Genomic DNA, 142,468 nt, shown 5'->3' with positions numbered 1-142,468 from the left:
TGAGTACCGAAACAAAATTCTGTATGATAGAACTGCTCCCTGTTATAGAATAGAATAAGATATACATTTATGGTATTCGGCATCGATAATACATAATCTTGACTCGTGATTTCTTTGCAGACAACGTATTTTCATTTATCAGAATAAGCATCTTTTGTTGTCTTGCTCGAGCCAAGGGCATTTAAGTTATTCTTCATCCAAAACAACTTTTACTTAGTGTTTTCGTGCTTTCGGAAATATTTGATGTATGTGGTAATAATGGATAGGTTACCCTCGTTGAGTTATCAAGACCATCGCCAACACTACCAGAGGTGTTAAGTGGGATAGGGAGCTCCATAGTCGGAGTAGACCGAACGGTAAAAGAACTTTTGCAAGACTTGACGTTTTCCGACGGGGTTCAAGCTCGGATGGACGGAATTATGTTCCAGAGATTGGAGGGATTTCCCAATGCTACCCCACTCATCAGTTTGATAAAAGATTACCTCAGTTCACTTTGAGCTTAAACAACTATTTTTGGGGGGGATATTTTTGCTCTTTTGTCAAACTATATTTAGATTCAAAAAATCATGAAGTTACCTTTTTTATGTTGAAACTATATTTTTTTATCCCTGTTAATAACATTGTTTGCGGTGGTGTGATTAAGGATATTATATACATACACATGTTTACTTGTCACGTTTTTATGGAAACCGGATTGACTCAAATTTATGCAGTTGAATTAGTTATATAATGGCTAAAAAATAAAATAGTTTACTTGGTCTCATTTCAAGGTAAAATTACCATGGACATCTTGTTCTTTTTATTTAAAGGAATTTGTCTTGATTTTATTTTATTTATTAAAAAATTAACAAATTAATCTCTTTTCATTAGAGTAAAGAGCAGAATTTTTTTTTATTTTTTTATTAAAAGCTAACATAATTAATAAAATAATTAAATAGTTATATGCAACGTGTTATAAAAAATAAAATTTTTAATAGAGATTAATTTATTTTTATATAATTTAACTTTTAATATAAAAATTTTCATGGTACTTTTATTCGAAAAAAAATGTGATTAAAAACACACCACTGAAATACCCTACCACAAGGCTGAAAACAGAACACTTCGTTTCAACCCATCTCTAGCAACTAGCAAGTACGTCAGCCAAGCGATTCAATAACCGGAAATTTTCAGAAAATGAACCTCCCCCATCGTAGCGACTCTCGAACCAATTTCCTTTAACAAACTCAAGAATCTCCATAGACGTAATGTAAGTTTAAGTATCCACCTAATCGCAATAGCCGAATCCGATTCTCTCTTACTGACTCACCTCAAATCCATGAACACCTCAATAGCTGTTCAGATGGCAAGGAACTTGGCTTGGTAAACTTCGGTGGCAACAATTAGAACTGAAAGGAAGTGCAATTATGTTGGCATTTTCATTCCCAAGGACACCCTCACATCCTGACAAGAATGGTGGATTGAAGTAGAAAATTAAGTTATATTTTTTAAACATATTGTAGTATTAGTATTTATTTTTAAATTAGATTTTATTTTAAATTTTTAGAAAGTTAGATTTTTAATTTATCTTTAAATTATTACAATTTTAATAATTATTTCACTTATGAAAATAAATGATTCAGAAAGTTTAACTTTATTATATTTGATCTAATTTAAATTTAATTTTCAATTAATAACATTTTTATTTGGTTTTAAATTAGAAAAAAATAAAATGTAAAATGCTAAAATAATTTTTAAAAAATAATATTAAAATATTAAATTCAAACATTAATAGTTAATTCAACAATTTTAATGCATTAAAATTATAATTAATTTTATCTATTATTAGTGTGCTTATATAAATTAAATCAAACTCTAATCTCAAATCTCAAATCTCAAAATATTTTTTAATTTTTGATAAAATTAGGTACAAAATTTTTTAAAATAGAATCCTTTTTACATTTATTCAAACTCATAATAAGTATCCAATTTTAATTACAGTTTATGAATATTTATCGAAATTAATATATAAAAGCATATACATTGAATCTGTCGCAAATAGAAATATTATAAAATTCAAATCTAAATATTACCTCAATCGTAAAAATATATATTAAATAACTACAAAAATAAATTCTTATTCTCCAATGCACCTTTGCATATTTTCCCTAAAGTTTACCAATAGAGACTACCGTGAAATCGTTAAAACAGTATTAACGGCGACTGACGGCGTTAAAAGAACAAAATAAAATAGAGGTGGGACCCCGCCAGTCCGCCACCCCACCGCACGCAAGGCGGCAGGTAGTGTGTTTGATGAACGGCAAGGGATGGGCGCACGTGAGTAGTTGCTCCCTTATCAGTTATCACCCCCACCTCACGTGCTATATATGCTTATAATTTGTTTTCTTTTCTTTTCTTTTTATATACAAAACAACAAACCATAAATTTTTAGATTAAATTTTGTTATTAATTTTTGTATTATACGTAAATTATTAATTTAGCCCCTATAATTTAATTTTATCATTTTTAATCTACATACGTGTTAAATTTAAAAAATTTTAATCTTTATTAAAGGCGTAAGTTTTGCTATTTTCAAAATCGTAAACGAAAAACATATTATCACATATAATGTTATGTTAACTTGCTATTTTCATATATTGCTAAAAAAAATCAGTTAATGGATTTAGCGTTTGTTGTCTGTATCAAAATAGAAATTTTAAAAATTGAAAAGTATAAGGACTAAGAATGATCAAATTGAAAAATATAGATTAAATTTTTAATTTTAGGCATAATACAAAATTAGTAGTAGAATTTAACCAGATGGATTTAATTGCTACCGTCTGAATCGAGATTGAAATTTTAAAATTTAAAAAGTATAAGAATTGAGAATGATCAAATCGAAAAATATAGACTATATCTATAACTTTAAGCAAATACGTGGTTAATATCAGAATTTAATCAAATAAATTTATTTGCTATAGTTTCATCAAAATTGAAATTTAAGAAATTTAAAAAATGCAAAAATTAAAATCGACCAATTCAAGAGATATAGAGATTAAGAATTGTCTAATTTAAAAGATAGAGACTAAATTTAAAACTTTTGCGGAGTTAAGGAACTAATATCCAAATTTAACCATATTTTTCAATTAAATTGATTTATTAGATAATATATTCGCATTTTAGTTTTCCATTTTTGTCGGTAGCGCCCAAATTATCTGTTTTAAATATGGGAAAATGGAACGCGTAATATCGTGGGCTGGGCCCCCACAATTATGGCAGCGTGAGTTGTACACGTGATTAGGGAAGTGAAGATATGGTGGGCAGACATTTTTAATCACGTGGTGTGTGCGGATTTAACGGAGTAACTTACACCTGTCTTTTCACTAACATTAAATAATTAAAATCAAAACTCCAATTAAATTAAAGTAAATTAAAAGTCCATTAGAATGAATAAAAAAAAAGTACCAAGTTTTCAGTAAATAATTATAATAAATAAATAATATTGTTAACTGATCCCTAAATCGATTCCTTACCAAAGGAATGTCCATATTTTCAGAGGAAGCTTCTGTTATTGAAAACAAAAGATTTCTTCGTTAAAATATATTTGTTCTTAGTGTCAACTAATTATTGTCGATAGACATGATAATGCACGAGAAAATAAAAAAAAAATTGATACACGAATTTTAATTTGATTCAATTATATATAAATATTGTATTGTAGTTTATATGTACACATAAAATTTTAATTTTAATTTAATTGTATATATTTAAGAAAATTAATATATACATTTATTTTTATATTTAATAAATATAATTATTTGTGTATGTAATATATTAACGCAAAATAGTAATAATTGATAATGTTGTTAATAATTTATGAAAATTAAATTAAATTAAAATATTATATATAAAATAACACAAAAAATTAGACTTCATATTTAATTTCGAAATTTGTTTTAAAAAATAAACATTCTATTATTTTTTGGATTCAAATATTAAATGTTTTTAATTACTGTTTAAGTTTTAAATTCACTTTTATATTTGAAAATCTTATAATTGAATTTTATTTTAAAGTATTAATATCGTATAAGTTGTGGTATTACTGTATTTGTGTGTTAAATGTAATTTGCACTTAAAACGCATGAATTAAAGTATGAGCATGTGTACTTATGGCATTGGGCTCACTTAGTCGATGGTACAATTACAAAATTAGTATCTTCTAAATATTAATAATCCAATTTAATCCTTTCTTAATTCTTTGTCAAATGCAAATTTTTGTCTTTAAATTTTATCTCCGCCCCATCACATCATTATTGACTTTGCCCTTGGTCGAGTTATTCGCTCGATACGCTTGGATCAAACTTTGGATAAAATAGTTAGAGTCAAGTTTAAATTATCATTTAACATTAAAAGTATTTTGTTTAAATTTTATTAAATATCTAAATATTAATTTAAAATTTTTTATATTATATTAACAACACTCCAACAAAAATAAAAGTTAATATTACCATTTGGTGCCTAATTTTAATTCTTAAAGTTCAAATTGGTACTTGAGTGTTTTTTTTTTCTAATTTAGTATCTAAGTTTAATTTTAATATTCAATTTAATTTTCAAATTAAATGATATCATGTGACCTAATAAATATTTGATAACTGTACTCTAATAAAAAAATATAATCACTTGACCAAGAGAAAAATAAAAAAAATTCAAATACCAAATTTAATATTAATACTAAATTGAAGTGCTTAATTAAAAATTTTAAATACTAAATTAATATTAAAATCAAATTTAAATAACAAATAGTATATTAAACGAAATAAAATTACTCTACTGAGATGTTGGTCTGCGAAACAAATGATGTCCTTATCCTGTTGTCATTGAGTAAGAATGCACGTGAGTAAGGGGGTCGACTCACGCGGCCCACAGCCCCACACACTAATGCATGAAAATGACCTCTCAACACCATCTCAGGTTACTAAAAACATGTCTCTTCCGTTTTTATGATTAGAGAATATTTTCTACCTTCTAATTACATTGCTTGAGTTGGATAAGATTTATAAACGAGGAGTAAAGCTTTATCGGTTTTGTTTTCATCATTCATAACACTTAAACTCAAATATTTTATTTAAGAAAAATCTAGTTTCTTATTTAATGGTTAGGAGTAAAGCCACAAAAAAAAACCGAAATTAAATTAATGAAATTTTGATAAATTAAAATGTAATTTTATCATATATAATTTTACTATTTTTTAATGAATTAAATGGATTTTTTCATATTTGAGAGACAAATTGCAATTTATTATTTCTAAAGGTAATGAACTAAAATTTTATTATTTTTAGAAGGACCAAGGTAGAGGTGATCATGGGCCGGGCAGCTCGGCCCAGCCCAATGGCCCGTCCAAAATATGGGAGGGTTTGGGTAAAAATATAGACTCAAAATATGGGTTTGAGCAAAAAAATGAGGCCCGTTTAGAAAACAGGCTGGGTCTCGGGCAAAATTTTTTTGGCCCGGCCCAAATATAATAAATATATTTTAAAAAATAAATTTCTCATCCCCCCATTTCCCATTTCTCTAAGCCCGTATATTTTGAAATTTATTTTTTATTTTTATTTTAAAATTTTTAATTTTTAATTTTTATATTTCAAATTTCAAATTTTAATTTTAATTTTAATTATTAGTATTGTTAAATTTGTTGATATGATATTTCATGGGCAAGAGTTCTACTCTAAAATAAAAATAAATTTTTTTTAACTCTTTATAATTTATAAAATTTTAAAATAGTAATGGTAAAATTACACTTTGCCCCTCAAATGATAAAAAGTTAATTTAATCTTTTAAAAATGGGCCAGACTCAGGCTTAGTATTTTTTTTCCGGGTCGAGCCTGGACAAAATTTCAGACCCATATTTCGGGCTGGGCCGAAGCCTAGAAAGTGGACTGAAATTTTTTTTGAACCTTGCCCGGCCAGACCCATAATCACCTCTAGACCAAGGTCCCTGCAACCCCCTTAACATCGTATTACCATCTGTTCTTATTCTTACAATTCGACCCAATAATCGTTGGAGCATATTCCCTCTTATCACGGACTACATAAATTTTATGACTATTTTGTATGATGCTTAAATAAATTTATATAAATTTTGATATATTAATATGTATATTTTTTTATTTCATGTAAGTAAATGAATTTTTACTCGACTTATTATCGAAAATGCATCGAAGAATTAATTTGATGGGTGTACACATGTTTATAGGAATTAGGAAGTTTCTGAGAATTGAATTGAAAATAAATATATTTTTCTAAAAAGCAGAGAATATAATATAAAGAAGAAAATGTAATGGAACAAAAGTATGAAAGCTGATCAGCCATGTTCCTTTAATTTTTAAAATATAATAATATCACACAAAATTTAAAAAGATTAATTTTATATAAAATTGATACAGACAAAGCCAAGCTGTTTAATTGTACCTAATGCTATGCTCGCCATGATTGTCGCTGTATAACATATATGCTTTCTAATGCTAAAATATATATAAATATGAATTATTGATATGAAAATGTACATAAATATAATATATTATGGAGTCGAATTATATTGTATTGTCTTTACTTAAAAAAATAAGTAAATTGATCATTGTACATTAGATTAAAGAGTAAATCAGTTATTCTAATAAAAATTTCATTTATTTGGATTGGGTAGGAATTATGGGTAATTCTAGGTATTGTGTTAAAAAGAGCAAATATGATCTGAACTTATAATGAGATTGTTTAAAAAAAAAGTTTCATTCATTTTTACTTTAAAAAACTGATCTCATCTGTCTGATTAATTTGTTATCTACACCAGTTTTTAAAAGTAAAAATGGAAAAATATTTTAAATAAAAAAGAATAATTTACTCTTTGATCTAATATATAAAAGATTAATTTACATATCTTTTGAGTAAAGATACAAAATATAATACGACTCTTGGTATAAAGGCCTCGTGGTAATTTTACCTATACTTTACATCCTTATAATAGCATAAATGTAAATATAGTTTGTACTAACCTAGCATGGTGTATCAAATTATGAATTAAGAGAGTAAATAAGATCAAATTATCTAATGATTTTCGTAATACTTTATTTAATTTAAACCTGTTTGAATTTGAGCATAAATACTCGAGCCTCAAGTTGAGTATAAAAATTAAATTATTTTTACTAAAAAAGCGATTAGAAAAAACATAAATTGACTTAAAATAATCATTTTTAGGAGAATTTTATTTGAATATCCTCTTCGACTCGAAACTCAAGAAAAACTATTTTTACGGACTAAATGAACATAACTGAACGAGATCAAGCAACTTAATCTTTATGATTCGAAGTTAAAATTTTTAAAATACAACTTAATCAAATTCAAGTAATGGAGTTTTAATATTTTATTTTATTTAAATAAATTTGAAAATTTTACTACTATACTCGATTTGGCTCAAATTACCGCTAAAAGAATGCACATGGTGGCCATAGCTGAAAAGTGAGAACAAAGTCCCGCGTTTCCCGGCAACAGAGAAAAAGAGCAGAGACATGAGGCGCACCACGTGACTTTTCTCCTTTATCACCAACATTACACCCCCTCTCAATTTGTCTATAGCCATATGCACGATTTTTCTTCCACCACATTTATTAACTTATAGTTATTACAATAAATGATTTCTGCCATAAAAAAAATAGTTTTTAGTATATATAAATTACATTTAATATCACTAAATTATTAATAAATTTATATTTTAGTTATTTGACTTCAAAAAGTTATAAAATGATTATTAAATTATTCAAAAGTTTTTATTTAAATCACAGAACTATTTAGAAGTTTTTATTTAAGTCACAGGGTCATTAAGTCTTTTTTTTTAAGCTCAACTTGTGAGCTCCAAGCAACAGTTCGATGATCGATATAGTAGACGACGAATAAAAGAACATACATTAGATCCAACTCGATCTAGCGGTCAGTGTCAAAGATTAAAGAATAAAATTGTTTAAATTTTGGTTCATAAATTCGTGACGTTGTTTCATGAAAAAATTTAAATTGTGGAAGAGAATAGGGAGGAGAGCTTTCGATTGATGCAAGTGGTGCGAATAAAAAAGGGCGTACAACGTCGATTTTAACATGCTATTGACTTAAATGAAAATTTTAGAATAGTTCAATATTTATTTTATAACTATTTAAAGTCATTACTTGTGGTCTTATTCTTGTGTTTAGGTAATATGTCCTAACTTTATAAAGTAGGACTAGACATGATTAAAATGTGTTAATGTAACACTCCTAACCCACATCTGTCGCCAGAATAGGGTTTCACAACATTACTAAAAATTTACCGATCAAATAGACATAAATTTCCAAGCATTTCATATCATATAATTTTCAAATCAGAACCAATTAAATTCATACATATTGTCCCTTATTCAAGTCACCGATGCCCAAAATACGCATTAGAAACAAATTTAGACTAATTCGGAAATTCAAAGAATTTTTCGAAAAAATATTAAAATTTTCAAAGCTGTAGGGTTCACATGGCCGTGTGACTCACACGGCTAAGAGACACGCTCGTGTCTTAGACCGTGTGAGCATTCGAAGTAGGGACACACGGCCGTGTCCCAGCCCGTGTGACTCTCTGACTTAGGTCACACGGCCAAGTCACACGCCCGTGTGCCAGACCGTGTGCCATTTCTAAATGGCCTCGTACCCCCGTGTGGACTCAAAATGTACCTTAAATAACAAGTTTACCATTCCTTACAAGCTTGAACACAAAGCAACTCAAAAACTATTCATTTAACCAATTCAAAACACGATCAAACACATTCAAAATATGTCAAAACAATCATCTTAGTACCTAACCAATGTACCCTCATTGGTACCACAATTGCGTTATCAATACAAATCATCAAAGCATCATTCAAATCCAAATTTCAAACATACCAAATTCAATCCACTTTTGCCTAATTCATAAGCACCTAATCATCAACTTAATTTCACATGATTATATATATAACTAACATTATATTTATAACCTCATTTACAATCAATTCACAAAATAATTAATAGTCCCAGGTACATGTCGACACAAAAGAGTAAATATCACCATGTTTGAGTTTGGGGTCGTTGTTGGATGTTGGATCGGTGATCAAAATTGAAGTACCTAATCTGCACACGAAAAACAAAACCGTATGCTGAATAAAACTCAATGGTATTTCTATAATTCGAATATTTAAACATAAAAAGATTTCAAATGTATAATTAAAATATAAACACATTAATATTTAAATATTACAGCAACCATATTCCAGCTCTTTGAATTCATACATAATAGCATGTCATATTTAATTTGTTTCACAAATATCTCAATTCTCACACCTGCTATATAAATAACTTTTCATAATTTAATTCACATTTCATTTATTAACTCAAAATTATAAATACAACAATTATAATTTTCCCTTTTTAGTTTTAACTCAAAATACAACAATTAATAATTAGATTCTGATTATAGAAATACAAATTAGAAATTCCGAGCTATTCCTTGTCGACTTTATCTTTTCCCTTTTTAGTCGAGGATTCCAATACGATGTTAGCTACAGAATTAAATCAATTAAAATTCATCAATACAACACAATTTAATCTCATATTTAATATTTTAATTTTTACACAATATTTACCTAAATTCTAATTTAGTCCCTAAATCGATACTAACTTTATTTCTTTACATTTAATTCCATATTTTCATTTAATTTCCACTTTAAACTAGATTTAACTCCCTATTTTTGCTTAAATCCCTAAATTTCAAAATTTCATAATTTAGTCCCTACTACTCAAAATTTACAACTTATTCTACAATTTAATCCTTTTTCATTTCTAACTTTGAAAATCTATCAATTTAATCTCTAATACTAAAATTATTCAATATTAACAACATTTAAAAACTAAAAAGCTTCTAAAATTTCAACATGGGTCGGGTAGTATTGTCATAGCCTATTTTCAGTGAAATCAGAATAGTGGTTTCAGGACCACAAATCCGAGTTAGAAAGAAAATTTATTTTTGCTAGGAAAGACATATGAAAATTTTGATAAATTTTCTTACCAATTTTATGTTTAATTAGGAGGAAATGACCAGATTGCATAAAGTGAAAAAGTTGAATTCTAGTAGCTAAAAGGATTAAATAGCTATGGAATTCAAAATTTGATGTCCTTATATGACAATTAGACCATTAAATGGAGTTAGTAGATATTTATGATGATTCATCCATGGAAATTTAAGATAAGAAAAGGACTAAATTAGAAAGATAAATAAATAAAAGATGATATTTGAATTAAATAGAAAATATCATCATTTTATATCATCTTCCCCAAAATGTTCTTCTTATCATTATAATATAATATATATACTTAAATATTAAGTAAATCTATTATAATATATATTTTAACTTTAAATTTTATATTAATTTTCACTTTATGTAGCCTCATTTTAAGACAATGGCATAATTCCTTCTTTAGTCCATTTAATTTTTCTTTAATCTATAATTTAACTTTCACCCTTTATGCAATTTAGTCATCATACCTAATTACTCTTAATTCATGCAAATTCACTTAACCAAAACCTAATTAACTACACAATTAGCTTCGTAAATATTTTTAATAAATATTTGCGAATTCGATTTATGAAAACGAAATCCTAAAAATATACTTTACAATACTCATGACTATTGGATCGTTACAATTAAAAGGTTTGATATAGGATTACGAGCGGAAGCTGAGATGGGGGTAAATGAACGCATTTAATGTGATATGATGGGTGGTTAGACAAGTATTGTTGTTGTAATGGATCGACCTACTGAATCGAAATATAATGATTCAGGGTGAGTTTGGATGGGCGATTGGGTGCGGTGCGGTGCGTTTAGTTTACTTTTTGTCTCACGCTACAGTATCGCTACAGTATCTAATCTCACCGCCACCGCTATTTTTATACTAACCGCAGGTAAACGCACCGCCCATCCAAACTCACCCTCAATCAATTCGGCTAATAATATATAATATAATCATATCTAAAGTAGAACACTATAAATCAATAAAAAAAGGTAAAATAGGGAAAAAAATTGAATCTATTGAATCGATTATAAGAATTATTATTAACTTTTATTTAATTATTTTTAAAATAATTATTTCATTGATTAAATTAGTTGTATGAAAAATTGATGTAGGTCTATCACTAAAAATTAACGATTATACAAGGGTGAAGTCAAAAAATTTATTTAGGGGTCGAAATTAAATTGTAATTTTTATAATAGTAAAAATGCAATTTCACTATTTTAATAGCCTATATCTTTATAATTTTTAAATGATTAAATTAAATTTTTATGATTTTTATAGGGCTAAAGTACAATTTTACTTTTACTAAATAAAAATTTTAAAAGACATAAATAAAAAAAATCATTTTAAGTGGCCAGACTCTTACCAACCCCTAGTTATGCCTTGCGATTATATTTATGAATACAAGGTTAAAGGTGTTGGAGAATAAATATATTTTATTAATGAATAGTACATAAATAAATAAACATTAGAGTATTTTAAACTTTTTCCAATGATAATGATAAACTAAAGATTTTATAATTCGGAATTTGGTAAATGAATTATAAAAAATGGGTAAATTAATTCTTTTACGTTAGATCAAATAGTAAAATAATCATTTTATTAAAAATTTCACCTATTTTTACGATTAAAAACTTATCCCTGTACCTCAGCATAAATTACACGTGGCACGTCATGTTAGAGGTGCTCATGGGTTGAGCTAGGTTCGGGTGGGCCTATGCATAATATTAACACACTTTATACTTGTTCAAGTCTAGTTCGGCTCGACTTAAAATATGTGTCTAAACTTTTGCTCAAGCCTATCCATATTTATAAATGGCTAACACAAGCCCATTTTAGGCTCGCCCATATTTAAAAAAAATAAAAAAATATTATTTTCAATTTAATATTTAATAATATTTATATTTTTTATTTATTAAATTTTGTTATTTAGTCACCTTAATAATTTTTAGTGTTTATATCATAGTAGTATATAATACTACTATAAAAATAACATAACATAAAATATTATTAACTTAAAAACGGATTGGGTTTGTGCTCTAAATGTTCAAACCTAAGCTTGACTCATATTTTAAATGGACCTAATTTTTTTACCTAGACTCTTTTCCAAGCCTAATATTTTTGCTCAAATCCTCCCAAATTTCAAGCAGGCCTTCGAGCTCGGGCAGGTAGTCCGACCCATGGACAAGTCCACATCATATGTAATTATCCGATTATTTCATCAGCTACGCTGGTTTTTAACAATGGAAATCGATGAATTTTTAACAAAAAAGTCTAGTTTTCTATTAATTTACCCATTTTTTGAGTAAATGGGGGTAAATTAATGCAATTTGACTCTTGGTACAAAGCCTCCATAATACTTTTACCTTCAAAATTTTGAATATAAAACTAGAGTAATTTAAATTCAAAATGTTTAAATATATTGATTAATTTTTTTAAAAAATAGGCTTAATTTACGATTTAGCTCCTAAAGTATACCCATTTTCTCACTTTGCTCCTTAAATTGTTTTTGTCGCAATTTGGTAACTAAAGTATGCCTCTATTATACTTTATAGTCTATTTTTCACAGATGTTAAAAAAATTCTTATAGCTAATCACAAAGTATCATATTGCGCCTTAATGTAAAAACAAATATTTTATTTTATTAAATGTATATATATTAAAAATTAAAAATTAAAAAAAATAAAATTAGAATAGAACATATAGATTGTAGAAAATTATAAAAATAAAATTTACAAAAAAATACCATAATTGAAAATAAATTAGTTGGAATTAAAAATATTATTACAAAAATTGTAAAAATGGTTTAAAAATAAAATTTTTATAAAATTCTAAAAAGGTATTTAAATTTCAAGTTCTTTTTTTGCAATTACTTGAAATTTATATATATACATACATATATATATATATTAATTTTTATAACATTTTTTAATTTTTATATATTATTTTGAATTTTTAAAATTTATAATTACATATTTTAGAACTTTATAAAAAATATTTTTTTTAAAAAATTACCTATTATATGTGATTTTTTATATTTTTAATCGATAGGATATATATAATACTAAAAAATAAATAAAGGGACACAAAACATGTTCTAATAGCGCTACGTGGACGGTCAACGGTCAATCAACTGATCAGCCAAAGTTAATTTTTTTAATATTTAAATATTTAATATTATAATTTCTTATTTTTATTTAAATATAATATTTTTAATTTAAATAAACCTAATTGCCATGTGGCATTCTTCATTGATCAAAACATGTCATGTGGCATTTTTCATTGGTAAAAGTTACTTAACAATTTCTTTCAATGTCAAGTGAACAAAAATATAAGAAATTGATACTTTAGATATCAAATTAAAATAAAAAAAATTAAATACTTAAGTGAGAAAATGAATATATTTTAAAGATTATACCGTGAATTAAGTTTAAAAATTATTATAAATATTTTTGAAACCTAAAATTCCGATCCAGATTCAGGCCCAACATAGAGTAACCGAGAATGGGTTAGTCACGTGAGTCAATTTGGAGTATGATGTTGGGGGAAATCTAGGGTGGGGCTGATGGGGCAGCTGGCTACGACCTACCTTCACATGTTATGTGAAGTGGTACAAAGTAGAACAATCTCTGTGCCTAGTCTTAGCCTATCCCTTAATAGATCCAGGCTTTACAATAATGGGCACCATATGATCACATAGTTTTAAACTTATTTTATTTTTATTTTATCTTATGTATTATAAAAGGTTAATTACATTGCATATTTGAATCGTAACGAGGAAGCTAGACAAAGATGTCTCTACGATTACGAGCCTATTGGTGGTACTTTAGCGGTTTTGGTATGCTTGTAATTTGGAGATTACCCAAAGCAAGGTGATAGTCGCACAGGATGCACTGATTAGGGTGCGGACGTTGCAAAAGGACTCTAAGGTGCATAACTTGTTACATGTGCCAATGCTACCTATCCACTCCTTTGTTGTGAAATGGGAAGCACTCATTGGAGACATGCTTAAGCTTAATGCAGATGCTGCTTGGAGATTGATTGGGAGGCAAGGTGTTTGTGGTGTGAATGTGCATGGCTCAGAAGGCATGGTGTGAGTTGGTTGTGCTAGTCTTATGGCTCATGCCTTTATCCTATTTCTATAAAGGTTAATATAATTGTCGAGGCACTTCTTTTACTAGAAATCACGACTTTCGTCAATTTATTATTGAGAGTAATAGTTATACTCTTATTTCTAAATTTAATATCTAATCTTTGGATTTAACTTTGTATGACAATCTTTGAGGTTGTCGATGGCCATTGTGTTGATTTTAATTTTGTTTATTTTCATTGCATTCCCAATCTTCAGACCAATCGATAGAATTATTTATAAGTTCGTCGTGCATTAATCTCTAGATGAAATTTGTTCTCTTGATTTTGGTTTCAACTATCCAAATGCCATTCAACAATTGATATTAGATAACACTATTGTAGTTTAAGTTATGAGCTTTTTCTTAAGAAAAATTCACATCCCAAAAGCCGACTTCATCATACATAGAATTTTATTTATTTTAATTAAATAAATAATTTGTTGTTATATCTATTTTCCTAAAAAAATTCATATTTATAAAAAAAACCATACTTTTACTCCACCAAATAAATCATAAACAAATACTAAAAATGTAATCGGGACTGCCAAAAACATTAAAAAAAATTATAAATAAAAATGCATAAATATTATTAAAATCATTGTGTTCCATGATCCATAGAATGCCACACCAAATCACCCAAAAAAATAAATATTTAAAAAATTCAAATGAGGCCGTCAACTTTTAGCCTTACCGTCGTTAACCCAGCCGCAACGCCGTTAACAAAACCAGTCTATATTAGTATATAAAAAGAATTAAAAACGCGAAAAAAAGTATATGAAGGGAGAAAAGAGCAAGCGAGAGGTTTTCATTTTACTACGAACACAAAAAAACCTCGTAATTAGCTCAAATTGATTCGAATTAAAAGACTCGGTTGCTGCATTGTCACACGATTATTGAAATCGTTGGTTCAAATCTTTCATTTCGCTGAAAATTCCAGATTGAAGTAGTTTTAGTTCAGATCAAAGCAGGTACGTAGTTCATTTTTGTTTTTGTTTTTGTTTTTTGCTGCTATTGTTTGAATTAGTTAGCTAAATTTTATGTATAATTGAATTTCATTTTAGCTTTTTTAGTTGAGTTTTTTTTGTTCTTAATTTGTGAAATTTTTGTGGTGGTATTCGGTCAGTTAAACGAGTGGAGAAGATCTCTCGGAGCAGTATTTTGTCAAATTTTCTCGAGGAAAATTTCTGGAATCTGAAGTCGATTGTTTGAAAAGCTTTCGGAATTTGAATGCTATGTTAATGTGGCTCCGATCTCAGCTGTAGGCCTGAAATTTTCCCGTCGGAAATCACTTTCTCGAAGTGTAGTGGATCTGATAAAGCAATACGGATTGAAGAATTTTCCCTTTTTCGTTTTCCTCCTTCAAATTCTACAGCTCAAGCACTTCAAAAATTCATTGAATTGCTGTATACTTTTGAATTTCGCTATATTTTCTAATCCAAAGTTTCACAGTCAAAAGAAAACAAAAAAACACTGAAGTCATAGATGGAGCTTCCTCAATCCTGGCCACTGGGAGCAGAAGGTAATTTACTTTACTACGCCGTTTATATATATGATTTACTTTCACTTTACGAGATATAAAATTCAAAAGAAATTTATTAAAAACAAGTGTGAATTAAATACTTTGATTAATAATTGTGAAAATAATAGATTTGGTTTTGAAGAACAGGAAGGAAACCGACGCATGATTTTCTGTCACTATACAGTCATTCAAGCGTCCTACAAGATCCAAGGCCACCTGCTCAAGGTGATTCTCTTGTTCTTACTTTCAAGATCCCAAGAAAAATAATAGTTAAATAGTGTCCTCTCTCAACTTTTTTTTTTCTTTTCAATTCTTCCCTAATTTTCATTTATATTAATATTAATATTATTTTTATTTTAAAGTAATTAAAAAATAGACATCAAAATAAAATGAAAATTATTTTAGCCATAGACAGTATAATATTTAGATTTTATAATTAATATTAATAATATAAAAAATATATTTTAGAAATATTAACTAAAAAAGAATATAAGATAATTTGATTGCTTTCTTAATTTTTTTTGTTCAGGATTTATTTCTTAATCAATGAAAAAAAAAGGTTACCGTTAATAAAAGAACTAGTTCAATATTATAAAACCTCTTTCGCTTTACAGTTTGTTTTTATGTTATTATTAGAGTGTTTCCGCCATCTTTAGAGTTTTATTACGGATCTGGATGTGGAGTGGCGTGACAGCCTTTTTTCGCGAACGAATGGGCCAATTGATAGTTTATTTTTGACCCATAAATTAAATTAAATATTTGGTAACTGTTCCTATGTTATATATGATTTCGGTTTTTTATTCTTTATCATTATATTTTATATCAATTTGATTCTATGTTATAGTAGTTGGAATATGTATTTTTATAGTTATAATAGTAGGGTAAATTTAGAGTTTTTTTAAACTCAAATTGAATTATGAAAAAAGTCAAAAGATATTTTCATTATGTATTACATTATTTTTCAGGGTAAAAATATTAATATTAATATTAATTTTAAACAATTTTTTATATAGTAATTTTTGTATTTTTGGAGCTAAAGTACTTACCCTTAAATTCATTGGCTGTATTATGCTAGTGAAAATACTTTATTTGTATTATAATAGTCGTAACACTTTAAAAATTATAATATTCATGCACCTAAATTTTTTAAAAATTAATACTTTAATAATTTGATTATTCATTTTAGCAATAAAATTATACTAGTTATGCAGGTGAAATTTCGAAAATATTTGATATATTTATAGATATTAATTAAAACAATATTTTTACTATATGAAGTATAACGTTTAATTTATTAAAATATAAATACTATAAAACATTATGCAATATACATAATAGTATAGACTTTGAATTGTGTTTCCTTATCCTAAATTTGCTTGCTTTGGTTTCTAAATGAGCAGATGGGTATCGTAAAACTCATGACTTCCTACAACTGGAAGCGTTAGGGAAGGCAATTGCCAAGGAAGAAACAACAGCTGAGGAAGCAATGGCTGAAAAGCCACTGCCACCACCACCGCCGGCACCGCCACCTCGTTCTGCGGAACATGTTCTTCCGGGTGGAATTGGAACTTACAGTATAAGCCATATTTCCAGTAGAGCAGAGGGAGCATTATTCACCGTAGCTCGAAGGAGTATTAGTGAGAGGAATGATGAAACCTCAACTGCAATTCTTATACTGGAAGTGGTTTCACTTTGTGGGAAGAATCTGCAGCAAAGAAGGGAAAGACAGGGAAGGAGAATACCGGCGAAACACCGGCGAAACACCGGCTGTGAGAGGTAACAATTTTCTTACGGTATTGCAACACTTAATAGTTCATTTACCGTTGATGACTATCAATCGAGTCTGAAATCAATCGTGAATTTATTAAGAAAACTCTTTTATACAGAATAATAAATATTATTTTGGGTGTATTTTTATTTTTTAATATAAAATTATATATATATGATGAGTAAAAGTAATGTCACTATAATAAAAATTAAATTGTATTTTATATTATTTACTTATAAAATGAGTAAATTAATTCCTACACGTTAGACCAAAGATTAAATTAAGTTTCTTTGTAAAAAAAATTATATTTGTACTGTTAAAAACTAGTGTGATTAAGAAAATAATCAAACAATGACAAATAGTGTGCCATATGTACATCATGTTTATGTACATAATCAATTTTTAATAGTAAAAATAAATAAAATTTTTAATAGAATGATTAGTTTATTCTTTGATTTAACATACAAATACAAATTTATCTTTTTTCAAGTGGAAAAGATAAAATACAATCCATTTCTTCATACAAAAAATTTTATGATTTTTTTTATTATATATAATGATATTTGAAGTTAAAATATCATAATTTTTAATTATTAATTTTACTATTTTGGGCTTATATCAAAATTTTAAATACATTTATTACATAATTTTTACCATAGATATACTCTAATCTAAGAAGTAGTAATGGACATACTCGTTATGTTAGAGTTGCTTTTGATCGTAATAGCATTTATCGCAAAGAAATGCCCGATAAATGCGATGTGGTTGAATTAATCCTTTCTGCATGCGATATGGCTAACATGCGCTTGCATTACAGTTTTTGGACTTTAGGTTAGGTAATGACCTTACGCTTGTAGTAATCATAAAGGCGGCTAAGTTTAAGTCGTACTTCAGTCATTCGAAAAAGTTGTTTATTAATTAGTTTTCTTTGTTTTAAAAAAACCATAATAATAGTTAATATTTGCAAAAAAGAACTTAAATTATAAGTTAACATTGAGGTTTGAACTTTAGTAATCAAGACAGCCATGAAGGTTTTATCCGGCCCTGCCCATTCGGCATAAAAGCCGTTGTGTTCGGTCAACTGAATGTAATTTTGGCGGCTACTTTTGACAGAAGCAGCGGGGAAGGAGAGGCAATGGGCCACATCATCGTTGGAGAGACCATCGCAATCATCATCAACAAACAACCACCGCAACAGTTTCAGCTCTCTCTCTTCATCTCGGTTAGTCAGTTTCCATTTCGTTTATTTTATTACTCTTATTTCTAGGTTAAAAATTAAGAGTATATTTGTGATCTCATCAACAGGCCATCATCAAAGCAGAAAAGCTTCATGGAAATGATGAAATCTGCTCAATATAATGATTTTGAAGAAGATGAAGATTTCATTCTCAAGAAAGAGAGTTCTACTACTACCCGTAGTAAAGGTATAATCTTTCTTTTTGGATTACACTACTACATATGTTGTATCTATGTATCCCATCATTATTTCTTTTTTGGAAGCATTTTTGAATATTATGTCCGAATAACATTGTGCTGCATATTATTGTAAATATATACTGACCTTAAATAAAAGTGTTCTTGGTTTTGTAAAGGGTATTAGGAATCGGGGCAGTAATAAATTTTGATGGTTTTACGAGAGTTATTGTAAAATTTCGATGGCCTTATTATTGTTGTTGATTCTTTTTGCAGGAGAATTGAGAGTAAAAGTGGATGGAAAGAGTGCGGCCAATCAGAAGGCTAACACCTCAAGATCAAAACATTCTGCCACTGAGCAGCGGCGGCGGAGTAAAATTAATGACAGGCAAGTATAAATAACTATAACCTTTTTTTTTCAATCAGCAAATAAAATATAATCAAGTAAAAGCTACAATAAGACGTCCATACAGCAACTGAAGTGCACATAAGGAATAACACGGTAAACACCAGTGCACATCGGGGAAAAAACATAGTGAAACAGATACACGCCAACACAGCCAAATGTGCACGTAGAACAATATATCAGACACAACTGCACATCAGTGAACATCAGAACTATAACCTGCTTCACATTTAATATTCTTGAAATACTTTGACAACCATGTTTGAATCATGATTGGATGGAAGTATAGACATATTTATGAGCATCATAAATACTAAATCGTCATTGGATACTAAAATCCAGCAATTCTTTTGCAGATTTCAAAGGTTAAGAGGTATCATTCCTAATAGTGATCAAAAGAGAGATAAGGCCTCGTTCTTGTTAGAGGTACCTAAATTTCTTATAATAGTTATGATTTATTCTTTTCCCATCTACAAAATTTTCAAAGCTTTTAACAAATAGTGTGTTCAATCTACTCACAGGTTATCGAGTACATTCAGTTTTTACAAGAAAAAGTACACAAACATGAGAGAGCATATCAAGGATGGAATCATGAACCATCAAAATTGATGCCATGGGTAAATTTTGATACTTAACTCTATTAATTAAGAATTGCTCTCAATGACTGACCATCGACCTAATCTGAAACAGAGAAACAACGAAACACCCGCAGAAAATCATGCCGATCAATCTCGAGCTATAAATAGCATGTCGACTCCTTCTGCCTTGGTTTTTTCCGTCGCCCCAAACATTCCTGGTACTGCAATGAACCCTGTAGACTCTGATATGAGCACAGCTACTACGTTGAGACCAGTAGATCTTGGTCCTGCAATGATGAATAAGACAGTGCCCTTTGCGGTGTCACCACAGCCAAACTCCATTACCTCTGCCCAGAGTACACCCTTGTTGCCATCTGATGCAGAAACCAATGGTGCTCTTCCTATTAAAAAGCTGAAAGAACAAGAGTTGACAGTTGAAGGTGGAACAATTAGCATCTCAAGTGTATATTCCCAAGGGTAAGCTTTTACTTATTTTTTATTTGATGAATGATCTAATAATTCTTTTTAAATGTTTTGTTCTGCATGTTTTTGGTTTTCAACTTCTATAGGTACAATTGAGGAGTTAGATTACATTTCGTCCTTTTATTCAAAAAAACAAGTAAATTAGTTTTTATACATCAGATCAAAAAGTTACCTGGTCTTTTGATTTAATGCATTATGCCACGTGTACTTCATTTTAACGCACAAAAATCAGTTTTTAATAGTAGAAACGAATAAATGTAATCTGACTACTGATACAAAAGTAGCCATTGTACTTTTACCCTGCTGCTTTTCATATTCAAGTGAAATGACCATATTTATCACCTATTCATATCAAGCTATTTCTCCCTGATTTTTACTCACCATTTCTTGATCTTTCCTTTTGTGAATGAGGGGTTAACCTATGTTATTTGGATCTTAATGTGAGTCGCCGACATGGGTAAATTTAATAATTGATCATGATGTTCGACAGCTTGCTGAATACACTAACGCAAGCACTGCAGGCATCTGGAGTGGACTTGTCACATGCTAGCCTCTCGGTGCAAATTGAGCTTGGGAAGCAATCTAGTATTGGTTATACTGCTCCAACTTCCACACTTAAAGGTTGTTTTCATTGCCTTTGCCGTCTTTTTCCTCTTATGTTATCCGGTCTCACGTGTTGGATATGGGTACGAATATGACATAAATATACTTCATTCTTGTTTAATTTTTTCATATATTTGACAAATCATACTTTTAAGATATGTGTTTGAAGCAAAAATCGTACACATAATCAACTTAGTTTATATAGAGAGAGAAAAGTACACACTCTAACTTTCATCTTTGTATGATGAAAAAGTTCGGATTAATAGAGCTTTCGCTTTTCATACTGCATTTTGTCCTCTTTACTAAAAGATAAGAAATTAATCTTTGTATCTTAGATTAAAGAGTAAATTGGTCTTTTTGTTAAAAAAACTTATCCATTTCTATTGTAAAAAACTTGCCCATGTATATTAGCATGAGGTACATGTGACACCTCATCCATCACTTTTTGATTATTCTATTAGCTATGTTAGTTTTTTTACAGTAGAATTGGATGGAATTTTTAATATAAAGAACCAATTTGCTCATTTGATCTATTGCACAATGACTGATATGTTTATTTTTTTGAGTAGAGGGGGCAAAATGCAATCTAACAACCAATACAATGGTCTCTATGGTATTTTTATCTATTTAATTTTAATATTTTAATAGTAACCAATGAAACTTTGGAAAACAAAGGTTTTGGATATTTAAGTTCGAGTTCATGTAAAGATTTTATTAGAATTCTTTTTTGTTATTATCTGGTTTTTTTTTTTCATACTTGAAACTAATTTAATTTTATATTGTAGTTACTTTGTATTAATATTATATTTGTGAATATACTCTATTTGTAATAGTAAAAAAAAAGCCCGAAGAAATTTAACCTAAATCTTCACTATTTTACTCTGCTCCAGGGCAAGGAGATTCCATCCACAATTCAAGGGGCGACACATTTAAGCGTTGGATTTGTTGATGATTCTGATCGACCTATAAAGAAACTTAAGACCTGAAGAAAAATTAAGGTATAACTTACACATTTTAACAATATTATTTTTCATTTTATTAATTAATTATTTTTTTGGAGTAGTCTGCCTTTGTTAACTTTAGATTTAGATGTTGAAATAAATATGTTGAATACAAATATACATTCTATATGAACAGATAAAAGATCATACACTTGTGTCTAAAACAACAGATTATGTATTGTTTAGCAGCAAAATTTTCAATATCACAGATTTCACCATTATTTCTGATCATGCTGTACATCAAATAGTTATCATATCTTATATCTTGTATTATAACTATTTCTGATCATGCTGTACATCAAATAATTATCATTGAAAACAAACTATTTAAGTGAATCCTTGTTTGCTAACTGAACTGGCAGAAACAAAATTAGTTTATTAATGAATATGTAAAATGCCTTTCAATATAAATATATACTAATCATTGTAATTATAATCCATATTAAAAATGTGTTTTTTTCTTTACAAAAAATAAAAGATAATCAAAATTCCATAATCATATAATTTAACAACTTCATGAAAAAGTTGAAATTGTTTTTTCAATCTAATTTGGTCACACATTTCACCACTACGTGAAATTGATTCATTGATCTAAATTGCCAATCTACTATCTTTGTACTACATATATTGTTTACTTTTTCAATTATTTGAAATTGAGTTATTTTAAGTTAGAAATATTTTTTAATTTAATTTAAAAAAATTATTTATACCCAACTCAATTTAAAAACCATTACTTAGGTCTACAAAATTATGTTTAAATTTATACATACAGAACTTAATTAATCACGATGTTCTATAAATTTACATTCATTTCATTTTATTATTTTCACAATCAAAATAATAAAAATATTAAATTGATTTAAAATTTTACAAGAATAATTAGTTTAATTAGTTTAATAAAATTAAAATTTGAGAAAGCCTTGTTATCCAATGATATGGGACAGAATGCTGCTTTACAACAATGGTCCACCTTTTAATTTACTGTTTTGACAACTGTTTTTGGTTGTTACCTTATAGTACAAGGCTTGTACCCATCTTTTGTCTCTATTTGAGTTAGATTACGTTTCATCTTTTTATTCAAAAAATAAGTAAATTAGTTTTTATACGTCAGATTAAAGAGTTATCTGGTCCATTGATTTAATGCATTATGTCACGTGTACTTCATTTTGACGTACAAGAACCCGTTTTTAATAGAAGAAGCGAATGAAAATTTTAATAAAAAAATAGTTTGCCCTTTGATCTAATGTATAAAGACTAATTTGTCTAATTTTGAGAGAATGGATCAAAATGTAATCTGACCATTGATACAAAAGTAGCTGTAACACCCCTTGCCCGAGACCATTGCCGGAGTCGAGCATGAGGCATTACCTAACTTAACTTGCTGATTCAGAGCATAAAAATTTGCTTTTAAAATTAATTCACTCACGTTCATTCAATATGTCCCTAAAAAGGAATCTCAAGACCCCAAATTATGCAATAGAATTGGTTAGGGTCCAAACCGGGAACATTAATAATTTTCTAAATACTAAAACAAATCAAAACAATTCATTTCACTATTCACAATAAATCTGTCCACCTGCGCAACAATCACTAATTTAATTGTAAATCAAGTTAAAAAACTCGAAATTTAGATCCGTAAATTTTTCCTAAAACTACACTCATGTATATTATTACCATAAAATTTTCAGAATTTTTGGTTAAGTCAATTAGTACAGTTTATTCTTTAAATTCTTCCCTGTTTCACTATTCGACAGCTCTGACCCCTCTTCACTAAAAATTAATTATCTCAATGTAAAGAATTTGGATAACATTATCATTTGTTTCTATTGAAAATATACTCACTAAGGAATCTAAAAATATAAATTATAACTCCCAATTATTTTTGTACAATTTTTAATGATTTTCAAAAGTCAGAACAGGGGATTTCAAAAGCTATTCTGATTCTGTCTCACTAAAATTCAAATATCTAAAAATATACAACTCTTTTGCTTACTCTATTTATTTCATGTGAAAATAGACTCATTCAACTTTAATTCTTTGTCTTATTCACTCTCTAATTCAATTTCCACCATTTTTGGTGATTTTTAAAAATCATGTCAATGCTGCTGTCCAAAAATGTTCCATTGCAAATTTTTACTCTTTTATAATTTCTTTGTATTAACTATCATTTAAGCATACACAACACCAAATCACGTTCTTATATAACCAATTCAATAGTTAATCATTATAAAAAATTTACTTGCTACTCCTTAGCCATACCATAAGAATACACACAAAACGACCAAGTCCCAATACATGCCATATAAATCAAAAAGTTGTTTAACAAAATCTACCGGAGTAAATCTGGATAGTGTGATCGTTGATGTAGATCCGATCCTCCGAACATATATATATCAATCTACAAGAAACAATAAACACACACAAGTAAGCTTACAGAAAGCTTAGTAAGTTCATAGGCTCATAATAAAATCTTACCAAAATTTCATTAACAATATTAATAAACAAATAAAAATTCAACATTTCCTGCCAACCACAATCTCAAACAATGAATTTATTCAATTGAGCTCAATATCAAATGTCAACTTATATTCCAACATTTAGCTTCAATTGCATTTTTAAATACTTGTCCAAAATAAGGATCGTCTTACGGATTTGAGTACATCGTTTGCTCGATGCCACGATTTGCTTGAATATTTTACAATGCTATAACTCAGTATAGTTTCCTTCACTGAAATATCATACCTACTTTTCATAACTCAATATGGTTTTCTTTACCGAAACACCATACCTACTTTTCACAACTCAGTATGGTTTTCTTCACTGAAACGCCATACCTATTTTTCACAACTCAATATGGTTTTCTTCAATGAGACACCATACCTACTTTTCACGATTTGCCATGGATTCACCATGGACTTATTCGCCAATTCATCGTTGATTACCGAACGTATGTACTCAATCTTGCGTATCCCTTAATTTGAACTAACAATCTCATTTTTTTTCTCATTTTTACCATATTCATAATCCAACAACAATATACGAATTGATAAAATATATCATTCCCACATTAACAATTAATCATAAAAATTCAGCCGTATGAACTTACCTGGGCCAATTTGTAGGAGTTGTAAAAGTTCAGAAACTAGTTTGATGCTTTCTCTTTTCCGCGTTTTTCTTCAGATTCCCGATCTATAATATAAATTTTTCCATTCATTAGCATCTAATTCAATCCTAACTCATTTCACAATTTATGGCCTTCAATTTTTGAAATTACACTTTTACCCTAAAAATTTATAATTTTTACAAATTAGACCCTACTTAATTAACACTTTAATTGAACAAATTTTTCCTCAAATAACACTTTATCTAATCATTTTAGACTACTATAAAGCCTTTTATATTCAGAATTTCAGTACAAAACCCCAATTCCTAACTTTTCACAATTAGGTCCTAAAAATCATTTTATGCTAAAATCACTTAATAAAATCATAATATAATGAAATTAAAACTTAATATATATATTAATTCATCATAAAATTCCAGAAATTATTCATAGCAACTTACAAAATCACCCATGGAATCAAAAACTAATTAATTCAATAGTTGGACCTAGTTGTAAAAGTCAGAAAACATAAAAATTTCAAAGAAAAAGAAAGAATTGAACTCACATGGTATAAAAATATGAAAAAACAGCTTGTTTCAGACATCCTATGGTGTAAATCTCAAGATTTTTCACTTTTATATTTGTTTTATATATATAATTTGTAAAATTTCTAATTTTGCCCTTGTTTCTCCTTACTTTCTTGCTGATTTTTCTTGCGCAAACCGTCCAGCCCATATATCTTAGGCCTAATTTTCTTTTAAATCCCTCCTTATTAGTCACTTAAGCTATTTAATCACAATTTAACAAATTTTGCACTATTTTTAATTAATTGACTATCCAAACGTTAAAGTTGTAACACCCCCTACCCGTTTCCGTCGCCGAAATAGGATACGAGGCATTACCAGATTTTACTAAATTTTTTTTAATTTTTTTATATAACCCCTTTATAAATATCAAATCTTCCCTGCAAATTTTAAACCGAGACTAATTCAACATAACCAATTCATTTCAATATATTTTCAAGATAGATTTATAATATTCATAAGATAATCTCATCACATACCAAAGCCAAAGTTTGTTAGCCATACCAATGGCTAACCATACATTCATTTCATATTAACATCTACTTTACTAGCTTATACATGCCATTTATTTCCAAAAATAAAGTTTCTTTATGTACCGAGATCTTGAGGTTGATAGTGTGATGCGTTTCCGACCAAATCTGACCTCTGAGCTCTTAACACTAAAAATAGGAAAAAAAAAGGAACAGGGTAAGCACTTTGTGCTTAGTAAGCTCATGTAACAAGAATTATACTTACCTAATATTTTCAATACAATGCAATAAACATTCATACATCCATTCAATACATTATTCCCCTATCATGCACAAACTTAACATTCAAATTAGTCCAATAATTTCCATGTATCAATAATTTATACCACGATTGATGAGCTCATCAATTCCATGATTTCCATTCCCTTGTTATTTTCCATATTTATCCCGTTGAACTACTTGGAATTTCGATGGATTTTCAGAGGTACACTTTAGTGTACAAATCCGGGTCCGTCAATTCATATTCATGTGCGCACATTTCCATTTCAGAGAGCACACTCCCGCGAACCTCATCCTTACAGCGGGATTACCAGTCCAGGCTAAATCCCCTGTAATATAAACTCATAGAGTATTATCGGGATTACCAGTCCAAGCTAAATCCCCTGCAATGACAATTACTCTAATGAGCTTGGATCTGAATTACCAGTCCAGGCTAAATTCAGACCCTAATTCGGATTACCCGTCCGGGCTAAATCCATTTTTCACATATTCTTCGGGAGGGCTATATCAGGATAGGATCACCCGTCCGGGCTAGATCCTTTTTACCGTCAATTCCTTTTCAGAGATCCATCGAATGTTCCTTTCATTCAACCGGGATTTCTCCCATTTTTATCAAATATATCAATGTTTCATCAATTTTCATACAATTAACATCCAAATCATTTTCACATCAATAACAAACATTTCAAGCATTTAAGAATATAATTCAAGTTACACGAACTTACCTCGACATTTGTTCGTAACCAAAAATCTACTAATCCCAAACTTTTTCTTTTCCTCGATCTTGCTTTGTATTTGAACTTTCCGGATCTAAATAAATAAATTTAATCATTAATCTAATACTTTTCATGCTCATATGTAACATTCTCTATAATTCCATTATTATTTATAGTGCATTCAAAGCTGTCTCGCTGAGTCGTAGTCGATAAATTATTTATATCTTGAGCTACGGAACTCCAAATTAAGATCCGTTAATTTTCCCTGAAACTAGACTCACATGTCTTCTTATCACAAAAATTTCAGAATTTTTGGTTTAGCCAACAAGTACAGTTTATTCTTTAAAGTTTCCCCTATTTCAGTGTTTGACAGTTCCGACCCCTCTTCACTAAAAATTAATTATCTCATTGTACAGAATTCGGATGATGTTTCCATTTGTTTCTTCTGAAAATTGACTCATTAAGGATTCTAACCATATAAATTATAACTCATAATCATTTTTTTATAATTTTTAATGATTTTCCAAAGTCAGAACAGGGGAACCCGAATTCATTCTGACATTGTCTCACAAAATCTATTATATCTCGTGATTTACAATTCTATTGATTAAACCGTTTCTTCTATGAGAAACTAGACTCAATAAGCTTTAATTTAATATTTTTTTCATTCTCTAATTTGATTCCTACAACGTTTGGTGAATTTTCAAAGTTAACCTACTACTGCTGTCCAAATCTGTTTTAGTGCATACTGTTAATTACCATTTTTCCCTTAAGCTTTCAATAAATAATAATTTCATCCCTGCTCAATTAACCTCTCAATTGAGCTGATTTTTCTCAATTAACACTTTATCCCATCACTTTAGACTACTTTATAACCTCTGTAAATCAGAATTTTAACACTAGACTTTGATTCCAAACTTTTTCTCAATTAGGTCCTACAAAACAAATTTCTATTGAAATTACCTAATAAAATCATCTCATAAATAATTTAAAGCTTCAATTTCATGCTATTTCATCATAAACTTCTAGCACAAAATCATAACAACTTTCAACTTCATCCATAAAATCAAAAACTAATGAATTTAGTAATAGGACCTAGTTGTAAAAGTCTTAAAAACACAAAAATTACAAGAAAAAGGCAAGAATTAACTCACTTTGTGCAAAAATTATGGAAAACCAGCTAGAAGAAACCCTTAGGACGTTTTTGGCTGATGGGAATGCAGAAAACTAAAGAGAATTCTGGATATTCCCAATTTAGTCCTATTTTTATGTTATTAAATTTTGTTATTTTCCCATTTTACCCTTATTTCATTAATTCTCCTGATTTTTCTCAGCATTGCGAGACGAAAGGTCCAGCCCCGTGACAAGTGGTACCAGAGCTAGAGTTCGAACCAAGAAGTATCCGAGCTGTTGGTTCGAAGGCACCGTTGGGATGTCAAGAGAAGAGTCTGAACAAAGGTGGGCGAGGAAGTCTTTGAGGGAGATGTTGTCGGCTGTTGAGGAACGCGTGGGGAAACTTGAGGAGTCCATGGAGGACGCCAAAGAGTCGAGCAATGCGCTTGGGGAAAGCATTGATGACTTGAGGGAGCAGTCAAGGGACTTTGTTACCGAGTGTCTCACCTTCCACAGGGATAGTGTGCAAGAGTTGCTAGATTCCCAAAGGAAGAAGCTGACGGAGAGGAACAATGCTCTCGAAGCCATGATGATGGCTTTAAAGGAGGAAACAATAGCCACGACGAGGGCTTTGAGCACAAGGATAGAGGAGCTCGAGGGAGAGTTAGCCTTGTGTCAAGCAGCCGTGGGGAAAGGAGTGTCGAGTGCAGCACTCAGTAGCGAGTGTGTCCCGGAACCGAAAGAGTTTGTGGGGACAAGGTCTGCATGTGAGGTGGACAATTTCTTGTGGAGGATGGAACACTACTTCCGTGCCAAAGGAATCGTGGATGATGCGGTTAAGGTAAATACTGCTTCAATGTTTCTTACTAACAGTGCGCTTTTATGGTGGCGACGTAGGACCACAGATAAAAGGCAAGGTGAGATTGGGACGTGGCAGGAGTTCCAATGCGAATTGAAGGGACAGTTTTACCCAGAGTTTGCCGAGGAAGAAGCTCGGGCAAAGTTGCAAGGAATAACGCAATGGGGCACAGTGGGGGAGTATGTTCGTGAGTTCAAGGAACTCATACTCCAAGTTGCAAATGTGACCGATGAAGAAGCATTGCTTGCTTTTCAAAAGGGATTGAAGCCGTGGGTCAGACAAGAGGTGGAACAAAGAGGTGTCCAAAACTTGTCGGAAGCCATGACGGTAGTTGAATCCATAGTGAAGCTTGGTCAAGGGAACGACAAGCTTGGGTCTTCCAAGTCCGATGGAAGGGGCGTATGTGAAATGGATCACAAGGAAGATAGTGTGGATGGCAATGGCAGCCCAAAATATCTCCTTTTGGGATTATTTGTAATTTATGCCCCTCCTTATTTAACAATTGAGTTATTTAATCCTTCTAGTAACTTTTACTCCTTTTTCAATTTAGTCCTTTTCACTTAATTGACTACCCAAACATTAAAATTTTCTAACGAAATTTTAATACCATATTACTAACATTTCATAAATATTTATAAATATTTATAAAAATATTTTTGACTCGGTTTTACGAGATTGAGGTCTCGATACTTTTTTTACCCAATTTCTTCACTAATTTCTTTTTTTAACTAATCACTAAATCGGTAAAATTTTTCTATCGATATTTTCATACTATTTTCCTATCATACCAATATTCATGCAAAAATATTAAAATAATTTCTCTTTAAATTGGATTTGTGGTTACGAAACCACTATTCCGATAATCTTGAATTTGGGCCATTACAAAAGTTTTCTAACGAAGCTTTTATACTAACTCAATGACACTCCATAAATATTTATAAAAATATTCATGGCTCGGCTTATGAACTCAAGGTCTCGATACCTCGTTTTAGACCCAATTTACCTATTAAATTCTTTTCAAATCACAAAATTCACTAATTCAAAAATTCTTCTAAATTCACACTTGACCCATAATTATTAATTTATTAAATTTTAAGATTCACTGGTCGGATTTAGTGGTCTCGAATCACTGTTTCCGACACCACTGGAAATTAGGTTGTTACAGTAGCTATTGTACTTTTACCCTGCTTCTTTTCATATTCAAGTGACCATATTTATCACCTATTCATATCAAGCTATTTCTTCCTTATTTTTACTCACCATTTCTTGATCTTTCCTTTTGTGAATGAGGGGTTAACCTATGTTATTTGGATCTTATAATCCATATTAAAAATGTTTTTTTTTTCTTTAAAAAAAGGATAAACTACAAAAAGAGTCACTTTTGTTTGCCTCAAATTACATTTTAGTCACTTATATTTGAAATGTTATGTTTTAGTCACTTACGTTATCATTTTGTTACGAAGTAGTCACTCTGCCATTAAACTCCACTACTTCCCTAACAACAATCCTATGTGGCAGTCCAAATGGGTTATAAATGCCAACTTGGATGTCCAACTAGGATGAAAATAGTTTTTTAGTCAAAATGGAAAAGAAAACTAAAAAAAAGAGAGGCGAACAGTTTTCTTTTCCATTCCAAGGTGTAATTAATTTAAAATTTTTAATTAATTAAATTTATTTAATTAAAAACCTATTCTCGTCCCAGTTGATCATCCAAGTTAGCATTTAAAACCTATTTAGATTGCGACGTAGGATTGCTATTAGAGAGGTAATGGAGCTTAACGGCGGAGTGACAACTTCGTAACAAAATGATAACGTAAATGACTAAAACATAACATTTCAAACATAAGTGACTAAAATGTAATCTGAGACAAACAAAAGTGACTATTTTTATAGTTTGCCCTTAAAAAAATAAAAGATAATCGAAATTCTATAGTCATATAATTTGACAACTTGATGAAAAACGTGAAATTGATTCATTGATCTAAATTGTCAATCTACTATCTTTGTACTTTTCCAATTATTTGAAATTGAGCTATTATAAGTTAGAAGTATTTTTTTAATTGAATCCCCAAAAAAAATATTTATACCCAACTCAATTTAAAAAAACCATTACTTAGGTCTACAAAATTATGTTTAAAATTTAGACATACAGAGCTTAATTATGATATTTTTATATATTTACATTCATTTTGTTTTATTATTTTCATAATCAAAATAATAAAAATATTAAATTGATTTAAAATTTTACAAGAATAATTAGTATAATTATATCAATAAAATTAAATACGGTAAACAAATGTTTTTCCATCCACGCACAAAAGTTGAAATTTAAATGTCTTTAGCTTTTAACTTTTGTTTGAAATTGAAAATTATCAAAATATCCACCGTTATATTAAATTGAAAATTACCAATTTGTTTCCTTTCCAAATATTCCAAGCTCAACAATTCTAGGTCATTAGAAGAAGAATGGCTTTAACACTTATTTCCTTTTCAAATATATAAAAGTCACATGAGATCGCTGAATTTACATTTCACAATAATCTGATAATTCAATACTACAAAATCACAATTAGACATTTCTTTGAACTCTTTAATAACTGCAATAATTGGTTGCGGACTTTCCTTTTCTCTGTTGTAGTAGTCAGACGATCCGTACTTATTATTATGAGTCTTTCCAGAACCATCGCATTATCCAACAAATAACTAACCATTTCAATCATATGTGTGTCAATGCGTGGAATTTCAATCTCAATCTCCTTGAGGTGAAATGACAAACAAGAAGGAATTTCTATACACAAACCCTTCCATTGAGTTCCCGCGTAATTCTAAACTCATGAAAAAAGAATAAAAGTTATTCAATTTGTACTAAGAAACACTAAAACGATCAGTTGTAATGAATACATGTACTTAGACAAAGACTTCATACCAGATATTTGAGGATAAGTTTCTTTAGATTAGGCACACAATGTAAAAACTTCACAGAACAAATGTCTCCGCAGAATTCGAGTTCATTAAGGTTATAAAATATAGGAAGTCGACTTGTTGGGAAAATCTGCGCACACAAAAACCTGGAGCTATTATATAATGTTAAAAGGAAAAAAAACACATCAATACTAAGTTTACTTACCTCTTTTGAAATTTGTAATGTTAGAGACCGTATGTTGCAAATTCCTTGGTATAGATGAGCTGCATTTGTTTCGGAACCAAACCAGATGTAAATCTGGGCTTTTTCTAGGGACTTCATGTTACCCAAAGGATAAACTCTAACTATGTCACCTCCATATCGAAAATAAACAAGATTTGGAGCATTAATCACCACCGAGTACTGGTCTATGTCTGGCGGATCAAAATAAAGTGTCAATTCCTTAAGCGAAGGACTTTGGATATTAAGCTCACTTGCATTCGCAACAGAACAATACATAAAAGCCAAATCCTCTAAGACATGACAATTCGAAATTAACCTATTAATGGAATCACAGACAAATACCGATTCAAGGTAGAAAGTCTTCAGATTCCCTAAACAAACGTCAGATGGGACCTCAATCTTAAAACCTAATGCAACCAATGTCAGATTCACCAGTGAGTGGCAAGTGAATAAAACAGGTGGAACATCAGGTGGAACATCCCCAAGATTATATAATTTCAAATCAATTTCCTTAACACCACGGCACAGTGCAGCACATATCCAACCAGAAACATCAAAATCATGATCTCCATCATTCCATGAAGAAATCCCATCATTCCATGAAGAAATCCCATCATGTAGCCTAAAGCAATCTAAACTTACTTGATCGGGGAATTTCAACAACCTATCAACAAAGTTCTTGAAGCTGTCAATGTTTCTGTCAGTCAAACGACGCAGTAAATCACCATCAAATTCAATGATAGAAATTGAAGCAAAGAGGTTTCTCCACTTGGTTGAAATAATAGAGGTTCGAACTGCTTCTTTAATGGGAAGGAAAGACAAAATATGACAAAGAATATGATCCGAAAAATTACTGATCCTGTCTTCGACACACATCGCCAGAAGATAAGAAAACTACAGACCGGTGCGACGATTGGCGATAGGAATTGGAAGTTTTTTGCTTCTGTTTTGTGGTTCGACTTCACTAGCTTATGTCTGGCTTCGGAGCAAACCTTGGAGACTTGAGAATAGAAGAGGTCCAAGAAGCTGAGCTGAGAACACTGACGGCGGGCATGGGTGGAGGTGACAGCCACCGGATCGGATTTGTGGAAGGAAGGAAGAGAAAGTTATTTGGTCGCTTAACTTTTACTCAAAAGAACAGAATAATCATGAAATAGAAATAGAATGGGCGAGGAGAGTCTCTATTTATAGTTCGACAGTCAAAGCATACAAAATCAAATTATAAAATCAAATCGTACCAAATTACAAAATCAATCTTATCAAATTATATATCTTCTAAAATTAATAAATATAAAAAAATTAAATTAAGATTTTATACTAATAAATACTAAATCTACTAGAAAAAAATATAATTTATTTAATTTAACTTGCAAACAATCTATTTAAATCCAATTCCATAGAAAATATATTCATTCATCAAATTTAGAAAAACCAGCTGAAAAATAATTAAAAGCAACATTAACCCACTCAATTGGCCATTTTGATCATCTTCCGTCTACTTTCTTTAGATTTTTAAATTTTTTTTAAAAAAATACCAATATAAAAATGCATGGGCTTTTTCTGAAACTAATATTAAAGTCCCATATTTACCATAGAAAATACTATATTTCTAACATAGGGAAAAATATCTTAACTTTCAAAATTCAAATAGAATTAAAATTGCATTATCTTTTTAACTGCTTATCTTAATTCGAAATTCAAATTAATCCTTTTGAAATCCTAACTTCAAATTACTCCTATTTAAATCCTAATATAATATATCTTTCTTATTTCTATTTATTATTTATTATTTATTATTTCTCATTTGTTATGTTATGATTTTTAATATTCCATAACCTAATAATCGTTAGAACATGCCTAGAAACAAAATTTACAAGTGTGAAACATGTAAATTTACAAAATTTACCCCTGCATCTTAAATTTGAGAAACAAAATGCTTAGAAATTGACACGGGTAAAGACACGGGCTTGTGACTTAGCTGTGTGACCCTTGCACCTAAATAATTTTCAAGTCAGAGAGTTACAAGGTTTAGGGACATGGGCATATATGCCCTACTCAAGTATCACACGGCCTAAGATATTGGCGTGTCATTTGGTCGTGTGAGCTACACGGCTTGACCACACAGGCGTGTGTGTAACACCCCATATCAAGTTCGACTAAAGGAACCTGATATAGAAATATTACATTTGGTGCCAAAGTAATTCTTGGCTAATCACTAATATATTAGAACATAAAACGGACAAATAATAAATTTAAATAAAATATAATTTAGCCCTTACTACTATTTGAAATATACTTGATTTTTTCCTAAGTATATGTCATTCTATTTAAAATTTTAAAACGTATCCTCTTATTGCTTGAAGATGTGATGAGATGGAAGCTCGTAATCTCAAATACAGCTCTTCAAAATTTCTGTACCTAATCTGCGTACAGAAACAACTCGTACCACTATTTACCTTATCACTCTTTAAAATTTTTGTACCTAATCTCAAATATACTCAGTGGTATTACTATAATTCAAATACTTAAAGTAAAAACAGTAAATATGCACAATTTACCTTACCACTATTTTACTTTCAATAAATCATTCATACATTTAAAACTTTAAATTTTCTTAATAATATGTATCTTAAATAGCTTTTCTTCATTTTAATTTATATGTAATATTCATGTAATGCATTTCATCAATAACCCACAAATATAATTGCACATGATTGGCTTTGAACTTGGGTATCAAAACATCCCTCAGATTAAGCTTTGATTTTTTTATACAGTACCTAGAATTACCTATAATTTCTCTCAACCTTTAAACAATATTGATATCAATCGAATTAATATTCAATCTACATGCTTTAATTATTAAATAGATTAATTTAATTTTATATTATTATAAAGAATAAAATAATTTTTATTTAAAATATTTATAAAAATAGTTTATTTAGAAACATAAATCAACTAAATATGATTTGATGGTGTATTTTGTACATGATTTATTTAGCTCGAATCAAGTTAAAAATTAAGTCACGACCCTAAGCACGTACATGTAATTTTGTTTACGAAATAGGGTTAATTCGGTAATTGCATGCCATTTTATTTCTAGAAGATATATGCAAAACAATATTTGTAAAGACAATAGCTCAAATTCTTCTGTGCTTTATTCAACAAATTGGGTTTTCATTTTTTTGGAGCGAAAGTTGCTGTGAGCAATGCAAGACACCCACTCGATCGGAGGTGGCCGTATACTCAGCGGCGGCGGAGGAGTCGGTTACGGCAGGTTACGGCCGCAGCACCACCAAGCACTCCAGTGTCCCCGCTGCGACTCTCTCAATACAAAATTCTGTTACTACAACAACTACAACCTCTCTCAGCTACGTTATTTCTGTAAGAGCTGCCGTCGTTACTGGACGAAAGGTGGCGTACTTCGAAACGTCCCCGTCGGCGGCGGTTGTCGTAAAGCAAGGCACTCGAAAATCAAACCATCCGCAACCATCACAGTCGCCGCCGCCGCTGTACAGCCACAGCTCCTCCAGAAGCAGCACTGTAATCAACTTAAAGAGAATACTCATTCCAGCAGCGAGAGTTCCAGTCTCACCGCAACCAATTTTAACGTACCAGCAACGAATAACAATAGTAACTCCGGCGGCAGCACCGCCGAAGCGGCGCCGGCGGTAACGTCTCATTCGAGCTTGATAAACTTAAGCGATTCGAAACTTTACGAAAATCCTAATGATTTAGGGTTTACGGAGATGGAGAGTTTTACGAGCTTGATCACTTGGTCGAACAATGAAACGGTGCCGTTTGGTTTCGGCAATGTATTCAGTGAGCAAGGACAATGGCAGCAACTGCAACAGCAGCCAAAAATGGTGAGCACGGGAGTGGAGGAACTCACAATGGGATTGCTTGATCCAACGGTAGAGATTGAGTTAGCAAATTTGGATAACAGATCTAAGGGTGGAGATTGTGGAGGATTTCGACCGTTGGATTGGGAAGGGGGTGGAGATCAAGGGACGACGTTGCTTGATCTTTCTAATGGTGATCAGACGTATTGGAATCAAAATCAGTGGACTGATCAGGATCCTCCTACACTCTATCTCCCGTAAATTATATCTTTTACCTTCTTAATTTCCGTAAAAGTTATTTATTAACTACACAAATTAAAAAAATTTAAAATTACTTCTTCTTTTTTCTTTTTTTTTTTTGTATATTTAGAATTTAGTCCAACTTTTATTCAAAATAATATTTAATTTTTGAATTTAAAAATATAAATTTAATTTTTAATATTATTAAAAATTATTTTGTTAAATTTAGATTCATTATAAGTCAATTTATTTGTTACATGAATAACAAATGATTTATTTTTTATGATAGATTTACCATTTGATTGCTTAAAATTTTATGAAATTACATGTTGGTATAATAGTAAATTGCATAATAGTTTCTAATAATTTATGATTTATCTGTACTCTGTAGCTCTTCTAAGCAATTTTTTTACTTTTTCCTTACAAAAAAATTACAATATTAACCATTAGACATAAATTTTAAAATCTAAAAAATAAAATAAGAATATAAAAAATAGAGAAATTTGGAAAATACTTGAAAAAAAAAACTCACACACAGGATATATGAATGTGGTTGTTTCTTGTTTTATAAACATTTTTTCAATATTATTATTTATTTACTTATGATTTTACAAGATATTTCTAGTTTGTTCATATGCGACCAACTTTCATGTTGGCTATTTTTCAGATTTTGTTCACATAAAATGGTTTTTTTAGGACTTTTATAGCGTGCAATTCCCCGGTTGAATCGAAAAGTAAAAAGAATTGAACAAATATTAATTCATAATTGAAATAATTATATAAATTGGTTTAGTTGGATCAATTCTATCGGTTATCTTGATTAATTGCCCTAAATGTATTTATATTTAGAGATTATAAAATAAATACAGAAGAAACTACAATTATATATACATAACTTTTTTAGAAGTTGATTAAGTCTTAAATAATTTTATTTTCTTTTTTTAAACTAAATTGCAATCCACAAGTCTAACTATTAGGCAGAAGAGTCTAACTAAATTGCTCCTATTCTATCTATGCTATAATTACTTCACATCGATTTCAAATTAAAGTTAAATTTCATTTTTAAATTCTAAATTAAAATCAAAATCAAATTACTCCAGTTTGCTTATTTAAGTTGATTTACCTAATAATTCTTTCACATAATAAGGGTAGACTATTAAAATATATCTAAATAATAACAAAAGATAACACCGAAAGTAAAGACATAAGACGAATATACAAAACATGTATCAAATAAGATAAAAGTACTATTAAGGTCCTTGTTCTAGAAGTTAAATTGCATTTTGCTCATTCTACTCAAAAAATGGGAAAACTGATCCTTTTGTTAAAATTTTTATGAGCATTTCTACAGTTAAAAACCAATTCTTAAACATCAACATGAGGTACACATGGCACGTCATGTGGTTATTCTATCAATCAAGTCAGTTTTTAACAATACAAATAGATAAAATTTTTAACCGAAAAGACCAACTTATTCTTGATCTAATGTACATGGACTAATTTATCCATTTTTTGAGTAGATGGAACAAAATGAGTAACATTATGATATTTTGCAAATTACTTAATTCTTTTCTTTAAATAGGTACTATAAGATTTTTTTATTTTTTATTTTAACTTTGAAAAGCATAAAACTCATTTTGAATAAAATATAAATTATATATTTTCTTAAACAAAGTATTAGTTGTTGCCCCTGAAATGTTCTGAATGTATCTCTTATTCGTTTCGATCATCGAGATGGATGAGGTGTATTACAAAATATAATCTGATTCTTATTGTGAAGCTTTCCATAGTATTTTTACATTAAATTTATATAAAATATATAATAAAAAGAAGTAGAAAGACACAAAAACAAATTTTGGTGTGTCCTATTGACTTGATAGACAATAGGGAAGATCAACTAAAGATCTAGATGCAATGTGGACCATGATGTGTTGAAAGATTTGGCAATGGGCATGGACGAAGGCGACAATAAGGAATGGACCGCGACTGAAAATTGGCACCTCAAAGTTGGGCACATGGTCGTGGTCCTTGACTCTTTGTTGAGTAGTCTTAGCCTTAGCCATCCCACCCTTAACTTTTTCCTAGCACTGATTTTGATGTGTGCAGTTGGCTTGGCTACCCAATAATGCTTGTCCAACGAGTCTTCCATTTTGGGTTTCCACCAAAATGTTTTAAAATGGGTTCGGTAGGGTTGCCAACGATAGGTTTTTTTTTTTAAATTGAGTTTGAATTATAAAATTTTAATATAGTTCAAAATATAATTTTATTATATTAATATAAAATTTTATAAATTTTAAGGGATTAAATTATAATATTTTTTATTTTTAGAAAGGGTATATTTGAGTTTTAAATTTTAAGCGGTTTCTGAAATACAATTTTACAATTAAATTAACTTAAAACTTTACAATACTCAGGAGATTAAAAGAGTAGGGTCATTGCCGCCCAATTAGCTTCACCCGAGAACAAAAGCTAAAAAAATTCATAAACTAATTACTTTATTGTTGGAATTGAACTAGACTAGTTGATCATATTGGTTGGGTTAAAAATAGATTGATATATTGGTTGATCATACTAACATTTGAATGAATTACTTGGAATCAATAAAAAATTAAAAACTGAGACAAAAAATCAATAGTTGAATCGGTTAAACTTATTTATATTTTTTATTTTTATGAATTTTTAATTGTTTGTTTAATTATTATTGGACCGGTGGTTGAACTGACAATAGTTTGACCAATTCAACCATATGGTCGATTTTTAAAACATTACTCTATACTATTTTTTTTTAATTTCGAACTGAGTTAGTATCACCTATCAACCAAATTCCAACCTGGTTAGAAAATGATTTATAAAAAAAATTATTTTTATATAGTTATCTTACTATGAAGATGTTTTTGTCTTTTTTTATTTATATAAAATTAATTAAAAAAAACACATAATGAGATCTAACCCAGACACCATAGTATGTAACTTTACGACTTAAATTCGATATCATTTTTCGAGGTATTTGATTCATAGAGTATAAAATTATTAACATATTATTGAATATGTTACATTAACCTTTTGGTTCACAAAAAAAGAAAAGAAAATGTAACTGACAAAGAGGTGTGACAATATATATGAGTAGAGAGGCGAAGTCAAAAGATATTTTTAAAAAGGTTGAATTAAATTGTATAATTTTACTCCAATAAAAATATAATTTCACCAATTTAATAATTTATATTTTTATAATTTTTAAAAGGAATTTCACCCAAAAATAGAATCTCTCTATTATATGACCAAGTGAACTCACTATAAAAATACTTTAAGATATATGTAAATCCCAAGGCTAAACAGCCTATGAGTGAAAGGTAAGTGGATTAATATTCTGATTTACTTATTTATTTTACTTCATTTCGATTATCTTTCAGTCATCTTCAATAATATCCAATTTAAATCATCAACTAATTTTCATTTGAAATTGCTGCATCAAGATGGTCATGTTGATATATAATTATTTGATTTCACTTATCCACACATCATCACATCATCATATGAGATTTCATCTTCTATTTTAAAGTATTTTTATGGTAAAATTATCATAAAATCTCGGCTAAATTATATTTTGTCCCGTTACTCATAAAATAAGTGAATTAATATCTATATATTAAATTAAAAGTAAATTGGTCTTTTGTGTTAAAATTTTTTTATCTATTTCTACTATTAAAAATTGACGTTAGACTTGATCATGGACCGGGTCATCCATTTAGGCCCGAAGGCCCACCCGAAAAAGTAAGAGAGTTGGACAAAAATATATGCTTGAAAAATGGGCTTGGACAAAAAATAAGGTATGTTTTCTAAACGGGCCGAGCCTCAGGTAAGTTTTTTTTTGTCTGAGCCCAACTCGGTCCCAATCTGGCTAATTTTTTTAACTGTCATTTTGCTATTATATTACTACTATTTTGTTATTATTGTTTGAATATTATATAATTCTTATTTTATTGTTAATTTTACTACTATTTTGGAGGCATTGGCTTGCTAAGTTACAACTATCTTAGTGTTGTTTAAGTATAATATTTTAATGTATTTTCAATTCTTGGGGAATATTTATTTTAATGTTTTTAGTCTGTTTGATGTATTATATTTTTTAAAATTTTTTATATAAAAAAATTAATGTGGGCTGGGTTCGGGTTTAGCATTTTTATCTAGGATGAGCTTGGGCAAAATTTTAGGCCCATTTTTCAAACCCGAGCTTACAAAATGGCCTAAAATTTTGCATCAACCCAAGATCAGGTCTAACTGGTGTAAGTCATGTATACGTTATGCTGACATAGATGAACTAGTCTTTAATAGTAAAATGGATAGAATTGTTAACACAATGACCAATTAGCTCTTTAATCTAATATATAATGACTAATTTGCTTATTTTTATAAGTAGAGGGGACAAAATCTAATCTAACTCTAGATACAATTCCCTCCATGATACTTTCACCTAAACTAGTGTAAAATATAATTTTTACTTAACGATAATTTATTTCATATGTGAAAATGTTATAAAATAAAAAAATAGTTGAAAATAAAACAATTGTATAAATATCATGAAATAAAAATTATATTGAATCTTACATTAGCTGAAGAATAACTAGAATTGAGATAACCTTTTTTATAATTTGAAATCTTGACATGTAAAATTACTTGTTCAGTAACTTTTGCGAACCAAATATCGTAACCACATATCATAACATAAAATCACTCATGAAAATGTAAAATGACTAACTAATTTAAATAATTATTTTATTATTACCCATATAGTTGATGAACAAAATATAATGCCTATAATTTATGGATAATCATTTGATACACCTCATGAAAATAAATGGGACATATGTCTTTGATAAAAAAATCATCACATATCTTTAATTGATATTTTAAAATACAAAAATAAATAAATAAATGGTAAATTACATCCAAAGTTATTAAACTATTAGTAAGTTTACATTTTGGTCACTTAATTTCAAAAAGTTACAAAATAGTCATTGAACTATTCTAAAGTTTTTATTTAAATCACTGGATTGTTAAAATTGTTGTTGTATGGCCTTTTTCGTTCACACTACTTGTATCAATCGAAACCGTTCCTTTCCTCTTCTCATCAACACTTTCGTTTTTCTTTTCATTAAACAACTTTAAACGACATGAATCTGCAAGTTAAACTCCCTTATTTGGTTTCCGACATTTACAAGTCAACTTGGTTCTAAGGTATGTTCTTTTACTCATCAATGGGTACTGATCACCGTATTGATTGTCGAATTGTCGTGGCTTTGAAAAAAAAACTTAACAATCTCATTATAGGTACTGATCATACTTGCTCTATTTGACTCAATACTTAGAACTATCCATAGCTTCTTCTCAACCCATAAATAGGAGGATAATATATTTTAATGCACTCGAAGCCACGTATTACTACATTAATAACAATGCCTATACCAATCAAGTTAAGACTCAATCAACAAACATATATTTAAATTAATAAACTACACCATTAATATACTTAATAAATAATCCACAATTTAAATACTATTGCTTAATCCTTACCCAAATCAAATGGATAGTCACTTCTAATGTAATAAATAACTCAAAATTTTTTTTATGTTTTCCTATAATCTAAACAGATAGTTGATGCCCACTAAGTTTTGGTGTATTTTTTTATTTAAAAAAAACAAAATAAAGATTAATTACAAAAAATGCAAGTAAATCACAAAAATGTACAACAAAACTAATTTTTCCCTAAAGTAACTTAGGGGTACCTTAGTAATATCATAATGTACCTTTAACTTAAAGTTAGCAGAAAATTCGTTGTAACCTAAAAAGGAAACAAAATAAACGATTTTTTTCAAAAAGAAAAAAAAAACGCCATTGTTAACTGCTGCAACTTCTTCATTTCTTCACTATCACTTTCAAGCTCTTCAGTTCTTTATTTTCAAATTCTTTGAATTTTAGAAGGAAAAAAAACAGTGAAAGAAAATGTTTGAGCCGCAACATTTGTTAGATTTACAAGAAAATTCAGGTTTTGGAACTTGGCTTTCAGGGGATAACAGTAACTCGTCCCCGACTCACCGTCGAGTTGAGTCCTCACTCGTTCATTCAGCTCCTGGCGATGTGGATCGTGTCCTCTACAAGGATCTCGTTGAGATGATCCCTCTTGTTCAGTCCCTCATTGTAATCTTTCCCTCTTTTTTTACTGTAATTTTCTTTTTTTTTTCAGTTTTTGTTTGAAATTAATGAAAAATGGAAGGAAATGAAGAAAATAGTTTATTTGCACTTCCGATAACTTGAAATAAATTTTAATTTATTATCATTTCGTAAACTTGGAATTTGATTTAGGAGCGTAAAGCAAACAGTTCATTTACAAGGCGTGGATCGATGATATATACCAAGACACCTTCAAGGGAATCCCTATCTCGTAAAGTATGTTCATAAATCCTTGCTTGTTTTAGTTTAATTTGTTGATTTCACTTGCGGTTTGTTTGGTTAAATGACTAAAAAACTGGATTTCGTTGTCTATATAAATTGTGTGAATGAAATGCATATACTATATAACAATTAGTTAAGATTCAAAATTATTATATATTTGAAAAGTATATATAAGAATATGAATTTTAAATTCACAAATATTTATTTTTGAAATCCAAATTTCCGATAACATGGTTGAAATTTTGTGGAATTATGTATTTCTTGCCTTATCATTTCCTTGTAAGCTTATACTGACAGTGATAGTGAACTAGAGCTTGCTGTTTCATCATTAGTAACATTTAAAAAATTACTGATGGGGAGCAACGTTGTATTTGCTAGTGGGATATGTAACTATATATATATGCTCTTATTCAATTAAATCTTTATATTTATAGTATATAAATGGTTATATTTTGCCAATTTCGGTTATCTAGTTTATTACTACCTTATTCTTGACTTTTTGTATTTGTGTTCAACGTATTTTCAGACGTGGGTACAGAGCTTTTGACCCTTGAATGACCCTTCAAGTACATGAAAAACTTAGTAAATAAATAAATATTCCCATCTTGTATACCTAGCGTTATTTGATACTCATATCCGAGTCCAATAAACATAGGTTTATTAGTCATTTTGATGACTATAAACAATTGTTTCCTTTCTTTATTGGTTAGCAATTGTTCGTAATTTGTTGATTGAAGTGGTAATCTTATTATAGTATGCATAATTGACTCTTTATTAGACATTTGTCTGGAGCAAATATATAAAATATAAAACAGCCAGTGTTTAATAGGTTTTAATTACAAATCCCATGATTTTTAACATGCAACTCTTTTTCCTATCATTTTTTTTCTCGCTTTCCTGGATTTAATCTAATAGCTTTTCTTTTTTGAGATTTTTTTTTTGTTTTTTAATAATTTCTTCATATAAATTTATGATGTTGCTCTTTTTGTTTATAAAGACTACGGATGTAAAAGGAAGGAATACAGGTTTGGCTATTCCAGTGAAAAAGAAAAAGGATCAAGTAGACAAGAATGGTGATAGTTTACCAATCTTTTCCTCGAGGGATTTGATAGCAGAAAAGGAAAGTGAGGAGTTAATTGCACTGAAAGGACAAGTGGAGGATCTGCAAAAAAAGTTGTTGGAGAAAGAGGACCTTCTAAAATCTGCAGAGATTTCAAAGAACCATATTAATGATGTTCAAGCAGAACTTGAGCAACTGAATCGACATGCTGCAGAAAAGGACTCTTTAATCAAGTCCATTCAGCTGCAACTCTCTGATGCTAAGGTATACATTTCTCATGTTTTCCTGCTAGAATATTCTTATGTTTCTCTAACTCTTCGTTTTTCTTGAAGTATCATTTTTTGAAACTTATGTATGATTCGTTTCCATACATGGATATCGGGTTATGACCCTCTAAGGACCCTCCAAATACTTGGAAAAAATTGAACATATCTGTGTTAGAGACATACTTATTCTAACATTCATACCCAAACCTGATTACCATAGATTTTGAATAATATTTAGTGCATTATAATTAACCATAGATTTAGCATTATAATTAACTGTATTGCCTGAAATTTTGATTGTTTTTGCAAGTATTGTTTGTTTAATTGACATAAAAAGGATGCCTCAATAGTGATAGAAGAAGAGGTTACAAATGCTAGGATTCAAATCCCATATTTGCTTAATGCTGCCTCATAAGATGGCTGTATGAACCGAGTTAATCTCCGTGGTCTTTATTCCTTTATTGTTATTTTTGCGGTAGAAAGGAGAGGTAGCAGAGGTTGGGATTGAAATCCCAGATGTACTCAATACCACTTTTTAACATAACTGCATCAGGGGCGAAGCCAGAAAATTACTTTAGGAGGGGCCAAAGATGAATTATAAATTTTTGGAAGTCAAAGTGCAATTTTACCATTATACGAACATGTAATTTCATAAAATCTTAAAGGGCTAAAGGGCAAATCTACCATTTTGGGGGGCCAAGGCCACTGCCTGCCCTCCTTTGCCTTCGCCACTGTCTGAATACACGAACCTAGTTAAATACTGAGCTTCTTGTTTCCTTATTGTTATTGATACACATGCTTTTTTCTCTTTAGATTAAGCTAGCAGACAAGCAGGCGGCCTTAGAAAAGACACAATGGGAAGCAATGACATCTAAACAAAAGTTGGAGAAGCTGCAAAATGATATAGACTCCATGCAAGGAGAATTTTCATCATTTATGCTGTTATTAAATGGCTTGACAAAGAAAAATCGCACTGCATATGCTGAAGATTATGATGTAGCACCATACCATTCGGAGCATTTCCCTCACCTAGTAACCTCACTATCCTTTGCCTAATCAACTTATTTAAATTCGAGTTTTCCTGGCTTTTGCTTGCTTTTTGCTGCTCCCTCTTTTCATTTTTCTTGAAGTATCCTTACCCAACTAAATCCAGACATAGGTATGGAAAAATCTTTGAAAACATTGACCATACCCATCTTGAATGCATATCTGTATCTTACATTCACACAAAATCCGGGTAACATAGTTAATTGCAAATTGCACCATTTGAAAATATCGAATGATTGAACATGATAGAAGAGAATATTAGTCCAAATATTTGTTGTGCATTGCTTGGAAATAGCATTTATAAGGGTTTGTTTTTGCAATATATGGCTCTTTATTCTTTTGGAAGAATCTGTATTTTAAGCACTTTCCAACCTTAGTGGTAAACTGAGCTTAAGTGTGGTTTTCCTATTTTGTTTCGGTTTTGGTATAAACAGGATGATGTAGATGACAAGGAGATACCGGAAATGGAAGAAGCAAGGCAAGCTTACGTCGCCGCTCTCGATGCTGCCAAAGAGAAGCAAGATGAAGAATCCCTTGCCGCTGCAGCCAGTGCAAGGCTACATCTTCAATCTTTTCTTTTCAAATCCGAAGGTGTGTAAGAAAAGTAATATAAATATTTCATAAGTTCGAAGCATTTTTTCAAACGAACTTATTGATGCATTGGCATTACCAAAGTTCTCTTATTATATATGTCACTATTGTATGCTTGTATGGTTTCTTTTTGTGTTCTTAATTGTCTAGTAAAAGTCCATGGATGTTTCATATGCACAAGTAAAATCTCTATAGAACAGCCTGAGTTCGGTATCAGATTTTCCGAAAACCTGTGTTGAATCATCTTATGTTGCTTCAACTCTTCTTTTTTTTTCTTCTTTTTTTGAAAGAATGAACATACAAATATTTAACACATACCCGTGTTGGACATTCTTGTCAAAACCATAAATTTTTAGTCTCTTAGATTTTTCTTACTAGGGAACGTATTGAGCAAACTAATTATTAAGTGTAGTTGTAACGCACATTGCACTTCTAAGGGAGAAGGTAAGTTCGAACTTTAGATATGATATTATTGGGAGAGAGAGTCATATATTCTCAAATTTTCATGGACCATAAAATGGATATGAAAGAAACCTTGATTATACAAAAAAATATAACTTAACAAATAATTTGTACCCAAATTTATCAATAAAAAGCTCATTCTTTTTACGAAGTAATACGGAATATTAGTATAAAAGTTGTCTTTTTCATAAAAATAAGCAGATGTGATACTAGGACAATATAATTTTTTCAATTTTCTTTTATAAATATATTTGTTATATAATTTTTTTCATTATTTGTAAAAGAATAGTCATTAATTACTAGTGGAAACCAACAATCAAAATCTAAAACATTGAAAATACACAAAATGGGTCTTGTTCTTCCTTGTGCCAATGCCTTTCTTCCTTGGCATTGGCACACAATGGGCCTTGTTCTTGCTTGGGGTAATGCCTTCGGATGTTGGCGTTGGCATTCTCACCGGACTTCCAATCCAATCCAACTTTAATCTGTAACAATATCCATAAAAAAATAAAGTTAGATTAGATAGTTTTATATTCAATACATTCAAAAACGGGTTTGTTCAAATATTATTGGATACATAAATATCTGACACCCCTTGAAAATCTAAGCAACATAGAAACAAAAATTCCCTTTTGCACACTTACACAGGAAAGGTAAAGGATCCAGTGCTACCATCAGATTCATATGAGTCTCTTGATTCTTCTAATCTCCTTAAGCTACCAGAAGCTAGTCCCGTGCTACCATCAAATTGATATGAGTCTCTTGATTCTTCTAATCTCTTCAAGCTACTTGAAGCGAACTCTACTTCACTGCAAGTCATGGCCCTTTCTTCATTACCCTATATGGTAAACCAAAACCATTACCCGAATTTTTCCTTTTAAGAAAAATGCCCTTTCTCCATCACCCTATATGTTAAACCAATACTGTTACCCGAATTTTTCCTTTTTGAAAAAAATATATATTTGTATTCTATGCACATTCAAAAATATGTTTAGATATGATTCTTCGAAAATGTGAAAAAAAAAATTACTAGACACTCTTCGAATATCTTCAAAGATAAATTTCACTTCCTATCTAATAGTTAAGCAACCTCGGAGATTTTCAAAAAATATAATAATAAAAAATGGTAAACCCATATTTCTTGAAAGACGAGCCTTGTGGCTATCTAAAACGAAAATGAGTTCTTTGAGTTTTATGAATATTAAACTAAGCAAATTTCCACTACCTAAGCATTTCCGACATATTCAAACTTAAAGTTTGAGCATAGATGAGAAAATCAGGTAAACCCGTTTCAAACACACATCACATTCAATACCCATTCGAAGGTTTCTTCAAAGACAAGCCTCATAGGTATCTAACATGGAAATGATCTTTGGATCTCTATAGGTACAAAACTATGCTAAATTTCATTAAACGTAACAACTTCCGATAAATAATTCTCCAAATTTACGAAAAATATTGCTAACTCGTATAAGACATCCATATTCGACAAAATTGACAATAATCATAAACAAATGTTTCAAAAGAAATCATAGGCTCACCTGTTCTTTAGTAGCATTGGCCTCTCCTTCACTCGCGTCTTCATTTGATCTTCCTTCATCACTGCTCAGTTCATCTCTTTCGGCGTCCTCGGTAGAATCCATCTGTTTCGGTACAAATCGTTCAGTTCGGATACGGGTACTTGTCCAAAACAGATATATTTAGTTTTTTGTTGTATTCAGAAAGGTGTGGTGTTTGTCTTTCGGTCCGTTCATTTAAATATTAACCGAAAATTGAACCCGACTTACATTAGCCGGTTTGGTCAGTGAATCAGTTAACCGATGTCAACCGGAACTGAGCTATTTTTAATCAAGTTTTTGTCACCCTTTTTTGTAGGGTTCTTAGAACGTCATATGTTGGTGCTCGTGTTAGAAGCAAGTTTCAGACACGAATACTTCAAGTTAAAATAAAGAGTCAAAGGAATATTATTAACCTTTCTATTAACCAACCATGAACTTCTTTCGGATTGATTTGATTCTTCTGATTTGTTTGATTCTATCGTAACATCATAAGCTCCGTCTTCTTTAATACAAAAAACTACGTATTCTTCATCAGGGAGACATACCCAGCTCGAGTTTTCGCTTTCCTTGTCCACTGAAACAATGCTTTTCGACATTGTCCGACTGTGGTCCCGCTGTCGTCTATTTTTGTCACTAATCTTCTCATCTCCCGTATTGTTTTTCGTTTCGGAAACAACGTGTCCTGTCGAATGTTTCGCCGACGGAGACGGATTCATCTCTGCCTGTTTCTCTTCTGTAATTCAACAAATACATTGAAAACACAATAAAATATACCATCACAATCAATTACAATAAGTATAGTAGTAACATCAAAATAGTTCATAACAAAACAAAATTACCATAATGACTCCAACACAAACAAAAATCATAGCATAACAAATACATGAAAAAAATCACTTTTTTACGTAAGAAAATTACTGGCGAATGTGCAAGCCAAGAAACATGAAGCAAATGCCCGAACACTCCATCTAACAAGCCTAGTTAATATCGATGGAGTAAACATTTTCTTTTTCGAATTTTCTTTGGTTTTCTTTTTGAGGGATTTTGAATTTGAAAGCTATGAAGAGAAGATGCAACGAAATAATAGTAACTGAGAGAGAGAGAGGGTTGATAGTGGAGAAGACATTGCATGAATGATCATATGTATATATATATATAAGGGCGGGTTATGATTTTGCACGCAATGGTTAAAAAGAATAAAAGGAAAACATAAAGAGATAATTTATTACTAACAAAATATTTGATTTTTTTCCTTTTTTATAATAATCTATACATCTACATATAAAAAAAAATACTTTTTTAAAGGAAAGTTGAGTGAAGTTTTAACACTCTTGTGTGATTATTGAAAAAAAAATATGTTACTAAAATTTCATAAAAAAATCAAACATTTAATTACATAAAATTCGCTTTTATCTTACAACTTTACTTTTCTTGAAAGAAACTAATAATTTTAATTTATTAATGTTGACTAACTTCCTTTTATAGATTGATAGTATATTTTCATTGATTTTTTAAAATAAATCTAATAAGTTTGTTTAGTAAAAAATATGCGATTTCAAGTTAAAAAGGGGAGATTCGAAATTATATTCCTAACCTCTATAATAGAATATTAGTAGGGTCACTGGTCTACTCAAAGTGTCTGAATGGTACGGAAACTCTTGAGCACTTGTTTCGGGATTGTATCACTACAGTAGAAGTATGGAACAAATTAAATATTTACTGGCATATGGAGTTCTCTTTTATTATTTTTCAGGATTGGCTTGATAATTTATTTTCTACCTTAACTAACCAGATTTGGAGGATGGTGGGGTGCAACCTTTGGGTGTTATGGACTGAACGAAATAAATCTGTGCATGATGGGATTAAAATTAGGCTCAAGCAATAATAGAAAGGATTAAAGCTTAATTAGAAGAATTAGATGCCTTAAACAAACTATTACCAGAGTTGAGCTTGTAAGATGGGGGCCTTTAGAGAATGCTTTCATAAAGATAAATTTTGATGGGGCTTTTCAAACTCATTACCTGAAATTATGTTTGGGGATTGTTATTAGGAATCATAGGGGGTGTTTTGGGGTCAACAACAATTATTAATAATCACATACCAACGGGGTTTTTTGCGGAAGCTATTGCATGTCTCTAAGTAGTCCGATTGGGCATTGATTTGGGGTTTCAAGAGGTGGTGATTGAAGGCGATTCGCTTACGGTGATAAAAAACTGCAGGCAAACAGGGAAGACGATTCGTGCATCAATGCTTAAGTTTTAGATCTAAATTATTTGAGGAAGAGGTTTAAAAGCTGTGTATTCTCGCATATTCAGAGGCAGGGGAACCAAGTGGCTCATCTTTTGGCCAATGAAGGATTAAGGGGGGAAATGAGTGCTTATCTTCTTGACGGATTTTTCTCACTAGGGAACGCATTGAGCAAACTAATTATTAAGTGTAGTGGTAAGGCACATTGCACTCCTAATAGAGAAGACAAGTTCGAACTTTGGAGACAATAATATTGGGAGAGAGAGTCATACATTCTCAAATCTTCATGGACCATAAAACGGACGTTAAGGAAACCTTAATTATACAAAAAAGAAATAATTTGTACCCAAATTTATCAATAAAAACCATGGAGGAGTACTCGGAGTTCCACTAAAAAAAGATAAAAACAAGACAAGAGGATGAATGTTGTACAATACAAAAGAAACATCTCAGTTACAATCTTCTTTGTGGCCCTGCAGGGACCTTTTCAAAGGAAGCATGCCAACTGCATATCAATTTTGAATCTTCTATCCAAATTCAATCCTCAATGATACCCATCTTGTCGCATTTGGTACTTCAATTCTGGTAACACAAACCACAAGGTTATCACCAGTGACAGCAAAAAACTATGCTGCTCGGACTCTTCCCATGCATATCCCAACACAAATATGAAGAAAATCTTGAAAAAAATATTTAAAAAGTAACCACATCGGATACAAACATGAGTCTGAGTAAACTATTAGCTCCATATATAGAAATTCTGGTGAAGAGCAAATTCTCCAATGAATAGAAAACAAAGTGAATAATGTTAAACAACAAAGTGAAAAGGGATTTAAAAGATATGTATATTTCTACACAAAGCCTAAACGTTTTGCGTAATTTGATCATAAAAAAACCACCAGCTATGAACAAACTTTAACCCTTAAAACGTAAGTCTCCTTTTAAGTTTAAACACACCTAAGTTCATCTTCAGTATCAACAATTACCAGCAATCAAAGTACTTAGTACTGGAAAACAATAGTGAAGGGAAGAAAGAGTGAGGAGGAGATAATAGGTAGTGGTGATTTCCAGGCCACCGTTGAATGTTTCCGAATATTCTAAGAGCCAGAAATATTTGGTTTATTAATATAGTTATTGTTTTTTATTTATTACTATACTCCAAGGGTGACATTTAAGCTATGTAATAATTAAGATCTAAAATAAATTCTTTTTTATTTTCAAGTCACGATTATTATTAATTATCCAATCATTTAGACTCTTAAATGTAATATAATAACATACATTTTCTTTGCTGAATCAACATCATAAATGAAGGGTTACTCACCTTATCAGTCCTAAGGTTGGCTACAGGTTCCTACTCCTTTCCGAAGCCATTCTTCTATAGTTCGTATTAATTCATATATGCCATGGAGAAACATGGTATTATGTTTATTTAGAGTAAATTTATTGAAATGTTTTAATAAATTAATTTAAAAATTAAGTATTCAAAATTTCAATAACAAAAAGCAAACGTAATTAATATATTTCTAAATAATGAATAAATATATTAATTTAAAACTTTTTAAAAACTTAACCATATTTAAAATTGATTGTGTAAAATATGTTTGAATTTATTCTTTGTTTAATTCAACCCTTTTTCTTTAATAGTGTTAAAAAAATTCGACTTCCATGTGACGCCAATAAAAAATTGTCATGTACGTAACATAGTTTAATTGCAAATTGCAACATTCTAAATTATCGAATGATTGGACATGATAGAAGAGAATATTAGTCCAAATATTTGTTGTGCATTACTTGGCAATAGCAATATTTATAAGGGTTTGTTTTTGCGATATATGGCTCTTTATTCTTTTCGAATTGCCGTATAGGGGAAGTTGCTTGAAAGAATCCGTATTTTAAGCACTTTCCAATCTTAATGGCAAACGGAACTTTAAGTGTGGTTTTTCTATTTTGTTTCGGTTTTGGTATAAACAGAATGATGTAGATGACAAGGAGATGCGGAAAATGGAAGAAGCAAGGCAAGCTTACGACGCCGCTCTCAATGCTGCCAAAGAGAAGCAAGATGAAGAATCCCTTGCCGCTGCAGTCAGCGCAAGGCTACATCGTCAATCCTTTCTTTTCAAATCCGAAGGTGCGTGAGAAAAGTGATATAAAGATTCATAAGTTCGAAGCATTTTTTCACACGAACTTGGTGATGCATTGGCATTACCCAGTTTTACTAATTACATACGTCACTATTGTATTCTTTTACGGCTTCTTTTTGTGTTCTTAATTGTCTAGTAAAAGTCCATGGATGTTTTCATATGCATAAGTAAAATCTCTATGAAACGGCCCGAGTTCGGTAGCTGATTTTCCGAAGGCCTGTCTCGAGTCTTATGTTGCTTCAACTCTTTTTTTTTTCCTTCTTTTTTTGAAAGAATATACAAATATCAAATACATACCCGTATTGGACATTCTTGTCAAAACCATCCATTTCTAATCTCTTGAGCAAACTAGTTAACTAATTATTAAATATAATGGTAAGGCACATTAAATTTCTAAAGGAGAAGGCAAGAATTTTAGAAACGACATTGTTGAGAGAGATAATTATATATTCCCAAACATTTCATGGATCATAAAACAGGCATAAAAGAAACATTGATTGTACAAAAAAGTATAACTTAACAAATAATTCGTACTTGAATTTATCAATAAAAAGTTCATTCTTTATACAAAGTAGTAAGAAATATTATCATCAAAGTAGTATTTTCAAAAAAAAAAAAACACACAAATTTGATACTAAGACAACATAGTTTTTAAATTTTTTTTATAAATATATTTGTTACATAATCTTTTTCATCATTATAAAAGAATAGACATAAATTACTAGTATTTTCCTAAAATCTTCTACCAGACAAAAATTTAAACGACTATCAGAATCAAAAACATTGAAAGAACACACAATGAACCTTGTTCTTCCTTGTGCTAACGCCTTTTGATGTTGGCATTGGCACACAATAAATCTTGTACTTCCTTGTGCTAATGTCTTCTCATGTTGGTATTGGCATAATGCCTTATGATGTTGGCATTGACATCAAAAAGTATTAGGCCAATGCCAACCTCAGAAGGTATTAACACAAGGAAGACCAAGGTCCATTGTGTACCAATGCCAACATCAGAAGGCATTAGCACAAGGAAGAACAAAGCCCATTGTGTGTTTTTTCAATGTGTTAGATTCTGATTGTCAGTTTCCTTGCGCTAATGCCTTCTAATGTTGGCATTGGCACACAATGAGTCTGTTCTTTCTTTTGTTAATACCTTCTAATGTTGGCATTGGCATTCTCATTGGACTTCCCATCGATTCCCATCCTAATCTGTAACAATATTCATCAAAAAATAAAGTTAGATTTGTTTCCATTCTTCATTTTCTTTAAAATATTTCTAGTCGATTCTTATATACTTTTGAGTTTAAAAATATTCGATCGAGTTTAAAATAGAATAGATAGTTTTATATTCAATACATTCAAAATCGGGTTTGTTCAAATATTATCGGATACATAAATATCCGACACTCACCCCTCGAAAATCCGAGCAACATAGAAACAAAAATTTCTTTTTGCACACTTACACAGGAAAAGTAAAGGATCCGGTGCTACCATCAGATTGACAAGAGTCTCTTGATTCTTCTGATCTCTTTAAGCTAGCTGAAACTAACTCTACTTCCCAACAAATGCTGCCCCTTTTTTCATCACCCTATATGTAAAACCAAAACCGTTACCCGAAATTTTTCTTTTAAAAATATATATATTTGTATTCAGTGCACGTTCAAAAACAGGTTCAGATATGATTCTCCAAAGATGTGAAAAAAGTTTTAGTAAACACTCTTTGGGGATTTCTTCAAAGATACGTTTCACTTCTTATCTAATAGTTAAACAACCTCATAGCATGATTTTCAAAATATGCTTATATCCAACACTTCTCAAAGATTTCTTGAAAGACAAACCTTGTGGCTATCTAACAGGAAAATGACTTCTTTGAGGTTTAGGAATACTAAACTAAGCAAATTTCCACTACCTAAGCATTTCCGACATATTCAAACATAAGTTTGAGCATAGCTGAGAAAATCGGATCAACTCGTTTCAAACACACATCACATACGATACCCATTCGAGGGTTTCTTCAAAGTCAAGTCTCATAGGTATCTAACTTGGAAATGATCTTTGGACCTCTATAGGTACAAAACTATGCTAAATTTCGTTAAACGTAACAACTTCCAATAAATAATTCTCTAAATATTCGAAAAAATTGTCAATAATCGTAAACCAATGTTTCAAAGAAATCATAGGCTCACGGCTCACCTGTTCTTTAGTAGCATTGGCCTCTCCTTCACTCGCGTCTTCATTTGATCTTCCTTCATCACTGCTCAGCTCATCTCTTTCGGCGTCCTCCGTAGAATCAATCTGTTCCAGTACAAATCGTTCAGTTTGGATATATTTAGTTTTTTGTTCTATTCAGAAAGGTGTGGTGTTTGTCTTTTCGGTCCGTTCATCTAAAAGAAATAATGAAAACGCGCATAACTAACCGCCTATAAATATTAACCGAAAATTGAACCGACTTAGGTTAGTCGGTTTGGTCAGTGAATCAGTTAACCCATGTCAACCGGAACTAAGCTATTTTTAACCGAGTTTTTTTCACCCCTATTTGTAGGGTTCTTAGAATGTCACATGTCCATGCCTATGTTAGAAACGGGTTTCAGACATGAATACTTCAAGTAATCAATGGAACATAATTAACCTTTCTATTAACCGGCCATGAACTTCTTTCGGATTTGTTCGATTCTATCATAACATCAAAAGCTCCATCTTCTTTAAAGCAAAAAATTAAGTATTCTTCATCAGGAAGATATATCCAGCTCGAGTTTTCGCTTTCATTGTCCACTGAAACTATGCTTTTCGATATTGTCCGACTGTGGTTCCGCCGTTTTCTATTTTTGTCACTAATCTTCCTATCTTCCGTGTTGTCTTTCGTTTCGGCGACAATGTGTCCCATTGGATGTTTCAACGACGGAGACGGATTCATCTCTGCCGGTTTCTCTTCTACAATCCACCAAATACATTGAAAACACAATAAAATATACTATCACAATCGATTACAATAACTATGGAAGTAAACTCGAAAAATCAATTTCTGCAAATACATTAAAAACATAAAACATGCTTTCGCAATCAAGTATAATGAATCTTGTAACGATTCCGAAGCTTTAATAACAAAACAAAATTACCATAATGATTCCAACACAAACAAAAATCATAGGACAACAAATATGAAAAACAAATCATAACAAATACAATAAATATGGAAGGCAAACCTGAAGCATAAAGAGATTAAGAAGTTCACTTTTTACGTAAGAAAATTACCAGGGAATCTGCGAGCCAAGAAACATGAAGCAAACTCCCTAACACTCCATCTAACAAGCACCGTGAATATTGATGGAGTACACATCTTCTTTTTCAAATTTTCTTTGGTTGAGGAGTTTTGAATTTGAAAGATATGAAGAGAAGATGCAATGAAATAATAATAACTGAGAGAGAGAGAGAAGCCATTGAATGAATGATAATAAATATAAGGGCCGGTTATGATTTTGTACGCAATGGTTAAAAAGAATAAAAGGGAAACATAAAGAGATATTTATTACTAACAAAATATTTTTTTTCTTTTTTATAGTAATCTATATATCTATATATAAAAAAATATTTTTTTAAGGGAAGTTGAGTGAAGTTTTAACAATCTTGTGTGATTATTGAAAAAATATATATATATGTTACTAAAATTTTATAGAAAATCAAACATTTAATTACATAATGTTCACTTTTATCTTACAACTTTACTTTTCTTGCAAGAAACTAATAATTTTAATTTATTAATGTTGACTAACTTCCTTTTATAGATTGATAGTATATTTTCATTGATTTTCTTTAAATAAATCTAATAAGCAGGAGATTTCAAGTTAAAAAGGTAAGAGTCGATTGAGTCCTAACTCGATTGGAATGGACATTGTTGTCAATGTTGGAGAACGTAAATTTGAGTGTACTGAAGTGCATTATACTCCTATTTATGGGTTGGAAGGGGCTATGAATAATTTTAGGCATCGTGTAACAAAAAGAGTGGATATAATCAATTTATTAAAAAAAAGTTAAAAAGGGTGAGATTTAAGCTATAAACGTGGAACTTTTATATATACATAAACAAATTATATGTAATAATTAAGATACGTTTGAATATAAAGAATTGCCCATTATAGAAAAGAAAAGTAATAAATATAATTTATATATGTACACAATTAATATTAAAGCTAAAGAAATTTAAACTATTTAAATACGTTTTAATGTAAAATAAATCTCTTTTTCTATAATGAACCCATAATTATAGCCAATAATTTAAACTATTAAATATAATATAATAAAATTTTCTTTTTTTGTGAATAAACACAAATTAACTATATTAAGCTATCATAAATGAAGGGTTTTATCAATCCCCAAGGTTGGCTAGCTACGAGCTCCTTAGGTAGGCTTACAAGCACTTGTACGTTCGTGCTCCTTTCCGAAGTCATCTTAGTAAGACAATCAACAAATTAATTTTTCTCCTTTAGAATATACTTGATTTGCCATTGTTTCATGGTCCGTGTTAATTAAATTAACAATACATTGTTAAAATTTACATCCATATGTATCACGGAGAAATAAATATTGTAATATGTTTATTTAAAGTAAAATTATTGAAATGCTTTAATAATTTGTTTTAAATAAATTTAAAATTTTAAGTATTCAATATTTCCATAATACACAATGGTAAATGTAATTAATATATTTGTAAATAACGAGTAAATATATTAATTTAAAACTTTTTAAAATTGATTAAGTAAAATATAATGCCATATATTTTAAAATTCAATTTTAATTAAATGGTTAAACTAATACCTTTTTACGATATTAGGTGCGTTTGCACATGATTTTATATATATATATTTTTTTTAATTTATTAAATAATATATTTTTACTAATTAAATGAGAAAAGTCAATAAATATTGGAAAATAATTAAAAATAAAATAATATTTAGCACAATATTTAAAAAAGGGTAATTTGAAAATCGTAGTTTAAATGATAGACATGTTCAAGGGAAGGCCTTTCATGGCAGATGACCTTTCCTTTTTCTGTTCTTTTTTTCTTACATGAAAAGATTATGATGGAATTTTTATCATTAATGCTTTACTTTTTTGAGATTATAAAAATAGCTAAATTTCAATTTTGATTTTTATATTTTCATTCAAATTTGAAACTGAATTTTTATAATTTAATTTTAACATAATTTGACACCTCGATTCTTATAATGCCATTAGTTAATTTAAATACTTATTTTTTTTATTAAAATACCGATATTTTTAAGGATTGTTAGCATCATTAAATTTCTTTATTAAATTTAGGTTCATTACGGTGTCATCTTTTTGTTACATGGATATCAAGTGAGTTTCTTTTTAATTTCAAAATGTCGTTCTAGTAAATTTAATAAAAGAATTATAACAATGTTAATAAATAGACCTAAATTTTAAAATTCAAAAAGTAGAGGGGCTGGATTCCTAAAAATAAAAGTATGAAGATTAAATTTGAGCATATTATAACCTTCGAAATTTTACTCTATGATTTAATTAGAAAATAAATAATTAACCCAAAACGAAGCATGGGTGATTCTATAGTAGTTTACCTTTTTTTTTCATAGGACTTGTCGTGGTCCATCATTATTTTAAACGGTAAACTATACCTAAGATTACTAAATTATCAGTAAATTTATCTTTAATTACTTAACTTCAAAAAATTACAAAATTATCACTGAATTATTTGAAAGTTTTCATTTAAGTTGTTGAACTATTCAAAAGATTTTATTTAAGTCATTGAGTTGTGAAGTTTTTTTTTTAAAAGCTCAACTAGTAAACTCCAAGCAACGATTTGACGATCATTACTCATCGACGAGTAGAAAAACATACTTTAGATCCAAATCGATCTGATGGTCAGTGTTGGAGATTAGAGAGAAAAGTTGTTTTAATTTTTGTTTGTAGATTCGTAACTTTTAAAACTGTTCCATAAAAAAAACTGAACTATAAAATAAAAGGAGGAGAGCTTTCGAACGATGTAAGCAGTGCAAAAAAAGAATGTCATACAATAATAATTTTAACAACCCAAAAACTTAAATGAAAATTTTCAAATAGTTTAATGCAGGGGTGTATTTAGTGGAGGCTGGTAGGGGCCCCAACCCCCCGCCCCTAAAATAAAAAATTTTCCATTTAGACCTTTAAAATTTTTTAAAATTTAAAATTAGTAAAGGTAAAATTTCACTTTGGTCCCCCTTAAAATGATAAAAATGTGATTTAATCCTTTAAAAATTATAAAAATATAAGCTACTCAAATGGTGAAATTGCATTTTTATTATCGTAAAAATTACAACTTAATTTCATTCCCTAAAATTTTTTTGGCTTCATCCCTGGTTCAATGACCAATTTATAACTTTTTGAAGTTGAATGACCAAAATGTAAACTTACTAATAGTGTAGTGACTTTAAATTTAGTTTATCCTATTTTACAAATTGGACGTTGACAAACTCATTGTTGTAACTTAACCGTCTAATATTCTTTACTTTGGAGATTGTAGGGACTATAGTTAGTTTAAGAGAGTTATGAGTACTTTAGAACTTGTATAAAAAAATGGATAAATTATATTAGTACACCCAATTATTAATATTTTCTTGATCACCCAACTTCGAAAAGTTATTCATAGCTTTACTTTTACATTGAATGAATATAATTATTTAGATATGCGACATATAAACGTAAAATTACAGAAAATTAAAATTTATACATAACACTACACTTTATATCGAAGTTCATGTATTGTGTTGATATTTATCTCAAATTAAAAAATCAACAAAAAATTTACTATTTTTAGTTTACGAGTAGAAATTCAATCACACGTAATACATAGAGAGAGAATCAAATCCAATTATTGCAGGATTTCAACCAAACTTGAAACATTTTACCAATAATGCTGAGTACATTATTGAAATTTTTAGGTTAAAATGTGTCTATAGTTTATATATTTTTCAAAAATTAGTAATTTAATCTCTATATTTGTACTTATAAAAAATTAATTCTTTTATTTTTTTTAAAATTTTAAAATCCAGATTCAACTGATAAATACTATTAATGTTTGCTGTTAAATTTGTTGTGATATTTTGAAATAATAATAAAAAACCTTTTTACTAACTTGAATTTTGAAATCTGAAAAGTAGAAAGATTAATTTCCTGAAAATAGAAGATGTAATTTTCGAAAAGTAGAAAGGGTATAAGCATATTTTAACCAAATATTTAATACCATATACAGAGAAGGAAAAGTGAAATTAAGTCCTTACAATATATTATATGTTCATGTTTATGTTTATGTTTATTGTCATTCATACAAATATAATTACAAGTTGCGTTAATTTTTGTTTAAATAAATAATGAAAAGTAGGTAGCTAGATATTTCCTTCTTTTATATAATTAAAGCATCCATCCTGGGAAATACCCATTCACATTTTGGCTATGCACTGCAGCATTCATCTCATCCGAAACCACATCATTGCTATATCTGCAAAATTAGAAATAAAAATTCCAATTCATTAAATAAATAAATGTGGCTCAATGGCAGAGGGAATCTCCTTTAAATGAAAAAAATTGTAAAAGTAAAGAAAATTATGGTTCATTCCTCTTTAAATTTTATAACTTCATACATTATAAAATTATTTTGATTTCTCAAAAAAATTCTTGCTCCTCCACCAAGGGACACCTTATTGCTAATAAAATAATGAAATATACATTTTAACCCTCTAAAAAATTTATAACTCAATTTTCATCCTAGAGTTAAAACCAAAGGAAAAACGTACCCGATTTGTGAAGAGCAATTGGCCCCAAGAGGGTGAAAAAATGCCTCAGATTGAGCTGCTGTGAGGCGATTGTAAGGTGGAATGCTTGGCCCTCCAATGTTGTCCCATGCTAGCCCTTGAGGAACTTGTGTGCTCAACTCCTCCAACTAATCAAACATTATATATGTTATAATCCCTGCATTAGTATGGTGTTTGTGTATTTTCTCAAGTAATAATATTTGTTTCTTAATTAAAAAACGATTAAATTCTAGTTTTAATCCGTTTATAATATTTAAGGGGGAAGAGAGAAGGAGTCACCCTAGTTTGAACTCGGGACTGATGTTAACAACGACTTTTTTGTCTTAAAATGTCGATGTAGATTTGTCTTAAAAACATCCCTTCTAACTAATTATAATATTGATGTTTTATGTGCGTTGGAAAAGATGTTTTTTATGAAATCTACATCAAGCCAATCACATTATAAAAGCAAAGAATCATAGTGTAAATATCAAAACCAAATTATCATAATCTAGGGACCAAAACCAAAAGTTGGAACATCTTAAATACCTTCCTTCTCAAGGATTTGTTGGCATCCACTAGCAGTTTCTCCTGTACCAAAAAAATAAGGGCAAAATTGATTTTTTAAAATGCATGTCATAAGCGTTTATTAATATTTGAATATAAATATTACAATATAATCTTTCGGAAAAATGGAAAAACGATCCAAATTATAATGTTGGGTTTAGTTTTTATTGATTTGAATAATAATTAGATATATTTGCTTCATGTAAAAAAGTAATCAAACCAAATTATACTTTATAATTATTTCAATTTTCAGGTAATGACGTAACTCAATTTCATAATGTACATCACCATACCTCGACGGAATTCAAGTTTAAGGACTAAAATAGATGTAATTCCCAAGTTCAAATAGCAGAGTAGACTAAAAAATATAGATACCAAGTTGAAGGACCAAAATCACATTAAACCAAAAAAATATTTATTTTCATAAATAAATGAATACCCTGTTATGAAGGTCGTGGAGCTGATCAAGCATGGCTTGAACCTACGAAGTAGATAAAAGAGAACAATAAGATTATGACAATACAACAAATTTAAAGCATAATCAGGGCATACTTTAGATTTATTGGTTGCCTAATTTTCTTTTAATCCTTTTAATTATTTTGAATCCGATAATTAAAACAATTCTTAAAAAATAATTAATGAACTACTTGATGGAGCAGGTTTATAGACATCTAGTTACAGGTGAGTTAAATTAATTATTTAAAATAATATTTTTTAATTTAAAGAAAATAATATATTGCAAACACCCAACTCATATCAAAACAAATAAAAACACGATAACTCATTATTAGTGATTATAAATAACTTAATATCAATAATAACTTTATATAAACATAACTCGAAATAAAAAAATCCGAGATTTGATATAAATCCTAAATTATAATCCTGAAACCTCAAATTCGAAGAAAGAATATAATAGTTATAATTAATATTTAATTATATTCAAATAAAATGACTAGTCTTCCACTATTTTTTTCCTAATAATAACACGTTTGGTAGTACATAAAAATTAAAAACCGAGGGTGCATCTAATCAATTAATTAACTCTAAATTACAGCCTGCTTCATCTTTCTTATTTGTAAAATGCATCCTAAAACCACGTTTTTCATATTTTGATTTTATAACTTTACCATCTTTTTTTGGTCTTATAAGATGCTTACTAATTTGGTTTTTTTTTTTCTTTTTACCTTGGTTGATCTTATTTGCTTCAAAGATGCCTCCAATTGATGTTCAAGTTGATCAAGTTCCTTTGAGTCCAATGGCCCTAAATCTTCACCAAGTAGGTTTCTATAACATCATTTCCAACCAAAAAAAAAAAGTTCAGAATTCAATTATAATAATTTACGCGAATATTATTTATAATTTTTTTAAATAATCTCATTATAGATTCCGATTTTTTTTTTGACAAAATGTCTAAAACTACTTTGAAGAGAATAATGTGTTTCAATGCACTCGAACCTATATCCTCCTGCACTGATAATAATGTCCATGCTAATTGAACTGAAACTCAATATATTGAATCATGATGGTATCATAATCTATAATATATTTAATAAAATAATAGTTTTGAGCCAATTGAGTCATAGCTTGATTAACATTGATATTGTTATCAGTGTAGGAGGACATGGGTTTGATTGCGCTGAAATGCAACATCCTCCTTAAAGTTAAGGAGGGATTGTGGATAGTTATATGCATTGTATCAAAAATAGCTAAGAATTTGAGGAAAAAATATAATATAAAATTAAACATTGATCAATATTACCTTTGAGATCTTTGTAGCACCTCAACTCTTGCTTTCAGCTTCAAATATTCTTGATAACTGTTCTGCTTGTCACACAATATATATAATATAAAATCAAATTTATAGTTGGGAGTGTGACTTGATTTAAAATGCTATTTGGTTCGGTCCGATTTCAACATGGAAACAGAATTTAACTGTACCTGAGTTTCACTGATTGATCGGCTGTTGTCAAGTGTACTGTAACTGCACTTCTGGTATTTTTCAAGTGTTTTCGTCATGCTAAGAAACGAAGATAAAAAATAAATAAATATTTTTTTAAAAAAGTAAAAATAAATATAAATATTCAACATGAAATTATATGAAATAATCAAACAAGCTTATTTATTTTAAAAAAATTTAAAATGTATTAAAGAAGCTGGTGTCTATACATATTAAAACAGTTTATATATATATATGGAGTTTTTTACCCTGAAAGCAGTGCTTTAGAAATGGTAATTATAATTTAATTAAATATATTTACTAAACAAAAGAACTATGATGAAAATTGAAGAATACTCAGCCAAATTGTCTTATTTGCTAAGTTGTTTTTGCAGCTTTTGGAAAACAACAGTCTTTGCACTGCAGAAACATCAAATCTCTCATAGGGACCAAATCATAACAGTAATAAAACCCTGTTTAATTTTAAGCCCCCAAAGACTTTTTATTTATTTTTTCCTTTTGAGTAAAAGAAACAAAGATCATGCACCAACATAACCAGAACTTGCTTTGAATCTTCTTTCTCAAAGGCCAAAACCCTAATTTTTTTTCCCTTCAATAAACACCAACTTCACTTATGAAAACTGTTTTTTTCTTTCCTTTTTTAAAGACAAAAATTTATATATATATATATTTTAAAGAAAACAACAACAGATCCTCTCAAGAACAGCTTTAAGAAACTGTACTTCAAACAAATAAAGATCAAAATAACCCAAAAACCATTCATCAATGGGGAAAAAAATGAAGAACAAACCCCCCAAAAAACCATGTCTTTGTTCATCAAAAAGATACAGATCTTTGAACTACAAACAAAAAACAAAACCCCAACGATAGTATAATAACATTTCACATACATACATACATGAACGGGGAAAAAACAATATACCTAGGGCTGCTACAAAACTCATAGAGCTTGCCACGATTAGAGAAGACGATAAGGGCAACCTCAGCATCACAAAGAACTGAGAGCTCATAAGCTTTTTTAAGTAACCCATTTCTTCTCTTTGCAAACGTGACTTGCCTGTTGATTTTGTTTTCAATTCTCTTCAACACAACTCTCCCCATTTTTTTTTCTCTTTTCTTTTTTTACCTAAATTTCTCGCACTTCCTTTACCACTCTTTATTTTCTTTTCCGGTCTTAGCTAAGAAAGTGTGAGAGAATTGAGCTTGTTTAGGGGGGGTACTAAAACGGATAAAAGTGAGAATTAATGATAAAGAGAGAAAGAGGAAAAAAAAAAAAAAGGTTTGTGGAAAATAAACCTGAGGTTCTCAGTGAATTGTTATGTCATGGACTCTATACGTATTATGTTATGCTTAGCTTTTTTTGTGTTTTTTTTCCTTTCACTTTCTACTTCCCATAAGAAAAAGGTCTATTTTTTATTTGCGTACCCCTATTTTTATGATGTTTGGGATTTCAGCTTATATGAAAGATAGGCTCCCAAACTATGCAACTTTTATCATTTAGGTACTTTTTTTCTTTTTTTTTCAAAGTAGGTACCTAAAGTTTTATTTCGATACCACTTTAGATATTAACTGGTAACTCCGATTAAAAAGATGCATAATTTGATTGTTCAAAGGTTTTTTTAACCGGAGTAAACATTTACAATATTTTTATTTAATTAAAAATTTCATGTGGCATAATTTGATTGGTTTAAAGGGTTTTGTAGTCATAATTAATGGTTGACACCTAAAATGGTAACGAAATAAAACTTTAAATACCTGCATAAAAAAATTATATTGTTTGGATACCCATTTCACATAAGCTTTTATTTTTTGCATAATTTCGTCCCTTCATTATATATATACATACATACATATTTATTAGGGATAGGAGAAAGGATTGCCCATACTTTAACTCGGGACATAATGTCCACAAGGATTTGAACAACATAAGACATTTGTTACTAAGGTCTAACTTTTTTTAGCCCCACCTACTGTGCTGATGTTTGGGATTTAATCCCTTTAATTTAACATATTTTGGCCCTTTATGTTTTTTATGCAAATTTTTTTGTTTTACTAAGGTCTAGTTTGATTTTAGCCCCCTACTCTGATGTTTGGAACGTACCCATTTAGTTTAACATAACCCTCTCTCTCTCTCAATACATTTACACACACGTATATTGTTATTTCAAATAGAGTAAGGTTACCTAGATTTGAACTCGAGACCTAATGTAAATAAGGGTATAAGTAATGTAAGATATTTGTTACAACATAATAATTAGATGATTATTTTATAATGTTGTTAGAATTTAGAATTTGGTTAGATTGGTCGATTGAATTAATTGAAAAAAAAATGGTCAATATAATTAACTTGAATCGATTTATAAGTTTTTTAAAATAATTATTTAATTTATTATTATTTTATTATTGGTTGTTTATTTATTTATCATTAAACCAGTAGATGAACTGATATGTAAATTATTATGTGAAAATTGTATAAATTTTAATATATATTCATAATTTTATAAATTTTTATTGTAATTATATTTAAATTGTTATATCGTATTTATGTTTTTTTGTCAGAATTGTAACGTAATAATATCAATGAAAAAGTATTGAACACGTGTCAAGTTCTTAGTAGAAGATCTTTTTTTTTGCAAATATTGGTTTTCCATTTCTAGTAAATGTGTAATAATAATACCTGTTCATTGGGTTCCAAGTAGTCCGTACAATCGATTTAAATAAAGGAATCGAACTGATCTCTGTTCGGAATTGATAAAAATTAAAAAATTTTAAAAAATATAATTAAATTTTGTTATAAATAATAAATACTTAAATTGGTAAAATATATAAATAATATAGATTAAAATCATCATTATTCCTTTACACAATCGAAGCTTCGGAGCAGTGGTGAAATCAAAAAATTCATTTGGGGACGAAATTAAATTGTATATTTTACAATAATAAAATTATAATTTCACTATTTTAATAGTTTATATATTTATCTTTTTTAAAAGATTAAATTAATTTTTTATTATTTTAGGGGGCCAAAATATAATTTTATTATTACTAATTTAAAATTTTATAAATTATAAATAGTCTAAATGAAAAAAATTCTATTTTAGGGAAAACCGGAGCCCCCACCAGTCCCCTTAGCTCTGCTACTGCTTCGGGGGTGATTCTAAATGCTCGAATAAGTAGAAATAATCGTAAGCCTAAGGGTACGTTTGGTTCACTGTAATGGAATAGAATTGTAATTGAATATAGTTGTAATGGAATAAAGCTGTAATCAGTAATTCAATTGTTTTGTTAAATGGAATGGAATAAAACTGTAATAGTATTCTTGTGTTTGGTTGAATGGAATGGTGCTGTAATAGCATAAGGAAAAAAAACTAAAATGACTAGAATATCATTAGCAGAATTTTTTTAGGTAGATAATTATTGTTATTGTTGTTAAATTTTAACAAGATTATTATTAAAATAATTTAATAAAACTAATAAATAATTTAACCATATTTTAACATAACTATTATTAAATATAATTTAATAAAATAATATACGATTTAATAAAATTCTTAATATAATTATTATATGAATTAAAAAATCATAATATATAATACTATAAAAATAATATATAATCTACTTTATTATTTTTAAACTGCAATACATATTTAATGTGCTAAAATATCACTAGTGAAACAAATAATTTAATTATTCTACAATAAAAAAAAACAAAATATTAGAAGTAATAAACAACTTTAGAATTATATTTCACATCCAAACATAATATTCATATATTAACAAAAAGTTACATGATTTCATTAGTTTATATGTCATAATTCATATGTTATAAAATTTTACCACATAAAAAAGTTACAACATTGTAATGACATTTTATCATGTCATTATACCATCGAAATATTACAAACATAAAAAGTTACCAAAATATTATCAACACAACTATGATTTTTAATGGTCAGCAAGAAATCTTCTGACCCATTCCAGTCGCACAGAAGAAGGTAAACTAAAGAAAATGAGCATTTGCGTTAGATGATCTGGAATTTTACTCAATGCACGATAGCGCTCATCCTCAGTTAAACCTTCTACTTCACATAATGTTGGATATAATTTTAGAGCTCTTTCTTGAATGGTCATTTTTTACTTTTGTTGAATTAGCACTTCGGAGGCAATACTCCTACTGATTTCAACGCCAACGGTCCGTATGTTTTCCGCCAATAAAGTGGCAGCATCATTAAATGAAGTAAAAGAAATATGATCACTTACATCAAAAATCTTTTTTTTTTCTTTTTTGAAAATGTGGAATCACCTTGGTTTCTAGTTGGTTGCTGTTGTGTAGCTGAAAGATTCCTGTCATCCAAAGAAACATCAACTTCGCATCCATAGAAATCGTTTTTTTCTTCATGAGTATTTGTAGTAGCTACATCCTAAACATTTATTTCTTCAATAATATCAGCGGTTGTTTGAGCATCTTTCCTAATGGCTCAATCTTTTGCGTAGATGGCAGTAAGTTGGTCATAATAACGGAAACTATGATGTTTGAATTGACCGGCTTCTTTATAACTCTATAAAAATGAGGAATTCATATTAGATATAAGTTCGGTCAAAATAAGATAATAAAGACTTGAAATAATTCTTACATATATACATGAGTTCCACACCGCATCGTCAACAACAACAAGCTGCTATGCTCATCCCAACCAAAACTGCTATTGTTTTTTCCACTAAGCATGTCATACACGATTGACCAATCCTTTTTCAATGTCCTAATCCTAAATTTAAGATTAAGTTTAGCCTTCAACATGGCATTGGGTAAAAATTTTTCTAACATTTTTTCCAACTCATTTAAATATCCGGTTTTGAATCCTGTATCAACATTAAAGGTTCCAACATTGTGCAAGTCGACCATACAGGCAACCAACGCAATATTATAACACCCCTTACCCGAGACCGTTGCCGGAGTCGAGCACGAGGCATTACCTAACTTAACTTACTAATTCGGAGAATAAAAGTTTGCTTTTAAAAAAAAATTAATTCACTTACGTTCATTTAATGTGTTCCTAAAAAGGAATCTCGAGACCCTAAATCATGCAATAAAAATGGTTCGGGTCCAAACCGGGAACATTAATAATTTTCCAAATACTTAATCAAATTAAAACAATTTATTTCACTATTCACAATAAAACTGTCCACCTGCACAGCAGTCGCTAATTTAATTATAACTCGAGTTACGAAACTTGAAATTTAGATCTGTAAATTTTCCTTGAAACTAGACTCATATATCTTCTTACCATAAAATTTTCAGAATTTTTTTGGTTCAGCCAATTAGTACAGTTTACTCTTTAAATTCTCTCATATTTCACTGCTCGATAGTTCTGACCCCTCTTCACTAAAAAATAATTATCTCAATGTACAGAATTTGGATAACATTCTCGTCTATTTCTATTGAAAATAGACTCACTAATGAATCTAGGCATATAAATTATAACTCATAATTCCTTCTATATAATTTTTAATGAATTTTTAAATTCAGAATAGGGGACTTCAGAAATCATTCTGACCCTATCTCACTAAAATTAAAATATCTCATAATATATAACTCTTTTGCTTACTCAATTTCTTTTATGTGAAAATAGACTCATTCAGCTTTAATTTCCTATCTCACTCATCTTCTAATTCAATTTCTTATATTTTTGGTGTTTTTTCAAAATCACATCACTGCTGCTGTCCAAAAACTGTTTCATTGCTAATTTTTACTCTTTTATCATTTCTTTATATTAACTATCATTTAAGCACACACAAGGCCAAAACACGTTCCTATATAGTCATTTCAATAACTAATCATTGTCGAATATTTACTTGCTACTCCTTAGCCATATCATAAGGTTACACACAAAATGACCAAATCCCTATACATGCCATATAAATAAAAAAGTTGTTTAACAAACTCTACCGGAGTAAATCTGGATAGTGTGATCGTTGATGTAGATCCGATCCTCCGAACATATATATATTAATCTACAAAAAACAATAAACACACACAAGTAAGTTTACAGAAAGCTTACTAAGTTTATAGGCTCATAATAAAATCTTACCAAAATTTCACTAACAATATTAATAAGCTTCAATTGCACTTACAAATACCTGTCAAATTAAGGATCCTCTTACGGAATTGAGTAAATCGTTTGCCCGGTGCCACAATTTGCTTGAATATTTCACATTGCTATAACTCTGTATGGTTTTCTTCATTGAAATACCATACCTACGTTTCACAACTCAGTATAGTTTTCTTCATTGAAACACCATACCTACTTTTCATAACTCAGTATGGTTTTCTTCATTAAAATATCATATCTACTTTTCACAACTCAGTATGGTTTTCTTCATTAAAATATCATACCTATTTTTCACAACTCAGTATGGTTTTCTTTACCAAAATACCATACCTACTTTTCACATTTTGCCATGGATCCACCATTGACTTATCCGTCAATTCATCACTAGTTGCCGAATGTATGTACTCAATCCTGCGTATCCCTTAATTTGAACTAACAATCTCATTTTATTCTCATTTTTACCATAATCATAATTCAACAACAATATACGAATTGATACATTATATCATTTCCACATTAACAATTAATCATAAAAATTCAGCCATATGAACTTACCTGGGCCGATTTGCAAGAGTTGTAAAAGTTCATAAACTAGTTCGATACTTTCTCTTTTCCGCGTTTATCTTTGGATTCCCAATATTGTTCAAATATATGAAAAACCAGCTTGGAGGGACTCATCAATGGCGTTTTTTGGCTGAGAAATATGAAGAATTGCCTAGAAACTCTTTTAATTAAGATTTTTATTTGTTAACTTTTACAAAATTTCCAATTTTGCCCTTATTACATCACATTTCTAGATTTTTCTTGCCCAACTGTCTAGCTCATATAATTTGGGTCTAATTGCCTTTTAAATCCCTCTTGTTTAGTCACTTAAGTTATTTAATCACAATTTAACAAATTTTACACTATTTTCAATTTAGTCCTTTTTAGTTAATTGACTATCTAAACGTTAAAATTTTCTAACGAAACTTTTATACTAACTCAATAACATTCCATAAATATTTATAAAAATATTTATGGCTCGAATTATGAATTCGAGGTCTCGATACCTCGTTTTAGACCTAATTTACCTATTAAATTCTTTTTTTAAATCACAAAATTCACTAAATCACAAAATACACTAGTTCAAAAATTCTTCTAAATTCACACTTGCCCATAATTATTAATTTATTAAATTTTAAGACTCACTGGTCAAATTTAGTGATCTCGAATCACTATTTCCGACACCACTGAAAATTAGGTTGTTACAAACATCTTCTTCTGGAACCCATTTCCTTTTGGTTCCTCGAGAATTTTGGGAAGAAACACTTGATTTTGAAAAACCTGACATAACTATCTTAAGAAAAAAAACAAATTAAAATTAAGTTCAATATTATGAATCAAAATGTCAACACTTGATATAATTAAAATACATGATGAATCAAAAGAAAATAAATTATAATTCAACAAGTCTAGTAAAATACAAAAGCAATTCAAATACCACTAAAGTTTCATAAACTAAATACATGAAATAACATAAACAAATTAACGTGTACTATTTTTACCCTAAACCTAACTAATTTTTAGATGTTTGCCATTCATCAAACATTTGGTTGGCTAGTTCCATCCTCCAAGTAGCCCATGCATCCGATGGATGAATATTTACAGTATTCGATTCATCATCATCTATTACATTACTAGGTAATCCCTCTCCCAACTCCGCTTTAATAGGATTAAGACTCATATAGGTTCGAATAAAATTATGGAGCAAACAACATACAATGATGATTCTATTGTGCACCATCACAGGATAGAATGACGGACTCCTAAGTATTCTCATCTAAGTTTTAATAACCCAAAGCATCTTTCAATAACATTACGTGCTGAAGCATGTTTCATATTGAAAAATTCTTTCGGAATACTTAGCTAGTAATCCTGACGCCACTCATTCAAATGATATATTTGTCCTCTAAAAGGTGCAAGTGTATCCAGCATTAACTAGATAATAACAACCTATAAAAAACTATTTGTCATGGTTAATTTCCCAAAAAAATATGATCTTAAAGATGAATTCAAAGGCCTCTAATTTTGCACTTAACCATGAGAAACTTTTAGTCCATGTCTTCTACTAATGGCATCTCGAAGAACCCGTCCATCAGCAATAGAACCTTCCCAGCCAGAAAGAACATAAACAAAATGCATATCAGGTGTACAAACACCTAACATATTTGTTGCTATGTCACCTTTTCGCGTTTAATATCTAAGTTTATCAATTGTTGGAACCCTAATCTTGATGTGAGTTCCATCTAAAACACCTAAGCAATTCTACATCACATGAATAAAACAATGAGTTAGGATACTATATTTAAAGCTAAATCAACTAAATTATGTACAAGCTATATATATAAATCACTCCAATACCTTAAATCATTTCCACATTAGGTCTGTAGAATTAGTTGTAATTGGCTCTGCCTTTTTAAATAACACATCCTGTAAGCGTATGACAGCATTTAAAACATTGTGAAATGATCTGCTAACGGTTTTCCCGAACCTATTAAAGTGATGCTTGATAACTCAATTTTTAAGGTAATGAGAAATGATATGTAAAAACATTCCCACTTGCTCGTCAACAAGTATGTTCCTTGACGACTTCGATTCCCCTAAAGTTTGTAACATCTCACATAGTTTAAAAAAGGTAATTCTATTCATCCTAACTTGTCCAATACAGGCCTCGTCACTAGTATATACAAGTCTTTTCACATAATCTCGCTTTGCATAAAAATCTAAATATAGGATCTAATCCTTGGTCTATAAGTATATAGGCTGTGGATGACACACAATGTAAGTAAGAACCAACTCACAACTGTACACATAATTTGCAACCATATTGTCAATGCAAGACCAATTCTTTTACGCCTCACACTTTGTACTATTAAAGGCAGAAAAGCCATTACTGCAAGATATTAAAGTATTACATATCTTCAAATTGTAGTAAAAGGGTCACATTTCTTCAATACTAATTTCAATAATAGTAAAATAAAATCAAAGAATTTAATTGTCAAAGAACTTACAGTGATTCAGTGAATACAAGACGCTGAACTGTGGGTGGAGTAAGCAATCAATCAAGCCAAAGAAGAAAAGGAAGCAATAACGCACTATCAAAGAAAAATGAACAATACATATTAAGAATCTTTACAAAGCACAAAATAGAAATTACAACTATCTTTGCAAGTAAAAAACTTGAAATTCATTTCTTTATCAATCACCTAAAAAAGAAAAAAGAAAGAAAAGAATGTGTTTTGTGGATTTGATTAATTGATGACTGACGTTTTATTTACCGTTATCAATTTATCTTTTAAAAAGTTTGCATTCAATTCAAAAAAGAAAGAAAAGAAAAGAATGTGTTTTATCAATTTACCTTTTAAAAAGTTTGTATTCATCCTCACATTGTAATTAACTAGTCTTTTATTTGAACTAATAATTGTGAATAGAAAAATATATATTATTTTGTTTAAATAGTTAAAATTAGTAAAAGGAAAAAAAATAATATGAATTTAATAATTTTTATGAGAAAAGAAAATAAGGTCTTAATTTCTTTTATTTTGTATTAACTCAATTCGATTATAGGTATATAGTGTGTTAAATATATTAAAAATTACGTATTTTAAAAAAAAATTATTATTATTTTTATTTAAATAAAATCTAAAACTCCATATACATTACATTCTTACCATAGCATGATTTGTTTGTAGCATTTTACTTACTTTTTTTTTGTTTCGTTTGTTGAGATAATTATATTAAAAATGTTATTAAATTATATATTATTTGTAACACTTAAACACTTCAATTTACAACAATTAAACACTTCAATTTACAGCATTTAAACACCTCAACTTACAACACTTTAACATCCCAATTAACAACATTTATCCACCTCAATTACAGCGATAAACACCTCAATTTCCAGCAACTAAACAATTTAATTTGCAATACTTAAAACACTTCAATTTACAACATTTAAACACTTCAATTTGCAGGACTTTAACACTTGAATTCACAGCATTTAAATACTTCAATTTGCAACACATTAACACTTCAATTTATAGCATTTAAACACTTTAATTTGCAGCATTTTAACATCTCTATTAACAACATTTATACACCTCAATTACAGCAATAAAACATCTCAATTTCCAGCAACTAAACAATTCAATTTGCAGTACTTAAAACACTTCAATTTACAACATTTAAACACTTCAATTTGCAGCACTTTAATATCTCTATTAACAACATTTATACACATCAATTACAACGATAAACATCTCAATTTCCAGCAACTAAACAATTCAATTTGCAGTACTTAAAACACTTCAATTTATAACATTTAAACACTTCAATTTGCAACACTTTAACACTTCAAATTGCAGCATTTTAACATCTCTATTAACAACATTTATACACCTCAATTACAGCAATAAAACATCTCAACTTCCAGCAACTAAACACTTCAAATTGCAGTACTTAAATAGGACTTTAAAAGTACAAAAATGAGTAGCAGTAGCATCTACTTTGCTTGAGCAACAGGAAATTTTTACACTAATTAGACAACAACTAAATCTGAAATAAACGAGTTTAACCAGTACAAAACAGTAGCAACCATGAAATTTGTAAAGAACAATTTTTTTTTCCTATTTAACTATCACCGATTCATCCATGTAAAATTGATAAGAATTTCAAGCTTAGAAATAATAAAGGATTTTAAAGAAAACTCACCATTAGCAACACTCAATTTGTATTTCTAAATTAACATGTCATTCGGCAAATAAAACTCGATTTATTCATTAACAGCACATCATCAATATCAATCCCAAAGTTATACATTTTAACCACAACACCCAAGCACTATAAATTACAGCTATAACTCTTCTGAATTTATCGTTTTAAGATACCACAATTTCATTATTAAGACCGTTTAAATTACAACAATTAATCCACTTCAGATAATGTTTTAAGATAACATAAATACTTACAGCAAGAATACTTACATTTTAATCACGAAACAGCAGTGGGACATCTTAATTATAACTATGACATCTTCTAATTCCAGCTTAAGACCTTAATATTTAATCAATTTCAGTAGCATGTTATCTTAATTTCATTACAAAAGGTCATATGCGGACAACATACATGGAGTTTGCATTCCTAGAGAGCATATGAATGAAAAAGTATGCTCATTTTCTATCATTCTTCCCACCAATCCTCTATCCTCCTAGTTTTCAAAACCCTCCGCCAATAAAATTTTAAAGTTAACCACAACAACATAATGCATACGGTACATTCCAAGAGGGCAGAAAATGCAAAGAAATAAATGCTCTTACTTCTTTCAACATATAACATTATATTAACAAAATTTAAGAAAAAGAAAGAAAGAAGAGGAAGAAAAAGTAGCATTTAAGGTTAAGAACACAATTTAAAAATTACCCTGTTCTCACCGTATTCTTCTGAATACTCTGATCCATCTCATCTGAAACATGTGATCTAAAAAGCACATCAAACTATATCAAATAAAGCATCATTAAACAAAATCCAGTAAAAAGAACCATTGCACTAAAAGCAATCTAATTTTGCAACATCTAAAGCTTCCATCTAAACTCCATAAAAGGCCTAACATAGGGTCATATTTTTTTGGCAGAACTAGGGACAAGCAGCAAGGTAAGAAATATATCCAATTTCTAAAGAGGACCCAAAACCCTAATTCCCAACATAGGCCACTTAGCATCACAAAGAACTGATACATCAAATTTTAGGATAGTTGTTACCAAATATTTCCACATATTCTACATCTACATTAAATTAATCAAACGTTCAAACCCAATATCCAATTAATTAAAATCCCAAAAAACTGAAATTATCAATCAAATGTTTAATTGATAAGATTAAACGAAAACCTAATGAAACAAGAAAAATATAATATTACATGCCTCTGGTGCATAGATTATCTCGATCGCACTGTAAAACTCCTCAATAGGCCGCTCTTTCCGCCTCGCCACAATAACAGTTGATATCACTGCCGATATCGCCGAAGAAATGATCAAAAGGCAAATTGAACATTAAACTAATTTCTTTCTTTTATCTCTATGAATTTCCCCTACCCCTCCCTCTTTAGCTGCTGAGGAAGGTTTTTAATTCCAATTTCAATCTCAATTTCCCAATTTCTACTTCAAAAATCCTCTCCGTTAATCTGCCAAAAAAAAAACAAAAAACTGATATTCACAAAATAAACATGAAAATATAAATCAACAAAATTTAAAATATATATATCTCAGTTTTTCTATTTTTATTTATTTCTCGATGATCTCAAAAAAATAAAATTTTAGAAATGGTAATTACTTAATCAGATTTTTCACTCAGAAAAAAAAACTTATAAAATCTAAAATAAATAAAATATGATCAATTTACCTCTCTGACCTAGATTTTGCTGAACTAGATTTTGTCAAAGGGAGATCGGGTTGGTGAGGATAGAAGCATGAAAAAAAGGGAGATAATGTTGGGAGGAATTGGGAAGAAGAATGAGAAAAGAGAAAAATGCTTTAGACGTGAGAAAGAAATGAGGGTAAATTTGAAAGTTAGAGGAAATTTTTCACCCACCCATTCGCTGAATCGTTATTCTGAACCCAGACTACTGAATTGTAAACAAAACTTTTGCCTTGAATAATCCCGTTTGGAATAGGGCTGTAATAGCTCATTATAGCCAACCAAACAATGGCTTAGTGATGGGCCCACTGAATTCAGCTGTAATGTATTAGTATTACAGCCAACGAAACTTGATGTAAGAGTTTAGGTATGATTTGAGTCGATTCTATGGCATATTTAAAATTAATACTAATTAAAATTAATTGATTTTTGTGAAAACTAAAGTTGCTAAAACCCTAACGGATAAGAAGGTAAGCCAGGTTCCTGTACAGTTTGCGTCAGAAATAAATAATGATGTGTCAACCTATAATTGAACAAATGTGTTTCCCTGCCCTGATAAAAGTATAAGTGGAAAACCTTTTCAACAGAGTCCGTACTATCTAACAACTGTACACTAAATTCCCAATCCCAACCATCTTTTATGAAGAGGACATGTGTCGTTACCGATGAAAGCCTATTATTTTATTGTAATATATTTAAAAGATGTATAATGTTAAATTTAATCCTTAATATTCATTTATTTTTATCACTTTGGTCCTATTTTTTTTATCATGTACACCGTAAAATTTTAAACCTTTTTCAAATTAATTTTATTTGATGAAATTATTAAAATTTTAATGACATTAATGTGAGTCTATGTTTACTTCACTATGAACGTGGATAATTTTTTAATTTTTTTTACGTTTTTTAATTGTTTGAATTTTTAAACAATTTTTATTATTTTTTAAATTTTTGTAAGATGCATGTAGATTACTACACGAGTTGATGTGTTAGAGTCATTAAAATTTTAATGATCCAATAAAAAATAATTTATTTAAATATTAAATATTAAAGGCAAATAAAAAAATTAGGGTCACAATATTGCCGGTTGACATAGAAAATGATAAGCCTCCATAGTAATAAATCGATATTGAATTTTGTATTTTCATTTTAATTAATTTAATTGTTCAAAAGAAATATATTTTTTTATTTTTAATATTTAGATATTTTATGCTTACTTAATATAAATTAATTATGAATTACAAGTAGTTTTCTAAAAAAAGTAAAATGCATAGGAAATCAGTTTTTATTAGTTCATTCAAGCTTTTTATTGTTATCTTATTTTAGGTTTATTTCACAATTTAGCTCTTGAAATATATTCATTTTCTCATTTTAGTATTTAAATTTTTATTTGTCCTAATTTGGTACTTAAAGTATTAATTTCTTCTATTTTTGATCCCTTTTGTAACAACTATTAAAGAAAACCTGTTAGCCCATTTTGACCAATGGCAAAGTACCATGTGGCTTATTTTTTGCCAATAAAAAAATGTCACGTGAAAATTATATTTATTTAAATTAAAAATATTAAATTTAAATTAAAAAATAAAAATAAAAATTATAATATTAAATATTTAAATATTATAAAACATTATTAATTTAGACAAGTCGATGAACAACCCCAGATCAACATTGACCAAATGTTGACAAGCATTGACCGAGCGTTGACCTATCCTGTGGTGCTATTAGAATATGCCACATATCCTTTTTATTTTTTTAATATTATATAAATTATATTGATTAAAAATGTAAAAAGTTATATATAATATATAAAAATTTATAAAATTCTAAAATATATATAATTATCAATTTTAAAAAGTCAAATTAATATATAAAAATTGTTATAATTTCAAGTAACTTGAAATTTAAATATATTTTTTAGAATTTTATAAAAAAATATTTTTAAAATTTTCTTAAAATATTTTTACAGTTTCTTTTTTTACATTTTTGTAATAATATTATTAATTTCAACTAATTTCTTTTCAATTATCTTATTTTTCTAAATTTTATTTTTATAATTTATATTTTTCTAGATTATATTTTTTCTAAATGTTTATATATTTATTTATGTTTTTCATTTTTTAATGTGTATATACATTTGATAAAATATATTTATTTTTTACATAAAACCGCCATGTGACGTTTTGTAATTAGCTATCTTTTTTTTTTTTAATGCTTGTGAAAAGATAGACTTTTCTTAATATCGATGGTGCTGTTCAAGTGAGATCAAGGAGTGCAGCTACTAGGGGAGTGATGCGTAATGAGAATGGAGGTTGGATTCTTAGATATAACAAATTCTTAGGGAATTGCTTGATTTTGAATGCATAACTTTGGGATATTCTGGATGGCCTAAAACTCATCCAACAAAGAGGTTACAACAAGATGGTTATTCAATTGGATAGCTTGGAGGTAGTTAAAGCTATACATAGAAGTATTTCGAAGATTTCAAACTCTGCTCTGATCAGAAGGATACACCATATTTTGACCCAAGAAAGTCAATGGATTTTAAGCTACAGTTATAGGGAGGAGAATCAAAGTGTTGACTATCTAGCTAAATTGACTTTTGAAATAAATAAGGATTTACAACTGGTTGAGACCCTTCCAGTTGACGCATTAGAATTTCTTAAAGGAGACAAATAGAGGAATTTTTGTATCTTTTCTCCAAAACTATTTAGATCGATATAGTATAATTTCATTAGAAGAAACATGAAACTTCATTTTTATTACGGAAAATAATATAATATTAAACTTTTTTATATTTAATTATTTTAAAAATTAAAATTAAAATAATAATTCAGATTGTCAAACTAGCCTGGATTGTAAATTGCTTCATCAAAGGCAATGGCAGCAAGTAGAATATTAGTATTTTTTTATCTCTTTCGGTAATCGAAATAAACTTTAAATATTATTATGGTAAATTTCTAATTAATTTAATTATGAAAATATGTTACCATAAAAACAATTCATTTGATATTTAAATAATTTACAAAAAATAATCTGTTGTGGGTTAAAAAAAAGATTGGGCCGCAGTCCACCACTACTCATAAACTTGTCTTATTGTTTTTTTTAAGAGATTTCCTTTTCTTGTCTTATTTTAACTTCTAATGTCTACAACATCTTGGTGTTGTCATTGGGTCAAAAGTTTCTTGACAAAATAAAATTTCTTAATTTTTTCTATTAATATTTATTTATTTTATAATTAAATTTACATGAAAATGTATTTAAGGATATATTAAAAAATGAAATAAGTGGTAATATTTTAAACTGTGGCAGAACTAGAAATCTTTTTGGGGCCGGAAATAAATTATATATTTTTATAATAGTAAAAATGTAATTTTACCATTTCAATAGTCTATGTTTTTTATAATTTTTAAAGGATCAAATCAAATTATTATTATTTTTTGAGGGCCAAAGTGTAATTTTACTATTATTAATTTAAAATTTTATAAATTATAAAAAGACCTAAATGAAATTTTTTTCATTTTAGGGGGACTGAGGCGTTGCCAGCTCCCCTAGCTCCGCCACTAATTTTAAATGTTCTTTTTCTTAAAACTCGATTAATTTTAATAAGCTAAGTTTGACACTTAAAGACGAATTTGAAGGGACAAGTAGAGGTTTGACTTCCCTCGAATGAAAAAATTGTCATATAAATCACTATTAAATAATTAAATTAAAAATTAATTTATAGTAGAATTACCGTTTTAACCCTAAAAATAATTTTTTAAAAAATGAAATCATTGTAAATTTATATTTTAATATCTCAAACAAAATTCATTCCCTACAAAATTTCTCAATTCGCTCCTACCCTTGCTTATCCTAGATTTGTTTATGCAATCACCATCATCCTTTACTTTATAAATAAGTTAGAGGCACGAAGGGATTTTGGCCCCTTAATCTTAACCCCTGATAATAATAAATTACTTAATTAACATAAAAAAATAAAAATTGTATAATTAAATCTCCACCTCTTCAAATTAATATATAGGGAGAGATATTTGCTACATTTAGCAAAAGAGTAGGTTCCATCTTCCATGTGCCTTCTAACCTGTATTAAACTAAACTATCTTTGCTTAAATAATCACAAATCTCATTAGCCCACACCAACCCTCTAATTTGGGCCCCACCTTAATAACTCATAAATTGGGCCCTACATATCAGCTATTAAAAAGCCCATTAAATCTTATTGATTATTGACCGTAACTTTGATAATTACTTCACATGGGCATTGTTTCGTGTTTAACCTTCGCTAAAAGTATTATGGATATTAAATTATATTTTGTTCTATTTACTCAAAAAGTAGATAAATTAGTCATGCGCATTAGATCAAAGATTAAAATGGTTTTCTATTAAAAATTTCATTCATTTTTATTGTTAAGTGATGGCATATCTACTATTTGATTGCTTGAATTATTCCATTTACGTTAAAAATTCCATTCATTTAATTGTCTACTAAAAATTTTATCTATTTTGCTTGAATTGGTCCCTACATATTAGCATAAGTTACACGTGTTATGTCAAGTATCCTTATTTGGTTACTTCATTAACCACTTTAGCACTTGATAGTAAAAATGGATGAAATTTTTAACAAAATGACCAATTTACTTTTTGATCAAACGTATAATAATTAATTTACTATTTTTTAATAAAAGGGACAAAATACAATTAATCATCCTAGTACAAAGACTTGTATGATACTTATAATTGAAAAGGGAAAAAAATAGAATAAAAAAAATCAACCCCTCACACGTCCTATGATTATAGAATCTGGATGACATGTAAAACAACAAAATGTTGAATGGTTGAAAAGATGGATAAGAAAAAAGCTGTATTTTTAAGTAACTATTTCACACCTCTTTTAAGTAATTCATTAGCATGAAATTATGGTATTTACTATATCAATCTAAGAACTTTCAATATTTATATTTATTTCAATTTTATTTTTATTTTTTAAGTTAAATTTAATATCCGACCTTTTAAAATAATAGTAATTGATCATTAATTTATCAAAAAGTGTTGAATTATTGCATTTTTAACAAAAAAACTAATTAAAACGTTAAAGTTTTAAATATGGTAGCTCAGATATACTTCATACTTTTTAAATTTTTTATGAAATTTTATATTTTAATTTTTTAAAATATTTTTATAATTTAAAATTGTTTATTGTTGTGGTATATAATATAAATAATGTCATATTAGGATGAAGTACATGTGGACTAATTGTTACACCAACATGGTTAATAAAACAATGTTTTAGTCTACATTTTCATTAAAAAATGATTTGACTCTTTTTGAAATACTGAGGGCTACATTTATCTAAAAAAAATGGTCAATTTGATAATATATATATAAACGTTGAGAACGAAATTTATCATTATACATTTAATAGATTATATTTATCTAGATGGTTTTTTCAATAAAATGATTTGTAATTTAAATATTTTTGAGCTAAATTACAATTTAATCATAAAATTTTAAAATAAATATATTTATCTTATTTTATTATTAATAAAAGAAGTAATATTTTTTTTCCAATCAAAAGTCACTTTAGTTGCAAACCTAAGATAAAATCCACAACCTCTTGTCAATTTCAAACTTTATCAATGATTAAAAGTAACAATGGACCTTAATAAATATATATTTATATTTATATCCTTTAAATTTTTTTGGCCTATAACAGGAGAGATCTTTATTTTTTAGTCCACTCATTTATTGTACTATAAACTCTTTATTCTTATATATATATATTATTTTGTATGAATGACATTTATACAAAGAGAATGTTAATGACATTGATTAAGATGATGTCAAAGAAAAAAAATAATTACACTTTTGTTTTAATTCGTTAAATGTAAAAAAAAATACTAATTATATATTATCATCCTTAATTAGGGCTATAAGCACCAATTAAAAAAAACCCTTATCAAATTATTGTTGATTGATAAATTTGAAGGTTTTGATTCCAAATTTGTTTGGTTATTTGTAGAAATGATGACTTTGGTTGAGATAAGATGGATAAATTTGTGATAATCAAAGAAATAAATAGGGTGGATTAAGTAAATAATAAGAAATATTTTTATTTAAATAAATATAAAAGTATAAAATATTTTTCATTTTTAATATTGATGTTATATATGATGATTTTTGGTTATTGAAATTTTGCAATTAATTTAATGAAAATAATTTTTTAAAATTAATTTGAAATTAAAAGAGAAAATATTAAAACAAAAAATGTTCACCTATTTTTTTAATCTTTCATTTCTTTTTGAAAAAAATGTTTGTTGTACTATACGTCGATAATGGCAGTAGGAATGATCGTAAAGCAATAAAAAAAAAGAACACGGAGATTTTACGTGAAAACTCTTATCGAGAAAAACCACAAGCAAAGGAAAATAAATTCAGGAAAATAAATTTATTAATGTTGAAAAACAATAATATAAAAGATTTTTTGCTATGCACAGTTTTTAAGGGTTAAACGGTCCCTTTTTTTTAATCAGTGTCTAATAAAAGAAATATAATTATATATGGATTTAACTTGTGCGGCAAGATTCGTGGGGTAGGTTGAGATTAGTGGTGGATGAGGATCTATGGTGGGTTACAGCCTCGAACCTCCGCCTCCACAAATCATCAATTTTACCTCTCTATTCTATTTCTTTAACAAGTGAGTTGTATCTCAAACTTTTCAGACTGGATCAAACGAGATTCGGGTCATAAAATTCTAACAATATTTTTTCAAAAAATAAAAGGTAGGAAAAAAAGAAGTAAAAAAGAAACATTTTGGGCACAGCAGCCATGTGCCTAAGGAATTTACTATTTTCATTTTTAGCTTTTACTTAAAAATTGTCATTATGAGATTTTGGCAATTAATAGAACATTTTATTAATCGAGTTAGGTCGGGATTCACATTTATTTATTTTTTATAAATTTTAATTTAAATTGGTTTGAAATTTATATAATTATTTATATTATTGTTTTGTAATTATTTAAATAAAACATTTTAAATATATAATGAATTTAAATTAAGTAAAAAATTATTTAAATCGTATTTAATATGAACAAATTAAATAGCTAAAACTTTATAAGATAATTAGTAAATAATACATTTCTCCTTATGAAATTTTCCAATACTTAGGGTGGGTTTGGATGGGCAATTGGGTGCGGTGCGGTGCGTTTAGCTTACTTTTTGTCTCACGCTACAGTATTACTACAGTATCTAATCTCACCGCTACCACTATTTTTACACTAACCGCAGGTAAACGCACCGCCCATCCAAACTCACCTTTAGACTTTTTGCGTATGTATGTATGCTGTGGTGGAACGTAGTGGAGATCAGGGCCATGATTCTCTTAAAATGATAAATTTTTAATTTAAATTATTTATAATAATGATAAAATTACACTTTGGTCCCTCTAAAAATGAAAAAAAATTAATTTAACTTTTTAAATTTATAAATACATAAGCTATTAGAATAATGAAATTATATTTTTACTATTGTAAAAATATACAATTTAATTCCAATCTCTCAAACAATTTCAAGTTCTGCCACTATATATATATATATGCATGTATGTATGTATAATTGATTACTTTTATTTATTTTGTCAAATTAATGTTCATTATTGGAAAAAAAAGCAACAATATTGAATAAAACTTTATATTAAAAAATTTGTAGGACATAATGGCCTCCATGTATGGTGATGTTGCCACCTTATGTTATTGGATTTTTTATTTTATTTTATGGTACAACTACTTCAATTTTAAATGTTTAAAGAAAACATTAATTAACACAAACAATAAATACATTAATTGAGAGAATTAAATAAATATAAATATATATTAAATTTGAGCTTTAACTCGACTTAAAGCTATTAAATATGAGAAATTATATAAAAATAAATTGTATACGAAATAATTATATAAATATATTAAAAATTATCTAACACGAATTAAAAATAAACAAAAAATTATTTAAAAAAATATCGTTTAAAGTGATTTTTTTGTTTAATTTTTTTTTCTCTTTTGTTATGATTGTTTTGAGTTGGCAAAGATGCAAAAGACAATACAAGAATGTCCAAAAGATCATGTTATCCTTTTCCAATTTTCTAGAACATAAAATATGTGTTGGTTTGCCTAATTCCACTTATGCAACTTGGATTTTATTACATGAAAAAGAAAAACACATTTCAAACTAGAATGTCCAATTATCAAGTTAATTAGGATGCATGAATTTAAGTAAAATCCACTCCATATATTTATTAAAATGCTCTTTTTTTTTAATTTTTATAATTATTTTAAAGATTATATAAAATCTATAAAAAAATACCAAAATTTAGGGACTAAAATGGGAAAAGTTACAAAATTCAAAGACTGAATGTTGAGTTTATCCCAAAGAAATGCCGCTGCCATCCCAATCTATCCCTTCTTTTTCATTTGGTTTGAATTTCTTCATTATATATAGATGTATCCTGACAGAATCACATGGCAATGCACAGAGACAGGTCTAGACCCACTCAGATGCCCTTCTCACATGGCTGTGCATTATAAGACCCCACATTTAATCCCCCCACAACTAATCACATCTTCAGTCCCGCTTTATTTATATCATGTTCATCTATATTTATTATATATCCTATTTATTTGATATTAATTTTCAGTTTTTATTTTTTTTCTAATATTGTTAATCTTCAATTTACTTGATATTAACAAACAAACAAAAGTAAACTATAAGATTATTAAACTATCAGTAAGTTTATATTTTGATTATTCAATTTTAAAAAATTAAAAATTGATCACTAAACGATTTGATGATCGGTACATCCATCGATGAGTAAAAAAATATATTTTAGATCCAAATTAACCTAATGGTTAGTGTTAGAGATTGAAAAAGGAAACTATCAGATTTTGATTCATAAATTTATAATGTTTAAAGTTATTTCATAAAAAAATTAAACTATAAAAAAAGTTTTCGATTAGTTCAAGTGGTGTATAATAGAATCTTTACCAAAAAAATGTATCTTTCATTCGTGCTTCATCAATACAATCCAATGAATATTTATACACATAATCTTTAACAAAAAGATAATGATGACAGAATAACAAACTCAAATTACTTCTACTTATGCAACTATTTATCTAATAGTGTGTATAGATAAAACTATATAACAACGATTTTAATAGCTCAACGATTTAAAAGAGAACTTCTAAATAGTCTAATAATCATTTTATAATTTTTTAAAATTGAACAACCAAAAGATAAACTTATTAATAGTATAATAACTTTATAAAATATAATTTACCTCAAAAACTTAAGCTAAGTATCTTTTATTTTAAGATAAAAACCTTCATTTTTTAATAATGGTTTTGGTATGGTCTACTTCTTCTTCTCTGACCTCTCACACACACACAAAAAGGAATATACATATATATATATGTATATGCATTTTTTAATTGGGTATGATTGACCAGAATGTGATATTGACATGGTGGCATAATAACAAACCTTCCTATCACTTCTGGGTTTGTCATAGGGACACATTTTTTTATATCTATATGTTAAATTTTATTTATCCTTCTTGGATCTGAGGATATATTCCTTTTTACAGTTTCTGTACATTAATTTTTAGTTTTCTTACAGATGAAACTGTAGTATTGCTATACAAACTGTTGGATTTTATTTTGTGTGTGTATATTTGTGCAAATGGGGTATTTGGGGTCCCTTCTTTTCTTCTTTTCTTTTTGGTTGTATTATAAGATACCACACACAAGCCATTGTCTGTGAAGTTTCCATGAGGTACTTTTTTTTTTATATATTATATATTCATTAGAGATATATAGTTTCATGTGTAAGTTTCATTTTTTTTTTCTCTGTTCTTTCTTGCAGTTTTGTTTGGTTGCTGATAAAAAAAAAGGGTTTGAGTGAGCTTTGAAGGATTTTCATGGCAAAGTCAATAAACTTGTAAGGAACTTTGTGTGTACAGTGGCTTTTTTTTGGGATTAAACTATAATCTGTGTATGAAATTTGGACACGTGAAGGGTGAGTTGATGAGTTTTGGTAAGGCATCTGATAGAACATTAATGGTGAAAGAGTAAAAAAGATTATTGCAATTCAAGTGTTTGAAAAAAGGTTGATCAGAATTATAGGAGTTTTTTTTTTATAAGGTTCGATTAGTTGAAAGGGAGAATTAAAGATGGCTGCAAAGTTGCTTCATTCCTTGGCCGATGAAAACCCGGATTTACAGAAGCAAATCGGGTGCATGACCGGGATATTTCAGATCTTTGACCGTCACCATATGATAACGGCAAAGCGCCTGAGCCATCGGAAACTTCCTGCTGCAGGTACATGCATATTTTTCATGTCGATGCCTTTCGAAAATTAAATGATTTCATTTGTGAGCACTAATATCACCTCTGTTATGTTCCTGTCCGAATTTAATGTTAGGTTGTATGTTTTAATGGAAAAAAAATTATGAATGTACTTTATGATCGATGTACATTCGTGTATTACTACATACCGAAAGAACTATGCTCCAATGGATTGTATTGATTTTCAACTGCTGTCTATCTGTAAATTGATGAATGTAGGTGGAATTCAATTCAAACTGTTGGAACTTTATCTTGTTGTCTGAAACTGTTATTGTAAGAGTTTTATGTAGATGTTAGAATTGGAGTTTCTGGTTCCTTAATTTTCTCAGAATCATAGTTTCCATTTTCCATTTCGAGTACAATCTTGTTCTTTTGTGAGTGCAGTCTAAAGAACAAGTTAATCTTTTCACTCGTTTACAGGTAATTCCAGGACAAACAATGGGGTCCTAGAAGGTGACTCAAATAATCTGTACCATCGACACGTATCAACGGTACGTTCCTGGAAATTTTCTCTGTGTTTATGGTCACTACATTGCTTCAATTGTTGCTGAAATCTGTGCTTTATGGTCTTCCGGTTTCCAGGAAATGAATATAGACAGAACCGTGAATGAGAAACAAAAAATCTCTACGGAGTCTTCACGAGCCTCGTTTTCGTCATCATGTTCATCTTCCATGTCATCACTTGATTGTAACAAGATAGCTCAGCAAGAGGCCTCATCCTTTGACAGAATGCTTTTTCCCGAAACTCCGTCTAGGGATGCAATGATGAACAAACTGAGTACGTCTCCACATTTAGGGTCACAATGCCTTGATCTTCGAGATATGGTCAAGGACTCGATGTACCGAGAAGCTAGAGGACTATTGGTTAAAACGACAACAAGAGAGGACATATTGGGCAGTACCGTGAAACATAGAGATTCTCCAAGGCCATTTCAGGTTCCGAAATCGGTGGATGGGTCTTACAGTGTCAGGACTAATGGAAAGAAAAACACGTCGTCCGCTGATCTTAAGGAGTCTCTTAGAGTTCTTGCTAAACTTCAGGAAGCACCTTGGTACTACAATAACGAAGCTAGACAACTTCAAAGATCATCATGTGAAGCAAACGGCTTGTGGAATTCAACGTCAAAGGACACTCCTCGATTTTCTTACGACGGAAGGGAGATTAATCGTTTATCATTTGAATCACAAGACACCTTCAAATCGACACCGAAGCTTAAAGAGCAATCGAGACTTTCTTTGGATAGTAGAGAATGGTCAATGAAGGGTTCGAAGAACCTTACTAAAAGTTTTCATAATATTGGCAACTCGAACATTCCACCGCAATCTCCGGGATCCCAGTCACGCCCTGCAAATATAGTAGCCAAGCTGATGGGCTTGGAACCACTGCCGGATCATTCCTCGGGCGTAATGAATACCTGCACAGTTGAAGATAGCAATCCTTTCTTGCAGCCACTAAGAGCAAACGATCTGAACCGGCCAACCCGAACTTCTAATGGAACAAGAAGCTCATTAAAAGACCCAACATCACCGCGGTGGAAAAATCCCGATATGATCATGAAGCCTATTTTGAGTTCAAGGTTCCCTATCGAGCCAGCACCATGGAGATATGCAAATGGAAGTCGAGGTACTCAGAAACAACCTCTTAAACATGTAAAGGTTCCACCCAAGCCTCCGAATTGTTCCCCTTCGGTTTATAGTGAGATCGAGAAAAGATTGAAAGATCTCGAATTTAGACACTCGGGAAAGGATCTCAGAGCTCTTAAACAGATACTTGAAGCAATGCAAGCAAAGGGACTACTTGAGACTGGGAAAGAAGAACAAGCTGCGAACTTGGTGTCTCAAAGAGACTATGAACCGAAATGCACGAGCCCCGGTCAGCATCTGAGAGGTCAGCGAAGCCAACGGGGTTCGGATTCTATTGGAACATATGAATCACCTATTGTGATCATGAAACCAGCAAAACTTGTTGAGCAAGTTAGTATGCATGCTTCAACTGTAGTTCCCATAGTTGACATCTCAAGTCTCCCGAAGATTCAGAATGGGGCATCTGTAGATAATAAACGAGGTTCGATAAGTAGTCGACCAGCTAGAGATCATACTTCTCGAAACAGTCAAAGCACTTCCATTGCCGGCTCTACTAATAAGAGAGCTAGTAGCAGGAATCTCGGAACCATACAGTCTTCAACGAAACCTCCAAAAGAAAGCACTGCAAGTTCAGTAAAGAGTTCAGGAGGATCAGTGAGCCCGAGACTGCAGCAAAAGAAGCTTGAGTTGGACCGACGATCTCGTCCACCCACTCCACCATCTGATCCAAGCAAACTTCGAAGGCAATCCAACAGGCATCCATTGGAGTCAGGCTCCCCTAGCGGTAAACGTAGATCAAAATCTCACAACACGCAGCAATGTGACGACCAATTGAGTCAGGTAAGTTCTGAATCGTGGACTTCGAGTCACCAAGGAGATGACGTTTCTTTGCAATCAGACAGCAATCTTACCTTGGAGTCGAAGTTAGATACAGAAGTCACCAGTCGTGAACGATCTATTGAGACCAATTGTAGTCAAAGTCCATCCATGAATACAACCAAGTATTCAGTTTCGGGCATAATGCAGAAAGTAGGTGATATTATTCTTCAGTCTTGACCATTCATCCAATTGTTTGTTGCGGTTATCTTACAATGTCGTGTTCGGTTTTTGTCAGAAATCAACATCAAGACTGGTCGAGGATGGATCAGTGGCAGAACTTGCTATGGTTACTCCAGAGCAACCTAGCCCAGTTTCCGTTCTTGACACCTCAATATATCGAGATGATGCGCCATCTCCAGTAAGGCAGATATTGAATGCCCCCGAAGGTAATGCTTACTGGTTTCTAAGATACTTAATTTTGATATAAACTGTTCCGAGTTTAACGAAGATGCGACCGTTTTTGCTTATCCCGGTAACCTTTTCTACAAAATTTACAACTCACATTGCAAACATATTTCTTAGGCTATGGAAATTATGTCATCTTTCATTGCAATTGCCACCATTGCTATTGTTGTAATGGAGCGATCCCGAGTAGCTTTTAAGCATTCATACCCCTTCCCAACCGCATAATACCGGCATTTTCCGATGCAAAATCTTGTGTCTCTAGGTTATATTAGAGAAATCAAAGTTGTTTTGGGATGTATAAACCGAGGCCATTGATATAATTCGGTTAGCTTTTGAGTCTTGTACAAGTTATAAACCAAAACTTCCCTCAACTCACTTGAATATCCATCATATCAGGTGATGTTGCTGAAGTTTTCAACGACGGTCGCAAAGAAGAGCAATGGAACCCTGCAGATAACTGCTTATCAGACAACACGGGGTCTGGTCTAGTCTCGGAGATTAATCGCAAGAAACTTCAGAAGATCGAGCATTTGGTCCAAAAACTTCGAAGACTAAACTCCACTCATGATGAAGCTAGTACAGATTACATTGCATCACTTTGTGAGAATACGAATCCAGATCATCGATACATTTCCGAGATATTATTAGCCTCTGGCCTTCTACTAAGAGACCTCAGTTCTGGCTTGACAACATTTCAACTCCATCCATCAGGCCATCCTATCAACCCAGAACTATTCTTAGTTTTGGAACAAACCAAAGCAAGCTCTTTGCTATCAAAGCCGGATCATGAGAAGTTGCATCGGAAGCTTATATTTGATTCTGCTAATGAGATTCTTGTTGGAAAGTTAGCTCAAGTCAGAGCTTCTCCGGAGCCTTGGTTAAATCCTGGAAAGCTCACAACGAAGACCCTCAATGCACAAAAGCTTCTAAAGGAACTATGCATGGAGATAGAGCAACTTCAACCGAAGAAATCAGACAACAACATGGAGGAAGAGGATGGTCTGAAAAACATATTGTGGGAAGATGTAACACGTAGATCTGAAAGCTGGACAGATTTCAATGGTGAGATATCTGGGATGGTTCTCGATGTTGAAAGGTTGGTCTTTAAGGATTTAGTCAATGAGATCGTGATCGGTGAAGGGGTTACCTTACGAGCCAAGCAGCGGCAACAACAACAACAACGAAGGAGACGACAGTTATTTTCCAAGTAAAAACTGTTTCCAAAAAATGTCTGGTTATTTTCTTTTTCATTCACCATTGAGTTCTTCATCTGTTCTGATTTTTTTTTTTGAATTTTTGCATGAAAGCTTAATAATTTCATGGACAAGATTAAGAACTGCAGTCCTTTGTTACATCATAAAAATGTTACATTTTCTCAGATTATGACATTATACGTTTATACATATGTATGTAAGAAAAAAATATATACATCTTTTATATATAAGCTCATCATGTTTTAAGCAAGTGTTTTCTTTTTATTCTTTGTAAGAAAAAAAAGGGTCAACTACGTAGTAGTCACTCCAATATTAGTAATTTTCGTTTTTGGTTCCTCAATTATGAAAATTTTTAAAATGATCACTTAATTATTTAACTTTTTCTTTTTTGATCACCAATCGTTACATGATTAATGACAAGATAATGTGACAGCTTCTATAGTTGGCATTATAACAAATTTAGCTTTCAATATTTACACACTATGTCAATTTAATCAATTTAGTCTTAATTTTATAAAAATTTACCCTCAATGTTGGTATATTTTTAAAAAAATTTAATTCATAACCGACATATCATGAGAAAAGATAAAAATTATGATCTTAAGTTTTGAGATGTTTCCATTTTTGACATGCTTTTTATCAAATTTAGCCAATAAATTGTCTTTTGAGCTTTTTAAGTAAAAAGGTCACAAAACAAGCAAATCTGCACAATGACCAAATTATACAATGTATACATGTTGAACGCTAAATTTTTTAAAAATTAAAATTAAATTGACACAATATTTAAATTTTGAGGATTAAACTTGTTATTATGTTAATTTTAAAAGTTGTCACATCATCTTTCTTTTAATTATCTAAAGATCGATGACAAAAATAAAATAAAATCAAATAATTAAATGATCATTTCACAATTTTTCTTAATTGAGTGATAAGAAGTTTACTAATAGTTGAGTGACTACCAACATAATTTAACCAAGAAAATTAGTGCAAGCCCATCACTTGTTGCACTATAAATTCCAGAAGATTGATAATCAAATTATTTAAACTTTCAAGCAGTCTCATATGACGTACCAGATCGGTTTGTTTTTTCGGTTTTCTAGGATACAGTTAATGTGCCGTCTCATCTTGCATACTGGATCGGTTTGGTCGGTTGGGGTTTAATTTCAACAATGCTTCTGGCATTAGCAAAATCCAGAAATATAACTTAGAAATCAGATACTTTGTGAATTTGTGAAAACTTATGATGCATGATGATCAGAAAAGCATACAAGCTTCAAATCCAATTACATCATTCATGCAGTTGAATATTGGATTTATACATAAAAGAGACCTACGCTTTTTCATGTTGGACACTGCATCCTCTTTAATTTTCAAGAGTCTCAAGAAACTGTTATGTTAAGATGGCCGGCATTTGTTCACAGCAAGACAGCGAAACGTAAGGAAACTGGTGCATACTAAATTTCCACAGGTTCCATAGGCCTGCTCACATGCCCAAAAAACATTTTTAAAGTCGGTAAATACATATCATTAACAATTCTACGTTGTTCGGACTTTTCATTTTTAAAGTCGGTAAATACATATCATTAACATATCATTAACACATATCTAGACATGGTTATAGGAATATAATCCTATAATGACCCTCCAAATACATGAAAATCTTGAAAACATTTGAACACACTCATAATAGACGCATACCTATGACCGACACTCACATTTGAGTCTGAATAACATAGATTAACATAACTGAGCCTTTTTTTACTACAAGAAATCTGACTATAACCAAGCCGTTTCCAACTACATGAAAATCTTGAAAACATTTGAACATATTCATAATAGATGCATACCTATGACTGACACTCACATTTGAGTCTGAGTAACATAGTTGTACATACACGAGCTTTTCCCGACTACATGAAATCAGACTATATGGACCATATTGCATCACTCTGCTCTATCTATCCTTTAGGATCCTATCCTTCGTAAGCAGAGAAAAAAGCGAGGTCCCTTTTCATAAGGTTCAAATATGAATCTACGTTGATATTACAAACAAATTTGAAATTTGGCGACAAAATCTAGCACGTTTGGATATCTTGAATGGCCCCATTCTTCCAATCTAACTCCGTTGAAAAATAAAACAATTCAAGAATGTGGCTACCAAGCAAATACTAGACTAGTAGAATATGGTTGGTATACAATTCCAAAATGAACACATGCATCATCCACCAAACACGATAGAAATGAAAACCATAAGATCATGCAGCAGAATCCATAACCTTTACTGCTAGCATCTAGGAGCAAGAGATAAAAGAATTGTCTGAAACACAACATGCATATAAAAATAAGATCACTGTTTCTTTTTTCGCTTTGTCGAACAACACCAAGGTTTGACAATATAAAAGTAACAAATAGTGCTTGATGAGTCAAACAATTCTTTTCCCAAAGATTACATTATTTCCTAGCTTCCTTCCACTCAATCCCACAACGATTGATTGATGTTACCAGCCAAAACCACAATTTGCCAAGAAATCAGGATAGAAAAAGAATACCAGGAAAGACCTATGCTAAGAAAGAAGGAATGCACTGTCAACAACCTCTAGTGCATCGAAGCAACAAAAAAATTCCCGTAGAAGTATACCTTCAAACTTTAAGATCCATATACCAACATTTAAAATCTCATGATGTTCATAATCCCATCAAAACGAAACATTCTTGAACCTAATAAATTAGGAAAACCTTCTAAAACCACATTCATCCTTAATCTTAGAAGTAATCTAGTTCCAATATCTTCACTTCTACATGATCATATAGTAACCTATGTTACTTGGACTCGGGTGTGTATACTGTATGTATCCAGCACGGGTATGTATCTTTTGAAGTCATATCCCCATATCCATGTGTTGGATATGGGTATTTCATAAAAAAGAAGGCTCCGAGCAACATAGATTGTAACTCATAATCAAGCTTGGATAAAATTCAACCCAAACCACACATGCCAATAGAGAAAAACCAATCACTATATCTCAAAAATAGAAAAGTGACCATACCCAAATCTTTAAAACATAAAAGTTCGTTAAAAAACCAAATACCCACATCTTAAAACATCTCAAGTAGCTAAATTAATCCTCCAACTAAAAATTAATAGCAATAATTTTAAAGGATTTCAATAACCAACAGTGAGAAACCAATCAACACATCTCAATAAAAAAAAAAAACAATGCCCAGTTCTTTAAAACATCAAACTACATAGAAAAACTAATACCGAAATCTTAAAAAGTAACGAGTAACTAAATTGAGCTTCAAATTTTAAGAAATTCGAAAATCTGACCTATTTCTGGTAGCCTCCACTTACGGCATTTTCATCTTCTTCAAATTTAGCAGTCAAGTAAACCTTAGGGAAATCGTTGACATCGAACGTGTTCTCTTTCATCATTTTCTCAACGTCGGCTTTCTTCAAGACGGTGCGGCGGATCGGGGAGCGGTTGCGGCGTTGATCGCGGGCGTAATACTTGATGTCGAAGACGGTTTCGGGGTCGGAAGTGGGGACAATGGGCTTCTGCAAAGTGGTGGCCGGGCAGCGAATACGATACTCCGTGGCCTTGGGCTAAGCAATTTTGTACTCTGGGTCGGCGCAAGGTCCGGTTACCTCCCATGGCTTCTTGATGTATCGTTTCAAGGTTTGGGAAATGGAGCTGCTTGCTTTGGAAGCCATTGATAAATCTGTTGTTCTCGACGGGAAAATATTTGAGAGATGAGTGGAAATGTGGATCCAAATTGGCTAGTTTTATGAATAATTGAAAAAGGTGAAGTTCTAGGATTTGGTCATTTAATTCTTATAATTTAATTGGACCATATTTAGTATTATATTATATAGCTCAAACGGTTAATACAATTAACTATATTATATTTAAGCTTTAATTATTAGGTGGGATAATTATAAAAGTCGAAAATAGTAGTGTCAAAATATCAGTTGATAGTTTTGTAAATTGACTTTTTTTTTATGTTAGTTAATTTTTGTTTCCATGTGTTATAATTTTATTCGTCATTTTATATATATCAACTTTTAATTATCAGTTAAATTTTACTAATTATATTTAAATAAACAATTAATAGAACCAATTGATAAAATCAGTTGGTCAAACCAGTCACTCCAATCAGTTATAGCCAATTGTTAAAGACCCTCAATTCTACCAACAAAATTTATTGTATTTGTACGCATGCATTAGTTATAGTACACAACTATGCATTAGTTACATAAACATAACGCTCGATAATTATTTTAATTTTTATTTGTTTATGTGTATTTATCAAGTTTAAAAAAACAAACATAAATAATTGTGACTTGTTTATTAAATGAATCGAACACAAACAAAATTTGTACGGTTCATTTATATTCAAACATAGTTTAGCTTGTTATTTTTCTTTTCAAAAAAATTGAAAAAAGAATGTGCCCACTTACATAGATTTGGACAGTTATTTTAGACAAAATTTGTGTTTGAGGGGCTGTTTAAAATTTTAGGAAGCTTGATATGGAATTTTGAAAATTTTGAGGTTTCAACTAAAATTTTGAATGGATTAATGAAGATTTCCGGAAATACTTGGAGGGTCTAATAGAAATTTCAATACTTTCGTAGGACAATACAAAATTTTGGAGGCTCCTTGAACTATGCTCATATTTCGAGTATGAATGAAGCTGGTATAGCTGCTATTTGCAGCTAACAGTTGACCAAGAACTAGCATATTGCACATGCACATTAACACCTTAAGCATGAAGGTCCTTTTTTCTTTTTCTTTTTTCTCATTGATGAAAACTAAATATCTCCATGTCAACTGCTTTTAATCTAAAAAGATCCAATGCCTTCCATCATCAGCATCACATGGTGCTTTCACTCTTTCCTTAAACCTGAAGCAGCTAAGTGGTATCAATGGCGCTTGCCCCAAATTAAAAAGCAGTAAAAAAAAAAAAGTAAGAAAGCTTCAAAATTATTAGTGGCGGATCTTGGCATAAACTTTCAGAGGTTTGATTAGAAATTTTGAAATTTTTAATGAGTTTTTAGAAAAAAAATTATTAAGAGGTTTAATTAAAAATTTCAAAACTTTTGAAGATTTAATGAGAAATTTTAAAATTTTTGAAGGGTTCTAAATAAAAATTTTAAAAAAATCTTAGAGGCATAATAAGAAATTAAAAAAATTTTGGCCAAGCGCTCCTTGGCTCCCGTTACCGTCCGCGGCTGCAAATTACCTTCATCAACACTGAAATATATACAGATATACTCTTCTTATTTCCATCGTATATTTGAACATGGATATGAATACCAGGAACCAAGACAAAAGAGGCAAGAAGTGGCCTTGGTCTGGTAGATTTAACATTTGGTCATTAAATTTTTATGAAATTATATGTTAATATAATGATAAAATTACACTTTATCCCTTAATAATTTACGATCATCTCTAATCCACTAAAGCAAATTTCTGGCTTCGTCCCTGATGAAGACCCTCTAATGCATGAAAAACTCGGAAATTATTAATATATTCATGTCAAAGATATATACAGATCCGACACTCACAGCTGAGCCCAAATAACACAACGTAGATGTACATAAAAAGCATATTGACATTAAAAAATAAACAAATCCCAATACAAGAATGAATGAGATGAGATCATATATGCATGTTGTTTTTCAAGCTAAAAGAAACACAGGCTTAGCCATTTGTATATATGCAATCATAGAACCAATTGCTAGTATTCTAACATTGTTAAATATATAATCACATTTACATCTATGACAATCAAGAGTTTTATCAGGGAGAAAAAAAAAAGACCTTTTTAAATGTTCACCATCTGCGCGAATTGCGTAATGATCTCGACGATCCTCCGAAAAGATCCAAGAGCAAATTTTCCACGTGTTCGACGGTATGCTTGACACATTTGTCGTCGGTATAAGCAAGGTTTCTCCCGAGGAAAGTTCGATACGCGAGGACTACTTTAAGTGAAGTTGAAATTCGCAAGTCTTCACGGAGTTGTGGATCCGGGATAGACCAACTTGTCTGGGTCTTGTATACCTCCTCGAAAGCAATGCTAAAGCCCTTGCACCTTTCTTTGAAGGTTGATTTCGACATGGAACTCGAACCCGGGTTATTGTCTTTGAGGAAAGAAACAACTGAACTCCAAGTGGCTCTCTCATAGTTCATTGCGTGTTGTTGAAACATTGCGTTGTGCTTACGAATCCATTCGTCTCCGAAGAAGAGCCGGAGTTCTGAGCCCTTAACCTTTTGCACCAAGTAATGGATGTTGTTCATCAAGAAAATATGTTGTAAAGCCTCATCTTTGTATAGTTGTGATTTTTTATGAAGATTGGACTCCAAACAACTTGTGATTGATCGAAGGTGATAAGCCATCGGACAAGAAGTCAAAAGAGATGTGTCCGGCCCATAATCTGGCTTGGTAACTTGATCTGCAACACCGGGATGTTGGTTCTTGAGAAGCAAATTGAGGGTGTTCCAATATTCAGGGAACATCCTAATGTAGTTCATGACATATTTATTGAGAGGGTGAACTCCGCCACCAGCAAAGGGGTATAAGGATCCGTTTGAAGAAATAGCAACCCGAAATGCCTTGAAAGCTGCTATTGCAGATTCACCTAATCTCTCCAAAAGTTCATGGAACTGGAGCTGAATGAAAGAACCAGCCTCTTCTGAGAACAATGTATCTATGTCTCGGAGAAGATCTGCCAAAGTTTCATACATGTCAAGCAAACGAAGCAGCTTTTCAGGTCGATGAGGCCCCATTGCTACGGCTTCACCGAAGTTCAACAGGCAAAGGATCGTTGCCTTTGAGATCTCGAGAAAGCAATATGAACTAACAGATCCCAAGCCCCCTAAGACCTGGTCACATAACTGTTTTTCACTAGCGAGATAGACTCGGACAATGATCTTCATGGACCAGGTCCATTTATTCATCTTGCTACTCAAGCAAGTCCATTCCATTTTCAGCACATCTTCAATGCTGAGATACTCGGTTCCAAGAAAGGAAAAGTACTGCTCCAACGCCTCTTTCTGTACACTGATGAAAGCTTCACAAAATTCCGGACCGTAATTTGAAGTGAACATTACCTTTGCAATGGACTTGATATCAGGAATTACATCTGCATGGACCAAATCTACAATACATTCACCACTTTCATCATTACTGCAGTTTTGGCTAGATGTTTCCTTGGTTGGTTCATCCTCAACTGAAACAAATGACTCGTCATACACTATATCCTTTCGAATAGATCGAGAGTACATGTTTTTGGGCTCAAACTGTTGCCCATGCCGAACAAGTATATGAATAAGCTCTTCCTCGAGCCTAGACATTGCCGTCTGAAAAATGTTCATTGCACGGTGAAGAATTTCCTTCTGCTTCCGATTTTCATGCACAGATAACCCTCGTAAACCATCAACCAATTTCCCAGTTTCATCTACAGCTTCAAGATAGTCAGAAGCTTCTTTAGGTCCAGAATCCCATATCATCATTGGATCCGTTTCCCACCGCATGATCTTTCTTTCTGCTTGATCAAGTCGTTCCTCGACATCAACAAGTCCCCTTCCTCCCTTGCTGTCTATATTCGAAGTTATCATCGACAAATGAGAGTCGAGATCAATAAGGATCTTCCGCAAATCATCACTAAGATTCTTAGTTGCTCCTAATGCCTTGACAATATGGTGAGCTGCAGCGACAACATGAAGGTCTCCTTCATATGTCGGGACCCCGGATCGACATCCATCCATATCAAAACCAAGAACACACAAGAAAACTGAATAAAAACGGATCAAACAATCGACTTAACGCCACCAGGCAACTTGTTATACAATCAAAGCCAAGCCTTTCGATCGAGCAAACGATATATATAGAACCTAAACCATCCACTTTCTAGAACCATGATTCATTCAATGAAACCCCAGATACAATAATCAAGAGCAAATCAACACTATTCGCTGCTTTCGAATACGAAGAAATCAATCACACAGTTTATAAACTCGATAGAGCCTCACCACAGCCAAATCAAAATTCTTGATTCAAATTCAATAAACCGTAGATTACAATCAAGAGCAGATCAACACAATTGGACGCTTTCGAATTCGAAGAAATCAATCAAACAATTTACAACTTGATAAACCCTCACCACAGCTAAATAGAAAAAGGGATTTAAATTGTCCAAATTAAAACCAAGACTTGGATTGAAATTGAAATTGAATGTGAAAGTGAATAAACCCCAGATACAATCAATAACAGATCAACACAATTCGATACTCTCAAATTCGAAGAAATCAATCAAAAGATTATCCACTTAGAGCATAAAGTTGAAGAAAATTGAACTTTGCCAATGCCAAAGAACGCAAAAGAAAAGATGAAGCTTAGAAATAGCTGAAACCAATCAAATTAAATATCATTTGATCATCAAATTAACTTAAATCCCCAACACTTAATCCTTTAAAAACTCAATTAAACAAAATTGCCAAAAGAAGCCAATTTGTAACTTTCACAAACTCAATCTTCAAAAGCCCATTTACAAAAACAATTGCTTATCTTACAAGAAAATCCATCAAACCTTAAAAAACTTGTTTTCCGTTGTATCTTCGAAATCGAGCAGCATCAACCCAGGAAAAAAAAAGTCAAACGAACATCAAATCCTCAATCGAGAAAGAGAAATTAAATAAAAGAGAAAAAAAAATGTTGGGAAGGTTTTGAAAGAGACTGGAGATAAAGACGCGAATTTCGTAGTAAATTAATGATTTAAATTTTATTTTATTTTCCATTTTCAGAGGAGTTGAATTCTCAATACTCTGAGTGCTGGAAAATTTTTAAAGTGGTGTTTGACCTTTTAGTAGCTTTTGTTCGAGACTAGTCTTGCTTTTGACCATTTGCCAAACACGACACCGTTTTAAATCCTATTATTTTATTACAAGTCTGCATTCGCTCATTGTTACTGACTTTTCTATTGAATTTTATGTTAATATTTTTATTATAGATTCTGATTTATTTTTGTCATAATATTTAAAATTATTTATAATTTCTTCCAAATTTATAAATAAGAAGATAATACGTTTCAGTGTCTTTAAATTCATATTTTCCTACATTAACAATAATACTTATGTCAATCGAGTTAAGAATCAATTGATAACTTTTTTATTGACTCTTAAAATTAATCCAATTTATGTTGTTTTATATTTATTATATATTTTTAATAAATTAATATAGATTTGTTTTTGTATTGATGTGTGGTCATATTTTTTTATATTGTGTAGTTGTATTATTTTATAATTTTGAAATTTTTTCAAACCACCTTAAGTGTAATTTTAAGGTCTTGAGAACTAAACTCCAGTCAGCCCTGCATTTGCACATTGTTAAAATAGAATTTTGTGAGGGGATGGTGGAAGTCATAGTTACCTCAACTTCCAACAACTTTCGCATTACGTCTGATTTTTTTTTTTAAGTTAAACTGATTTTATTATTTTTATATTGGGTTTTGAAAAAAAATTAAATTTAGTAATTATTTTCGTATCAAAATTTAAATTTTAATATTTTCAAGAAAATATCGTGAATTAATTTAAAAAATTTCAGGTCCTAATATAAATATAATTATCAAATTTAATGACTAATTTAAATAAAAATATTTAAAGATAACAAACATCAAATAAATAAATAAAACTGTCCAACCAAATCAAGCACGATTTGATTTTTTTTTCAATTTTGGCAAAAGATTCAATTTGATCCGGTTGACTGTTATAACATGATCAGCTCATTCGGTTAATGGTATATAAAAAAACGAACTAACCAAATGTAGCTCTTACCACGAGAAAGCAAGAGAGCAATTTGGACCCAGAAACCATGACAAGCCCATCCCATTCCAGCCCTCTAGTTTGGGTATTTGTGCTCTTTATACCTGGGCCGGCCCAATTGCTTTTGAATAAATTTTTTATTAGAGGTGAATGTTGGATCTGATCGAGTGAATTTTTTTTTAGTTATTTGAGTTGAAGAGTCATGTTTTATCATTTTAAATAGATTCGAATTTCTTTTGAAATTATTTTAAATTATTTTGTATTTTTTTGAGAGATAAACCAATTTGTTAATTTTCAAATTTGATAGGAACCAAAGAGATATTTACACTAATTTGTTATTCAAATTGTTTGAGTGATTCGAATTGTAAATTCAACTTGACTCGAACTTGAAACTCGAATTACTTATTCGAGTTGACTCGAATAACTTGATTCGATTAACTTGAAATTATATTTTTTTCAAATCGAATCGAGTTTTGCTCACCCTTATTTATTACCCATATTAGAAGAAGAATTTTATTTGTAATATTGCATTTGGTTATTAATATAATAAGAGGAAAAAGGATTACCTAACATACACATATGTTAAAGCAGTTGGACATAAAATAATAAATTTTGGTACGAATTTAAACTTGAAATCTTAAAATTTAAGCCCAATGTGGGGGAACAGTTGTCATGCTCAGACCCTAATACAAAGACAATTTGTCAACTTCATGGGCTAACTTAAACAAAAATAATGTTTAAGCACTAATGTAAAAATAATTACCTAATTTATGTCCCGATATAGAAATAATTACCTAGTTCAAGACTAAATTAGACAATAAAAAATTTAAGTTCAATGCGAGCGATGTTATCAAGTCCATGCCTTAAATAGTAATTTAACCCCTTCAAAATAAACAAAATTTTTTCTAATCAATAATTTATATAAATAGCTAAAATTAACAATTGTGATTAAGTTATAATTAACTCCGACTAAAAACATGTGAAAAATAAACAACACATATTAAAAGAATAAAACTCTTTAAAAGAAATATCATTGACTCTATTTAATCTAATCGATGAATAAATTGGAGGTACTAGGAGTAGTCACCATTGACACCCACAAACTTGAATTTAAAAAAGAAATTTGGTAATTGAAATAGCTTTAATGCCACACATTTAACTACTTGTTAAGAGATCTAGATTAAATCTTTGCAAGGAATAAAATAAAGTGGTTAGGATAATGATAAAAAATACTTTGATTATTAAGGACTTTAATGGTAAATATTATAGATTAGGTTTATTTAATTATAAAATAAGGGGATAAAGTAACATTTAGTCCTTAAATTTGGAAACTTTTTCTATTTTGGTTCTTAAATTTTAATGGTCCATATTAATTCAGAAACATAAAAACTTTTCTCAAATTGGTCTTTAAACTTTGATTTATTTTAATGTGGGAGAATGTGACACTGTAAAAAAGTATTACATTATCACTTAAAAATTTTGAAAAATAAATTTTTTTTTACATTTTTTAGATAATGATGAATCTTTAAGTATCACATCATTTCACTTCAATAAAATTCAAGTTTAGGGATGAAATTTAAAAAAATTATGAGGACTAATATGGAGAAAAAAGTTTAGGGACGAAGGTTCTGAGTGCTGCCAAGTTCTGAGACTATATATTTGCTTCATCCTAAAGTATATTGGCTTCTTTAAACATGATGTTTTTGATATATTAGCCAAAATATAATTATTGTAAAAAAAAACTTTTTATGCAGATCCGACGGTGGAATCCTGAACTTTTCACAAGTGTGGGAGCCACCATTGTGTTTCCACGTGTCAAATCATCAGTGGAGGACCACCAAATTCTTTCTTTTTCCTACCGCACCTAAACACTGCCTATTTTTCCCAAACAACGCGTCTTCCTCTTTCCTTCCTTCAACCTCCTCGTTACAGCTTCGACTCCGAACCTAGTATACGTTCCCTCCGAACCTTAACTTCGGTCCGAACCTTAATTTTGCCCCCCCTGTTCGTTGAAAATTTGGCACACTATTTCGATCACTTTATCGCTCTCCCTCTCTCTTTGAGCTAAAAAAAAGGCCCAAATTTTTAGAACCCTAATATTTTTCATAATTTTCTTACAATTTTAACATCTTCGAGGATCGATTTTTCGAGCTCCATTTCAACGGCTTCTCCTCTCCAATGTGAGTTCACTTTTCCCTTCTTTCTCTCTCTCTAGGAACCCTAATGTATTTTTTTTCACTCTACAAGTCTTTCTTATGTTGTATATATATGTAAGAAGCTGAATCGATGATAGGGATTTGGTATTATAGTGCTGGGCAGTTATGTTTTCTGTATTTCGCTTTAGGGACGGGGATTGCTTGCTGCCGTTTCGGTTTTTTTTTTTGTAGTCTAGGTTAGAAATGCGCGATTTTGCGGAAAATTTGAGTTAAGTGTCTGTTTGTTTGCTGAGAAGATGGAAGGATGCCGGGATCCTCACCGTGGGGGATTGCAAATTTTGAATTGAGTTGAAGTTGTAGTAGTTCTTTTCTTCCTGCTGTATGGAAGATTTCAAGCCTTTTAAAAAAAAGCAAATGTTTTAGTTTTTATTGATAATTTAGTTTCGTGCATTTTTCATTAATGGTGGATTTATGTTTGTACTTCAAGTGTAGTATTCTGCTTCGCTGCTTCTAGAGTGTCTCTTTTTCATTTTGTGTTAGTTGGAGTTCATTGACATTGATATGGTAGCTAATCTTCTGCAGCTAATCAGTAATTTGTGTTTTACTGGGCATTTCTGTTTCACTAGGCAAGGGAAAAATTGTGATGAGCTGATATTAAAATTATGGAATACCACTTTTTTCATTCAAGAAATTGTGATGAAGCATATTTGGTTTTTGTGCCATGCTGCTATTTCATTTGTTTACTGGATATCCTTTTTTTGACTTTTTTATACCTCTTGGCTCACCTTTGCAATACCAAATGAAGAAAGAAAGGTGGAACAAATTTTATGATTGGATAGTTACCTTAACTTGCTTTAATTTTGTTTCCATGAAGAGATGATATGTTGGATTTTATCCATGCAGGATAAGCTGTTAAGGTTGATTTTCAAACTTCACAACTCAAAACCAGGGTGAATGTTTAAATGTATGGAAGAGGTTTGTTTTTAATTATAGTTGGATTTATAGAAGGATTCTTATGATCGTATGTTCCGTAATGGAATTGAAAGTGCGAAGATTTTTAACCTAATTCTTATTCCTTTTAGATAGTAAATTTTCTCCCAAAACTTTAGCTGCTGAAAATTCTTGGCTTGGATTATCTCTATGCCTGGCAACGAAGTTGGAGACAGGATCCATAATTTTCTTGGTCAAGAGGGTTTGCCCCAGGGGCAGCATCATTCGCAAGGCCTTGACACTGCCTGGCCCGGATTAAATAACAATCGGTGGGTTGGAAGCCAGAGACAAGTTGGTGGACCTCTTGTTTCCAGTTTGAAGAATTTTAGTGTACATCAATTAGGTAATACGAAGACTTCTTGATTGTTTAGTTTCTACTCTCTTCTGTTACTACAAATTTGATTTTAGTGCGTGGTTATAACATGCTTTTGAACCACTGTTTAATTGATATTATTATTTTGGCACTAGCTGAATGTGACAGAGGACAGACTGGTCAGTCTTTGAGCCGACAGCATGATCTGAACTTCACTCAGTCAGGTCTGAGGTTTGAAACCGCCAGAAGTCGATCACAAAACCAATCTCCAACTGCAAATGGCTATTTGCTAGGGCATCAGGCTTTCCAGACAAGTCAGAATGAACCAAACTTTTTGGGTGTGGATACTGTATCTAGATGCTTATCACCTCTTGATTCACAGATAGGAAATGGTCCTGACCTTAGTAAGAAAAATTCATTGAGGTTGGAATCTACTGAATCTCCCATGAATTACGACTTTTTTGGGGGGCAACAGCAAATTAGCGCACAGCATTCTGGCATGATCCAGTCTTTACCAAGGCAGCAATCAGGGATGAATGACATGCAGCTATTACAACAAAATGCTATGCTTAAGCAAATGCAAGAATTACAGAGGCAACAACTCCCGAGGCCACAGTTTCAATTACCAGATGCAAGGCAATTGAGCTCTGCAAATCAGGTTTCTTCTACTGTAAAACATGGCTTGGGTAGCCTTTCTCCAGCTCCAATCAATGGCGTTCCTGTCCATGATGCTTCAAATTATTCCTGGCAGCCTGAGCACATGGCACCAAATTGGTTGCAGCATGGTACATCTCCATCCATGCATGTATCCTCTGGTGGATTTACGTTTTCCCCGGAGCGAGGCCAGGCGTCTTTGATGGGTTTGGTTCCTCAACAGGTTGATCAATCATTTTATGGGACTACCAGCAATGCGAGAGGAAACCCTTATCACCATTCTTCTGTCCAAATGGAGAAGCCTTCAATGCAGCAGCTGCCAGCCAGCAGTAATTCTTTTCCAGGTAATCAATATGCTCTGTTTTCAGATCAAGTTGGTTTGCAAGATGGAAGACAGGGTGATCAGGGTAAAAATGTGTTTGGGGCTACGACAGGACAAGGCTTAAATACTGGATTTCGTCCAGAAACCTTGCAGGAAATGACTATCCAGCCAAATAATGCGGTGATGCAGGAGTCTTATGATGGAAGGCAGGAACGTCCTGGTCCATCAGAAATATCCTTGGAAAAGTCAACGGCTCAGGCTGCCCCCTCACAGAGTGTGGCTACGCTAGATGCGACTGAAGAAAAGATTTTGTTTGGATCAGATGACAGTGTGTGGGATATCTTTGGAAAGAGCACCAACATGGGCTCAGTGTTGGATGGTACAGACTCTTTTGGAGCATTGCCTTCTTTGCAAAGTGGAAGTTGGAGTGCACTTATGCAGTCTGCTGTAGCAGAAACATCTAGTAATGATTTAGGGGCACAGGAAGAGTGGAGTGGTTTGGGTGTGCAGAATAGCGAACCTTCAAGTAGGAACATGCCATCACAAATTGTCAATGATGGCAGCAAACATCAGTTGGCTTGGGCCGATAACAACTTGCAGACTGCCTCAACATTGAATTCTAAATCTTTTCCCATGTCTAGTGATGCCAATATCAATCTTGACTTTTTTAGCATCCCTGGAGTTCAGCAATCAGGAGTCCAGATTGCAAATGAACAGACCGGGAAAATACATAATGATTCATCTCAGAAATTTGTTCAACAGTTAACAGAAGAAAGAAACAAATGGTTAGATTGCAGTCCTCTACAAAAACCTGTAGCCGAATGTGTGCAAATCTTTGGAAATGTTGCTCACTCACCCAACATGCAAGTAAGTGCAAAGAGCATTTCGGGCCACCAACAAGACATGGATGTACTTAATCTGCGTGTTCAGCCACATAACAAGCCAAACGGTTGGAGCTTCATTGAGTCTGCGTCACATAGTGGTGAAGCTATATCAAAAAGTCAGGATATTGATTGTGCATTGCAGCCTTCTCAGAATAGTGATCACAGAGGTGCCATGTCTGAGGAGAAAGGTCATGGTTCTTTTCTTGGTTATCCTGTTCCTGATGCAAATAGCGAATGGGGAAATTTGAATTCCGGCTTGGGAAGCCCACAGGTGAACAGGGAAGGTTCTGAGCTGGATAATGTTGCTGCAATAACAGATTCAAGAACCGCAAGGGTCACCGAGGATAGCAGCCAGCAACTTCCGAACAATCATAATCTTAATCTCAGGAGAAGTACTGATTCTAAAGTAAACTCTGGACCAAGCAAGGTTCAAGCAAGATATCTGCAAAATCAGGATATGAACCCTCGAACTTTTGATTCATCTAGAAATGATTGCTTGGACAAGGGAGCATCTGAAGCAAATATATTGGAGAATTCCAATGTCAAAGAAACTTCCAATGACAGTTTTCACCCAAACTTATCCCACCCATGTTCTACTGGTGGCATGAGAGACAATGTCTGGCTGGATGTAAATGATCGACATGGAGGAAAACAGAAGTCATCTGTTCGTATTAGTCATAAACCTTCTGGAATCCGTAAATTTCAGTATCATCCAATGGGGGATCTGGATGTGGAGGTTGAACCTTCATATGGAACTAAAAGTGTTGCACATTCACAGGCAATGTCCCAAAATATTTCGCAAGGATTGAAAGGTCATGACCGAGGATACTTTGGGCCGTCAAAATTTACTGGTCATGCTACTAGAGAGTCTATAGAAACTGAGAAGGTAATTTTCTGTGTTTTTCCGCTTATGTAAATAGTGTGAAATTATCAGCTCGTTTTCTCTCCGTCCTCTGTATCACCACTGAATTTTACTTTATTTTTTAAGAATATCATTAGCCTTTGGAAGGCAATTTTTATTTATTAATTTTCTTCTTCTATACTTAGGGCTGTTTTCCTGACATTCAAGTAGATGAGGTACCTTCCAGAAGCTCAAATCAAGGTTCTGCTTCTGACAGATCTTTTGTTGGTTCTGTGCTGAACAAGACAGCTCCAATGAGGTGGTTGAATATTTGTACTCAACTTTTAGCTTGGTTTGAATTTCTTGCTTTTCTCAAATTTTATTGTTGTGATAGTCTAGCTATAAATAATATTCTTTTTGGTTGTAAAAACTGTGATAGTAAAAACTTATATGTCACCATATATCTGAAATCTGATCTTATTTGGTGATGCTGGCACTTTAGATTTCTTTATTATTATTTTTGTGCTGCTGTCCTTAATTACTTTCTATTGTGCTCTGGGTATTACAAAATTTCGCAGTCAAAATATGCTGGAGCTTCTTCCTAAGACTGATCAGCCAAGGGAACATGGCACTGCTACACGCTTAAGCCCTTCTGAACGCAATCTATCATCTGAAATGCCAGATACAGAAACTTCTGATGGATCAGTAGGCCAGTTTCAGCATAATAGGCCTCCTGCTTCGCAAGGTTTTGGTTTACAACTAGGTCTCCCATCTCAAAGGTTTACCAATCCTGATCGTGCAATGTCATCTCAGAGTTCTCCCCAAAGAGTTAGTTCTCTGAATTCAGTTCTTGGCTCTTCTGAGGTAGGAAGGAAGGGTCATGCATGGTTGGATTCAAGAACTTCTGTTCAGTCCTCAACTCATGGAGAATCCTATGGAGATATTAAGAATAATGTTTTAAGTGGCTCTGATCAAATCAGCAATAAAGCGGCACCATATAATAGCCAGACCAACTTTTCTGCCCGTTTTACCTCTGATTATCATTTGAAAAGTCATCTCCAAAGCCAAAATATTACTAGTGTGGGTAGTCAGGCAACACCAAGTGCATCTATCAATGCACCTTTTGATGGGTTGGGATCTCTGCCCAAGCAGACTGATGACTCTTCTGAGAGAGTTCAAACTAGTCAATTGCAAAGGAAACCAGCACTCCACATACCTAAATCTGCTGTAGATAACGATCGTGCTTCTTCTGAGACTTCTCAGCCAAGTAGTAGCAACCAAATCCGTGCAAGGGATCCAGGCCAGCAGTATCCAGTTTTGGAGGCTCTACCAGCTTACCCACCATCTGCTACCCCTGAATCTCCAAAGCAAGGTTCTTTTACCAAAATGCCTGATGTGTGGACCAGTGTTTCTGCCCCACAACATCCATTAGGAGCACAGTCCTCTTGGGCTTCCCAAAATTTGTTCAAGTACCATCATCAATCGAATATTAACTCTGAAACATCTCTTCCTGGAACAAAGAAGCTAGACGATCAAATTGCTAAGGCAGGAGGGGGCGGTCAATCTGAGTTTCCTGGAGGCCCTGATAAGCCACAGAGCTTTGTCGGAGAAGAGCAACCAGCAAAAGATCAGCACTTATTTCCCGAAAGTGATGCCAGTCAAAATCCTGCAACTATGCCACAAGACATTGATACTCTTGGTCATTCTTTGAGACCAAATAACATTGTAAATCAGAACCATTTATTATTGAATCAGGTGCAGTCAATGAAAGATATAGAGATTGAACCAAGTAATAGGAGTGTCAAAAGATTTAAAGGCCCATGTCTAGACTCTGCTTTGGATACTCAGCCAGTAAGTTCTGAAGGTGCAGAGCAGTTATCTTATGGATCAGATACCATGATGAAAGATGCTCCAGTTAATCGTATCTTAGTTTCTTCTGGAGATCCTAAGATGCTAAGGTTTTCACCAAACACTAGAGACAACTGTGAGGCACAGGTATCTTCTTATGATATGATGGCATATGCTCAGAATGATTCCCAGAATTTCTCCAGTGCTAATAATTCAGCTGCTAATCTCAAGGGTGAACATTCTCAAATAAGTCCCCAGATGGCTCCTTCCTGGTTTGATCGGTATGGCTCGTTTAAAAATGAGCAAATGTCACATCTATATGATGCTCGAAAAACTGCCATGTTGAAGGCCGCAGAAAAAGCACTCATTGTTGATAGACCTTCTGACAGCATGCATGCACTTCATTCAAATGAGCAGGTTAATGCTGCTGCTTATCCTAGCCAGCTGGATAGTGCCTGTAAAAGCTCAAAGCCAATTGTGAGTGAGCTGATCTCCTCTCACTCGCTGCCTCCTGAAATCACAAATCAGGATTTGGTTGTTGTGAGAGGAAGAAAGCGGAAAAGTATGGTATTTGAGCTTCTACCATGGCATAGAGAAGTGAAACAAGTTTCTCAAAGATCTCAGAACATCAGGTGATTGGAATAAATAACCCATTCGCTGCAATTATTTCGGTGGTATAGATTTTACTGACCAAAAGCACTAATGTATTTGCCAATACTGTTACTATGCAAAAATTAGTTGCTCTCTCCTCTCCCTATGGTTATGTTTTTCTTATTTTTGGAATTATATTGAAGTTTTCTGTTGATACAGTGTGGCAGAGGTGGAATGGGTGCATGCAGCAAATCGATTGATTGAGAAGGTTTGTTCAATGTTTAACTGTCTTACTTTGATCATATGTTATTCCTTCTTAGAACTCTGACAGTTCTCAGCTTAAGGACATCGACCTAATCATAGGTTGAAGATGAACCTGAAATGTTTGAAGATTGGCCACCAGGGGTTAGATCAAAAAGAAGGCTTATCTTGACAAGGCAGCTTATGCAGCAACTACTTCTTGCTCCTCCAAGAGTAATTCTTTCTGCAGATGCTAGCAAAAGCTATGAGGCTGTGACATATTTTGTTGCCAGATCAGTCCTGGGAGATGCATGCAGCACAGCATGTATACCTGAAAGTGATACTGCTATTCTTCCTGACAGTGAAAGCACGTAAGAACATCTTATATTGTTTGAAATCCTCAAATCTTGTTTCTACTTGTTTTCATCTGCTGGATCATTGTTGTTATAGTCGATACTATCTTACAAATATATATATATTTTCCTTTCAAATTACTTTTAGCCTCTCTGAAAAGCTTAAGAAGGAGAGAAACCAGTCCACCTTAAAGTATGCCGAAGATTTTGTCATCAAAACGAGGAAGCTGGAGAATGATTTACAGAGGTAAGTCACATCTAGTTCTTCTCACCAATATCTTTTATGCATGATATTTCATTTGTTAGTCTTTTGCAACAACGTTATTAATTATGAAGTTCAATGTTTTGTGGTAAGAACTTCCCCTCACAAACCACCCATTAAATTTGATCATATTGTTGTCATCACAGTGTGCTGCATGTGTTTCCTGGTTATGTTCCTGTAGTACTTTGACCTGAAGGGATAACGTCTTGCTAGTTCAATGGATGAAATTGCTCATAATTATATGCCTTATTTAGAATCATCGGACATGAATTTACCTGTGGGATAAATTTTTGCTTTGATTCGCATCATGTTTTAAGGGTTTACTTAGGCTTCTAATTATTCATGTACTTAATTATATATTCTTTTTGATTTGTCCATCAATTATTTTGCCCTAAGCTACTTTTATGACCATGCCAGTTATCTTCAAATGTTTCCTATTTGTTGTGCAGTCTGGACAAGAGAGCCTCAATCTTGGACTTAAGATTGGAATGTCAGGATCTAGAGAAGATTTCCGTCATCAATCGTTTCGCCAAGTTCCATGGTCGGGGGCAAGCTGACGGCACTGAGACCTCATTGTCCTCTGATGCAATTGCTAGTTCTCACAAATTCTTCTCCCAGAGATACGTAATTGCACTCCCAATGCCCCGTAATCTCCCTGACAGGGTACAATGTCTTTCCCTTTGATCATTACTTGATTGCAGTCCTCTTTTTTTTTTGGCCAATTATCTTCTTATCCCTCGGTGCATCTCTGCTCCAAAATTTAAAAGCAATGGAGGCTCTTAGATCATTGCCTGCCATTGCAGGCCATTTGTATCAATTTCCTGAGAAATATGAGTTTATCATTGAATATACTTGTCTGAAAATCTTGAGAGAAATTGAGGGGTCAACCCCATAATTTTTGGGTAAAATGGGGGAAGAACAAAGCTCAGTCTGAATTATTTTTGAAACAGGTAGCTGAATATTCTTAAGGTAAAAATTAAGTGTATTTATTAAAGCCTTTTGGATGCCTTTCATTCATAAGTAAAGGGTTTCTCTACATATCTCTCATCTTCTCTTTTTATCCTCTCTGAGACTGAAAGGGATTGGAATCAGTTTGAGAATTGCTGATGTTTATAATGTGCCCAAAGCCTTCACAAAGTTCTTTAAATTGAAATAAATCTTGGACTTTATATTGTTATTATCATTGTCGTGGTCATCATCATCATATAGGTTGCTTTAGCTTATGTCTCTGTTGTTGTTGCATGATTTTTGAATTATTGTTGTTATTATTAGGGATAATATAATTTTTGGCCCCTAACTTGGCAACTAGGTCTATTTTGGTACCTAAACTTTGCAACTAGATTCATTTTGGTCATTGAATTTGAAAAATATAAAAGTTCGATACCTGTTCAACAACTGGTTTTTGTCCCAGTTTTCGATTTTTACTGGTTTCGAGCAATTTTGGTTCTTGGTCCAACCAGTCTGATCGACCAATCCAGACTTGTTCCAATCTGGATGGAATTCAGGTCAGGGACCAAAATGGATCTAGTTGTCAAATTTAGGCACCAAAGTGAAAAAAAAAATACAGGTACCAAAGTGGATCTAGTTGCCAAGTTCAAAGGCAAAAAATTATATTATTCCTTATCATTATTATTACTATTGATGAAAGATATTATTGTTTTGTTTGCTTGAAAATAGGAATGAAAATGGAGGACAGATATCTTTATCCATTTCTGTTCCACTCTTGCATGATTGTTGAAATATTATTCTTATTATTTGATGAAATAATCATATAATATAATATAAGATTACCTTCTTTGAATTATAAGATAAGATTTCAGAATAATATTCTCTTCTTTGAATTTCAAAGATGAGCTCAAGTAAAACATATTTACATTCTCATGGAGATGTTAATGAATTACTTTCTCCGGTTTTGCTCTCGCCTACTTCAAAACTTGAACAGAGCACTTGGGAATCTTTTTTCTCTTGCTCTCACCTGCCCCGGAACTTTGTTGGCATTCTTGTTTCTGCTAAATCTTACGGAAATATTGTGCTCTGCATTAAACGGAACTTCAAAAGTATAAAACACCAGAGCACTCTTGTTTCTCGTATAAAAACCAACCTGTTGAATTGCCTACCTGCTTCGATGTCTTGAATTAATAAGGGTGACCATTATTTATAGTTTTAAGGGTTTAGATTGATTTAGATGAATTGTTAAAAGATTTGAACTTATCTACAACATAGAGTTCAAATTAACCTAGTCAGCTGCAGTAGTTTCTAGAAAGAATCGGTGGTTTAAGGTAAGTCAAATTTATCCAAATGATCACTAACCTAGTCAACTACAGTAGTTTCTAGAAAGAATCGGTGGTTTAAAGTAAGTCAAAATTATTACTTTGTATGATATCTTACAGTTTCAGTATCATATCATTAGCTGGGAAATTAAATTACAGTTTTATTGAGCTTGGCGAATATATTTAAAACAAATGGGTTTAATTCACCTATTGTATGAATGTTTTGGCTATAACGTGTTTATTCTTTAATACGTGTAATTTAAAAATGTTCCACTTCAAAACCTCAACCAATCAATAGCTAGAGTATGGAGCAAGACAACTGTCATGATTTCACAGAGTTAGATCTTTTGTCTTGCTATCTGTGCGACTTTAGACGATCCGCTCATTTTAAACTCGCCTAAGTCAACCTAACTACCACAATTGAAGATTTTTTTGAAATTCTTTCAATGTATCAATTTGCATAGCAAAAGCAATTATGTCAAAAGAATCCCCAAAAAGTTAATAGAAAACCACATAAAAGAATGCATGAAAAGTGTTTGAGTAAATGCTTTTAATATACTCTTATTTACAAAAAATAAAGAAACAATGGATGAAAGGAGTGATTTACAAAGTGAGAGGAGACTCTTTATTTATAGTTGAGCTCCTCCAAAACTGACAGTCTAGATTAAGTTACATTGGCGGGCAAGATTAGCCTATCCTTTAAATCATGGGATTCACAAAATATTCAATATCTAATCTAATCTTTACAAGATATGATTCCTATCAATCTTTGAAGATTAGTTCTTATATCTACTAAAATAGCCCATGTTGTCATATCTTTATCATTAGACCACCTGGACTTCAATCGAACAGGCTTCTTCTACAGTTTTTTAAATCGGGCAAGTTCTTGTAGATCAAATGATTCACATCTAAACAATAGACTTTCATTGGATGCATTTGGTGCGATGGTCACGAGCTTTGAATTGCGACCTGTGACACTTAAAACACTTTAACTGGCAAATATCAGTACACTAGAAGTTAGAGCCTATGCTCTCGTATACCAATGAACCAGCTTATTCATCGTTGATATTAATTGATCAGCTTGCCCTCTAAGATTAGCAAACATCAAAAACAGACTCTTGTTGCGAGGGACTAATTTTAAATTTTGAACAATAATTGGGAGAATTTTAGATAAATTTTTTCAACTAAAAAATATTACAAAAAAAAAAACATGAAAAGGTCTTTCATCTTTCTCATTGAACTAGCCAGCGAGTCAATGTTCTAATAGGATTCGAATTCGTGTAGCATTTTAAGCAATTAAACTCTTCGCTTTCTCAAATCCATTATACTTTTACCTATAAAATCATTTGAACTCCTCATGTTTTTCTTCACGTCATTTTCATATCCACAAATATACATATATATGTATACGTATATACATATACTGTGTCACCCTAAAGCTACGCCAATGGTACTGATTCAAAACTATGAGGACCTTCATTGGTCTTTTCTTCATCAAATCTCAAAGAACCGAGTCAAAGAAGATGAACTCGAAAACCCAGTCAAAGAAGATCTTCACAAATGGGATTATTCGATTCCGGTCTCAGAAAATCGAGTCGAAGAAGATCGTGAAGAAGATCACTACGAATTGGATAATCCGATTCCAGTTGGGTTTCAGTTTTTACCTACAAATGAAGAACTTGTTACGGAGTATTTGATCAACAAGATTTTCCATAATCCGTTGCCTTTTTGGGATTTTTCAGAGGTTGAAGAAGCTGCTCTTTATAGTACACATCCAAAGAGCTTAGGTAATTTTTAATAACTTCTACTTTACTTAATAATTGAGAATTTATTGCGTAATAAGTCGGATTACATATTATCTTGAAATATTATATGAATGATGGGTCGGATCATATACATAATATGTTATATAATGAATAATTATATATGAAATGATGATATATTATAAGAATGATATGTCGGATCATATCCCGATAAATTAAATTATAACTACGTGGAATGATATACCGTATTTGTTAATTACAGTTCAATACCACATTAAATTCAAACTTTAGAAATGTCCTCAATTCTTTACTCTAAATTGTTGCCTTTATTATTAGTTTTATCATTGAATGTCTTTAACTTTATTTTTTTCTAAATTTTCTTTGCAGTAGATTTCGCTAACGGAGAGAAAAAATGGTATTTTTATATTCACAAGGACAAGAACTTTTCGAATAATACAATTCGAAAAGTTGAAGATAATTTAGGATCTTGGAGTTTAAAATGGTACGAAGAAATACAAGACACGAAGGGAAGTAAAATTGCATTTAACAATCATTTTGTTTTTTTTTCGAAACGTCGTAAAAAAACACATTGGAAAATGGATGAACTTCAATTACGTCCAGAATGGTACAAAGATTTCAATCTTGAGGTACATTCTGAAAATAATTATGAAATACTCAGTTGGTTCTTTTATACATTTGGCAACATATATTTGTTGTTTTTTATTTTAGAATTGAATTTATAATAGATTAATGTCTTTTATTTTAAAAATATTTACTCTCTTTTTCTGTTTTTTCCCCTCAAACGTCATTTCGCTTAACTTTTATATATTTAAGATTTTATTACTCTGATAAATAAAGTTTTTTTTGAAAAAAAATAAATGCATTTTTATTATAAAATATTGAATAACATGGAGGATGTGAGTTCGGAGTAATTATGAGTAATTCTAGGCATTATATAAAAAGAATATAGGTAAACTATCAAAATTGTCGCTTTTGTCTATAAGTTACATTTTAGTCACTTAGTTTGAAATATTACATTTTCGTAATTTATGTTAGCATGTTATAACATTTTAGTTATTGGGCTGTTAATTATAGTTAATAGTGTAACGGTAAGCTGACATGGCATGTTAAATCATCATTTCAAACAAAATTTTGGACGTGTCATGTCAGCTTACTATAATTACTATTTAGGCCCTCTAAAATGAAAAATTACTATTTAGGCCTTTCAATTTTTTAAATTTAAAATTAGTAAAAAATTACACTTTGGCCCCTTAAAATTATAAAAATTCGATTTAATCCTTTAAAATTTATAAATATATAGATTATAAAAAATTAAAATTTCATTCGGTCCCCCTAAAAAATTGTTTTGGCTTCGCCCCTGTATAAAACATATGATCAGATTGTAAAAGAACAAAAAATTACTACATTGTATCACTTTTATAATTAAACTTGCAGAATTTGAAATTTTCGCTATAATTTTCCGAATAACATTTCTATTTTTTTTTCTCATTATTTGCAGGAAGAATGGGCTTTGGGGATACTTAAAAGAGGGACAGAATATCATTAGTTTATAAAATTCCACTTGTATAGTTTCGGTTTTGGTTCCCTCTCTTGTCTGACAAGTTGTTTTATTATTATTATGTAAATTGACTTCCCAGGAAGTCGAAAATATATTCGGAAAATTATAACAATTATGTAAATTGAGTATTAGCTCAATTGGTATGGACATTATTTTCAATGCAAAAATATATAGCAGCGTCAAGTACGCTGAAGTACATTATCCGTTGGAGAAAAGCTATTAGTAGTTCTAAGTAAATTGATTTAATAATCAACTTAAGCTACTGTTAAAAAAGTAATATCAGAGGTAGAAGTTAACAGCTGTGGTGGTGGAAGATGACAACCGAAATCGAGAAAGTGAGTGAGTAAGAGGATGTATCGACAAAGCAATGAAGTTACTGGGGTCATAAGTGTAAAGGTAAAGCAGGGCAAACTACATACTTGGTCATCTACTTTTCATAAGTTTTTATTTTGGTCATTTGTACAAATTTTTACACGAGTTGTAGAGATAAATTTCAAGTCTTTCTCTGTAACATGTAAAAACTCAAGTTTTTCTTAGAAGAAACTCATTCTAAAAGAGAAAAATAAAGGAAATTAAAAAGATAAAATAAATTTTCTTAAAAATAAAAAATAAAAGAAATTAAAAAGATAAAATGATTTTTCTCTGTAAAATCCAAGTAATTTGTTATTTTTTTGTAAAATTAAGGCAATTAAAAAATAAATTGATTTTTCCCTATGAAACCCCAAATTCTTGCTAAAAAATCCCATGTTTTTCCTGGAAAAAGAACCAAATTGTTTATAAAAAAAGGAAAAATAAAATTAATTTTAAAAAGCTAAAATGAGTAACCAAAGTGAAAACTAATTAAAGTTGGGTGATTAAAATAAGTGTAGAATAACATTGAATTAAAGACGATTGATCAAAATGAAAGCTTATTAAAGTTGGGTGACTAAAATGAAACGAGTGACCAAAATGAAAGCTTATTAAAGTTGGGGGACTAAAATAAAAATAATTGTTAATGACAGTGCCCAATTTGCAAATTTTTCATTTTCAGCCAAATTTGCTATTAGTTCCCCTACGTTGTGTAAATTGTGTATTTAATCCATGTATTTTAATTTTGTCAAATTTAGTCTTTATGTTTTTTTAATTTTGAAATTTAAGTCTTGAACCAAACTGTGGCAGTTGAATCCATTTGTTTAAGTCTTACTATTAGTCCTCTACAACGTGTAAAGTTGTAGATTTAGTTCATATTCTTCAGCTGAATTCTTCTTCTTCTTTTTTTTGAATAATCAATTGGATCATTCTTAATTCCTTTTCTTTTTAAAATTTGAAATTTTAATCTTGATGCAAACGACAATAGTTAAATTTATTAATTAGATTTTTTTATTACTAACATGTGAAAATAACAAGTTGATGTGACATTACACATGTGATAATTAGAAACTTTAACAAGTATCGTTTGATCAGAATTAGAAAAAATTGAAAAGTACAATGATTAAAAATAACTAAATTAACATCATATATGTTTAATTGATATTTTTAAAAAAAGGTCTAAGTGAGGTGTGTTTAAATGAAGGGTAAACTAACGGTAAATTGACGTGACACATTAAATCATCATTTCAAACAAAAATTTTAGGTTAAATTATACAATTGGTCCCTATATTTTTTTCGTTTTGAGCAAAAAATTTTCTTTTACGTTGAAAGAGATAGAGAAGGGAGGAAAATAGAAGGAGAATCAGAAGAAAATGAAAAAAAAAGGAAAGTTAAAAGAATATAAAATAAAAAAAATTACTTAAAACGAAAAAATATAGAGACAAATTGTATAATTTAACCTAATTTTTTGTTTGAAATGATGATTTAACGTGCCACGTCAGCTTACCGTTACACCTTTAATGGCAATTAACGATTCAATGACTAAAATGTTATAATACGTTAACGTAAGTGACTAAAACATAATATTTAAAATATAAGTGACTAAAATGTAAATTAAGGGAAACAAAAGTGACTATTTTGTAGTTTACCCTTAAATGAATTACTCTATATAAGTCTACCAAGAAAGCTAAAAGTTTAATTGGATTACTATATATAGATTCTAACCAATTACAGTTTCATAGAATTTGTTCCACGAAAAACACAAATACATAAATTACACTCAGAAGTTGTTGCATGAAAAACACAAATTCCAACCAATATACTGTATAAATTACAGTTAGAAGTTGTTGCATGAAAAACACAAATACCACCATCGACACACTACGTAAATCTAAACTCTTTCCTACCGAAAAGCAAGCGAATCAAAGTTGTAATAGGATTCCTTTTTCTTTTTCTTCATCTATAAAACCACTTGAACCCGCCAAAGCCTTTTACGACCTACAGCTACAATGGCAATGGTGGAAGTTGAAAAAAACTACGAAGATGTTCATCAAAATTGGGGTCATCGAATTCCGGTTGAAGAAGATTATTATTACAATTGGCATAATCAACCTCCGGTGGGGTTTCGATTTTTGCCGACGCCTGACGAATTGGTGAAGCAGTATTTGATAAAGAAGGTGTTGGGTAATCCGTTGCCTGTTTCGGATTTTCTAGAGGTTGAAGAAGCTGAATTTTACACCACGCCTCCAATGAGTTGTGGTACTTTTCAATAACATTGATTTTACGTAATAGTATTTACGTAATTATATCATTAATTATTTCAATTTTTTATTTTTAGCATAAAAAATACATGCATCTATCATGGTATATTCCTCAATTATTTATTATTATAATTGAAAATATTTATTTTATTTTTTCTTTGTAGTTCATTTTTGTAGCGGAGAAAGCGAATGTTATTTTTTCATTCACAAGGACAACAACATTCCGAATAATCCTATTTGGTATGTTGGAAATAATGCAGGGTCTTGGAAATTAAGAAAGACAAGAGAGATATTCGACACAATGGGAAATAAAATAGCTTTTAAGTTTTATTTTGTGTATTATTCAAAACTCGGCAAAACACATTGGAGAATAGATGAATTTCGATTACCTGCTAAATTTTACAAAGATTTCAAAGTTAACGTACGTATGATAATGTGCTTCAATACATTGAAATCTACATACTCCTCCACTGGGGTAATTTTTTTTTCACTACATTGTATCATTTTTATAATTTAGCTTTCGGAATTTAAAATTTTCACTATAATTTTCTGAATAAATATAACTATTTTTTAAAATATTATTTGCATTTTGCAGGATGAATGGGCTATGGGGAGACTTATAAGAGGAAGAGAATATTTTTAGTTTATAAAATTCCACTTTTATTTCAGTTTCATTTATTGGGTTCAAGTATGTTCCTCTTGCATTATTTTTTTCCCCATCAATCAATAAATGAGATTTTATCAATTTGTTATTTGTTAAAAAAGTATATTTGTCGGATGCTTTTTTAATTAATATTTTAATAATAAATATTATAATTTATAAATATTCAAGAATAAAAATTAATACAAATAATATAAAATGAATATGGTAAGAGTTCTATATTATTTCTTTCATTGGAAAAAGCCCATTAAAGTTGACTGCATGGGCCGGGTCGGATTCGGGTCGGTTCAACTAAAAATCTAGGCTTGTTTATTAGGCCTAAGCTTGGCCCGGCCCGGATAATGAGCCTAAAATTTTGCCAAAGCCTGATCCAGATAAAAATGTTAAAATTTTAGTTTGACTGGGCCCACTCATATTAATTTTTATATTAATTTTATATAATTTTAAAATATATATAATACATCAAAAATACTAAAAACATCAAAATAAATATTTCCCAACAAATTGAAAATAAATTTTAAAATATATGTATACTTAAATAACACTAAATAGATGCAACTTAATAAGCAAATGCCTCTAAAATAATAACAAAATTAACAAATGTCTTTAAAATAATAACAAAATTAACAATAAAATAATTTTTATACAATGTCCAAACAATAACAACAAAATAGTAGCAACATAATAGTAAAATAGTAGCAAAATAGGGAGAAAACAATAAGAAAATAATATTAAAAAACGAAAAGAAAAACAGATTTTTTTTGTCTTTTACTGAATTCAGGCCGGGCCGAACCCGAGCCAAAATGCCATACTTAAGGCCTGACCTGTTTTTTAAATGGGCATTATTTTTTTAAACTTATATTTCTGCCCAAACCCTCCCAGATTTCGAGTGAACCTTTGAGCTGGGCCGGTGGCCCGACCCATGAACAAGTCTAATTTATTCTTATTATAGTTAATTTTTAATTAATTGTTGAGTTAATTATTCAATTTAGTAGTTATAATGATATGCTTTAGTAAGAACTATTGATACATCTATAACTTAAAAAACATATGCCTCTTGAAATCATGTAAGTTCATATTCAATATTTTTATTTGCTTATTTCATTTTTCATGGGTATAACATTGGCCCATAAGCATTATTTTTTAGATGTCACATAATATATTTTATGAAAGTTATTTCATGTTGTCATAAGAAAACTATAATTAATGTATGCTCGAGTTTTGTTATGTTAATGAAAATGTCACAGGTCGTGAATCAAAGTCCTTGTGATCATTACGCACGAAATGTTACGTGAGGTCAACTGATCAAATGTGACTTATTTAATCCATTTGAATCGGCCCGATTCGTAGAACAAATGTAATTCGATATGTATCGTCAGTTGTAAATTTTCAAAGTAATAAAATACTTTTGAGAGAATTTTCATTTTTCAAAGAGTAATACTGACTTAGGTGGATTTGAACTAAAAAAATTGCCTAAGGTGATGCGATTTACTAAACTAAAGTTCTAACCCCGTAGCAAAATATGATACTAATATTTTAAGGACTAAATTAAAACATTTAGAAATTCAGAGACTACTCCAAAATCTAAACCATGATATTTTAATTCAAATAATTAACAACCTTGCTAATGAGTCATTAAGTAAATCGTATATATGAGTCTCATCTTATATAAATGTTATATTCTCTTCATATTAAAAAATAGTTATATTAAAAAGTATAGGGTTAAATTATATCAGATTCAAGTATAAGATTAAATTCTAAATTTGAGCATAATAAAAGGACCAAAATTAGAATTTGACCATTCCTCAAACCAACTCCAAAACTTAAAACCCTAATTTTATTATAAACACTCAGATCACTCAAACTTCATTTCTCGCAAGCAGCTTCCGCGGCAGGGAAAATAATAATGGAGGCAGCGAGAACTGTAAAGGACGTTTCTCCCCACGAGTTCGTGAAGGCCTACGCCGCCCACCTCAAGCGCTCCGGCAAGGTTTGCTTTTAGAAACCCTTAAAAAAATGGAGGCTTGCTTGTAGATTTGAACGCTTTTTTGTTAAACTGTTTTTAGGGTTTTTGCCTTCGGTTTAGTTTAATTTTGCATTTTGTTGCTAATGTTTACTTGAGTATGGGAAATCTTCAGAAAAAAATGCTGTTATTCGTATTGTTTCGTCTCCAGTTGATTGTTACTTTGCTGCTTCATTTCGGATCAATGGTGAATTTGTTTTTTCAAAGAATACATTATTTGAATAATAAATTGTTTGATTTACATATTTATGTGAAACTCTTTGCATATTTTTAGTTGCTATTCGTTGTTCTTTTGTTGTTGTTTTGCTTTTTTGCTCTTCAGCTAGCTTTGATGAAAAATTAGGACAGCTACAAAAAAATTGAGGCCTTAATTGGGTTCTTAATTTGTTTTTATGGTACCATGGGTTTTTTTTGCAGATTATTTGCTGTTTAAATAATGCTTTATGAATGAATCTGATTGGGATAATATAATTTTTGGCTACTTGGCAACTAAGTCCACTTTGGTATTATATTTTTTTTTCCACTTTGATACTTGAACAGGGTAACTAGATTCATTTTAGTCCCTGAACTTGGATTTTGTCAAGATTTGATGATGTGATCAGTTTTCTTGGAACTGGATTGGTTGGTTGGACAGCCTGGACCATATACCGGTCTGAACAAAGGGGTTGAACCAATTGAATCAGAAATTGCTTGAAACCGGTAAAAATCTAGTTGCCAAGTTCAGGGATAAAAAATTATATATCCCAATCTGATTCATTAGCTTGATTAAGGATTCTGCGCTTTGATGTGTGTTATCGTGTGCACTGCTGAAATTTCAATAAAAGTAATGCATTGAATGTAAAATGCTTTCTTAAATTAGTAATTGAATAATACTTAATCAGTGTCCTGTGGCAGTAGGTAAGCAAACCTTTTATTATATGCCTAATTTTTCTTGATGTTTAAAGAATAAAGTAATAAGGGGTTTAGGTCAATGTATGGCTTTTTGTTCCTTATGTTTGCTTTTCTCCTGCTTTTGAACAGATTGAGCTTCCTCCATGGACCGATATTGTCAAGGGTGGTAAATTGAAGGAGCTTCCACCGTATGACCCTGATTGGTACTATATAAGAGCTGGTATGTAGATATCTCACTCTCGAATCCTTTTTCCACTTGTTATTTTTTATTATGTTTGTTTAGGCACCTATCAGAGAGTGCTACTAATGCACCATATGCATCTATAACTTCTCATAAAATCCGTACTACGTTACTTTGTAGCTTCCATGGCAAGGAAAATCTACTTGAGGGGAGGTCTTGGTGTTGGTGCCTTCAGGAGGATATATGGAGGAGCCAAGAGGAACGGTAGCCACCCACGCCATTTCTGCAAGAGCAGTGGGTCTATTGCTCGTCATATTCTCCAGCAATTGCAGAATGTGTACATCGTCGATCTTGATACTAAAGGGTGAGTCCCCCCTTTTATATGACTCTCGGCTTTTGTAAATTCTTTTTTTCTATTAGCTTTAATACTTTGGTGGCATCAAAGCTAATTGGTTTAGTACGCTATGAATATTTCATGAGGAGGCAATTCGGCTAGGATTGTTAGAATCTAGCAAAACTAGCTCGAAAGGATTCAAATATAACGATTTTCATTTTTTTCATTTGGAAAAAACATTTGATATAACAATGCTAGATTTCCTTTTTTTTTCTATTAATCATTTTGGGTCTTAAACTCGTATCTCGAAAAAATTTAAGAACTAAATTGCAGAAGTTATTTATTTAGAGCCTGTATTAATTATATTGGTAAAAGTATTATGAAAGCTCCTGTTCTAGGAGTCAAATTGCATTTTGTCCCCTTTAGTAAAAAAATGAGCAAATTAGTCCTTGTATGTTAGGTCAAAGAGCAAACTGGTCCTTTTTATTAAAAATTTCATTCATTTCTTTTGTTAAAAATTGACGTGATTAACAGAATAATCACAATTACATGTGGCGTATCAAGTGTACCTCGTGCTGACGTATAGGATCTAGTTTTTAATAGTAGAAATGGATGGAAGTTTTAACAGAAAAGATCAATTTACTCTTTGATCTAATCTAATGTACAGAGATTAATTTTCCCAATTTTTAGTAGTGGGGTAAAATGTAATCAAATTCCTAGTACAAAGGCCTCCATGATATTTTTACCTAACTATATTGCATATTATCAATGTTATCTAGATTTATATATCCAATACATATTCATATATGCATGGAACGCTTTGAATCTATGAAAAAACTTAGAAATGAAAAAAATTGAGTATCCTCAAAGTTCTTTATTTTTATGGTGGGATAGGATGCTTGGTTAGCAACTCATCTCGAGTTGGTGTAACATAGTTGTCAACATTCTTCAATCCGTTAAAACACTACTAAAATTGTATGCTTGTGTATCAGTGGTAGGAAAATCACATCGAATGGCCAACGGGATCTCGATCAAGTTGCTGGAAGGATTGCAGTTGCCCTCTGAGAAATTTCATTATATGGATTGAGTTAAGAAAAATTAGTTTGTTTGCAAGATAACTGTTTTATGAGATGGTGTTCAAATCAAATTCTCTTTGTGTCCATGTCTGGTATCTTCCTTTCTATATCTAGAATTTTTGTTTTCAAGTTCATTATGGTTTTTTTGTTGACTATGACCTTAAAAGTTTTGAAACTTGTTTTTAGAAAAATTTACTAGTGAAATGATCCCGAGAAAAAAAATTGGATCATGTTTGTCTTCTACATATTTGTATTCAACATTCATCCTTGTTTAGGTAAGTTTATATTTGATTAGATTAGGATAAAAGTAGTGTGAAGGTCCTTGTACCTAGAGAAATTGGATTGCATTTTGTCGCTTTCGTTTTGAAGTCCACATGACATATGTGTATTTCTTATTTTTTTTTATATTTTTTAAATAAAAGGGGTAAAATGTGATCTGAACTTTAGTATAAAGGTTCTTAGTGATACTATTTTACCCGTACGAGATATGATTACATAATGTTTTGAAATTTATATTTGTGTTTTTATGTATAAATAAATAAATAAATATATTGTCGGAAGCCACTTTTTATTGCTTTATGTATTAAAATTTCATTATATTATCATCAATCTAATATTAAAAGTCTGCAAGTTTTTTATATTTCATATAAATTAAAAATTGCTAATTTTATAAGCGAAAAAATGTGCTAAATAACCATTGTTATCATAAAACAACCTCGAGGTTTCACTCGATTTTTGAGGTAAATCTGCCCACTCATTTCGAAATATTTACAAAAGTATATTTAATATACATAATAAGTTTTTACTTTAAATAATTAAATAAATATTGTTTTAATTTTAAACTAAAAAATTTTATTTGTTTCAAAATAAAAATAAAATAAATTTATTTACTTCAAAATTGATAATTAAATTAAATTTGGGATTGGGTTAAGTCGGAGTCGAATTTTGTGGATTTTTTTATCAAAAATTAGGATCAGAGTGGATTGATCAAATTTTAGGTTGAAGCCGGGGCAGGTAAAAGTTTACAAGATTTTTTTCAAAAAAAAATTAATTAAATGAGACATTTCATAATATTTTAATTCATTTGTGAGTTAGTCTAATAATGATCCATATATTAACTACAGTTATGGCTAATAAATATTTAAGTTATTATAATGTTTTGAGTTAATAAAAAGTTATTTGAATTAGTAAATAATACAATAAACTTATTTTTTATTTTATAAGTTACAATTTATATATGTGAATGCCCAAACTAGGCTTAACATTTTTCTTTTAAATCATATTATTTTGTTCACCCACTTAGTGGGTGTGTTATGGTACAATAGTATAAATCTCTCTCAAAACATATATTAAAAATTAAAAATATTTTCTTAAAACATGGTTTTTAACACAAAATACGGTGAACGAGTTGGCCATAGGAACTCACCTATATATCAACAGAAAACGTCAAAAAAATTCCCACCTCAGAGCAACGCGGTTTTTCGTCTGCACCAAAAACAATAGCACACCATTTGAAGACTGTTCAAAGCTTTGTTAACTCATCTGTTTAATCTCCTTCCTTTCCTTTTTTCCCTTCTCCATAGTTTCTTTCCCGGTTAAATTCTCTGGGAAAATAGTGGGAAAGAGAAGGAATATTTTTTAGGAAAAAAAGATGGGATGTTGTCAAAGTAAAGGCGCTGATTCCAAAGCTAATAGGATTGCTCGGTGGCGATCAACTGGCATTGTTGCTTTACGTGATGCCAAATTGAAGGCAAGCCATTTACCTCTCTTGGGTGCTTTTTTGTTTTTTTGATCCGTTTATATGTAATTCGAGTATTTCGAGGAAGTCGATAGATATTTTAGATGATTATGATTTCTGGGTTTATCTTAAATTTATTTGATTCGATGTTATTTTAGAGCTTTTAAGAGTGTTTTTATTGCTTATTATTAGACCAATTCTGCACCGCAATCCCATGTGTGCGTGTGTGTGTGTTTTGGGGTCTTTATACAGTAAGTTTTCCATGAATTTTTGTTATTTAAATGTGTAATTAAGTATTTTATCATTTAATTTTGTTTGCTAATAGTTATTATGAATTGCAAATTAAAGATGCTTTGTTCCTGGAGAATTGAAGGCATGAATTTACATTTAGTCAACTAGGTCAGAATTGGTATTGTGTTTTAGTCATTAATTTATTTTTGATTAATTGTTGTTTTGCTTTTTAGCTTTTTTTTTTAAAACACCTTTCTATGAGCAAAAAACTATAAAAATCAAGTAGCCAAAGCTAGGGTTGAGAACTGTAGTGTTTGGTTCAGTTTTTATTGTATTTGGTCCATTTCTAATTGGTGTTCGGTTTATGGTTCCTTGGTCCTAAGATGAAAAGCTGTCATTATTCACATTGAACTGAATTTTTTTATTTAATTTTGTATAATATGTTATTTTTATTCCTGTTTTAGAGAAAAGAAAACCTTTAAAATATTATATAAATGATTTTTTTTAAGAAAAAAATTAAAACCCAATGAATAAACAATTGAATTCAGTTTGGGTTGGTTCAGTTTTCAAAAGAAACCAAAATATGGCACATTGACCATAAATTTTTCTCGTAACCAAACCGAACCGTTGCCATTCCTATCCAAAATGGCAATCAAAGAAAGCCTTAATCTAACATGTTGGCCTTTTGTGTGGGGATCTATTACAATTAGATAGATGCAGGGTTCATGCTAATTGGTTATTCAAATGTTATGCCGTATTGGATGAAAACACATGGTTGTTCTTCTATTGGGGGATTCTTGCATTTGTTCAATTGTGTGTCTGCTGATGTGCGCTTTGACTTGAACAGACATTTCCCGATGAAGTTCTTGAGCTGGATAGATCTGTGCGTACTCTTGATTTAACGCACAATAAATTAGGTTCGGCCTGTCCCAACTTAAGAATTTCCTTTAAGGAGAAAAAAAGAATCTTAAACTGGCTTAGTGAATTCTTAGGTTTATTAATTAATTTTATCTTTCCGTGCAGTTGAAATTCCTGTGGATATCAGCAAATTAGTCAACATGCAGCGTCTGGTAAGACTTACGTGCAAGTACTGTTAGCAATATTTACAGCTTCTTTTGACACGTACATGTTGAATAATGCTGTTTTCTTGTTGAATTACTGTTTCCGTGTTCGTAACTTTTTGCGACACTGAGTGTGCTGTTATAATCAGCAAATGCATTTGATTAAATTATTTTATCAAACATGAATATTTGTCTGTCCTCATTAGCATATTCACTTATTGCGATGGATGAAGAGATTTTATTTAAAGCTTAGCTACCTTTTAACGTATCTCTTTCTCTTTTTTCCCCATCCAGATTTTAGCCACTAATCTTATCGAGCGACTACCAATTAATATCGGGAAGCTTCAGTCTCTGAAAGTTATGATACTTGATGGGAATCAAATTACTTCCTTACCTGATGAATGTAATATCCTTTTCTAAATAAGTAAGAAAAATCTAATATGTACCCATTTCTTTGCCTCCATTGTTTGCGGATTTGCTTTCGTGGCAATGTCTGCAAACTTCATGGGGTAAATGTACTGTCTCACTGCCTTCTAACTGCATTCTTCTGTCCAGTGGGCCAGCTGGTAAGACTTGAGAAGTTATCGATCTCTGGAAATATGTTAATGTCCTTGCCCGAGACTATTGGCAGCTTGCGCAATGTAAGTGACCCTACTTATATAATAATGAACCTTGTAGAACTGTTCTTGATTCTTGGTTTCACAAAGATTTGCATCTTTGCCTGGTTTAAGCTTCCGTAATAATCTCGAGATCAGCCAAGTTAATCTTATTTTGATTTTTACGATTATTATATGGTAATTTGTTAATGAAGAAAAAGAATGCTAAGAGGTATTAGACATTTGATAAAGCACTAAGTAAACCTACAATAAATGAGTGGGGTATGCCATATGTTTAGAATGTTTCAAATAGTTCATGGATCTAATTTACGTTGTTTTGTACTGCAGTTGTCATTACTTAATGTGTCTAACAACAAGTTAAAGTATCTTCCTGAATCAGTTGGGAGCTGCTTTTCTTTGGAAGAGCTGCAAGCGAATGGTATGTTTATGCATGCATATTTAGCAGTTATCACTTCTCTACTAAAATTGCTTGCCCGCTTTTAAAGCTCATTTGTTAAATAATTGTTTTTCAAATATGTGTTAGACATTGTTTTTCTACTTTCATGTATTTCTATCATATTTCTAAAACTTAAGGATTTATGACTTTGTGTAAATTTGCAGATAATCTTATCGAAGAACTTCCTGCATCTGTTTGCAATCTTGTTCACTTAAAGTCACTTTGTTTAAACAATAACAAAGTCAGCCAGGTATTTAATACACTGTTCGCATCATTTCTAACTTCTTCCTGCTGCATAACACTAGTAGTTTTTTCGAATTTCTTTTGCTCTTTGCATAAGTCGTGCTGGTTACCTAAGTTGTTCGGCCTTGTGTGTGAATGTCAAATATGAGTATGTACCCGACATAAGTATGATCAGATTTTTCTAGATTTCTCCATGTATTTGGAGGATCCTTGGAAGTTGTACCCCTGTATCCTTGTATTAGACACAAGTTTTGGACATGGGCACTTCAAGAAAAATGAGGAGTCGGGGAAACATCAGCTGATGTCTTACAAGAAATATGGCAATGTTTCTCAATTGTGTTTTGTCTAAATCAGGAAGCTTTCAAAGATATCCTTTAAGGTTTTGGTAGAGGCCTTATGGTACAATTGAAAATTAATGCTGAAATGGATAAAATGCGAATATTTGAGAAGATTAGGTTTGAAAAGCTTGGTTTGAATACTTGTTGCTGATCATGTAGGTTCATGCAATGACGTGGCCAATACTGGCATGTGTCAGACACGGATATGTTCAATTTTTAGGTTTTTCAATGTATTTGGAGAGTTATATCCTTTATACCTATGTCCAGAAATGTGTACTTTAAGAAAAATGAAGAGTCCAGACAGCATAGTTCTTAACATAAAGAATGTATACTTTCCTTTAAATAATTGAATCATACGGAAAAAATATAATTATAAAATCAAGCAGGTGTATCTTATGTGGAGAGCTAGATTTCAGCTGTGCATTGGCTGCAGAGGACCTGGGTTGCTGATTGCTCCAACTCTTTATATATTCTTTAGATATCCGTACCCGTGACATGTTTGACAAAATTTTGGATATGGATATAGGGATTGAGCTTCCAAGGACCCGCTAAATACATGGAAAAACCTAGAAAAATTGAATATTCTCATACTTAACACTAACATCTTAGTCCAAGTACCATAGCACGGAACTCCCTATGTGAATGCAGCTTATACAAATATGTACATAGCAACTCATGCAGATTCGCTTTACTGAGTGGAAAAAGAATCTGAATGTTAAGCTCTGTGATTTTTGTTATATACATTGTTTGAGGACAGTGTTCTGTAGTTCATTTTCGATTTATACACCGATATCTCTTGGTTGACAGATTCCTCCTAATTTATTGAAAGACTGCAAAGCTCTTCAGAATATCTCTCTGCACGGCAATCCTATTTCAATGGATCAGTTTCAGCAAGTAAGTATCTCCATGATTCACTTCCAGATATGGTTCAAGTAATCCAGAAAATAAAAATCACTAAAGCTTCATGTGTTTTAATTAACTGAAAAAATACATATTCAGATGGAAGGGTTCCAAGAATTCGAAGCAAGAAGGAAGAAGAAGTTTGACAAGCAAATTGACTCTAATGTGATGATTGGTTCGAATGGCCTTGATGAGGGTGTCGATCTATAAACTCTGCTGCATTTCTAGTTCCGGTAAGTTTGAGTCTTACAGCATTAAGTTTATTGCACATAGACACTGAAGTTATTGGATAAAACAGCTTAAATGATGTTATGTCAGTACTATTCTATGAGGTATTCGAGTCTTGATGATGTATCACTTAAATTAGTGATTTATTTTTAGACCTTTTGATATTTAAGACTAGAGATACTCGAACCGGAAAAATGGTAAAATCAGCTGTTGCTGTTCTTATACATAATGCCGATACATACGACATAGAGCTTATTGGCTGCAGAAAGTACTTGCGCTGAAACAAATTGATAGTTTATAGATGAAGTAGGATGCATGCAGGCTAAACCATGTCCTCCTAGGGTTGGCAAAGTAACCCGAATTTATCGGCTTTTATCCTGACCTGATCATTAAGGGACAGTTTTTTTTCCTTAAATTGGGTTTAGGAGCAGGTAGGTGGATCATTTTTAGGTTTGGTCAGGACAGTTTTAGATAAAATCCGTCCCACCTTATCCCAAAGATCCATACATCTTTTTAGCGAATCGGTAGTGTAAGAACAAAGTTTACAATTAGGTACATTAACTCAACGGAAATGAAAGTTCATGTACCCGAGTATGAATATCATTTTTAGGTGTCGAATTGTTAAAAAGTGTACCGTTAGAGGCCAATTTACATGTTTTCCCGAATTAGGAACTCCATATATTGTCTTGTATATTCCCCTTTTTTTTATATTAAAATCAACCTTTTCTTTTTCCCATTTGAACAGAGGGGACAATGGTTTCAAATCTTGAGCAGCAACAGATACCAAAGAGTGTGGATTGGGACAGATCATGTTGATAATTTACTAGTTTTTTTTCTCTTAAAAAATAAAATGTATATTTGCAAAATTGGGGTTGGATTTTATTTGTAAATAATTGATATTTAGCTTTCGTTTTTATTTATAGTTTTTACCATAATGCATGTAATTTGCAGAGACTTGTATATCGTTAAAAGGATGGTTTCGCTTTTGAAATATTTTTATAGTGAATTACAACTTGAAATCCTAGTGATTAGGTACAATGATTAATTTCAATCCCTAGATTTTAAAATCATTTGCATTTTGGGTGACTGAAGATGCTAATTTTTTTAAAATAAATCAGGTTAATTAAATAATTCATTCTAGTGGAAATTTTAATTTAACATGCATATACATATATGTAAAGGACAAAGGAATTTTCTTATATTTAGAGGATAATACGAGTATAGATATTAAAGTCGACAAAAAAACTGTACTAACCTAGAAAAGCTATATTATAGCATATGAAAGGGAATCTCGAACGATTATCTGCAAGCCGGAGCAGCAAAGTCGGGGAATACTAGGAAGGCAATTGACAACGGAGTGATGGATATCGGAGACTTAACATTAACACGAATAGGGTCTAGCCTTGGGATGTTTCCAGTACTTGTAAGTTCTAAAGGAATGCCATTAAGAACCATAGTTCGGGTTTGAAGGTACCCATTTTTTGGAGTTAAATGATACTCTTCTCTGTATGAATATTCGTCAGAAGAAGCTTTGATTTCGGCTCCGGAAGCTGTGTTCTTAAGACTCCGTGAGAAGCTCTTCCTGCTGATGTTTTGTTGTTCTGTAGCCAACCTGATGTTGTTGTTCATACTGTTTTGAACATCCGTAATGAATTTCGTCTGATCACTCAAGTTGATCACGAGTAAAGTCACACCAATCTGCATAGACATGAATGTTAAATATAGATATATATTAAAACTTTTCATATATTTTAAGAATTTTCCGAAAAATCATCCGCAACATAATCTCACTCACTCTTCCTTTAGAACAATGGGCGTAAGATCGCAAAAAGGGGGATGCATCACTACCAACAGCTAAAACCACTTTTCCCATCAAACGATGCCATAGAAGTGCACTGTTCAGCACCATTAAAACATAAAAAAGGTCTTTATACACAAAGTTAGTCAAATTTCAGTGTCAGTGTCTGATATGTTCGAAAGCAAAGAACACACTTATATATGAAATAAACTCCACAGTTCTGTCACCCTTCCCCCTTCAAGTTCACCACTCGGATTTGAGTGTCAATGTCAGATACCTTTATGCTTCTCTTCAATTTTTTTAAAAGTTTTTCCATATATTTGGTCGGTCCTATATTTCAATGTATGTCAGGTACGAATATTTTAAGCAAAAACGAAGCAACGTAAAACCAAAATGACAAACAAGCAAAGAACTTGAAATGTCTATTTCTTGCCTGTAATAATCGGGGTTTGGAACATATGTTGTGGCATTGAGAAGACCATAGTTGCCACCAATTAGTGTTTGCCGACAATATACTTTAGTTTGGTACTTGGAAGCCATTCCAAGTTGATCTAAATACCTAAAATCATGACAATAAGATCATTTCACTCAAAACTCAATTTTCAAACTCTTAATTTATGATTTCAACCACAAAAGCCAACCTGTATACCAAAGGGTAATGCTAAACGGGTTTAGTTCAGAAATTGTGATTACCAAAAGCTGTTGACGAATGTGTCAGACACGTGAGGACCGCCGCTGTTATAAGCCCCACCGGATTCTCCGACCCATGCGGAAGACCAAGGACCATGCGTCTGGACGGTGCGTGCAAGATTGATGAAAGTATTTGCAACCTTGTTCAAGTGGTTAGGATCCAATATCTTACTCACAAGTTTGGGATCAGAACCTGAATTGAAAAATAAGGCTTAAAATATATCAGATAGAGGCCTACGGAGCACCAACACAATGATACACTCCCATTACAAAAGAGTATATGTTCCAATGTTATAAGCGAAATGTCTGTTAACCAAGTCTTTTCAAAATAAAAACAGGGTTTATTCTCATCTAATCCAATTCTTTTTAGTTGAACCAAGTGAAGTATTCAACTCAATTCAACCAACTGATTTGATCCTGGTTTTTCAACACAGTGTATAAGTGATATAAGTATTATGGAGGCTAGAAGTTAGATTGCATTTTTTCTCATGTACTCAAAAAATGGGCAAATTAGTCCCTATATGTTAGATCAAAAGGCAAACTGGTCCTTTTATTAAAAATTTCATCTATTTTTACGGTTAAAAATTGTTTATGGACATCAGTAGGAGGTACACGTGGCATGCCACGTGTCACTGTCTAGTTATTCCATCAACTATGTTAATTTACCTATTTTTTAAGTAGCGAGTAAAGCACAATCTGACTCTTAATATATAGACTTCCACGAAATTTTTACCATGTATAAGAAACTACCCTAAACTCACCAGCACCCAAATTGTATATGTGATGGCTTATAGCATCAAGTACATTTGAGCCAGAGACCTGAAGAAGCTTGGTGAACCATTGTTGGTTAAAGAATCCTCCTGGTGCAACTAATGATGGTTCAAATTGGGAGCCTCTGTATAACTCTTTTATGATTTTCTTTAGGTGGATCAAATCTTTCCCGTATCGGTCAGCATGAACATGTGCACCAACACCATTTCCACTCAATTCATTACCTAAAACAGTAGACAAAGGCTTCATTAGATTCTAAACTAGTTACAAAAATGACATGTTTGCTACAGTAAAAATCGGCGTTGCATTCAAAATATAAATTAAATATTATTAATCATTATTAAAATAAAAAAATAAAAAAATGTTGGTGTCATAGTAAGATGAAGCGACACCCTCCAAAACCGAATAAATGAAATTCGATTCGAATCAAGTTAATTATCTATTGTATTTAATTCAGTTTTTAGAAAACTACTGCAGAAAATTTCCAAATCTAAACCGAATGGACCATTATCACTACTAATATAAAGTGCTGTGTACCATATTCCCATGAATCTATCTGGTATCCCTTTGAAATGGAGTACTTGATAAAATCTTGTGCATTGCTAGAGTCCCATTCCCCTCCCCAAAGGCTCCCCTTTATTTTATGTCTCCCATAGAGTGCATTCAAGCCAAAGGTCAACATCACACTGCAAAATTTGGAATCAAGTGATACTCGTATTAGCAGTATAAGCTTTATATAGGTTGCTTCTACTATTCATTTTTCTTGAAAACTAAATATGAGCATAAGGATGTGATCACGGGTGAAGTCAAGAAAATAGTTTAGGGGTAAAAGGGTATGATCGACCAACCCAATTATATTTTAAGAATACTGGTCACATAATTAATTTTTGATGAAATTTAAGTTTAAAGATCAAAATAAATTTAGTTGTCAAATTCTAATACCAAAATAGTCTTAATTGTCAAATTCGCGCATCGAAATGAATATCTTCCTTGAAATACCCTATGCAAACAAACCTTAATGTATATTTATATGTGTTGAAAACTTTTTAAATTTACCTTCTATGGGGAATTTTACAATACTTGAAATGCTAATCTTACCTGGTAGCATTGAAGAAATGGTTTAGTTCATCCCACCTTTTCATCTGCAAACATCCCTTTGAAAATCCAAACAGCCCATGTTTCATCTTTCTGAATGGATGGCAAGGAGACTTCAAATTTCCAACATTATACAACACTTGATCTTGCAAAGACCCTCCAATTCGTATTCTCAAACGGTTGAAAGCTATACAATGTGAAGAACAAAGATTAGCCCAATCATGCTTCACAACAAATAAACTCAGCAACATACAGAAACGAAGCTGTCAAAGTACAATTATACCTTTATATATTCTTATTATTTTAGAAGTTTTAAAAAAATAAAACTGAAAATTTTTCATTTTTGAAGGGCAAAAGTGTATATTTACCATTAAATTATAGTTTTAAAAACTTTAAAAGACTAGGATAATATTTTGCCATTTTTAAGGGCCAGGGCCCTGCCTACCCCTTGGGTGTATGAGGTATGGTCTTCTGAATATAAAAAATCGAATATAACCATATGTATCCGAATTCACCCTGAAACAGGATAGTATAAATACAAACCTTGGATTGCTTTGGTAAGGATAGGATGAGACAGGTCCTGTTACAAAACCAGAAAAGCAGATTTAGTTACTAAATTGCTTCAATAACAGCTATATTCAGGGGTACTCTTTATGAACATTTAAATTAGTAAAGGTAAAATTTTACTTTGACCCCCTAAAATGATAAAAAATTAATTTAATCTTTTAAAAATTATAAAGATATAGATATTAAAGTGGTGAAATTATATTTTTACTATCGTAAAAATATATAATTTAATTTTTGCTCCCTAAAACAATTTTCTGACTTCATCCTAATTATATTGCTCTAGCTTTTCTTTTTCCTAAAGTATCCTTCTTTGATACATATTAAGACAAGGGTAGGGGAGTCTTATTTCGAAAATATGAAAAGATAAACTACACCAAATGTCATTAAATTATTAGTAAATTTACATCTTAGTCACTTAACTTCAAAAAGTTACAAAATGGTCACTGAACTATTTAAAAATTTTTATTTAAGTCATTAAGCTATTCGAAAATTTATATTTAAATTATTGGGCTATTAAGTTTTTCTTTTTACTCTTTTTAAATTTAGATTCTGAGCTCTAAATGACAATTCAACAATTAATACAGTAAATCAGTACCCATTGATGAGTAGAAGAACATAACTCATATCCAAGTTGATTTGACGATCAATGCCGGAGATTGAAGAAGCTGTTTGGATTTTGGTTCACAAATTCGTAATGTTCACAATTGTTTAATGAAAAAAAACTAAAAATGTAGAAGAGCTTTTGATTAGTGTAGACAGTGTGAACAGGGAATGTCATACAATAGCAATTTTAATAATTCAGTGACTGAAATAAAATTTTTTGAATTGTTTATTAGCTATTTTGTAACTTTTTAAAATTAAGTAATTAAAATATAAATTTACTAATCATTTAGTGAGCTTCGATAAAATTTATCCAATATAAAAAAAATATACTCATATTCAATACTACTCTTAAATGCGTGTAACATAACAAAAAAAACAATAAATTCAAAAAGAAAATTTAATCTTAAGAAGAATCCTCACCAAAGTTATTGCAGATGTATAGTGCCACGGACACTGCTTATAATCACACTTATCATGAGGCCACCAATCGATTGTAGCACAAACGAAATTATCATCGGTTTGAGCAATACTTGTAGTCCCATCAACTACAATTGTTCCATAACTAATATCTTCAGCCAAAATTGTAGGGATTGAAGCCACAAATAAGATCAAAATCATGCCAAATTCCATTTCATTAACTGTGAACAAAGTTACACAATTCTATCAGAAATTGAACCTCTCTTGTGGCATAACATGAAATGAGTTGCAAAAACAAAGAATCTTGAATGTTTCAAACATCTTTCCAGAATATTACTAAATTGAAAGAAATCAAATCTTAATACCTTGCTCAGCTATTTGCAGCTGTGTTAGGAATCGGATGATTATAGTATAAGGGTACATGTGACACAAGTAGGCTGAACTTTTTTTTAAGATTTTTCTACCATGTTTGTTATACCTTTACTCTCGGAGACCTTATACCCTCATAAACAACCCTCAGACTTGTGTCGAACAAAAGTCTTGCTTACTCTTTGGATAAACCCCTCAGGGCACTCCTCGACTCTACAGTCGCATAAGCACATGTGAACACAGATAAACCCACTTATTAATCACCACTTTTAGTCACAACTACTCACGGGAACAGACCGTTAGGCCACCTTTTTTTGATTTGCTTATGGTGATGACACATAACACCTCGAGATTATAACTAAGAGTATGTAAACCCTTAATCCTGCCTGAAAACAGGATCTCTTTTTTCTCTCTCTCTCCCTCTCTCCTACACTTCTCCTTAATACCCGATTTAACACTACCATAATCCAAGCACCCTCTACCGTGGCTCTCCACCTTACACTAATCAAGTGAACCGTCCAATGCCACTACCATCTCTGGTTTGTCTGATCTCAACATCAACAATGTTGATATCAAAATATTTGTCAGACAGATGCTTTAACTAAATCAAAGCCAAACCAGGTAAGGATATAGTGGGATAACACACTTTATAATTGACTGCAGCTTCTAATCTAATTCCATCTAAGAACTGCCATTTACAATGAGCTAATTTAGCATTTTCTAAGTAAATTTCAGAAGAAAAAAAATATTAATTATCGAGAAGGCATGTTTATAGATTCATTCAAACACCGACAGTGTTTATATTTATATAATCTCAAAACATAAAAAAAAACATCATTAATGCATCAACGTACATATGCCATAAGAATGGAACAAAAAATAAGGCCATTGTTCTTCACTGAGTTTTACTCAAATCCAAAATCAGTCGAAGTTTCAAACTTCAACAAAACTGTAAACGACCCATTGAAGAGAAAACTAACCTGCAATTGCCAAAGACAAAAATTATGAATTATGATCAAGCTCAACTCTAACATGTTAAACAAAAGAAGGGAGGGGGAAGAAAACCGATATAAGAAACCAGCCTTTTGGGGGGGAAAAAGGCAAAACAGGGAAATGCAACGAAGTTTCTTTAGAAACAGCAAACAACAAACAAGAACACAGTCATACACTGTCAAATCATTATTTTAAGGCTCCACTGTCACTTTTCCACGACATCGAAAAAGATGTTTGATGAAATGCGTCAGAGAACACAGAATTGTGGGGTTTGGCTAAAAATTTACGTTAAAAACATTATCATTCACGTATAAAAGAAAAAGCTTCACATTCACCATGAATGTATAGTAAATTTTTTTTGTTAAGCTGGAAAGCTTATTAGCACCGCAAAGACAATGACTTAACAACAGCTGTTGAAATAGAGAGATTGTTGTTGCCTTTCTAAGTAATGCCTTCAACTACAACTTTTGATGATTTTTACTCAATGAGAAGAACTCGAGCATTAGACCAGGCAAACACACGTTAGTCTCGATTCTTGGGGCTTTAAGATTGGGTCAACGATAATGAAAATCATTCTTGACTTAAATTTGAGTTTGAACCGGAAAATTTTAGTAATAATTCCAAGGTTAAATTTCAATATTTTTGAAAATTCACCGAGCAAACCACTGATTTAATCAGGTTCAATTGGTCAATAGTAGGTCTAACAATAATTAGTTAATTAATTAAAAAAATTAAATTTATCACACTTTCAATCATCAATTTTTTCTCGGTTCCCAGAGATTCGTTAAGGGGTCGGTTCAACCCTTTTGTTAGATTAATAAACTGACCAATTTTCAATTTGATTAGATGGTCTGATTTGCTGGCCTAGAACTATAAGATAGACATTATATCAGTTCTAACGCCTGAATACCGTGTCCATGCCCATCTACAAGGTTTCTTAGACTGATATATCTGCTCTCGGAGTGCCATTATATCAGTTCTAGGCCAGAATGGACGTGGTATTCAGGCATTTGAGCATTTCAAGCAAATGTTGGAGGCAGGCATATTACCTGATCGGGTTACTTGCACGGCAATCCTAAATGCTTGTAGGCTGTAGCCATACAGGTTTAGCTGAAGAAGGCCTGCATTTTTCAGTTCACTGTATAGGGCTCACGGTATAACCTTAAATGGGCATGATTATGTCTATCTTATAGATCTGCTTTGTTGAGCTGGAAAGTTCTAAGAAGCAAAGGATGCAATTTCGTCAATGCCAGGTCCAGCAGTTTTACAGGATATTCTGACTGGATGCCAGATTCAAGGGAATGTGGATTTTGGGATTCAAGCCGCGAAACGACTCATTGAACTGAGGCCGCACCGTGAAGGAGGTTATGTACTTCTGTCTAATGTGTATGCTACTGCCGGGCGGTGGAATGATGTCGCAGGCATGCGAATATTAATGACAGAGGAGTATTCAAGTGACCTGGTTAGATTGAGATCAAAGTTTGTTAACTCGAGATTTACGTGTAGGCAGAATTTTTGCACAGCTTTTGCACGCTTGTGGTGATTACGTGTGAGCAGGATTTTGGCACTCTTGTGTTGATCACTTATAGGCAAAATTTTAGTGAAATATGATGGACAGAGGCCAACCTCTCACAAGGGGTAAACATATGATTAAACGAAATTGACGTATCACGTATCACGAGTGACGAGCTTGCATAAGATAATTTTTATTGAACATACATAGAATACATTGGGATCCATACTCGTTGATTACCTAATCATCTTAAGAAATTATATCCTAAAACATTATTTCACCGCAAGGGAACAATGTATGATTTCACTATCATGTAGACATCTTGGTCTCCTAGTATATAAGTTCAGGATAACAATTAAAGAAGACTTGAGTCTCATCACAATTTTTTTCATTCTTCCTCTTCAAAAACCTATCACCAATAAATTTAACCAATTTCAAAGACTCTCCGCCTTGGCCAAATGTATACCACCACCTTTTAATGACACTTTGTTTTTTCAATATGTTAGATACAAAATACGATGATGACTTGACACAACCTCAAAGTATAATATTGGCATACTTTAATAGAATTCAAGTTGATGTATATTAAAAAAATCTTAGGGATCAAGGTGAGAAATGTTTCCAACTTTAGGGGCTAAATGTTACTTCATTCTTAACAATAATGATAGATTTAGGATTCAATTAAAATCTAAGCTATGATGTAGGGGCTTCCGTTGAAAATAACCCCAAAAAGAAAAACAAATTGTGTCGCGTTCAAAGAACGCAGCAGCATATTCCCCCTATAATAATTCCAACCATTCATCATCACTGATTATTACTAAAAATATCAACGGTTGAAGAGACGAACCAACCTTCACTCTTCCAAAGGATAATTACGAATGGTCGAGTCTTTTCGATATTCGATAATTTCGGGTTTAACTTTTTTAACAGATATAATGCAATTCATAAAATAATTTTAACAGTTAGATTAAAATTTGAAATGAGGAATTAAATTTTAAAAAATAAAAGTATAGAGACCAAATTCTAAATTTATAAAAAGTACAGCAACTTATGCTATATTTTACCCTAAGTTTTATATATAATTAAAACCCGCACGCTTCTCTTCTCATTCCCAAATTTTCTGCTTTGTGCAAAACCAGAAAGTAAAAAGAACAGAGCTTTGATATCCTAAGCTAATGTCGGACGAGGAGCACCATTTCGAGTCCAAGGCCGACGCCGGCGCCTCCAAAACCTATCCTCAGCAGGCCGGTACTATCCGTAAAAACGGCTACATCGTCATCAAAGGCCGTCCTTGCAAGGTCCTCACTTTGATTCTCAGAATTTGCTATTTTGTGTGTTTTTGATGGATCTCTTCGATATTATCCCAAAATGAACTCGGAATTATATTTTTTAGATTTGAGGGTTTTTTTTTAAATTTTTATATAATTTGCATTGAGAATCTGATGGTTCAGACCTGTTATCTTTTTAGTGATTTTAGATTAGGAGTGAGAAAAATCGATTCGAACTGATTTAGTCCACTTAAACGATAATCTTTGGACAAGTCGACTCGGCCCAATCGGTTATGATGGTTAATCTGATGTTATTGTTAGTTAAAATAGGTTAAGTCAGCCGGTTTAGCAGTGGAAGCCAACTAAGCAAAGAAAAAGGGTTAATATATTATTTGATACTTGAGTTTGGTTTCGATTTCAAATTGGTACTTAAGAAAAAGGTTTTTCTTTTTCAATTAAGTACCCATGAGCACAAGTGTCAAATATTCATAGGGTCATATGACCCAATTTGGCTTAGGTACCAAATTAAACATTGAAACCAAACTCAGGAACTATAAATGATATATTAACCCTCAGAAATTTACAAGTTTCACTCTTGTTTTCTGAAAAAGTGCGGCAAAACGTTATTAACTCCGGATTCAGAATCATAAACTTCACAAAACAAAACAAACAACTAAGAGCCTTTAGTATTAAGATAATTATAACTTTTGAGTGATTCTTCTGATGATTAGCAAGTTGATGATATAGCATGTTGTAAATTAGTACTGTGACCGTTAATTTGCACCAGATATAGGTGCATATGATCTGCAAATTTTAGATAACATGATTGTTGTTGTTTGATATTCAACAGGTTGTCGAAGTTTCCACTTCCAAGACTGGGAAGCACGGACATGCTAAGTGTCACTTTGTTGGGATCGACATCTTCACTGCTAAGAAGCTGGAAGATATCGTTCCTTCTTCCCACAATTGTGATGTATGGATTGTTCTCCTCCCGGTTTCAACTTTAATCTGTTGTGTAACTTGGATTCCGTTAGTGAATGATTTCGTTTGTTTCTAACAGGTGCCACACGTCAACCGTACTGATTACCAATTGATCGACATTTCCGAGGATGGATTTGTAAGTTCATTTGATTCCTTTTTGCTTTATTTTCTTTTCTTTTCGTGTGTGTTTGTTTTTGTTTTGAACTAGTTAAATATTTCAGGTGAGCTTGCTGACCGACAGCGGAGACACTAAGGATGATCTAAGGCTCCCAACTGATGAAAACTTGTTGAAACAGGTCAACTAACTATTTTTTGATACATTCTTTTACACTCCGTTCTTTTGCGACTGAATAGTGTTTTGTTTTATTTGATTTACCAAATTGAATTAAAAAAAAAAATAAAACACTGTGTTTTAAGGTTGGAAGTTGACTACTTGTATTATATTGTCTGAGAGGCTTATGCCGTTATTGATTTCCAAGCCTCTCGATGCTGGCATCCCAATTGAATCCAAATTCCAATGGGGGGATTTCACGTTCAAACTGGCTGAAATTGTTTGTTCTCATGTTTCTTACTATGATTTTACCGAACTTTGCGTTTCTATTTTCCTCTACGTACTCATACGCATGCATTTTTCATGATTAGTACCCGTTATGGTGCATATATTAGGACCAATGTGGTTGCATTATTGTTCCCTAACAATTAAATTTATATTTTGCATTCAGGTCTCTTCATCCTCGTTAAGGATCGATTTCTCATGTTTATTGATTTCAAACTCTCTTTGAATTCCTACAAGTTGAATCCTTTCTGCATTAAAACCAGCTGAAATAATTTGTTCTCGTGTTTCTCTTTCACGAAACTATGGTTGCATTATTGTTTCATCTGATAACTTGCAGATCAAGGAGGGTTTCGCTGACGGGAAAGACCTCGTGGTGTCTGTTATGTCGGCAATGGGGGAGGAACAGATTTGTGCACTCAAGGACATTGGTCCAAAATAGTAAGAGACTTTTATTTGCAGCCTGTTTATTGCGATTTTACATGGAAAGATTTTTGTTAAAAAGCGTTTATAGTTTGTGCCTGATATAAATGGTGTTGGATTGTTTATCATGTTTGGTAGGGATACCAAAAAAACACCACCAGAAATAGTTGTTTGTTGTGCTATGTTAAAACTGTTCCTCTTCGGGTTAAGAAACGGTCACGTGATTATATTGATATTTATAAAAATAAAATATAAATAAATTCGACACACTTGGCTCTTCGTTTTCATTTTAATTGTTGCATTGTTGCTTTCATATTGTAATAATATATCACTTTACTTTATTCTTATATATTGCGTCACATATTTTTCTAAACCAATATATCAAATAAAAATTAAATTTATAACAATATATAATATTGTAGTGTAAAATCATTAATATTAATTAGACGAGCATAGATTGTGCTTGAATTTTATTTGACTAATATAGACTTAAAATATGCTTAAATATTGTGCTTGAACAATAAATGCCTCTAAATAAGTCAACTTGAGCTAATTGCCTATAACACGTAGTAATTTTTACAAATGTGAATTCTTAAAACTTCGAGTTTACCGATTATAATGAGATAAAAGACTTGGAATTTTTGAATTAGATTGGATAAGTTGATAGGATGGGTTGGATTGAGTATCCGTATGAATTTTTTAATAATTTATTTAATTGAACCGGAGAAATCGATTCAATCAACTAATTGGTATAATTTCAAAAATTTTAAAATTAATCCGTAATAAGTTGAAACATCGTTTTTATTAATATATATTAGTGTGAGATTTAAGTTCTTAAAATATCTATAGAGTGTAAAATATTATTTATGTTATTTTTTATTTGCATGATATTGAATATATGTAAAACATGAAATAATAAATATTTATTTTAAAAAATAATAACTAATAATTGGAGTTGAGTAAATCCGAAATCGTCTAGAATTCAAAGGGACTAAACTAGAGTCGATCACCGAATAAATATCCCCTCTACCATGCTTCTTCAATTTTGTTTTTCCCCATTTATTAGACGGATGCAAATATAAATGCCATCACCAAACTAAATGGTTGACATTATGATCCAAGCTAATGGAAATTTGTTTTAAAATGTTGGTTTTTGTATTTAAATTATTGGTACCAAATTTTTTTAATCAGATCAACCAATCAATTCATCAAGAATTGATTGGTTTATCTGATTTAATTAAATAAATTATTATTTCATAAAAATAATAAAATAATTTAAAATTAGAAAAATCTGGTACAATTGGTCCTTATTAATTCACAGGTCAATCGGTTCAATATATTCCTTTTAAATGATGATTAATTAGTTTTTAATCCAACCAATTGATCCAATCTAATTCTAACAACCTTGCTTGATACTCTATTTTAAGATATTTTGAAAAATCTTAACTAAAAATTATATAAAAATCAAATGAGAAATTTAGAAAGTAACAGTTTTTTTTCTTAAATAAAAAAAAACATTTTAAAAAGGATTAGTTCAACTAAATAGCCTTGGTTTGTATTCTAAACTCACTAGCCGCGTGCTTCCAATCTAGCAATTATCTTGCATAGGGGCGTAGCTAGGGGCAAATAAGGGCATTGCCATCCAACTAAATGGAATAATAACAACTTTAGTCCCTCTTAATTAAAAAAATTCAATTGAAACCCTTTTAAATTTTATTGATATTGTGTGATTTTCTTTAACACAACATATCCAAAATGGTCATGAGGTAAGTACAAGTTTTTTAAATACTTTTTAAATCAAATATTAATTAACATTTAACATATGAGCTAATAGCTATGTAGATAAAAAAAAAACTGGTTGAAAAATACTAACAAATTGACATTGAAATATAGGGATCAATGAGGAATATGGACAGTAATTTTGAGACAATTAGTGGAATTAATCCTTTTTAAAACGAATGTATAAATTACTTCTAACTAAGTGCTTGTAGTTTGTAGACACTAATAATAGTAGTAATATATATATATAACATTCTTTTATATGTAACTTTTAAAAGTATAATTTGAAGAAAAAAAACCTACCCAATCCATTTAAAAAAAAAGCTTTTGTCTCTATTGATAAAAAAATTTGCATAAATAAATAATGTTATTCAAATTCAATCATCAACAATATTATAAGAGGCGAATCAGTATGAAATTAGTTATGTCACTATTTTTTATTTAAACAGTTGAATTGTTATAAAATATTCTTTTTTAAAATATTATTCTAGTTAGCTAAGACTGGGTTCATGCTTGACTTTTTTTGAATTTAAAAATCGACTCAATTTAACTCGATCTATGAACATTTCTACATAATCGTTCATTTATAAATTATAGCAATAAATTTAAATACTTAAATTATTTCAAATGATTTTTTTTTATCGATTTTGATAATCA

The 142,468-nt window shown here is 30.9% G+C and overlaps 17 protein-coding genes, 1 long non-coding RNA gene and 2 pseudogenes across 39 annotated transcripts in view; 12 read left to right on the top strand and 8 right to left on the bottom strand.

Annotated features, from left to right (window-relative positions):
• The window catches only part of LOC121221069 (serine protease SPPA, chloroplastic), a 9,621-nt gene extending 8,932 nt beyond the window's left edge, over positions 1–689 (top strand). Inside the window, exon 13 of the mRNA XM_041101485.1 lies at positions 267–689. Within this exon, the coding sequence (XP_040957419.1) occupies positions 267–497 (231 nt within the window). The 3' untranslated portion in view covers positions 498–689. The remainder of the gene's footprint in view (positions 1–266) is intronic.
• A 14,293-nt stretch (positions 690–14,982) lies between these two features.
• Positions 14,983–22,221, top strand: LOC121221068 (transcription factor BIM1-like; annotated as a pseudogene).
• On the top strand, positions 21,886–29,681 carry LOC121221067 (uncharacterized). Its single transcript, XM_041101484.1, has 2 exons — positions 21,886–21,990; positions 28,480–29,681. The coding sequence occupies exon 2, from the start codon at positions 28,578–28,580 to the stop codon at positions 29,679–29,681; it is 1,104 nt and encodes a 367-aa protein (XP_040957418.1). The 5' UTR covers positions 21,886–21,990; positions 28,480–28,577.
• A 1,903-nt stretch (positions 29,682–31,584) lies between these two features.
• Positions 31,585–33,411, bottom strand: LOC107931400 (F-box protein At4g22280). The gene is made up of 3 exons (XM_016863279.2): positions 32,245–33,411; positions 32,044–32,169; positions 31,585–31,942 (listed from the first exon to the last, which is right to left on the bottom strand). The coding sequence occupies exons 1-3, from the start codon at positions 33,136–33,138 to the stop codon at positions 31,673–31,675; spliced, it is 1,290 nt and encodes a 429-aa protein (XP_016718768.1). The 5' UTR covers positions 33,139–33,411; the 3' UTR covers positions 31,585–31,672.
• Positions 33,412–35,406: 1,995 nt separating this feature from the next.
• On the top strand, positions 35,407–36,435 carry LOC107931403 (dof zinc finger protein DOF5.4). Its single transcript, XM_016863283.2, has one exon. The coding sequence runs from the start codon at positions 35,469–35,471 to the stop codon at positions 36,360–36,362; it is 894 nt and encodes a 297-aa protein (XP_016718772.1). The 5' UTR covers positions 35,407–35,468; the 3' UTR covers positions 36,363–36,435.
• A 5,730-nt stretch (positions 36,436–42,165) lies between these two features.
• Positions 42,166–45,971, top strand: LOC121221066 (protein MICROTUBULE BINDING PROTEIN 2C). Its single transcript, XM_041101483.1, has 5 exons — positions 42,166–42,536; positions 42,702–42,785; positions 43,789–44,115; positions 44,931–45,149; positions 45,599–45,971. The coding sequence occupies exons 1-5, from the start codon at positions 42,342–42,344 to the stop codon at positions 45,761–45,763; spliced, it is 990 nt and encodes a 329-aa protein (XP_040957417.1). The 5' UTR covers positions 42,166–42,341; the 3' UTR covers positions 45,764–45,971.
• Positions 45,972–46,459: 488 nt separating this feature from the next.
• On the bottom strand, positions 46,460–47,051 carry LOC121221065 (protein BREAKING OF ASYMMETRY IN THE STOMATAL LINEAGE). Its single transcript, XM_041101482.1, has 2 exons — positions 46,862–47,051; positions 46,460–46,702 (listed from the first exon to the last, which is right to left on the bottom strand). The coding sequence occupies exons 1-2, from the start codon at positions 47,035–47,037 to the stop codon at positions 46,534–46,536; spliced, it is 345 nt and encodes a 114-aa protein (XP_040957416.1). The 5' UTR covers positions 47,038–47,051; the 3' UTR covers positions 46,460–46,533.
• Positions 47,052–52,808: 5,757 nt separating this feature from the next.
• Positions 52,809–55,598, bottom strand: LOC107931404 (protein BREAKING OF ASYMMETRY IN THE STOMATAL LINEAGE). Its single transcript, XM_016863284.2, has 5 exons — positions 55,420–55,598; positions 54,797–55,098; positions 54,361–54,462; positions 53,631–53,755; positions 52,809–53,376 (listed from the first exon to the last, which is right to left on the bottom strand). Exons 1-5 carry the CDS (start codon positions 55,502–55,504, stop codon positions 53,271–53,273), a joined length of 720 nt encoding a protein of 239 aa, XP_016718773.1. The 5' UTR covers positions 55,505–55,598; the 3' UTR covers positions 52,809–53,270.
• A 3,844-nt stretch (positions 55,599–59,442) lies between these two features.
• LOC121221063 (agamous-like MADS-box protein MADS2) lies at positions 59,443–63,796 on the bottom strand. Of its 2 annotated transcripts, none has more exons than XM_041101479.1 (8): positions 63,419–63,796; positions 62,478–62,556; positions 62,299–62,360; positions 61,724–61,823; positions 60,976–61,017; positions 60,519–60,560; positions 59,973–60,118; positions 59,443–59,677 (listed from the first exon to the last, which is right to left on the bottom strand). In XM_041101479.1, exons 1-8 carry the CDS (start codon positions 63,595–63,597, stop codon positions 59,590–59,592), a joined length of 738 nt encoding a protein of 245 aa, XP_040957413.1. In that variant the 5' UTR covers positions 63,598–63,796; the 3' UTR covers positions 59,443–59,589. The 2 variants fall into 2 exon arrangements, with proteins under 2 accessions (XP_040957413.1, XP_040957412.1); XM_041101478.1 differs by having other exon boundaries at positions 62,299–62,378; positions 63,419–63,771.
• Positions 63,797–66,611: 2,815 nt separating this feature from the next.
• Positions 66,612–75,397, bottom strand: LOC107931467 (uncharacterized). 11 transcript variants are annotated; one of them, XR_005918349.1, is made up of 6 exons: positions 75,045–75,392; positions 74,563–74,826; positions 74,067–74,123; positions 68,444–71,740; positions 67,131–67,262; positions 66,612–67,055 (listed from the first exon to the last, which is right to left on the bottom strand). It is a non-coding gene; the product is annotated as an uncharacterized lncRNA (long non-coding RNA). The 11 variants fall into 11 exon arrangements; XR_005918354.1 differs by having other exon boundaries at positions 66,612–70,910; positions 71,007–71,075; positions 71,657–71,740; positions 75,045–75,373; XR_005918348.1 differs by having other exon boundaries at positions 67,131–71,740; positions 75,045–75,397.
• Positions 75,398–84,545: 9,148 nt separating this feature from the next.
• On the top strand, positions 84,546–89,723 carry LOC107931455 (protein LONGIFOLIA 2). 2 transcript variants are annotated; one of them, XM_016863334.2, is made up of 7 exons: positions 84,550–84,882; positions 84,973–85,047; positions 85,251–85,427; positions 85,875–85,945; positions 86,037–88,067; positions 88,153–88,303; positions 88,719–89,723. In XM_016863334.2, exons 3-7 carry the CDS (start codon positions 85,280–85,282, stop codon positions 89,531–89,533), a joined length of 3,216 nt encoding a protein of 1,071 aa, XP_016718823.1. In that variant the 5' UTR covers positions 84,550–84,882; positions 84,973–85,047; positions 85,251–85,279; the 3' UTR covers positions 89,534–89,723. The 2 variants fall into 2 exon arrangements, with proteins under 2 accessions (XP_016718822.1, XP_016718823.1); XM_016863333.2 differs by having other exon boundaries at positions 84,546–84,882; positions 84,973–85,427.
• A 1,013-nt stretch (positions 89,724–90,736) lies between these two features.
• On the bottom strand, positions 90,737–93,373 carry LOC107931456 (uncharacterized; annotated as a pseudogene).
• A 1,998-nt stretch (positions 93,374–95,371) lies between these two features.
• LOC121220798 (exocyst complex component EXO70E2) lies at positions 95,372–97,306 on the bottom strand. Its single transcript, XM_041100271.1, has one exon. The coding sequence runs from the start codon at positions 97,304–97,306 to the stop codon at positions 95,372–95,374; it is 1,935 nt and encodes a 644-aa protein (XP_040956205.1).
• Positions 97,307–101,279: 3,973 nt separating this feature from the next.
• Positions 101,280–109,850, top strand: LOC121221061 (uncharacterized). 4 transcript variants are annotated; one of them, XM_041101471.1, is made up of 10 exons: positions 101,280–101,538; positions 102,418–102,489; positions 102,597–102,847; positions 102,973–105,563; positions 105,725–105,837; positions 106,097–107,998; positions 108,177–108,225; positions 108,321–108,568; positions 108,699–108,797; positions 109,262–109,850. In XM_041101471.1, the coding sequence occupies exons 3-10, from the start codon at positions 102,655–102,657 to the stop codon at positions 109,494–109,496; spliced, it is 5,430 nt and encodes a 1,809-aa protein (XP_040957405.1). In that variant the 5' UTR covers positions 101,280–101,538; positions 102,418–102,489; positions 102,597–102,654; the 3' UTR covers positions 109,497–109,850. The 4 variants fall into 4 exon arrangements, with proteins under 4 accessions (XP_040957405.1, XP_040957408.1, XP_040957407.1 ...); XM_041101473.1 differs by having other exon boundaries at positions 101,304–101,538; positions 102,418–102,478; positions 102,601–102,847; XM_041101472.1 differs by having other exon boundaries at positions 101,304–101,538; positions 102,418–102,478.
• A 138-nt stretch (positions 109,851–109,988) lies between these two features.
• On the top strand, positions 109,989–114,779 carry LOC121221062 (protein CUP-SHAPED COTYLEDON 3). 2 transcript variants are annotated; one of them, XM_041101477.1, is made up of 3 exons: positions 109,989–112,869; positions 113,236–113,492; positions 114,365–114,779. In XM_041101477.1, the coding sequence occupies exons 1-3, from the start codon at positions 112,440–112,442 to the stop codon at positions 114,410–114,412; spliced, it is 735 nt and encodes a 244-aa protein (XP_040957411.1). In that variant the 5' UTR covers positions 109,989–112,439; the 3' UTR covers positions 114,413–114,779. The 2 variants fall into 2 exon arrangements, with proteins under 2 accessions (XP_040957411.1, XP_040957409.1); XM_041101475.1 differs by having other exon boundaries at positions 113,233–113,492.
• Positions 114,780–116,709: 1,930 nt separating this feature from the next.
• LOC121221060 (NAC domain-containing protein 2) lies at positions 116,710–117,782 on the top strand. 4 transcript variants are annotated; one of them, XM_041101468.1, is made up of 3 exons: positions 116,710–117,031; positions 117,294–117,508; positions 117,629–117,782. In XM_041101468.1, the coding sequence occupies exons 1-3, from the start codon at positions 116,782–116,784 to the stop codon at positions 117,674–117,676; spliced, it is 513 nt and encodes a 170-aa protein (XP_040957402.1). In that variant the 5' UTR covers positions 116,710–116,781; the 3' UTR covers positions 117,677–117,782. The 4 variants fall into 4 exon arrangements, with proteins under 4 accessions (XP_040957402.1, XP_040957401.1, XP_040957404.1 ...); XM_041101467.1 differs by having other exon boundaries at positions 116,713–117,031; positions 117,198–117,508; XM_041101469.1 differs by lacking the exon at positions 117,294–117,508 and adding an exon at positions 117,198–117,273 and having other exon boundaries at positions 116,724–117,031.
• Positions 117,783–119,490: 1,708 nt separating this feature from the next.
• LOC107931372 (40S ribosomal protein S19-3) lies at positions 119,491–122,442 on the top strand. The gene is made up of 4 exons (XM_016863249.2): positions 119,491–119,684; positions 120,738–120,828; positions 120,970–121,153; positions 122,116–122,442. Exons 1-4 carry the CDS (start codon positions 119,601–119,603, stop codon positions 122,186–122,188), a joined length of 432 nt encoding a protein of 143 aa, XP_016718738.1. The 5' UTR covers positions 119,491–119,600; the 3' UTR covers positions 122,189–122,442.
• Positions 122,443–123,620: 1,178 nt separating this feature from the next.
• LOC107931496 (plant intracellular Ras-group-related LRR protein 7) lies at positions 123,621–129,027 on the top strand. Its single transcript, XM_016863400.2, has 10 exons — positions 123,621–123,949; positions 125,016–125,085; positions 125,192–125,238; positions 125,524–125,632; positions 125,785–125,870; positions 126,174–126,264; positions 126,447–126,532; positions 127,671–127,757; positions 127,863–127,996; positions 128,737–129,027. The coding sequence occupies exons 1-9, from the start codon at positions 123,851–123,853 to the stop codon at positions 127,971–127,973; spliced, it is 786 nt and encodes a 261-aa protein (XP_016718889.1). The 5' UTR covers positions 123,621–123,850; the 3' UTR covers positions 127,974–127,996; positions 128,737–129,027.
• A 140-nt stretch (positions 129,028–129,167) lies between these two features.
• LOC107931497 (heparanase-like protein 1) lies at positions 129,168–136,914 on the bottom strand. Of its 3 annotated transcripts, none has more exons than XM_041101464.1 (10): positions 136,344–136,914; positions 133,936–134,153; positions 132,889–132,925; positions 132,349–132,532; positions 131,788–131,936; positions 131,241–131,474; positions 130,483–130,672; positions 130,223–130,348; positions 129,787–129,886; positions 129,168–129,689 (listed from the first exon to the last, which is right to left on the bottom strand). In XM_041101464.1, exons 2-10 carry the CDS (start codon positions 134,143–134,145, stop codon positions 129,291–129,293), a joined length of 1,629 nt encoding a protein of 542 aa, XP_040957398.1. In that variant the 5' UTR covers positions 134,146–134,153; positions 136,344–136,914; the 3' UTR covers positions 129,168–129,290. The 3 variants fall into 3 exon arrangements, with proteins under 3 accessions (XP_040957398.1, XP_040957399.1, XP_040957397.1); XM_041101465.1 differs by lacking the exon at positions 136,344–136,914 and adding an exon at positions 135,282–135,449; XM_041101463.1 differs by lacking the exon at positions 136,344–136,914 and adding an exon at positions 134,298–135,060.
• A 746-nt stretch (positions 136,915–137,660) lies between these two features.
• LOC121221059 (eukaryotic translation initiation factor 5A-2) lies at positions 137,661–140,299 on the top strand. The gene is made up of 5 exons (XM_041101462.1): positions 137,661–138,105; positions 138,926–139,048; positions 139,136–139,192; positions 139,278–139,352; positions 139,950–140,299. The coding sequence occupies exons 1-5, from the start codon at positions 137,983–137,985 to the stop codon at positions 140,049–140,051; spliced, it is 480 nt and encodes a 159-aa protein (XP_040957396.1). The 5' UTR covers positions 137,661–137,982; the 3' UTR covers positions 140,052–140,299.
• The last annotated feature ends 2,169 nt before the right edge of the window (positions 140,300–142,468 follow it).

Source organism: Gossypium hirsutum, chromosome D09 (genome assembly GCF_007990345.1).
Source record: "Gossypium hirsutum isolate 1008001.06 chromosome D09, Gossypium_hirsutum_v2.1, whole genome shotgun sequence".
Lineage (NCBI taxonomy): Eukaryota > Viridiplantae > Streptophyta > Magnoliopsida > Malvales > Malvaceae > Gossypium > Gossypium hirsutum.
Note: the sequence above shows the minus strand (reverse complement) of the source record. Positions and strands in the feature narration are given on the sequence as shown.

Coding starts and splice junctions, on each gene's coding strand:
- LOC121221067 (XM_041101484.1), top strand. CDS start 28,578: ATGTCAAGAGAAGAGTCTGAACAAAGGTGGGCGAGGAAGTCTTTGAGG.
- LOC107931400 (XM_016863279.2), bottom strand. CDS start 33,138: ATGTGTGTCGAAGACAGGATCAGTAATTTTTCGGATCATATTCTTTGT. Junction 32,170..32,244: donor CATTACAAATTTCAAAAGAG/GTAAGTAAACTT, acceptor TTGTGTGCGCAG/ATTTTCCCAACAAGTCGACT. Junction 31,943..32,043: donor AACTTATCCTCAAATATCTG/GTATGAAGTCTT, acceptor TCATGAGTTTAG/AATTACGCGGGAACTCAATG.
- LOC107931403 (XM_016863283.2), top strand. CDS start 35,469: ATGCAAGACACCCACTCGATCGGAGGTGGCCGTATACTCAGCGGCGGC.
- LOC121221066 (XM_041101483.1), top strand. CDS start 42,342: ATGTTTGAGCCGCAACATTTGTTAGATTTACAAGAAAATTCAGGTTTT. Junction 42,537..42,701: donor CTCTTGTTCAGTCCCTCATT/GTAATCTTTCCC, acceptor AATTTGATTTAG/GAGCGTAAAGCAAACAGTTC. Junction 45,150..45,598: donor CGGAGCATTTCCCTCACCTA/GTAACCTCACTA, acceptor TGGTATAAACAG/GATGATGTAGATGACAAGGA.
- LOC121221065 (XM_041101482.1), bottom strand. CDS start 47,037: ATGACTTGCAGTGAAGTAGAGTTCGCTTCAAGTAGCTTGAAGAGATTA. Junction 46,703..46,861: donor GGATCCTTTACCTTTCCTGT/GTAAGTGTGCAA, acceptor ATATTGTTACAG/ATTAAAGTTGGATTGGATTG.
- LOC107931404 (XM_016863284.2), bottom strand. CDS start 55,504: ATGTGTACTCCATCAATATTCACGGTGCTTGTTAGATGGAGTGTTAGG. Junction 55,099..55,419: donor CTTGGCTCGCAGATTCCCTG/GTAATTTTCTTA, acceptor GGTGGATTGTAG/AAGAGAAACCGGCAGAGATG. Junction 54,463..54,796: donor CATGGCCGGTTAATAGAAAG/GTTAATTATGTT, acceptor GTACTGGAACAG/ATTGATTCTACGGAGGACGC.
- LOC121221063 (XM_041101478.1), bottom strand. CDS start 63,597: ATGGGGAGAGTTGTGTTGAAGAGAATTGAAAACAAAATCAACAGGCAA. Junction 62,379..62,477: donor GATCAATCAGTGAAACTCAG/GTACAGTTAAAT, acceptor TTTATATTATAT/ATATTGTGTGACAAGCAGAA. Junction 60,119..60,518: donor ACAAATCCTTGAGAAGGAAG/GTATTTAAGATG, acceptor ATGTTTGATTAG/TTGGAGGAGTTGAGCACACA.
- LOC107931455 (XM_016863333.2), top strand. CDS start 85,280: ATGGCTGCAAAGTTGCTTCATTCCTTGGCCGATGAAAACCCGGATTTA. Junction 85,428..85,874: donor TCGGAAACTTCCTGCTGCAG/GTACATGCATAT, acceptor ACTCGTTTACAG/GTAATTCCAGGACAAACAAT. Junction 88,304..88,718: donor GATATTGAATGCCCCCGAAG/GTAATGCTTACT, acceptor CCATCATATCAG/GTGATGTTGCTGAAGTTTTC.
- LOC121220798 (XM_041100271.1), bottom strand. CDS start 97,306: ATGGATGGATGTCGATCCGGGGTCCCGACATATGAAGGAGACCTTCAT.
- LOC121221061 (XM_041101471.1), top strand. CDS start 102,655: ATGCCTGGCAACGAAGTTGGAGACAGGATCCATAATTTTCTTGGTCAA. Junction 102,848..102,972: donor TTTTAGTGTACATCAATTAG/GTAATACGAAGA, acceptor TTTTGGCACTAG/CTGAATGTGACAGAGGACAG. Junction 108,798..109,261: donor CTGGAGAATGATTTACAGAG/GTAAGTCACATC, acceptor TTTGTTGTGCAG/TCTGGACAAGAGAGCCTCAA.
- LOC121221062 (XM_041101475.1), top strand. CDS start 112,440: ATGTTTTTCTTCACGTCATTTTCATATCCACAAATATACATATATATG. Junction 112,870..113,232: donor TACACATCCAAAGAGCTTAG/GTAATTTTTAAT, acceptor TTTTCTTTGCAG/TAGATTTCGCTAACGGAGAG. Junction 113,493..114,364: donor ACAAAGATTTCAATCTTGAG/GTACATTCTGAA, acceptor CATTATTTGCAG/GAAGAATGGGCTTTGGGGAT.
- LOC121221060 (XM_041101467.1), top strand. CDS start 116,782: ATGGCAATGGTGGAAGTTGAAAAAAACTACGAAGATGTTCATCAAAAT. Junction 117,032..117,197: donor CACGCCTCCAATGAGTTGTG/GTACTTTTCAAT, acceptor TTTTCTTTGTAG/TTCATTTTTGTAGCGGAGAA. Junction 117,509..117,628: donor CTACATACTCCTCCACTGGG/GTAATTTTTTTT, acceptor TGCATTTTGCAG/GATGAATGGGCTATGGGGAG.
- LOC107931372 (XM_016863249.2), top strand. CDS start 119,601: ATGGAGGCAGCGAGAACTGTAAAGGACGTTTCTCCCCACGAGTTCGTG. Junction 120,829..120,969: donor TTGGTACTATATAAGAGCTG/GTATGTAGATAT, acceptor GTTACTTTGTAG/CTTCCATGGCAAGGAAAATC. Junction 121,154..122,115: donor GTCGATCTTGATACTAAAGG/GTGAGTCCCCCC, acceptor CTTGTGTATCAG/TGGTAGGAAAATCACATCGA.
- LOC107931496 (XM_016863400.2), top strand. CDS start 123,851: ATGGGATGTTGTCAAAGTAAAGGCGCTGATTCCAAAGCTAATAGGATT. Junction 125,239..125,523: donor TAGTCAACATGCAGCGTCTG/GTAAGACTTACG, acceptor TTCCCCATCCAG/ATTTTAGCCACTAATCTTAT. Junction 125,633..125,784: donor TACTTCCTTACCTGATGAAT/GTAATATCCTTT, acceptor TCTTCTGTCCAG/TGGGCCAGCTGGTAAGACTT.
- LOC107931497 (XM_041101463.1), bottom strand. CDS start 134,355: ATGTACCCTTATACTATAATCATCCGATTCCTAACACAGCTGCAAATA. Junction 131,937..132,348: donor CATTTCTTCAATGCTACCAG/GTAAGATTAGCA, acceptor CAAATTTTGCAG/TGTGATGTTGACCTTTGGCT. Junction 131,475..131,787: donor GATAGATTCATGGGAATATG/GTACACAGCACT, acceptor CTACTGTTTTAG/GTAATGAATTGAGTGGAAAT.
- LOC121221059 (XM_041101462.1), top strand. CDS start 137,983: ATGTCGGACGAGGAGCACCATTTCGAGTCCAAGGCCGACGCCGGCGCC. Junction 139,049..139,135: donor CTTCTTCCCACAATTGTGAT/GTATGGATTGTT, acceptor TGTTTCTAACAG/GTGCCACACGTCAACCGTAC. Junction 139,193..139,277: donor ACATTTCCGAGGATGGATTT/GTAAGTTCATTT, acceptor TAAATATTTCAG/GTGAGCTTGCTGACCGACAG.